Below are 141,273 nucleotides of genomic sequence, written 5' to 3'. Positions count from 1 at the left end.
AACCTTATAAACATGAAGTTAAAAATGCTACCTCTTTTCAAATTATAGAGCAGAAGAATATGAAACTCTAAACTACCAGAGACCATCCGACTGTATGGATGTAGTGAACAGGAGCTCGAGAACTATCCATGTATTGCCCCCGCCCTGGCCCTGAGAGCCTCAGCTGCTGCTGCTGCCGCTGCATTGCAGATCTTTCCAGAAGGCCTGGAGAAGGTGACTGACTGGCCGAGCCAGATGGAATTCTCCAGAGCTATGGCTCTGGCCCTGCAAGGCCCTACCGGCTCCATGCCAACATTTCTGGTTTCTAGGTGTCTCCCTCTAGTCTCCCCTCCTTTGGGTCCAGTTGGTCTTGGATGGAGGAGTAACTAGCCTTCTCTCCCCCAGCTGAAGGCTGCCTGGCTCCTCTTGACATTTACCCAGTGAGTTGTGTCCCTAAGACATGGGAGCCCTATGTGAGTGCTTCCAGCCCTCACGGCAACCCTGTGAGAGAGAGGGTGCTGGTACCCCTTAGACCAAGACCCTGAGGCCCAGAGCCATCTCTTTGTGGCAGCAAGATCTAGCACATAGTAGGGGCTCCCTATGCACCGAGGAACGGCTACATGAATAAGGTGTGTGTGTGTGTGTGTGTGTGTGTGTGTGTGTGTGTGTGTGGGGGGGGAGGGGTTAGGCGGGTGTATATAGTTGGTACAACACTTGCCTAGTTTGTAGGAAACCCCAGTACCACATAAGTGGGCATGGTGGCCCAGGCCTATAATCCTAGCACTTGGAAGGTGAAATGGAGAGGATCAGGAGTTCAGTGTCATCCTCCCCTACTTAGGAGGTTCAAGGTCAGCCTGAGCTACAGGTTCTGTCTCAAAACAAAGTAAACTGGAATGGTAGCTCTTTTGAGATTTACAACATACAACCAAGGCTTTTTTTTTTTTTTCTTTTCTTTTTTTTTTTTTTTTTTTTTTTTTTTTGGTTTTTCAAGACAGGGTTTCTCTGTGTAGTTTTGGTGGCTGTCCTGGATCTCGCTCTGCAGACCAGGCTGGCCTTGAACTCTCAGAGATCCGCCTGCCTCTGCTTCCTGAGTGCTGGGATTAAAGGCCTGTTTCACCACTGCCCAGCTCAGGGCTTTTTCTGTACACCTCTAGTTTCCAGTCATTCCAGAAGCTGAGGCAAAAGGGTCCCATGAGGCCAGGAATTTGAGACCAGTCTGGACAACATAGTGAGCAGTTCACCTCAGCAATAATAACACCAACACATAAATAAATAAACACAGACACACCCAGCACAGTAGCTGAAAGAGTGCATGTGACAGATGGTGCTGTGCTTGGGACCCCATGTTGGTCTGTGATGGCACAGTGGGGTCCCTGTCCTGAGCGTCTCACAGTAATGGAAATTAAACTCAGTCATAGTGTGTGTTCCTATGGAGGGTCTTCAAAGTTCATTGCTGTTGCTGGGTTTAGGGGGTGGGTGTTAGGGAAAGCAACCCACTCCACAGGAAGCAGCAGGGTAGAAAATGGATACTCCCGCAAGACAGGCTGAAATGGTACTGAGCTGCCCAGTGTCTGAAGCTAAGAACTCTTCCCTCCTCTGAGGACTTCTGGGAGGCCTGTGAGCCACAGAGGCTGGATGCTGGGGAGGGTGAAGCTCCAGGTCAGCTTTCATTCTCCAGAGCTGGTTCAGCCCTTGTTGTCCTTCCACTGGATATGAGTCACCGTGGGAGGCATGTGGCCAGCTGTCACCTGGGCCTCGGTGGCTGCTCAGTGGACCTTCCGGAATGGCCTAGAGTGATAGCAAGGCTTCTGATGTGGTAACTCCCACATTCTTATGTCCCTGAGGTGTCCAGTCACCTGCTTGAGATCTCTGGCAGATATTTCTGTTGGTCCGGACTGCCCAGCAGCAGCGTGACTGACGCTCATTAAACCCTGAACGCTCACATGCTTGTGTGAACACACACAACCCTCTTCTTTTTCCATATAACCACACCCCATGCCACAGAAGCAAGTCTGTGGAGTGGAGCTTCTGGATCTTTGCCAGAGATGGGTTTCACAACACTGCCAGGTAAAAAAACAGTCTGGACTCCCTGATGGAGGATCTCCTGGATGAATGTTGATGTGGAGTGTGTCTGTGATGTTCACAACATCTTCCTGCTCCTGCGGAAGCAAGCAGGGGCCCAGTGACCAGGGCTTCATTCAAGTCTGAAGATTTTTCCTGCATTGCAGCAGAGTTCCATAAGGAAGTTTGACATTTTTCTCCCCGTCTTGAAATTCTTTAATTCTAGTCCATGCCTTCATTTACAATGGATATATCTGCCACTCAAAAAGTCACCTTTTCAGCCGGATAGTGGTGGCACACACCTCAATTCCAGCCCTCAGGAGGCAGAGCCAGGTGGATCTCTGAGAGTTCGAGGCCAGCCTGGTCTACAGAGCGAGATCCAGGACAGGCACCAAAACTACACAGAGAAACCCTGTCTTGAAAAACCAAAAAAAAAAAAAGAAAGAAAAGTCACATTTTCAAGGCCAGCTAGATGACTCAACAGGTAAGGGCACAGGCCACTGGCCCAATGACCCTAGTTCAGCTTCTCATATCCCCGTGTGCAAGGAGAGAATTGGTCCCTACAAGTTTTCAGGTGACCTCCTCACTCAAAAACAAGGTAAGCAGGTCTCACCAGGGGTCAGTGGGGGCCCTGGTGGAAAGTGTCCTGAACAGAACAAGTGAGCAAGCCCCACACCCTCACAATCAGCAAGACTGGTTTGGTGAGGTGGGGGAGGGGGCGTCCAGGTGTTGAGGTCAAGAAGAGAAGGGACCAGGGCCTGGAGGGCTGGAGTGAGGGCTTAAGGCACCTAGACAGAGTATGGACGCTGTCACCTACACAGAAGGATGCCATTTCGCTGGGAAGGCCCTGGCTTTTGGACAGCACTGGAATCCAAGCCCAGAAAACATGGAGGCCTGGACTGAGGAGAGTGTAGGTTATGGGACAGGGAGAAAATAGGACATGGAAGCTGCCTGTGTCCTCACCCAGACTCAACAAGACACATCTGCTTGGAATGTCCCCCCACCCCCCAGCTTCAACTGGAAAAGTCATTCTTTTCACATGTCCAACATCACCCCTCAGAAATGGCCCTTGACTAGCACCTCCAGGCATCCCCAGCACCACCCACATGACTGGGTCTCTGGGATGATCACATGTTTGTAACATGGCTTCCGTGTTCCCTTAAGGGTCAAAGGTGACTTCTTGGTTTGCTTTTTTACTGTGGAGAGGAAGTTGTGCTAGGGAAGACTCAGGTTCCTGTACAGACATAAAGAAAGGGAAGCCTGTGCTAATGGAGACCTTAGCTCTCACCTTGGACTAAGGGTAGGGACCCCGCCCCCACGTTCATGTCATTGACTCTGCTTGAAGACTCAGCGGCATTGCCCTGAGGCCAGAGCTCATTCCAGCCCAGACTTCCGGCTACCGCGGTCAGGTAGCTCCTGACAGCAAGGGCGGAGCAGCTGTGTCTTCCCCCAGAAGTCACTCTTCCACTAGAAGCTTCTAGATAGGTGTAGAAATTCCCAAGGAATGAGACCCAAGGGTTTCCAGGCCGGCTCATTCCAGCCCAGCACCTCATGCCTGGGGAGGGCCAGCCAGGAGCAGATGCTAGTAGGAGGGGGGAAGAGAGGCAGCTGTCCCCCCAAGCTGTCCCCCAACTCCCTGGGCCCTTTCAGCCACACCGAGAACTCTAGATCCAGCAGGGCTGAGAAAGAGGTGGGGCTGAGAACTGAAAGCTGGTGGAAATTTCCATGACTGTTCTAACTATGCCTAGCCTTCAGCTGAGGACTAGGTGTCAACAGAGACGCAGGCTAGACAGCCCAGGTCACAAAGGTCAGCCTACCTCAGGTCATTTCATCGTCCTTACCTAGCACCCCACCCTGGAGACGGGGCCAAACCCTCCCTCAGCTGTGCCTTCTTAGGGCTCCTCCACCCAGCTCCACTCTTTCTCAGAGTGTGGTTACAGTGGTGACATGTCCGTTCTGCTCTCCCCCAACCGTGGGAGCCCCCCGACAGTGCAGCCATCCCCACCAAGTTCATCTTGAGCTATGACCTGTGTTTTGTTTTGTTTTATATCACTGCTTGTTACCTAACAGATAAAAATACTCCTGTCTCCCTGGAGTCAGGTCTCAACTTGATGAGGTAATTCTGCACGAGGCTCCTGTGACATCCACACGGCCACTGCTGGCCTTGACTTGATGCTGGGGACTTGCAAAGACTCCTGTAGGTTCTAGCCAGCACCCACAGATTTCCCTAGTGCAAGCCAGCACCGTAGCCCGCAGAAGTCAGACAGGAATGTTTATAGACAGCATTAATCCAGTGTGGCCAGTTCTTCAGGCAGAATGGTGGGTACTGAGCCCTAGATTGGCCTGGGGACTTGGGTGTCCTGGAGCCAGTAGGAGGATCAACTCTTTCTTCTACTCAGCCTGAATGTCACCGTCCTCCACACTTGTACTTTTCCATTTGTCCATCCTGTCCTGGCTGTCACAGGGGGTTCCATGCAGTCCCCCCAGAGTCCCACACACATGACCCCAGGCTGGTTGTTCATTCCTCACCGAAATGGGGTGAAGGTCTGAGGCTGAGAGCTGGTTAGTGCAGACCCTGGCTCAAGAGATGTGCTCCTGTGAGTGGTGGCTGTCACTACTGTCTCCTGCCACCTGCCCACCCACTTGCTGCCCTGAACAGTGTGGGGCCCCCTGCTGATTACAGCAGACGCCAGGCCCTCCTAGGTCCCCAGAGCTGACTGGAGCCAGGCGCACCTCAAGAAAGGGTTAAACATTTCAAGTTACTTTATTTGTCTTGAAGCAGGAGGTGGCTGAGATGTAAGGCGAAAATTCAGGCTAGATTCTGGGTGGAATTTTCCTGAGTTCACAAACAGGACCAGTTAGGGTTGCTAAGGGAGAACTCCATGGAAACAGTCACGTGTGCCTGACATCTGATTAGTCCAGCCTGGTTCAGGGACGGTTACAGAGGCTGCTGGCTCTTTCATTGGCTGTCACTGCTCTCCCCACCAAGAGCTGACCCAAGATTGGTCCAGGGCTGCTGGAAGCTGTGATTCTGAGCCGAAGAAGAAATAGCTATGCTGTCAAAGATATTGCCATAGCAACTGCTTTCCTTTCTGACCCCCTTGGGAGTTGGGAGTTGCCTTCTTTGATGTTGAAGTATTTTTCCTAGCCTGAAGACTCTGACTAGTTTCCACTGGTCTGCCATAACCTCAAAGGCTAACTTTTCCATCTTCCACAGTAGATAAGGAAAGCCTTAGTTTGATTACCTACACACCTCTTGGGAGCTTTGGTATCTTTCTGCCAAAAGAGATAGTCATTCCAAGACTCACATCCTTTTAGGACTGATGGTCTACGTAGACCAAGCTTAAAAACCCAAGTTTGCCAGTTTATAAACTGTAAGGCTTGTTCTTCAGCAAACAGCTTTGGTGTTAAGGCAGAATGGCCCTTGAGGTGGAGGTGGGAGTAACTGACATTTTCAACAAAGTGCAGGGCCCTACGATCTGGGAGCACTTTAGGAGTCTCAGCCACCAAATGCTTCTGGGACAATCAACAGCCTCCTCAGCCAGCTGGGGGCTCATTGTTTTCCTGGGCTAAATGATTCCTCTTTGGATATCTTCGGAAGTCCATTCCAGCTGACATTCCATAGTTCTAACCAAGGCTGGGTGTGGTGGTGGACATCTGTAGTCCTAGATGCAGAGAGCAAGCAGGAGGGTCACAGAGAGTTAGAGGGCACCCTCTTCGGACTCTCAAATAACAGGCCAGGCATGGGGGTGCACACTTTTAACCCTAGCACTCAGAAGGCACAGGCAGGCAGGTTTCTGAGTTTAACAGCAGCCTAGTTTACATAGCACGTTCCAGGACATAGAGAAACCCTGTCTCAAAGAACAAAACAAATCGCATTCAGATCTTCAGTTAGTAGGTTGATTGAACAACTGATTGATTTTTATTGTTTTGGGTTTTTGAAACAGGGTTTCTCTGTGTAGTTGTAGCTGTCCTGGAACTCGCTCTACAGACCAAGGTGGCCTTGAACTCAGAGATTAACCTATTTCTGCTTCCTGATTGCTGGGATTAAGGCATGTACCTCCAGGCCCAGACCCAGCATGACTGCATAGAGAGTTTCAGGCTGGTCAAGGTTACAAAGTAAGACCCTGTCTTAAAACAAAAACAAACAAAAAAAAAACCCAATAAATAAATAAATGCAGTCTGGCGTGGCATCAAGCCTTAGTAGGTATCTTTCTAGGCACCAGTGGAAATTAAAATAAAAAACTTCACAGGTGGGGTCACGGTGGTGAAAACCCTGTTCAGAGCAGGCCTTGGGGTAAGCTCCGCCGTCCAGTCTCACCACTGTGCCTCAAGAAATCGCTGTTCCCCTCTTGGCCTCAGTTCCCCCCTCAATAGAAGAGGTTAACACAGGTCTCCAAGTGGGGTGACGTCAGCATTTACTTCAAACTAGGGCCTTCCCAGAAAAACCAGAGACTCTGTAGGCTGAACCCTCTTATCCTAGTAAGAAACGAGCCCTGAGCCAAGCACCAGCCTAGCCAAGGCCCAGACAAGTGCATTTCAGTTAGTGTGGCCTATACCAGCTTTGATTACAGCTTTTCAAAAGGAAGACTTGGGAAGAGCTGTGGAAACCGGGGCCACAGCCCAGGACCAGCCTGTGGGAACGTGAGCAAAGGAAGCACTCGAAGACTGTCCCTGTTCCAAACAGACTAAGCTCTCTTGCTTGTGTGGAGTCAGAAATTCTGTGTGTGTGTGTGTGTGTGTGTGTGTGTGTGTGTGTGTGTGTGTGTGTGTGTTTTGTAACCCTGACTGATCTGGAACTGATATGTAGACCAGGTTGACCTTGAACTCTCAGAGATCTGCCTGCCTCTGCCTCCCAAGTGCTGGGATTAAAGGCGTGTGCCACTACCCAGCAAGAACCTGGATTCTTAACCTCTGAATCATGTATTCAGCCACAACAACTTATTTTTTTTTTAAGCTGGGGATCGAACCCAGGGCCTTGTGCTTGTTAGGCAAGCGCTCTACCACTGAGCTAAATCCCCAACCCACAACGTATGTTTTTAAAGATTTATTTGTATTATTTTTAGTAGTGTGGTGGTGGTGGTGTATGTGTGTAGGTAGGTGCACATGAATGCCAGTGCCCACAGAGGTCGAACACATTGTTGGATAGCTCTGAAGCCGGAGTTACTGATGCCTGTGAATTGCCTGATGTTGGTGCTGGGAACTGAACTTGAGTCCCCTGCAAGAACAGTACTAGCTCTTAAACACTGAGCCATCTCACCAGTTCCCAACGATATTTTTTTAACATGAATCTTCAAATACATTATTAGTCAAAAGCGCTGATAGCAATGCTGTCTCGTCAGAGTGCGAACAGCACCCACTCAGCTCTCTGACTGACTGATGCCTCTGTCTGGGATCTCGCTGAAGAAGTGGGTTGTCTGATCCTGGAATTTTCCACATTACAGAATATCTTGCTGATACACGCTCCTTCTGTACCTCTTGTAAACAAGTGATTGTAGCAGGAACTTGGATCTTATTCAAGTACCCTTCTTTGAACAGTTAATATCTTAAAGCCAGGCATGGCAGGTCATGCTTGCAGTCCCCGCACTCAGGAGATTGAGGCTGGAGGATCAGGAGTTCAAGGTCATCCTCAGCTACGTAACCAGTTCCAGGTTAGCCTGGGCTATAGAAGACCCTTTCTCAGACACACAAAAACCTCCTTAAAAATAGAAATAATAGACCCAGGCTGGGCATGGAGTGTGAGCCTTTAATCCCAGCACTTGAGAAGCAGATGTGAGTAAATCACAGTGAGTTCCAGGCCAGTCTGGTCTACAGAGTGAGTTCCAGGCCAGCCAAGGCTACCATAATGAGAACTTCTCTCAAAAATAAATAAATAAATACAAATGATGGGGTTTAAATCAGCTATGCTTACTTAGCATAGGTGAAGAGGTGTCCCGCCCTGTAATTGCCAAATCAATAAAGCAGTCACCAGCCCTGTAAACCAAAAGCCAAGACCACACCCTCCTGAGGGCCCCATGCCGTCTTCCTCCAGCTGAGCAGGCACATCCGACAGCAGCTGCGCAGCCCTGAGTCACGCTCTGCACTGACTCATCCCCTGGCTTCCTGCTCCGAGCTGATCTGCTGACGTCAACAAGCTCCAGGCTTCCTTAGGAAAGCCGCTGCAGGGATGGACAGCCATGGCACCCCTATGTGAGACATGCTCCAGGGTTTCTAACTCAAACCTGCCAGAACAAAGCTGCCTCCGTGATACTGGGATGCTTTTTCGTTCAAGATGGGGAGAGTCATACCTCAGGCCTGCTTTCTCTACCTGCCCATGTTTATATGTACCATATGTGTGCAATGCCTGAGAAAGCCAGAAGCAGGTATTTAAAAGTAAGTTCATTAATCTACCCTTTCATCTTATCATATCTATACTGGGTCTCTATGGTTGGTACTAGAATTAAAGGCTGTGTCACCACGCTTGCCTGTGACCTTGACCACACAGAGACTCTGCCTGCCATGTGATCAGATGAAGGGCATGTGCTACCACTGCCAGACTCCTCTTTATGGCTATGTGACCTCACTATGTGACCACTGATCTCCAGGCAACTTTATTTATTTATTTATTTATTTGTTGTTTTTCGAGACAGAGTTTCTCTGTGTAGCTTTGCGCCTTTCCTGGAACTTGCTTTGTAGACCAGGCTGGCCTTGGACTCACAGAGATCTGCCTGCCTCTGCCTCCCAAGTGCTGGGATTTAAGGCGTGCGCCACCGCCGCCGCCACCGCCGCTGCCGCCGCCATCACCACCATCCGGCAAAACTTTATTTATTAACATACAAATAAAATCACACTTCAGCACAATTAAAATATCACCGCACAGGTATCCTTTGGAACTGATGTTATAGATGCTTGTGAACCACCATCTGGTGCTGGGAACAGAACCCAGATCCTCTGCAAGAGCAAGAACTGCTCTTCCCCGCTGAGCATCTCTGCAGCCCTGAATCAGCTCTTTGTGTGGGTCAGATGAACGGGGGCAGAGCTTCATGGAGCATGGCTGCTAACACTAGGGCAGGAGAAGCCGAGGCTGCTGCTTCCCTGGAGCTTAGACTCTCACAGAGGAGCCAAACAGCAGTTGGAAGAGGACTGGGGAGAATAAGGGCGCTTTCCTCCAGGTCTAAGAGCCTGGATTCAATTCCCAGGCCCCACATGGTAGAAAGAGAAAATGGATCCTTCCAAGTTGTCCTAGGACTGACTTGCTCCACACATGTGCCGTAGTCCAGAAGGCCAGATGGAGCAAAGCCTTAAACCTTTCCCAAGGCAACAAGTGACGCCTTGAAGAGGAAGCCAGCTAAAAAGGGTGTGCCCTTCCGCCACTAGGAACCGCACTGCGGAGGAGCAGAGGGGCCTCGAGCGCCCCTATCGGGCAGCCTGGGAAGGGTTCGCAAAGGATCCGGGAGGAGCAGATCATTGGCAGCAAACAGCGAATCCCAAGGAGAGCCCCCTGCTCTGGACAAGAAATATCACGGGACGGGGATGGAGAGATGGCCCAACGGTTGAGAGCACTGGCTGCTCCTCCAGAGGACCCGGGTTCAATTCCCAGCACCCAGCATGCCAGCTCACAGCTACCTATAACTCCAGTTACAGCCTAACTCCCAATTCCAAATTCATCTCCCTCACACAGACTTGCATACAAGCAAAACACCAATACATGTAAAAATAAGTATTTTTTTTAAAGAAAGATATTGAGAGAGAGAGAGAGAGAGAGAGAGAGCAAGAGAGCGAGCTGGACGTGGAGGGAGAGCTGGGAGCCAGCTGGAGGCACTGAGACCCCACTTAAAGCACCACAAGGGTGCAGGACGGGTGCTGTCTGGGAGGCAGAGCAGAGAGGCTCAGCAGTCACACCTAACCTGTAGTTCAGTGGTCATGTGTCCCAGGATAACTACAAATGCAACAAAACACAATTGTAGCTGACAGCCTCATGTCACAGCATCTAAAGGTTGGACACCACTGCCTGAGTTACTCTCAAGCTGAGCCTTGCATCCCATTCCCATGGGAAACCACTCTTCCGCCAACCACTCCTGGCTGCTCTGGGCTTGGAGACACCTCTGGGCATCCGTTTTCCCCAGTGCATGGTCTGGGGACCCCAGGGTCACTCCTTCTAGAGCCCCTTTCTGCACTGAGGTCTCCCCTCCCCAGCCTGGGACTCTGTGCAGCAAAGGCAGAAGGCTGCCTGCTGGTAGAACTAAGAGCCTCCTGCTCCCCCTGCGCTGAGACCCGGAAGACTGGCCCTGTCACCTGCTGGATCTCAACAGGATCCGATCGGGGCTGACAGTCAGGGGAAGCAGTGCTGTGAAGAAGCCTGTGAAGGCTGGACCCGTGTGGCGGTAAGCACTCGGGAGGCAGAGGCAGGTCTCTGTGAGTTCGAGCCCAGTCCGGTCTACAGAGTGAGTTCCAGGCCAGCCAGGGCTACACAGTGATATAAGACTGTCTCAAAAAACAAACAAACAAACAAAAGAATCCTGTGAAGATGACATTCCTGGGGACTCAGGGAAAAGAAGCAGGGTCTCCTTCCCATCCTCATCCATTAATCCTCCATGGCTCAGCTCCTGCTGACTGTGCTCTTCTGCTCCTTCCCTGGGAAAGCCCTCCTCCCCAGGTGAAGTCCACTTCCCCAGGTGACATGCTCCTCCCCAGGTGACATGCTCCATCCTAGGTGACGCCCTCTCCCAGCCTTAGGCCTCCTAATTCTGTCTCCACTGTACCCACTACTTTTTTCCTTGAGCCTCACACTGTCTGCCTCCAGGACGCCTCCACAAGACAACGTACGTCCTGCTCCTTCCATGGCCTTCTGAATAAACTCAGGACTCCCTTGGGCTCCCCAGGCCTCTAAGGATCGGCTGTCCTCTCGGCTCTTCTCTGCTGCCCTAGCCTAGAGCGGCCTGAGAAGGCCTTGACCATGTGACTCTGTCTGTCCTTAAGAAGGATGTCCCAGCACGTCCTTCAAGGTGTGGCGATAAGGGCACCGCCACCCACTCCTCAACCTTAGGGAGATCTGTCTGGCTTGATCTGCTGGAAGATGAGGCTCCTGTGTGAAGGGCCCAGGGTATGTTCAAGTTCACACCACTGCCACCAGCGATGTGGCCAGCCTAGAATTGACCCTTCTCTGACCAGGAACTCCGAGAGCCCAAGATACCAAGAGTAATCAGAAAGGGCAGAAAAGCTTTAGAGATTAAATACGTCTTCACTAAGTGAAATATCACAACCAAAATATGAAAATACAGAACCAGGCTTGGCCGGGCAGTGGTGGCGCAGGCCTTTAATCCCAGCACTCGGGAGGCAGAGGCAGGTGGATCTCTGTGAGTTCAAGGTCTGCTTGGTCTACAGAGTGAGTTCCAGGACAGCCAGGATGACATAGAGAAACCCTGAGTTGGGGGGGGGGGGCAGGAAGATGAGTGTCAATCTCAAGGCTGGCCAAAGGGAGCTCTTTGGGACTTCAGGGAAGATATCTCAACGATTCATTTACCACTGAGGAGTCCGGATCACAACAAGGGGGCTGATGGAATGTTAACAGTCCTATAGATCCAAAAAAGTGACCAAGGTTATGGGTTTGTCAGGGGGTGACAGTAGCTATTTTTGTATGTAACTTAGCTATCTTATTCTAGCACTTAAAAAAAAAAATCTTACTTTTATTTGTGTGTAGGCATTTGTGTCTGTGTGTGGGAGACCAGAAGAGGCTCGTGGATCACCCGTGTCTGGAGTTACATGGCTGTGAGCTTGCTTGACAGGGATGCTGGGAGCTGAACTGTCCTCTTGAAGAGCAGCAAGTTCTCTTGACCGCTGGACCATCCCTCCAGCCCCCAGCAGTTTTTACTACCTCTAAGTGCTTATCTCTCTAGTTCTGTTAACATCAGCATTTCACTGCAGGTACCTTCTGATGTGTGAAGTAATCTTTGACACATCTTTGTCCGTGTAAACATGAAGAGGTTTTTGTTGTTGGTGGTGTGTGTGTGTGTGTGTATATGCTGAGACAGGGTCTCACTATGTAACTCTGGCTGTCCTGGATCTCCCTCTGTAGACCAGGCTGGCCTTGAACTCACAGAGATCCGCCTGCCTCTGCCTCCTGAGTGCTGGGATTGAAGATGTGCATCACCGTGCCCAGCTTTGTTTTGAAACTGGGTCTCATAGTCCAGGATGACCTGGAACTGACTGTTCGCCAGGGATGACCACATATCTGATCTTCAGTCTCATCTTCCTGAGTCCTGGGATGACAGGGCTCCAACACCAAACCTAGCTGAGAGTCGTGTGTTCAGTTTGGAAATTGCATCAGAACACATTTGGATCTCAAGTGCTCAGCTGTCACTGCCAATTAGTTTTGCAGCCTGAGATTGGATGCATGGGCTTCTCAAAAACTCTACCTCTCCAGCCTCCAGGTTCCATACCATGATTTATTATTGTCTTGTTTACTTAGAATTGCCAAAGTAGGAAGCTAGTGTATACCAGTAATCCCTTCACTCTAGGGGGTGAGGCAGGAGGATTGCTTCAAATTCTAAGTGAGCCTAGGCTTATATTGTGAGATAAGACCCAGTGGAGGAAGAAAAATCAAAAGGAGAACTGGACAGTGGTGGTGCATACCTTTGATCACAGCACTTGAGAGGCAGAGACAGGCAGATCTCTGAGTTTGATGCCAGCCTGGACTACAGAGCAAGTTCCAGAACATCCACAGCTACACAAAGAAACCTTGTCTCAAAAAAACCAACAACAACAAAAATAATATCTGAGCCTCCTAAGTGCTGGGATTAAAGTTCATACACATAAATTAGATAAATCTAAAAAGAAATGAAATTCCTCTTTGATCTAGCAGAGCAAACAGGACTTGCTCTATAAAAAATGAATGACCAATGGGACCTGGGAAATGGCTCAGTTATTAAAGTGCTTGCCATGTTAAAAAAAAAAAAAAAAAAAAAAAAACAAAGGCCGGGCGGTGGTGGCGCACTCCTTTAATCCCAGCACTCGGAAGGCAGAGGCAGGCAGATCTTTGTGAGTTTGAGGCCAGCCTGGTCTACAGAGCAAGATCCAGGAAAGCCGCAAAGCTACACAGAGAAACCCTGTCTTGAAAACCAAAACCAAACCAAACCAACAAAAACAAACAAACAACAACCAAAAAAAAAAAAAAAAACCACTTGTTGCTCCTGCAGACAACTTAGATTCAGTTCCCAGCTCCCACATGAGGGCTCACGATCTTCTGTTAACTCCGTTCCCAGGAAATCCGAAGCCCTCTTCTGACCTTTTCAGGCACCAGGCACACACATGATGCACATATTTACATGTAGACAAAACACAAATACACATTAATAATAAAGTCTTTATTAGCTGGTTGGCAACCGTACTGGGTATTTGGGATCCCAGTGTAGCTCAAGCCTTTCTCAGGGTGAAGTTTTAAGCACAAAACCACACTTTGGGTTGACATGCTTCAATTAGCAAGAACAGTTAACCAGAATTGAACTACGGAAGCCAAAAGGCAAGGTTAGCACATTTAGAGACTTTCCCAGAACTATGGCTTTGATGAATTAGGTCTTTGTTTTCATTTTGGCAGGTGATACTGTCTACATTCTGAGTTTTATGGCCTGAATGGTATTCCCGTCATGGCCTCCATTGTGCTAAGGTCTGGGGGCTGTTACAATGTCCACATGAATACTAGGCAAGCATGTACCACTCACACATACAAATGATAAATCTATGTTAGACAAAGAGATAAATAAAAAAATGGTAGTCTCCTTGGATCACCGCCTTCTTCCCTACAGGTGTAAAAAAGCTATGGCTTTATCGAGACCTACCAGTGAGTGGTGTGGAGGACTTGAAGTCAAATTTGGGATTCAACAGAACCAAGAGACTCATGGCTGCTCAGGAGCCCTGCTCTGAGGCTTTTCTTTCAAGAGAGCTCAGGGTTCATAGTGGGGGGGGGTTGGGTTGGGGGGAGTCGAGGAGGGCGGGGGGGGGAGCAGGGAAGCAATGATAAACACAGAGAGAGTAGTCTCATCACTTTCTTCTGATACTCTCAGAGGTAGAAAGTCTCACTACTCAGGGGTAGAAAGTCTCCCAGCTCAAGGGGCATTGACTGGCTGTCCTAGGGAAAGGAAATACTGTTGTATTCCTTAGGCAGGCGGAGGTGCTCCTCCCAGCCCGGTAAACAAAGACCTAAGTGAGCAGAGTTCACACGGCAAGATAATGTAGGGAAGTCTAGACTCTACGCAAGCTACAGTTGTCCTAACACACACTGGAAATGATGTTTATATACACATCATGTGTCTTAGTCAGGGTTTCTGTTGCGGCGACCAAACACCAAGACTAAAAAGCAAGGTGGGGAGAAAAGGGTTTATTAGGCTTACACTTCAACGTTGCTGTTCATCCCTGAAGGAAGTCAGGACAGGAACTCAAACAGGGCAGGTGCCCAGACGCAGGACGCAGAGGCCATGGAAGGGTGGTGCTTACTGGCTTGCTCCCCCTGACTTACTCAACCTGCTTTCTTATAGAACCCAGGACCACCAGCTCAGGGATGGCACTACCCACAATGGGCTGGGCCCTCCCACATTGATCACTAATTGAGAAAATGTCTTACAGCTGGATCTCATGGAAGCATTTCCTCAACTGAGGCTCCTTCCTCTCTGATGACTGTAGCTTGTGTCAAGTTGACACAAAACCAGTCAGTAAATCGTGCATATGTTGAAAACTAGGCCTGTGTGTGTACATACAACAAACTCAAATATATTAACATTTAATATGCACAAAATAAACATATATTTAGTTTCTTTAATAAAATTAATAAAAGGGGTTTTTTTTGTTGTTGTTGTTGTTGTTTTGAGACAGGGTTTCTCTGTGTAGCTTTGCGCCTTTCCTGGGACTCACTTGGTAGCCCAGGCTGGCCTCAAACTCACAGAGTTCCACCTGGCTCTGCCTCCCGAGTGCTGGGATTAAAGGTGTGTGCCACCACCGCCCGGCTGTTTGTTTTGTTTTTGAAGATGGGTTTCTCTTTGTAACAGCTCTGGTTGTCCTGGAACTCACTTTATAGACTAAGCTGACCTCAAACTCAGAGATCCACTTGCCTCTGCCTCCCAAATGCTAGGATTAAAGGCCCTGGACACTGCACCTGCCTTAGGATAATTGTTTTCAATTTGCCTTTTTTTTTTTTTTTTGCCAGAGCCTTCCTGTATATCCCAGCCTAGTTTCAGACTCCTGATCTTCCTGCCTCATCTGACTGCTTTTTTTTTTTTACATAAAAGAAAAGGATCAGAGATCTGTTTTAGTAATGAAACTTACCTTAGATTTTCTTTTTTTTTAATAAATCTTTTTTTTAATTTATTTAACTTTATTTTATGTGCATTGGTATGAAGGTGTCAAATGCCCTGGAACTGGAGTTACAGACAGTTGTGAGCTGCCATATGGGTGCTTGGAATTGAACCTAGGTCCTCTGGAAGAGCAGCCAGTGCTCTTATCCACTGAGCCATCTCTCCAGCCCCAGAAAGTTCTTAAGAAATTTGTTATTTTAAACATGCTTGTATTAAAGGGGCATGGTGGTACCAGCTTATCATCCCAGCTACACAGGAAACTGAGGCAGGAGGATTGCAAATTCAAGATCTGTCTGGACTATGGAGTGTGTTCAAAGTCAGGCAAGCTAGTAGGCCCGTCTCCAGGCAGTAAAAGCTGGCTGGGGAATATAACTCAGTGGTAGAGTACTTGCCTAACATATACAAGGCCTTGGGTTGAATTCCTAGTACAGTAAAATATAAAAGATGAGCACAATAGGCTTGAATTTAAAACTCTGTGACAAGGCCAGGTGTGGTGGCACATGCCTTTTATATCAGCACTCAGGCAGTTCTCAGTGAATTTGAGGCCTGCCTGGTCTGCAAAGCAAGTTCCAGAACAGCCAGGGCTGCTACACGGAGAAATCCTGTCTTGGGAAAAAAAAAAAAAAAAAAACCTCAAAAAACACAAAACAAAAATCAGTTGTGACAACTGATAAATTTTATAAACAATGAAGGGGGGTGGTCATTCAAAGTACAAACATACCTTGCTCAAGCAGCATGTTTTTCCAGGATCTTGCCTTTACCAGCATAGTTCTGGAATGTGCTTTCTGGGGGCAGAAAGAAGCGCTTCCTTTTCTGGAGTTAAGTACAACTATAAATATCTGTGACGAAGCTTGACAGGACTGTGGCTGAGGCGCCCACACCTGCGTCAGGGATTGTCACCAGCTGGGGGTGGCTTCTGAGAGTGATAAAGTGTGTGGGACTCTAAGTCCGGAAGGATGAGTTGCTGGGTAAGTTGGACAGGACATTCCTGGCAGGGGACTCTGCCTGGAAGTAGGGCAGTCATTTCTTTTACTTTTTATTTATTTATTTTATATCATGCCTGTGGGAATTTTGCCTGTATGTATGTATGTATGTATGTATGTGCATCACGTGTGTGCCAGGTGCCTGTGGAGGTCAGGGGATTTAAATCCCCTGGAACTGGAGTTATATATGGTTGTGAGCCATACTGTGGGTGCTGGGAATTGAACTCAGAACCTCTGGAAGAGCAATCAGTGCTCTTAAGCACTGAGCCATTTCTCCAGCCCCTAGGAGAGTTATTTCTGATCGGCAGGATCTTGATCAGGATTAGTTTGGGGGCTCACCCTGTGGAGAGGTGCCCAAAGCTAGAAACCAAGGTCAGCCCCATGGCTGTGCTCTGGCAGCAGAAAAAGTCCAGGCTGTGGACCTTGTGCTCCCTCCGGATGGGGACCAGGAAGCTGCTCTTTGTTACTTGGAGAGGTGTACAGCGACCTGACTAGGTCTTTCCAGAATGCTCGAGCTGGAATCCCACAGGTGCAGGAGGTCAAGGCTGGCACTGTGCCCTTTCTGCCCTGGGGACTCCCACCACTGCTCAGAGTGACACCACCCCAGTGTCTCTCCCTTCTCATTAATTGGCAACTGGATGTCCACAGCCAAGGCATCCTGAGTGCTGCAGGTCCAAGTTGTGATCCTACTGTTCCTTGGGGAGTGCCCCTAAAGAGTCAGTGGGGGCCGGGCAGCGGTAGTGCACGCCTTTAATCCCAGCATTCGGGAGGCAGAGGCAGGTGTATCTCTGTGAGTTCAAGGCCAGCCTGGTCTACAGAGTGAGTTCCAGGACAGGCTCCAAAGCTACACAGAGAAACCCTGTCTGGGGGAAGAAAAAAAAAAAGTCCGTGGGGAGCTGTAGCGTCCACCCGCGCCCTCTGCAGAGCCAAGCTGGTAGCGCTGCTTGCCCAGAGGGAAAGAGGCCAGGGAAGCTGGGCCTGGCTGAAGGTCCTCAAAGAGGAGGGAGGAGCAGGACTGCGATTCCCTTTATGCCCCCTCTTGCTCGAGCCAGGTCTTCTGCTTCTGTTTTTCATTTCCTCTCAAAAGACAGTTAGGGGTACGGCCCTGCCTGAGATTTGGCCAGCATAGTAACACTACTGAGGGGGGGAGCAGTGGGCTGAGCCCGAAGACCTTTATCGTTGGCTCTGTCGCATGTGAAATGTCAGCATTGAGCCGGGCGGTGGTGGCACACGCCTTTAATCCCAGCACTCGGGAGGTAGAGCCAGGCAGATCTCTGTGAGTTCGAGGCCAGCCTGGGCTACCAAGTGAGTTCCAGGAAAGGCGCAAAGCAAAGCTACACAGTGAAACCCTGTCTTGAAAAACCAAAAAAAAAAAAAAAAAAAAAAGAAAGAAATGTCAGCATTGAACAATGTAACACTATGTCACATTGATCATGTGAAACCAGTACCCCAAAAGGACGTGGGCCCAAAGGAGGGTCCTTTCAGCTTTTGAGACAGAACCACTATTGCTGTGACGAAACACCATGAGCAAAAGCAACTTGGGAAGGAACGGGTTAATTTGGCTTACACATCCTGAGTCACAGCCCTTTGAGGAAACCCAAGGAAGGAATTTAAACTGGGTGGGAACCTGGGGCAGGAGCTGATGCAGAAGCCATGGAGGGAGCTGCTTACGGCTTGTTCATCATGGCTTGTTCAGCCTGCTTTCTTTCTTTCTTTTTCTTTTTCTTTTTTTTGGTGTTTCAAGACAGGGTTTCTCTGCGTAGTTTTGCACCTTTCCTGGATCTCACTCTGTAGACCCGGCTGACCTCTAACTCAGAGATCTGCCTGGCTTTGCCTCCCGAGTGCTAGGATTAAAGGCGTGTGCCACTGCTGCCTGGCTCAGCCTGCTTTTTTATTTTTTATTATTATTATTATTATTATTATTATTATTATTTAATCCCCCAACATTTTTTTTTACACTCATGATATTAATTACATTTGTGGTATTCACTGATTACATTCGCCGTATTCATTTAGTAACTTTATTTATGATCTTCATTAATTACATTAATTGTATTGATTTATTAGATTCATGATATTATGTCCTGATACTACTGTCCATTTGTGGGACTTTTCCATCACACAAAACAGAAATTCTGTATTTAGGAACTCATTGCTCTATATTCCTTTCTTCTCCATCTTGAGATAACGTCTAATCTTTCTGTCTCTATGAAGTTATATAGAATATACATTTTATGTAATACAATTCTATAGTACTTGTCCCTTTTTTTAATGTAAAAACATTTTATGTACAGCTGCAGGAGAAATAAGACACAGATAGCTTGAACATAAAAACAGATTATAATTTAAAAGTCCAGGGTTATTTGAAACTGGAAAATATTTTCTCTGAGAAAATAGTGAAAATGATAACATTTCCCAATAAGCCCTTTTAAGCCAAATAATAGCAGAATTATACATATAAATATTGATCAGATTCTGGGATACAGAAGAGACCTATCTTCATCGTTAAGAGAGCTATCTTTTACTTAAGTTGTGTAAGTGAAGGCATCTCAAGGATTCCAAATGCTGTATCGGTCAAGCGCTAACCAGCCTGGAGGGCAAGGCCAGAGTCAAGGACCCAGCAGAACGGTCAGGCCAGGAGACATATAAAGAGTAATGTGACAAGCAAGGAGTCAGAGGACTAGAGAGAAACCAGAGCTAGGACGAGGCCAGGTCCGAAGGTCACTGTGAGCTCAGGGAATTGGTAACCTGCTGGGACTGAGGAGGGAGAGAAGGACTGAGTAGATTTTGGCCTAGTTCAGCTCTAAAGCCAAGGCGAGGGAAGCTATGACCTTGGTTTGTCACTCTGGCCTGGAAGGCTGGAAGTACAAGCCATCACATGGCTCACAGTGGCCTCCTGCTTTTCCCAGGTCCCTTTGTCTCTTGTGTTTGCATGGTGTCTGTCTACCCGCCTCATTCTTCCACTAAGCTCTGTAGACCATTTCTGTAATCTGTCCTGATATTCATTTATTTCTTGAGACAGGGTCTCACTGCATAACTCTGGCTTTCCTGGAACCCTATGTAGAACAGGCTGATCTCTAACTCACAGAGATCCACCTGCTTGTGCTTTGGCACAGTAAGTCTTTTTTTGTTTTGTTTTTTTGAGACAGGGTTTATCTGTGTAGTTTTGGAGCCTGTCCTGAAACTCACTCTGTAGACCAGGCTGGCCTTGAACTCTCAGAGATCCTCCTGGCTCTTCCTCCCTGGGATTAAAGGTGTGCACCACCACCACCTGGCAGCCCAGTGATTCTTTGAGAGACAGTCACCAAGTATCAAGAGTGATATGGCTTGACATTTTCTTCTAGCTCAGCCTGCCACGTGCTAGGTCAGTCATCTGCCACTAAGCCACACCACTGGTACAAACACTGCCTGGAACCGCATCACAAAAATAAGTAACTATCCACAGAGACCGAAGTAGACTTGGGGTCACCAGAGGATGGGGGTTCTAGGACGTGGAACCTGCAACGATTAGAGCCCAGGCCAGGCTCCAGGGGGAAAGGAACAGAGAGGGAGAGCAGGAGTGCCTGGCAGAAAGCCCTGGGCATCTGCCAACACCTTTCAAGTAGGAATTGCTAAATCCCTTGGGGGACAGGGAAGAGGCCTGGAGCCGGAGCAGAAGGAAGCAGGTACCGCGGGGACTCGAACCCCGGCCCAGGAGCATGGGCGTGCCACCACCAGTGCCTTTTGCTTTTTCCTGCTCACATTCTCACAGAGAAAGGTGAAAAGCAAAACCTGAGCGCGGCCGTGAGCCGCGGTCAGGAAAAGAAACACCTGCGGCGGCTCCATGCCCTCCCAGGCTCGCTCCTGCCTGTCCTGACACCCTGCCATCGGCTCGGGGGACTCAAGTCCCCCTGCCTCCCATACGTGTGCCCCACCCTGCATGAGAAGAGAAGGAAATCAGACCTGAGAGGTGAGTCACAGGCCAAAGCCTGTTTGCCCTGAGTCAGCGTGAGGGTGACCAGTTTTGCTTGAGTAGACATCTCCAGAAAGGTTCTACGTCACCCGAGGGCTGCCTCGGGATGCTACTTTCATTTTGTTTTTTCCACAGCTTCCAACCTGATGCCGATAACTCACAATTAAGCAGATCTAAGAACTAAGGGAGCTATCAAGCCCTGGTTTAGTTCAAGTGCAGCGGGTCCTCCAAGTTGGCTGGGTCCCAGCCGCCTAAGTCATGCGGACGGTCCACCTGCCTTCCACTCTCTGAGCTTGTGGTCACCAGCAGGAGTCCTTCCAGGAAGGGCACTGCCACGGTTTGGGAATGAAGTCAGGCCGGAGGCAGTGTCCCCACCAGCCTTCTTGTTGTGACCTCTAGCATGCCATCCAGGTTCCAGTGAGGTGTCACTAAGGTCCCAGAGCCACAAGGTGAACAGAGCACCCCTGTAAATCCTGCAGTCCTCTTCATGTCATTTGGAGAGACTCAGGAACCCATGTCCTCAGCAAGGTCCAGGTGAGAAGCTGAGGGCTGAGCGCTGTAACGGGATCCTCTCAACTCATGCCCAGGTATCTGAGCAGACAGCTCCACTTCATAACTACGCCTACACCACAGCTTCACACGCACACACATGCAGACACACAGTAGGCTCACAAACACACATATTCACACACACACAATAGGTTCACACTCATACACAAACATAAACCACAGGTTCACACTGCACACACATGCAGACACACAGTAGGTTCATACACACACACACAAACCACAGGTTCACAAGCACACACACACATGCAAACACACAATAGGCTCAGATGCACACACAAACATACACTACAGATTCACATGCATACACACACACACACACACACACACACACACACACACACTGAGGTGCATGGAGCACCATGCAGGCCGACCCTTGCAGACCCCACCATCTCCATCCCCTCCCTTCTCCCCAGCCCTCTGGCTGGTACCCCTTTTCTCTCCCAGCCTCCCTTCAGCTCCCCACTTGGCGGAGCAGACGTACTCACTGCAGCAGCAGAAGACACTGGTCATCTAAGTCCCAACCTGACTCATAGAGCTTGGGGCTTACGAGCCCATGGAAATGGGGGAGTCAGAGCACACCCTGTAAGATGAGCAAAGCATTAATTCAACATGGTGGTAACAAGACTCTCAGGTGAGACTGCAGGAACCCCAAGAGTTGATCCATATGGGGACCTGGTTTAAAGGTGAGGGTAAAAATGGCTTCAGGAGCTCCTGCGCTGTCAGCCAACGAGCAGAAGAGAAAGTTTTGAAAAGGATGAACACAAAACAGTTTTCCCGATGGCCCGAGAGAACCATCCAGAAAGCAGAGCAGGAAGGCCTAAGGAACTGCTGTGCCCTCTGGCCAGTGGGGAAGAAAGGCCAGGGCACAATGGGGTCACCACACCATTAGGAGTGATAAATGCTGGCACCTGGTCGTGTGGCTCAGGTGGCGGGGGCGAGGCTGCTCCTGGAACGTGCTCAGTCTAAAGGCACACATCTCAAATAACCACCAACCACACAGGGCAAAGTTCACTGCGGTCACGGCTGTGCGTGTGGGTGTGGGTGTGTAGATGGGGGGCTGTAGCTGATGGGTGGGCACCTCAGCAGCTAATGCAGCACTGATAGAGTGCAGTTCAGACCTTTTATTTCACAGGAATACAACCATGGATTTGTCCCCAGAACTCAGGGAGGGCTTGTCCACTGTGACAAAGAATACCTCTGGCCAGCCATGGAGCATTTATAACCTTTAGTGGCTGGGGATGATGGCATATGTCTGTGCTGCAAGCCCAGCACTTGAAAGGCCAGGGTCTCAAGTTCAAAGCTGGCCTGGGCTACAAAAAAAAAAAAAAAAAAAAAAAAAGGTTCTGAGTTCAATTCCCAGCAACCACATGGTGGCTCACAACTATCCGTAATAAGATCTGTTGTCCCTTCTGGTTTACAGGCATACATGCAGACAGAATACTGTATACATTATAAATAAATAAATCTTTCAAAAAAAAAAAAAACCATAACAAAACAACAAGAAAAATAGGGAGCCAGGTGTAGTGGCCCCCACTTTTGATCCCAGTGCCTGGGAGGCAGAGGGAGGTAGGCAGATCTCTGAGTTCGAGGCCAGTTTTGAGATCCTGTCTCAAAACAAACAAAAACAAAAACAGAAACACTAAACTAAAATAGAAAGGGAGCCACGTGTTCTACAATGCAGAAACTGCATTCCTTCTTCCTCAGGCCTCTACACTTTACATCACACATGGACTTCAGGAACTGAGAAATAAAAACCGCCAAGCACCTGGAAGCTGGAGGGCTAAGTTTAAATCACACAGCAAAATTAAAACCACAAACAGAGCAGAGATAGCAAATCTACTTCTTAATATAGAGGAGAAATCCTTAGGAGCCTGGGGTCCCAGCCACCCTGCCCACCTGTCGTCACCCTCATGGCTGAGGCTGTGGCAGGCACTCCTAAGCCCGAGGAGGCCTCTATTCTCACTCCTGGCTGTCCTACATTCCTTTGTACCTAGAGGGCAACTGTCACCTTTACTCCGTCATTTCACTCCTGGCTTGTGCCATCACCATCTGAGGCCTGGTCCTGTGACAATCAGGGCAGGGTCAGTCACCTTGCTTGTGTCCACAGGTCTGCTCACTGTCTGGAAAGAGGCCTCGCTGAGGAAGGCACCGATGAAATTGGAAGCGTGGCCAACAGGGCACTGTTTTTCTTGGCTGGAAGCCCCAAGCACCTGCTCCCTGGTGGTTTCAAGTGGCCTCCTCAGAGATGCTCCAGCATCAGCAGCTGAGGAAGGGCCTTAGCAAAGGCCAGAGCCAGAGCGAGACTCCACTACTGCCACCTCCCCTTTCTGACGATAGAAGTGTGACATGGATGGGCATCAATAGGTTAAGCGTAGAATACAAAATCCAAGGAGACCAGAAGAGAAGCATCAATGCAACCCCAGTGAACTAACTCTCCGAGTTAGCAGAGGTCTGGGGACAGAGCTGAGCAGCGGCCTTGTGTGGGCAAGGCCTTGGGTTTCATCCCCAGCACCAAAAACAAAACAAAAACCAGACAGAGCTGCTTGCTTCCTCTAAAGCTTCTCGGAAAAAGCCAAACTGGATGTCTTCAAAGTCTATTCAAGAGAAAGAAAAATCAGGAATTAAACCAGGAGAAAGGCCACTCTTAAGGAGGGTGTCAAATTAAATATTTATAAAAAACAAAAGCAAACCGCTACACCAGCATGCATGAAATGGCAATTTTCTTGAAAAAAAAAAAATGTTTTAAAGATGACTTACAATGAGCTAGAAATACTGAATAGTCCAATAACCCTAGGACAATGACTTCCAGAGAGCCTGAGCCTCCCGAGAGGAGCGCCAGTTACCTTGGTGTCACAGGACACCGTATGCTGCGCCTCTGTGGGTGAAGAGAAGGCGGCTGAGTCCCACAGGTGTTATTCCTCCCCTGGCCCCAGCACTGTGCTCCTCAACCGCACACTGTAGGTGCCCCCACTTCATTGTTGAGAAGAGGCCTCCGAGAATTTAAGAAATGTAGACTGGGAGTGGTGATGGAGAAGTAGCTTAGCTGTTAAGAGCATTAACTGCTCAGCCAGAGGACCCAGGTTCAAATCCTAGCGCCCACAGGGCAGCTCACTTCCATTTGTAACTCCAGGCTCATGCCCTCTCTGGCCTCCATGGCCACTGCATGCATGTGGTGCACAGACACACATACAAACACCTACGTACATACATGCATACCAAAAAGTAAATAAATGAAATGTAGATGGGCCAGTGGCACCCTGCAGTCCCAGCTACTTGGAGACTAAAGTAAGAAGATCACTTGAGACCAGTTGGGTAACAGTGAGATTTTTGTCCCTTAGAAACCAAACAAAACTAAAACATCAACAACCTGAGAAACACCTATGGGCTGTGCCAAACCAGACTTCCCGATCGTCTCTAATAACATCCAAAGCCAACCTTCCCTGGCAGTCTCCTCAAGTCCACGTAGCCTTCAATGTCAGCAAATAAAACTCCAGGTTTGGTGGGACACAGTGGCACATACCTTTAGCTCTGGCACTGAGGGAGCAGAGAAGGCCAGCTAGGGCTGACTGGTGGGACCCTGTCTCAAACAAACAAAACCATAGGCCTGGGAATGGCCTAGGTTTAGCAATCATAGATGAGCTATTGTTAATATTAAACGAAACCATTAATGTGATGATGCACAGACTGGCTGGTACACACACCCCACATCCCCATGCAGCTGTGCCTCTAAGGAGACAACCCTGTACTTACAGCCTTATGCCAACTCAACAGCTGCTCAGAAGACAATGCATTTGAAGTATTGGACATTAACTCATCATCTTGTCTACAGGGTCAAGGTGCATGTTTGACTATGAAAAGATGCAAAGCTGCTCTTTTTGGAACATTGGTTAAGCTCAGGAAGCTGCCATTTGCAGAAAGACAGATCCATCCTATAGCTGCAGCGGTCTGGTGTTCCAGCATCTCACAACCACCCCGAGGCACTCTCACCTACCTCCTGGAGTGAGCACAGGGTACCCTGATGATGGTCCAGCTCAGTCTTAAGGGCCCTGCAGGCTACAGAAATCCTCCAGCATTCAAAGGATTAGAATAACACTTTTTCAGGGACCCAGGGTCTCATGTGGAGCCCAGATGATGAGAGAAGGGATGTCTGAAGAGAGAATGGGAGGCATGTAAACAAGCCAAGTCTCCATCAAGGCAGGACTTGATCCTTCTACAACCCAGCAGCTCCTAACAGCATACAATTATCTCGATTTTCCTAATAAAGCTGTTCTTAACTTTCAAAAAATCAAAGTACACGACTGAATAAATAAATCCACCATCATGGTTTTTAGAAATGAAGATTTTTGATCAATCAAGTAAACAAGTGGATGTCTTCCCAGGACCGCCATGCCACATGGCACAGGAGGCTGCAGCTGGTTCACCTTGCGGGGACCCGTCAGTCACACAGGTGCTACCTTTCCTCCGCCTAAGATCTGTGGTCTCTGGGACACGGCAGCATGAACTCTGAGCAAGCCACGTTTTGCTTCCTCTCCAATCCGGTTACTTTTTAATTCTTGCAGCAGCGGAGAGAAAGCCTTAGGTAAGCTCTCACTATGTGAGCGACATTCCTAGCCTCCAGTGACTTGTAGAACATAGATTTGGGCCAGCAATGGGGCTCAGTGGGTAAACACACCTGCTATCAAAACTTGGCCACCTGAGCTTGGTCCCTGGACTCTTGTGGTAGAGGACAAAAACTGGTCCCCACACATCTATACACACAGTACATACATTAATTATGTTAAAAGACACTGTCTGGGGATATGGTCCATTAGCAGAAAGCTTGCCTGGCACACAAGAGGCCTTGGGTTCAGCCAGGTGGTGGTGGCGGCTGTGGCGGTTCACACTTTTAAATGGGTTTAATGCCCAGTAAAACACACGCGAGCGCACACACACACACACACACACCCTTACTTGAAAAACAAAGGCCTAGCACCACAGGCAGGCCTCAAGGCAGACATGCTCCTGGCTGACAGAGCATTGAAGGTGCTTGCCGTGGTCACCTCTGTTGCCTCTTCACATCCACCAGGACGGCCAGCTGGTCAGACAGTAACCAGGGCTCCTGAGAATACGGAGAGCTGGGACCCTTGGACATTAGTAATGGCATGGAAACGGGAACAGCACTGGACACAGTTGGCAGCTCCTCGGAACAATTACGTACCAGCGACTGCATCATCTGGAAGTATGTCCTCCTATGTACACAAACCATGGAAACACTCACCTAAAGACTTGAACACAAATGTTCATAGCACCATTGTTTACAACAGGCAATAAGCAGAAACACTCCAAACCTCCAACGGAATGGATAAACAAAACGTGGTAGGTCAACAGAGTGGAATATTATTCAGCCACAATGAGGAATAAAATTTTATCACGCACATCATCTGCAACACCTTGAAGAACTTATGCCATGTGAGGGGAGGCAGACACGAGGAGATAAATGTTGCATTACGCTTCCATGAGGTACCAAGAACAGGCAGATTCACGGGGTGCGAAGCACAAAGACTATGGAGACCAGAGAGAGGAATGGACAGGCGGCTGTGAGGGCGGAGTCTTCATCCGTGCTAAAATAAAGTCAACAGCTGTGCAAAATCGAATCTACCCAACACAGAACTACCTCACAGCGCCAGATTGAATTATATGAGTTATAACTCAATTTTCAAAAAAATTTGTTTTAAAAGAAAGCTTCACCAGGTGGTAGTGGTGGTACACCACTTTAATCCCAGCACTTGGGAGGCAGAGGCAGGCTGATCTCCGTGAGTTCGAGACCAGCCTGGTCTACAGAGTGAGTTCCTGGACAGCCAGGCTGTTATAGAGAAATCTTATCTCAGAAAAAAAAAAAAGCTTTATAATTTTTTCACTAAAAATAAAAAAGGAATTTTGAAATACATACATAAATATTTAAGCTGTAAAACCCTGTAAGTAAAACAAGCTATTCATCCTGTGGACCAAACAGAACAAGGGCCTCTCAAAGCACCATGAAGTGGGCACTGATATGCAGCTCCCAGGGCCAGTGTGGATCCCACTGGTGAGCTGGGTGGGAGGTAACTGTGATATTCACTGCTTCTTAGTTATTATATATAGTGATTTGAACAAAACAGGAGGAGAAAGATGCATGGAAGATGGCCAGGTCCCATGGCTGACATAACCAAAGACTGGAAAACCCACAAGGACAGGTTTATCCCATGTCAAGAGTGCTGAGCACAGTATGTTACTTCACCAGCCCTAACTCACATCTGAGGTAATGATCATAACCTCACAGATGGAGAAGCTCTGGCCGGAGAGGGTCATGAAGTAACAAAAGAGACAGGCCCAGGGTGAGAGCTGGTGTCCTGACTCAGAATTCCTGTGTTTTTAGCCAATACGCTGTTTGCCTCCCCAGTGGCCCTAGTGATAAAGCCAGTGTCTGCCCTTCCAGGGCGAGTATGTGCGGAACATGTCTTTTCACGTGCTACCATATCAGTCACTTTAACAGAAAACCACACCCAGCCACACACCAAGACATTTTGCTTCAAGAAACAAATTGCATGAATGCACAAAACTTACGTGAGGAGGCCTTGGTTCTACCTTATTAATAATGGCTTTGTCTGCATGAGGTGAACCCAGGTTTACCAAGAGATCTGGGTAGCAATGGGGTGTTGACTGACCTTTGTATTTGTTGAAGCAGGAGTGCTGATAGAGAACTCTGAGGCTCCCGTCCTGTGCCTGCCCATTGGCATCAGGAACCAGGAGCCCTGAACACATGAGGAGTCACCAGCTGCCTGTGAACTGAACAAGCTGTGATAACCACCAGCATCATTTCTGTGTGGCAGGGACAGGATCTGTGAGATGCACACACAAGAAGGTACCGGTATCATGATGTAGAAACAGTCTGAAGTCAAGAAAGGCTCTGGGACAGCCTCAGGAAAGGCAACTCCAGTCAACCAGACCAAAGAAACCCATTATTTAGCTAATAATTCATGGTGCTGAGGAAATCAGCCATCTTGAAACAACCAAATTAGATTCTTACCTGATGTCGTATACCAAAGCAACTTCTGGAAGCTTAAATTAGGGTTGAATGTCAAAATGGATCCAGAAGAAAGTGTGGTGTATACGATATGCTGACAGTAAAGACGGCCAGGCCTGTTTCAAAATTAAAAACTATTGCGTGAGGTCTTCAAAAACAAACTGCCAACCTGAAAAACATGAGCGTCCACAGAACACCGGTTGGCCGAACTCCCACATGCTTCCAGAAATTACAGCTGACACATGAGTCCTGGCTCCATCCACGGCACCAAACCAAGAGCAAACAGAGACTTTGTTCATTCTTAAAACCAGGGAAGAGTAAAATCAAAGATGGAGCTGCCAGACTGGAGCTATTTCCCTGTCATCTGCTGGAAATGGCTGAACCTTATCCACAGGGAACACACACACCTGACAACTGCAGTTCAAGGATTTCCAATGGTTCCTAACTCTGGGCCAGCAATTTCACTCCTGAGAAAGAACTTCTCCCTGCCCTTTCCCAACAGTAAGCCAGAAAACATTCCACGAAGACAGAGAAGCCCCACGTAGATAGGTATTTAGTATTTAGTAATATGAACTTGATGTTCACCAAAACAGCCCGGTCGTTCTGCAGGGTGGGAGTGGGCCGTTCAAATGTGGCTACAGTTCTGTTAGTCCAAGAGGCTGGGGTGCGAGACAAGATGTGGTGAGCTGCACCCCTATTGCACCATGCACCCACAGAATTCTCTGGAAAGCAAGAGGCCACTGTGTCATCAACTCATTTGCAGTTTTAACATCAACAAGTAAGTATCACTTTAGCAAAAACTGGAGGAAACTTGCCGAGATGGGTCAAAACAGCAGGAGAGAGAGAGAGCAAGGCCTCACTCTGGCACACAGTGGACACGCAGTGGGGTCACACACAGCAGAGGGGACAGTGGTCCCTAGAGTGAAGGGAGGGCCCAGCATGGCCTTCTGGAAGGGAAGAGGCTGCCAGGCATAAGCTGGCTCCACTCTCTGGTGCCCAATGCTCTGGGACCCTGAGAGGGCAAGGAAGAGCCAGAGGGAGCTCATGCCTGCTCTCCTGGCACTTGGTGGCCTCAGGGGACAGAGTACCTTAATCTAGAAAGTGGAATGGGTGCATGGAGGACACAGCAGCTCAGATACAAGCAAGACTGAATGCAGCTTTTCACAAGTGCCATGGCCACCTTCCTAGAATAGTTGTTTCTTCGGGTAAGGTTTTCTACGGCCCAGCCGCAGAGGCTGGCCTTAAACACCTAGACCCCTGCTTCCGCTGTCCCAGCGCTGGGGTGACAGATGTGCACTATCATGCCTGGTTTGACTTTTGTTTTCCATCTACTTGAGGTAAGAACCAAATCCGTTATCATTCCAACACACCTGGTGGTAAATCCTGGTGGGAACAAGAGGAACAAGCAGTGGTAGGCACTCACCACCAGCCCCAACAGAACACGCCATGGCTAGTAGGAGACTGAACACTAACCATTGAACAAAACCGAGAGTTCCAGACTCCAGAGTAGGTGTGAAAGCACAGAGCTGCCAGCTGGGAGCCCTCAGCCTCCCTCAGGCCTGGCTCTGACACCCAAACCAGTGTCCCAAGGAATAAAAACTCACTGACCGCTGCTTGTGATGACCTGAAAACCCTGGAAATAGCCTGAAGGCATCAGTAGGAAAAGGGTCAAAATTACTGTGCCTACCCGACAAGATTAAATATTACAGAGCGATGAACATAGTACACGTTACACGATTCCATTTAAAAGCAGTAATATTAGATAAATTCATAAAGGGGAGATGTCTTAGGAATGTAAGCCCTGGCAGCTATCATGAGAGAGGGACATCGAGATGACGTGTTGGGCTTTTTAAGTATTACTTCGAAGTTCATGACTAGTAATTTCTAAAAGCTGCCACAATTGTACTACATAACCCCGTGCATTACAACAGTGCCTTCAGAAACATTGCTCCAGGTTTACCCAAATCTAGAAGAGCTGCTCCTATGGAAGCAGGAGCCGAGAATGAGCCAGTGTGGTGCGGACACCGAGCTCTAGGCTGGGTGTGCCCAGCTGTCTGTCTCAGGACAGACTAACTTCAACAACTATACTTTGGCAAAATCACATTTTTTTGTGTCTTGGACCGTGGAGTCCCTATGGTAACTAAGTCACGGCTATTAAACTTCCACAGATGACAAGAATCTAACATACCAGGTAGTCTCCATGGGTCACTGCGCATGTGTGACAAGAGCTAAGAAAGCAACTGGCAGAAACGTGAAGTTTCAAGATAAAAACGTGACTCTTACACTCAGGTACGCAGGCCTGCTACCATTGGAGGGCAGAACGTGGCAGTCTCTGATGCACAACTGCCGCCCATCCAGACGCTGAGGCAGGGGGTTGCCTGTGAAGATGGCCTCACGGTACAACTGTCAACTCCATAACATGGAGAGGCCTCTTCTGTCAGTGGCAGGACAGCCAGGGTGTATTCACAGGACTCTACTACTAAGCAAAACTGTGTCATCACAAGATGGTGGGCAGGACTATCCTCCCATTATACACAAGAAAATGACGCAGCCTATCTCCCATAAAGACATACGAACTGGAGATCAGCAGGACACAGCGTATGGGTAACAACGGTCACCTCCGGGTTGTGAGAATGCTCAACCTGAGTTCTGCTCGAGTTGCTTCTCTAATGATGCTGTAGAAGAAGCAACCCAGTCATCCTCATGGGGATTCAATGAATTCTGTACATAGCAGGAAAGAGATGAATTCTATCCAATTAAACATTCCAGAAGATTACAGGCAATTTAATTCTTCTACAAAGTTACAGATAACCAAATACATGCTTTGAAAAATTCATTTGGATAAGGCTCTTTTAGGTGTGTCGTTGGCCTGTGAGGGCCCCGGGGTGCATTGTGACAGGCACAGAGGGAGAAAGCGACTTTACCCACTGCCTCGGTTTTCATACTGATAGAAGAGTCAGACACGTTGGCAAATTATTAAAAAATAATGAAGCAAATGAATGAATCATATGATGAGCCAAAGATTAGGATTAGCCTAGTCTGTGCATTCAAGTTTCAGCAAGGGACAGAGGGTACAAGGAGGTCAGCCCCAGTGCCTTCCGACCAGCTTCTAAACAGTGCAAGTTGTTAAGATGGTTGCTTCATTTGTAAAGACAAAAACTAGAGCCTGGAATCCCCAATGCTTCAGACACGATTACAAAAGACTGGTACTGGGAAAGCTGGAGCAATAACTTACCACCGCACCTGCAGCAGAAGGAATTCACCGCATGAGAAGGAAGGCCACCTGTGCCCACAGATCGAGCCCAGGCATACGCAACTGAAGAAAACTGAGAAGCGACTCCAAGTAACTTATCAGTTATGGTCAGACTTCCACGGCTCAAGTCCTTGTACATCACACAGATCTTGGTCTTGATACTTAAGAGGACAATAAGGAGACGAGATGTGACAGAACCAGTCACAGCCGGCCCTCCCAACTACACAGACCCTGCAGGGTCCTCAGGCCAGAGACAAGGATGCGGACAGTGGGGCAAGCAATTAAACTCTCCCAGCCTAGCCAGTCATTACAGAAACGGAGATTAAGACAAAGCACTTGAGATCTGAGGATGTAACTCAGTGGTAAAGAGTACCTGCCCAGGGTTTGTTTGTTTTTTGTTTAAAACAACAATATAGACTTTACAATATTAAATTTGGCAATGATTTCTTAGATATGACACCAAAAGTGCACACAAAGGCAAACACACATTACGAATTTCAAAACTTAAATCTGCGGCTGGGAAGATGGCTGCCTGGGTAGAGGCACTTGCTGCCACGCTTGGCGGACAATTGAGTTCAACCCCTCAGGTCCACAGGGTGGAGGAAAGAATCTACACCCGCAAGTTGTCCTGACTTTTAGGAGTACTGGCACAGGCATGTCTAGATGAGCGGATTCATGCACAAAAACAATACGTGTAACTATTACAAAAAAGGAAAACTCAACAGAACAGGACAGAAGGCTACTTTATGGAATGGGGAAATGCCAGCCAAATCTTGTAAGAGTTAACGTTCAGAATACAGACAATTCCTACAGGTCAACAATGGTAATAAATCCACAACCTTTTAAACATGAAAAGGACTTGAATGGGCATTTTCCAAGAAGTCTACATGATCAATACGTACATGGAATGGAAGACCACAATGAAATGTCACCTAACATCCACCAGGATGCTTGGGCTGTACTCTAAATAACTGAAAATGAGTCTCAGGGAGACGTATCCGTGCACCATCCCCACCACAGTGAAGTCCTAACAGCAATTGGCCCGAGGGTAGGAGCCACACCAGTGTGCTCATCAGCACACCAATACCAAAAAGTACACAAAATATCAATTATCTAGCTTGTATGAAAGCAGAGAAAATCACACACCAAGATGAACTGTAAAGACACTTTGTAAGCAAATCAACCAGTCAGGATAAATACTGGGTTGCAGTGGATAAAGCTGCTGATAGTGCAAGCCTCATGACTTGAGGGTGATCCCTGGGAGGAAGGAGAGAACCAACTCCTGCCGACTGTCTTTTGACTTCCATACACATGCCCCCACACCAAAATAAATGTAAAAAAAGACAAACTCTGTATGAATCTACATACATGTGGAACTTAGAGCACTCATAGAAACATAAAGCAGGAAAGGGCTGGGAAGAGACCTCACGTTTCAGTCGCCGAGTGGGTAGTTTCAGGTTTTGCAAGGTCTAGAGGTCACTTGATCAACTCAATCTGCTTAACAGCACTAAACTGTACACTTAGAAATGGCTAAAGCTTCTTCTGAGTGCATCTTACCACAAAGATGTTAAAGTAGCAACCAGTCAAACAGTACATTGAAAGAGCCTGCTAATGATAACTATGAGAGCAAATGATAAACATACAAAAAGAAGTTGGAATCATAAAACCACCCATGCACACTGGCCAGGCACACCACTGGGTGCATACATACACACCAGCTTCACAGAACTATCCACAGAACAGTAACTCAAAAAAAATCCCTTCTGGACAGCAACTGAGCAACATGAGCCTAAAGTTAAGATTGACGGTCATTTCCTTCTAGAAACTGACTTGGATATCTCAAAGGAACAGCTAAGTATGATAAAGCTTGAGCTACAAGACAAACCATCATTTCCTGCAGGGAAAACAATAGCTCAAGGCAGGTGGGTAAGCCAAGCGCCTGCCGCATGAGCCTGGTGGTTTCATTCCTAAAGCCAACTCTTGAAAGTCATCCTCTGGCCTCCCCACATTCGTCAATATTTAAATGAGATTGTTGAAATCAACAGTCATGGAATAGAGCATTCGGTACCACCAAAAAGATGCTTTGGCCCTCAGACAAGGTTTTCACTATGCATCCTGGAAAATAAGTTGCAGGACAGAACTGGAGCACAGGCCCCTTTCTGTGTACGTGCACATACAGCAGACGCCCAGGGAAAGAAAAACCTGAAACGGATATGCCAATAACACTTGTTAATGGAACATACATGAATTTTTCCCCATTTGATTTTTTGCAGAATTTACAGTAAATCCTCTTCATGCTTGAGAACTCATTAAAAGTACTGAGAGAGGTGTGGGAAGAGTTGAGTGCATCCTGTCCAAGGGCGGGTCCAGGATTCCGCTAGTTCTCTTCTCCTTGACAACCCGTTTGCATCCATCCTTGGAGATGAATATACAGACATCAACCTGTTGGAAGTACCCACATTTCTCTTCACTACCAGCAGTTAAGACATGGCTACCACCCAGGGTTCATGCTTCTGCAGCCCTTGGCAATGCCGACAGGTTGGCCCACATTAGAGGTCCTTTTGGTCTCTTAACATCCTAAGACAAACCAGGTGTCAGAGGTGAAGTGCGCCACCACTGCCAGGCGCACTTCAACTCTGTTTATCTTTTCAAATAAATAAAAAAAACAAAACCACCTTTGCTCTCTGCTCCGTTGCTTTTCATCCACGCAGGACCAGCATCAGCAACACAGCTCAACTGCTGCCTCCGGGGTTCAAAGAATGAGCCTGTACCCGTTGAGGTGATATGGCCATCAATAACTCAGGACCCCAGGGCAGAGACCAGTCCTTGCAGGACATTGTGGCTCACATCTCACCTCCAACACCTGGGAGGCTGAGGGAGGACTGCTGTGAGCCCCATACCAACCTGGGCTGTCTCAAAACAAATAACAAACCCCAGACCAACAGCCCTCGAAATCTGCACACAGGACTGCTCAGCCTCCGGTTTTTAACATGGCTTGGGACAAACTCCTTACCAGTCTGCCACAGAACATAGAAAACCTTTTAATAGTATAAAAACCAAGGGTTCTGGAAAGGGAATGGAGGTGCAGAAACCGGGTAAGAAGCCAGAAAAGGCTAGGGTAGACCAGACTAGAAAAGGCCGGCAGATGGGGCGTGGTGGTGCACACCTCTAATCCCAGCACTTGGGAGGTAGCTGCCAGTGGATCTTTGAGTTCTAGGCCAGTCTAGGCTACCTAGTAAGACCTTGTCTCAGAATACGAAAACTAGTAAAAAAGTGTGGGGAGAGACGCTGCTCACATCTGCAGCACCTACTCTAGGCGTCTCCCAAGTTCAGACACAAAGCTCCTGAGACACCCCCATTCTGGCTTCTCAGTTCAAAGGGAGAGGTCACTGAAGGGCTGGCACAGCAGAGCGCCACCGCCCCCACTGCTCGCGAGGAAGACCACCACTCCTCACCCTACCCCACCCCAGTTCAAGACTCATCCTTCCCAAGACAACAGTTCACCGCAGAGTCACAGGCTGCCCTCAGCTTATAGCTAGCAGGCTCCAGTCCTACAAGGCTGGTAATGTTCTAGTCTAAGCTCAAAATCTGTCTAAGCCGCAACATTTCCCAGTTGTAATGAGACACTAACGCCCAATTATTCATGTACAGGTTGGCTCCCATGACGAATCAGTTACATTCCTACCAGAGACTAAAAATGTGTTCACAGGCATGATACAGTAACTTTAGTCATGTACCAAAAGATAAATGAAGCCCAACTCCTTAGGCAGATGAGAACTACAAGTTCACACCCAATTCTCAAGCCCGTACCAGCTTCCAAAAGAGTGAAGATATAAAAAACTCATACCTTGTTAAGACTCTTTTCCCCAAACAACAAACCATACCGTTTGAAAACAAACCGGGAATGTTCTGGATTACTAAGTTCCAAGTACTTCCTTACCTGGACACTCAACATCATTCTCCCATGTGATTCAGCATCACATCTGCAACCATTACCAGCTGCCCACAGTGAGCAGCCGTCTCTCCCTGCTAGTTGACAGCTGCTTAGACTAGTTAGTTCTACCAGGGTGGAGGTCACCTATTCTAACTGCTTCAGTGACGAAGCTGGGGCAGTGAGTCTGGGCCTGACTGTGGTATGAAGGGACAGGGTCGAGAATGTAACACCATACAACAATTCTGAGGAGTTTCGATCTCAAACCTTTATTTTGCTGTAAAGGAGAAAATGGTTAGAGGATGTGCACACTTCAGTACAAACAAGTGGGGGCTGTGACCCCCTGGTCCAGCTCTCTCCGCAATTCCCCACTCCAACATGACCAACACTCCGCTGTTCCAATGACAGTGACCATTCCCGGTCACACCACCATTTTAAATTAGACCACACACATAAACAACATAAAACAGACAAAATCACCAACCCGGAAGACAAAGTTCCCGAGGTAACAGTACTGGGGACTTGATTTTAAGGGAAAGACAACACAACACGAAGAGCCATTGACTGCAACTTCAGCCCTTCAGACACCCAGGGTTTCCAGAGTTCATTTTTACAGAGCATCATCTTAGTAAGATGTCCCAAGATGTCCCTGGCAGCCCCGTTTGACTTTATTTCCCAAACTCATTTGACAATTACAGCGTCCCCTCTGCTCCGGGATGGTTTGAAAGCACCATTCAAGCTAAAATCACAATGTATTCACAGCAACCTTAGCAAGGGTACATACAAACAAGGATCAAGTTTTCTACCAAACGTCACAGTAATGTCACAGCAAGTGCAAGGCCTTGTCCCCTGTCACAATGACTCATCCGTTAGTCAAGTAAGCACCCCCTGTCGTCTCCTGGTCAATCCCAGAAAGACATTATGTGTTTCATAAGGCATGACTCGCATATTAAATTCCTGTAGGTGTTGTAAGGCATGACTCGCATATTAAATTCCTGTAGGAGTTGTATAAGGCATGACTCGCATACTAAATTCCTGTAGGTGTTATATAAGGCATGACTTGCAAATTCGATTCCTTTAGATGTAAGAGCATTAGCATTCAGCCACACAGTATCTGATAGGGTTTGAACTGTAAACTCAGCGGTCTGTCAACCTCAACTGCGGAGGCCAGTGCTGTAAGAGCCCACATGTAGGCATTTACAAACCCTTCCCCGGCACTCCTCTCCACCCCACCCCCACGGCCTGGCATGTGCTTGGGCATTCTTGATTTGAGTTTGACACCATCTTTCAAGCAACTAAAAGAAAGTTCAGATAAAACTTCAGTATTGCTCATTTAACAGCAAAGCAAAACAATTTTGCTTTTCCCCCAGTCTTAGGATTTTGATATGTTCCAAGCAACTGTTAGGGCACCTCAATTATTCATTCACCCACATGAGGATTTACCATCAACTTTTACATTTTCTTTACGAGGTATTTAGTTCGCAAATTGTTATTCCCATCAATCCACATCCCTTGCCGGCACCCCCAATCCCTCAACCTCTGGCCAAGACCCCAATGCCAAGCTGAGCCCTGCTCTCTCTCTGGCAATCCCACCTCCGGTGCAGAAGTATTCTGAAGCCTGACCCAGCAAAACTCCAGTTAAGCTGGACGGCGAAGTTTTAGATGACACCTGTGATCCCAGCAGGGATGAGAGCAGAGGCCAGCCTGGTACACACACAGCCAGCCCCCAAGTCGGAATCCCTCAGTGGGGTAACACCTGCCTACCACCCAGTACCAAAACCAAAGCCACAGAACAAGATTCCCAGGGACCACCATTCCCTTCTAGGTACCAGATGCTATCCCAATGCCCAAATTAGATATGCCATCTACAAATCCCCAAAAACCTTGCGGCCAGCTTGTTTGTACCCTCCCGTACTTTTAAGAATGCAACACCCCACCCATGCAGCCATTGGCTTCATCTAATACTCTTCCACTTCAGTCATTTAAAATTGAACAGCGTTCCCCAACACCCCAAAGTTTCATCACACTTAGGAATGCCTCTGACCAATGCAGAGGCAGGCAGGCTGCAGAAGCAGGGAAGGTGTCGAGGTCGCGCCAGGCTCCTCTGCAAACACCATCTACAGGGCACCATGCTGTGCTGAGTGTTCTACACCTTACGCAATCTTCTCGAAGCCAAGTTCGTAGCACAGAACTAAAGACTGGAGGGCTTGATTTAGAAGATAGATGCAGCAGCTGAATGCCTCTACCTCCGGGAAGGGGGGTGCTGGCTGGCATTCATGCTTCCGGAGAATGGTGCTCCCAGAACAAGACATTCATCCGGAACATTCACAGCCGACAGCCACTCCGGCAGGAAGCGTCTGCCCGTCCCCACCCCCAGAAGCTGGTCTGAACCACTTAAAACGACGGCTTTCTGAACACAGGGCTTCCTGAGTAAGGCCTGGACACATGGCAGTGCAGAACTTCCTAAGCCTCTGGAATTCACTGGGTAGGCATCAACTTAGGTCGCTGTCTCCTCCAGGGTCTGCCCTCCTGCACTGCTAGGCCTCACTGGCAGGGGGTCCATTTCTCCTGGTGCCATCTGCTTGCCATGATGAACACTACAGTAATAAACCACATCCATGAGGCATTTGGGTGACTGGAGCCATGGCTGTGAGCCCACCCGAGGGTCCACATTCAAGCCCACCCTCTGCAGATCAACACCAACCCTCCCCACCCAGTCAGGGTGTCCTCCACTTTTTACCAGAAATACCAAGACACCGAGTCCAGGACTCCAACACCAACTCTCTACCTTACCCAGGCTTACCAGATGACCCAGAGGCAAGGTTTTAAGTGAACCCATAACCTCAGAGTTAGAGGGAAGAGAGGGGGAAGAGAGATCACAGAAGAAGGAACCACGGAACCTAGGAAAGTCCAGAGGGGGGTACTGCCACCTGAAAAATAAAGCTGTGATCAATGTGGCCCCAAGACGCGCGCCTTCAATCTCGGCGGCCCCCGCCAAACAGACCGGTCAGGTGAAGACAACTCCTTGCCTCTACACTCCTCGGCCACCCCTCACACCCAGGACCGGGTGCCGTCAGGCCAAGCCCAAATTACATACCACCCGGGGCCAGAGGTGTCAGCCCCGTGAAACTCAGTCCTTTCCATAAGACCAGGCCTCATCCCCAGGCGGGTTCACAACCCCTATCTGGAAAAAAAGGGTCTGCTGGTATTGTCAAGTTCAAAGTTGACCCCCACTGCCCACCTAGCCCTGGGCCCTCTGCCTGTCCTTCATGACATCCAGGGCCTCAAGGGCCCGGGTCTACCTGACTCACCACCTGCCCTGCCACTCCAGCTACAACCCTGGGCCCACGAGGGCCCGTGGGACCTGTGCCCTCCTGGAGGTCAAGTGCCCCCACTGCTACAGACCGCAGGGCCAGCCGGCCTTGAAGGCGGCTGCCCCTGTGTGGGCTGCTGAAGGCGCTTTGGAAGCTGCCATCCCCAGGACCACCGTGCCCAGACCTAGTCTCACTTTGGGTTAACCGCCCTTCTGCCTCCCCCATGCCAGCGGCTGCCCCTGCCAGCTCTGCCCCTGCCAGCTCTCAGCTCCGAGCCCTGAACTAGCCACTTCCTCCCCACCACTGAGACCAGAGGGCAGCCCTCCTTGCCACTAACTCCTGCTGGAGGTGGGGAGGGCACAACTTTGGCTTTTATAGCCCTGGGTCGCGTCACCCAGCCATTGCTCAACGGGACGATTCCTCCACGGACACTTCAAAAAAAAAAGTTCCTCCCCGACCTAGCCAAAAGAGCCCACGAGGGGCGTGGACGGCTCCCATCGACGGCCACTCCCTCTGGTTGCCCCGCGGTCCTTTTCTGCCCCTCAGCAGGGCGTCCCGGGATGGAGGGCACCTCTGACGGCTTCCAGAGGGTCGTGGGGGGTGGGGTGGGGGGCCACACCGACTGGCAGGGCGGAAGGAAAAGGGCAGGTCACCTCGGGTCACCACGCCCCGCAGAGGCCCGAAAGAAGGGCCGGCAGACAGAGCGCCTGGAAAATTCCACCGGGTGGCGGAGGGATCTCTGCGGCGGCGCCGGCGGGGGTGGGGCGGGGCGGGCGGGCCGCGCGTGACTCCGCGGGCGGTGCCCCTGCTGGGCGGTGACGTCAGCGCGGGCCCGCAGGGCGGGGGTGGGAAGAGCTGGCCCCGCAGTTAGGGGAGGAGGCTGCGTTTGCATCCGTTCGTGTATGGGGGGCGGCGGAGGGGCTTGCGAGCTGCGGGAAAGCAAGGTTTTTGTACGAAACACACACGGAGTGAGGGTGCGTGTGTAAAAGTGGATGATTGCAGGGCAGTTTGTGCAAATAAGTGATTTTTCCACAGCATCTTCCTTGGGGGTGTGGGAGGGTGAGAAAATGATTTTTTTTTTTTAAAGCTGCGTTTCTCTGCGACAGTTTATGGCCTGTGGTGGGGTCCAGGGAGTGGGTTTGAAGACCTCTGGGGTGCAGGCTGGTTGTCCACTTGGGGTGGGGGGCCCAGCCCAGGTTCAGAAGCCGACCTTTCCCAAAGCCGAGCAAGGAGAGCCGGGGTGGGGTGGGGGGTGGGGGGTGGGTTAGTGAGGTTTTGAAAAGGCCCCGGAGAGCCTGAGACATCTCGGCTCTGGTACCGCCTGCCCCCCCCAAACCCCCCAAAACTGGAAGGACAGTTGAAGGAAACGACTTAGAAAGGCAGCTGGCGGACTAACTGCCGGAAGTCTCCCAGGCTCGCCACCCACACTACAAACAAACCCACCCTGTGACAACAGACTCCCTTGACAACCAGGAGGGGAAAACCAGGGGGGAGGACGTTCTGCTTCTGGCAGATGGAATCTGCAGGCGTGGCCGGGCCCAGACTGCACCCTGTTCCCGGAAAACTGGTGACTCTCATGTGACCAGCAGTACAGAGGGTGATTATGTGGCAAGCGCTGGCCTGTTCACGTGGTGCATGCTTAACCTGGTTCTTATGCCACGTACATTCCTCCCCAGGACTGTCCTATCGGTCTTTTACTGGTTTTGTTTTCCTGTTTTGTGTTTTTTGTTTCTTAATTCCTGACATTGTTGTTCATACTGCCCTGGAAATCACGGCAATCCTCCTGCCTCAACCTTCCCAGTGCTGGGACTACAGGCATTTACCACTCTGTCCGCCTTTGTCCCCTCTGCTTCATCCTGGCAACATTTCCAGGCGTGGGGGTGGGGGTGGTGACCGCCGTAGAGAACAGGGAGTTGCCTGTCAGAATGTTCTAGAAAGCCGGAGAGGCTTCCCTGCGGCTTTGCATGCCCAGGCTGTGGAGTCAGCCCTTCCTTTCCGTTTTTGAGGTGCTTAGGCATTGTTGAACCACCTCCGGAGCCCATGGCGTTCTCTTCTGGTCTCAGAAGGCCCCTCCCACACCATTCCTCGTCCCAGGAACAGCCTTTAAGACTTATTTTTGGAATGACTAGGCTAGGGCTAATATGTACCACACAAATCTAGGGTTATATAAAGCCTGTTGTGGTCACAAATAAATAGGGTGCTTGTGTGCCTCACACCTGCAGCTGCTCAGTGACTGTCCCCAGCCCCCCAGGGCAATATGGCAGGTTCAGAGGTTCCTGATCTTCAAGGACAGTTTTCCTTGAGAAGAGAATGTATTTAAGGGGAGAGGTTTGGGGGCCAGGGCTGTGACCATCCTTTCTTGGTGGACAGACAGCCTGGGTTCTGCTTGCTTCCTCTTCAGAGATGACCTTCACCGTGCTGAAGGACAAGGGCAGGGCAGCAACGCCCAGCCAGTCTCCCCAGATCAAAACAAGCTGTCCTGGAGACTGTTGTAAACAGGGCTTTGGGTGGGGCTGAGTGGTGTCCGCCCTGTTTCTACCTGGAGCCTTGCCATGGGCCTTCCCAGCCAGCTATGGGGTTCTGGGTTAGAGGGGGGGGAGGAAAAAAAGGGTCCTTTTTGTGACATCTGATACCAGGTGGGGCCACTCTCAAGGCCCTTTCTCGAGGACATGGCAGTCCCCATTGACCTCGCCATCTTCTTTGGAAGTCAGCTCAACCCTGTTGATTCCAAACACAGGCACAACTCAGGGAAGGACCTCAGGATTTCCTACAAAAATTCTTGGACTAATGGGAAAGAGGTGATGCTGCTCCAGGCTTGCCCTAAAGGCAAGCCCATGCCAGCATTGCTGTTACCGCTAGAGAATATTCTGGAACTCTAGCTACCCGCCCCCTCCATGGATACAGTTCCTGGTCTGTAGCCTAGTGGGTTCCCTTGGGCTTTTCCTGGTGCCAGAGACCACCTTAGCCTGGGCTCGTTCACACTGAGCCCTGAAACGTGGATCAGGAAACTGCCCAGTCACTGTGTGCTGGCAGGAAGCCTGCCTCTCCCAATCTGCTGGCCTTGCGTCAGCCAGAGCCCTGCCCAAGCCTGCTAGGCGCTTCCTGTATGTGTAGGGGGAGGAATGAGGGGGGCATGGGAGGGGAGGGGCCTGCACCGCCCCACCTTGCTTTCCCAGTCTCTTCCAGAAGCATACTGTTTTTTATGGAAACAGGTCTTACCCGGTGGCTCAGTCACCTTTTCCCTCCACTCCTGTAGGCCAGGGCCACAAAGTCACCACCCTCGGCCCTAGCTACAAATCTGTCCCCGAACTTGATCTGTGGGGAGTGGGGTTTCTGGGCCCACGGGAGCTCTGGCAGGAGGTAGGCCCCCATGTGGGTGACTTCACAGTTTAGGTTTTCTAAAGGTCACTCTGAATCCTGTGAGGCTCTTGGTAAATATTTGTGGACTGACTCACAAGGACCTCAGGTCAGCGCCACCCCATGATGTGGTGGCGGGCCCTGGTCCTGAGCACCCAAGGCTCAAGGACTGGGTTGGCCAGGGAGAAGGCACTCTGAGAACTCAACGTAAGCAGAAGGGACTTGAGGAGAGGTCACTGGAGGTGGAGGGCTTGGGTTCTGTTGTCGGGGTTTGCAAGGCCAAGGAGACCTGCCTGCTTCGCTCCTGTTCTCCTGGCCCTCTCAGGTCTAAAGGCAGGAAGGAGGGAAGGGGTTCTCAGACAGCAGGAGACTGCTCAGGTGTGGCACCCTGCCTTTCTTGGGCATGTGGGGTCTGTGGGCTCCTCATCTCAGAAGCCCTTTGCCAGCCTCCGAGGGTTGGCAGCCCTCGGCTAGGCCTCCTTGCCGTGACTTGCAGAATGTAACCGGATGATGTCAGCCCCAGGCACTCGGAGCTCTTGGGACTGTGTTCCTGGCAGGCCCCACAAACGTTCCCACATTCCGGAGCACTTAGCCTGACCTTGCCCTGGGTTCTTGAGCTCCAGGCCCCCTGGTACGCCCCTTCCTGAACCTTCTCCATGCTCACCTTTCTGTCACCGTGTCCTCCAGATGGAATTGTGGGGCTCAGCCCACAGGCTTTTTACCCTGGGTCCCCAGTAAACCCCCATGACCCCTCTGGTGCTTACCTACTGACAAGCCTGGCTTTCCTAGGTTCCTCAGCTTGTCCTGTGTGCCCTATCCCAGCCTCCTCCCCAGTCCACACACCTGCTAATCCTGACAGCAGGTTCCTCTGGGGCCCTCTGCTGACACCCAGTCATATCTCCCCGCACCCTCCAAAGAGCCCTCCCTCTTCTCCAGGACCAGCTGCGTGCACACAGGGCACCCTTAAACAGACATGTCGTCAGCCCAGGACGTGCTTGCCACTCTAGGGACCACGCACCCTGGCACACTAGACTGTCCTTGAGCCTTCTACAACCCGCTGTGGTCTGAATGCCATCCATGAACAATCAGAGCCAGGGCTTCTGCCAGTGCCCAGCAGGCAGTGAAATCCCCTGCTGACCCCCGACCTATAGGAGGCCTGTCTTCAAGGCTGAGGGTGTCAGTGGCCCGCACTGACACCACCACTCAAATGCCGGTGGCCGGTGGCAGGGGACGGAGAAGTCCTAGAGAGGAAGTGGGACTTGAGTCTATTGTAAATCCTATTTGTGTAAAATAATTTAAATCTGGGATCAAGGGAGTTCCTCAGTAGTGGGTGCCTACCAGGATTCACAAGGCCATAGGTTTGATCCCTGGCGTTATTAGAAATGAAATAGCTGGAGGGTTCAGTAGGTGGGGCGTGGAGAGACCTGACAGCTGGGAAACCGGAAGGTGTGGGGTGGGTGGGCGTGAGACAGCCGCTCCTGTGGGAACCGGGTGGAACACGGGGGTGGGAGTGGGGGGGGGGGGGGGGGTGTTATGCCCACGGTCTGCCCACCTCTGGAGTTCCCCAGACAGTCCTGCTGGCTTTGAATATTTTGACAGAGTTGTTATTTTACAGAAAAACAGGTTCCAAAGCAGAATCCATTTCAAGGTCCTGGATCCTGGGGTTCTTGGATACCTGGGTTCTAGAACCCAGAGGCAGGAGGAAGGTCCTGGCCATCAAGAGTCAGAGAGTGTGCTCCAGTAGGGGTTCTGTACCGGGAGGCACACCTCTGCTTCCTGAGGCTTGGACAGGCCTAGGCCAGAAATGCTGGCTCACGCGGCCTGAGGCCCAGCGGAAAGAAAGGGAGGGCTCGGCTGCCCCCTGCTGGTCACAGCTGAGCCGGCTGCTTCTCTCAGGGCGCAAGAAAGAGGGTTCATCCATCCCTTGGCACTGGACTTGCCGCTGAAAACTGAACCTGTGAGACCCGGCTCAGCCCTGTATCTCAGCTCTGGATGCAGCTGGGTAACCCATCTGTGTTCTCTGAAATGTGGGTTGGGACAGGGTGGAAGTATCAGGGACACGTGGATGGGCAGTGAGAATCTGTCCTGAAATCTACTCTTCTTGGGTCCAGGCTGCTTGTGTCTGCCAGGCTCCAGGTCAAAGCCAGGCCTCCTTTGTGAGCTCTCTGTTCCATTTACCTTGAAGCTGAGCTCGGGGGTGGGGTGGGGAGGGCAGATGTCCTCCCGGAAGTTGCGTTGGTCACCGATCCTTTTCTGGCACCTCTTCCTATGTGTCCCATGTTGGATGCGGCTACCTCGTTTGTCAACAATGTCTTGTGTGTTCCTGGTGATCTGTGCCCCACCTCTACTCACTTCCCCTAAAGTTAACTGATACACACCCCCTCTAGACAACTTGGTTGTAGACTGACTTTTCTTCAAGGCGCTGGGGTCACCTCTGCTCTCCTCTTTCCAGCATTTTATTTATTTATTTATTTTGCTTTTTGAGACAGGCTTTCACTGTGTAGCTCTGGCTGTCCTGGAACTCTGTAGACAAAGCTGGCCTCGAACTCCCAAGTGCTGGGCTTGAAGGCATCTGCCACCAGGCCCAGTGAACTGCACCCTCCTTGAAAAGTATTTAGAAGCCTGAAGTCAGGCATGGTAGCATATGCCTACCATCCCAGGAGGCTAACAGAACCAAGAGTTCAAGGCCAAGCCGAGTGGTGGTACCTTTAATCCCATTAAAAAAAAAAAAAAAAAAAAAAAAAAAAAAGATCAAGGTCAGTCTGGGCAACTTATTGAGACCCTGTCTCAAAAATAAAAAAGGGCTGGGGCTGAAGAGATGGCTTAGCATAAAGAGCACTGGCTGCCCTTGCAGAGGCTTCTGGCTCAGATCTCAGAACCCACATGGACCCTCACAACCATTTGTAACTAGAGTCACAGGGATCCAGTGCCCAATTCTTTTTTTTTATTTTTTTTTTATTTTTATTTTTTTTTTTGGTTTTTCGAGACAGGGTTTCTCTGTGTAGCTTTGCGCCTTTCCTGGAACTCACTTGGTAGACTAGGCTGGCCTCGAACTCACAGAGATCCGCCTGCCTCTGCCTCCTGAGTGCTGGGATTAAAGGCATGCGCCACCACTGCCCGGCTCCAGTGCCCAATTCTTGAGCACTCGGCATGCACTGTAAATACACGCAGGCAGAGCACCTGTACAGGTAAAATAAATCTGAAATAAGGGTGAGTTTCCAGCTCAGTGGTAGGCACTTGCCCAGCTTAGTCACTTCCCCTTCGCTGGGCCACCATGCCTGACAGAGCACCGGAGAGTTTATTCTGGTTGGGTTTGAGGGTGCAGTCCACTGTGGTAAACATGGGGGCAGGAAGGAGACAGTTGGTCATACTTATGTCCAAAGTCATAAATTAGAGATGAACCAGGCTTAGCTTGCTTTCTCTCTCTGTTTTTCGAGACAAGGTTTATTTGTGTAGCCTTGGCTTTCCTGGAACTCATTGTGTAGACCAGGCTGGCCTCGAACTCACAGAGATCCTCTTGCCTCTGCTTCCAGAGTGCTGGGATTAAAGTTGTGCACAGCACCCCCCCCCCCCAGAACTGCTTTCTCTTTCTTATCAGACAATACCTGTTAGGTAGCAGTGTGTGAGGCGGTGGCCAGGGTCTGGAAACTCCTAAGGGAACTGGCCACACTGGAATCATTCCCCATGCAGGGTCCTCCCCAAGTCCTCTTTGGCTATCTCAAGGATGCCTGGAATTGACCTGGGCTCCAGACCCTCAAGTTAAGCCACCTTTAGCATTCAGCCTCTCATTTGTGTTCTATCTCCATTGCTCTGTCAAGGCAGAGCCGGTACAGGACAGGGTGGGGTACAACGCTCTCAACCCCGTCGTCAAGTAGTTGGGCGAAGAGAGCTTCGAGGTCTTGTGTGGTGCCTGTGTGCATGGGAGACATATTTTGCATTTATACCATGCAACAAGAGACCTGGATTAGGTCCTTGGGCAGACACTGAACTGGGCTGGAGTCACGCTCTGCCAAGGTTTTCAGACGACCGTGGACCAGAAACTCCACATGGCCAGATCCCTCTCACCTGGTCACTGGCCCCTTTGCAAGGCAGCCAGTCCAGCCAGCCCAGTGCAGGGAGTGTGACAGAGCCTGGTCAGAGACAGTTAGAGTGAACTGTTACTGGGTATGGTGGCATACACTTCTAACCCCAGCACAGGGAGGTAGATACTGGCTGATCAGAGTTTGAGGGTAGCCTGATCTGCATAGTGATTCCAGGCCAGCCAGGACTACATAGTAAGACCCTGTGTTATGAAATAATCCTTTTGTATACCGTGAAGATGTGTCACTCTGGTTGGTTTAATAAAAAGCTGAATGGCCAATAGCCAGGCAGGATTTTCAGGCACACAGGATGCTGGGAAGAAGGGCGGAGTTGCAAGGAGACATGGAGGAAGCATGACTGGTAGATGAGGTAGCAAGCCACGAGCCAAGTGGCAGCATGTAAATTAATAGAAATGGGTTAAGTTATAAAAGCTACTGAGCTGGGCGAGCTGCGGTGGCGCACGCCTTTAATCCCAGCACTCCAGATGCAGAGGCAGGTGGATCTCCGTGAGTTCGAGGCCAGCCTGGTCTACAAAGGGAGATTCAGGACAGGCACCAAAACTACACAGAGAAACCCTGTCTTGAAAAGCCAAAAACCAAACCAAACCAAACCAAAAACAAACAAACAAACAAAAGACCCAAAAATAAAAAAACAAAAACCCCAGCTAGTAAGCCTGAGCTATGGGTGGAGCTTTCATAATTAATGTGAAGTCTCTGTGTGGTTGTTTGGGAGCTGTCTGTAGGACAGAGACTTGCCGCAATACTGCCTCAAAACAAAGGGAAGGGGACTTTGTAGACTATCCAGGCAGTATAGAGGATGGAAGAGACAGGTGGGCACAGTGATGCCCTCCAAGAAAAGAAGTCTCTGAATCCTGGAGCCTCTAGTTCTTCCAGGTTACCTGGCTCTAGTATTGTCAACCTGACAAACCTCTGAGCATGCTTGTGAACGAGGCAGTTTCTAGATCTGCCTAGGTGAGGTAGGTGGGCAGCATCATCCATACTGGGGTCCCAGAGCGAATAAAAGGAGAAAGCAAGCTGAGCACTAGTGTGCGTCTGCTTCCTGACTGGGTGTGACGGACCACTGCTCCAGCTTCTGCTGCCCAGTTCCCTCCATGACCGGCTGGACCCTGAAACTGTGAGCCGAACAAACCCTTCCTTCCTTAACTGCGTGGTCAGGTATTTGGTCCCAGCAACAAAACAAGTAACCAATCAAATGGCCAAAGGCAACTGAAGCTATCCAGCTGCTGACCACAGGGACAGCGCCCTGTCCCAGCATCATCACAAGGCCCCAAATCACAGAAAGATTGGCAAGTGGAAGGTCAGAGTATGTGAAGTGACGTAAGGACTGTCTGTCAGCACTAAATCTAAGAATGATGGGGCCAAGAGCAAAAGCATGTAGTGTCTCAGACACTGAAGTTAACTAACAGTGTCCTAGAGCCTCAGGAAGACTGTTCCCTGCCCACACCTTCAGTTGCTCATCAAGACTCTGCTTTCCAACCTGCACAATTATGAGGTACTGAAAGGCTGGGCTGAGCCACTGTGGCAATGGTGATGTCACAGTGGCAACAGGAATTTGACGCTGGTGGCAGGGAACTGTTGTGGAATATTAGTTTAAGATGTTACATTCATTATGCTGTGGAACATTTGTTTATGCTGCAAAGATGTGTTGCATCTTTTTTTTTTTGGTTTTTTCAAAACAGGGTTTCTCTGTGTAGCTTTGCGCCTTTCCTGAAACTCGCTTTGGAGACCAGGCTGGCCTCGAACTCACAGAGATCCGCCTGGCTCTGCCTCCCGAGTGCTGGGATTAAAGGCGTGCGCCACCACCGCCCGGCCATGTTGCATCTTTTATGTTGCATTTGTTTAGTTGCATTCTGTGAAGCTGTGTTACTTTGCCTGCCTAAAACACCTGATGGTCCAATAAAGAGCTGATTAGCCAATAGTGTGGCAGGAAAAAGGATAGGCAGGGCTGCCAGGCAGAGTATAAGTAGTAGTAGGAATCTAGAGAAGAGGGAGGAATGAGAAGAGGAGAGGAGGACACCAGGGGTCAGCCACCCAGCCACCCAGCCAGCCTTGGAGTAAAGGAAAAAAAGGCTAGGCGGTGGTGGCGCACGCCTTTAATCCCAGCACTCAGGAGGCAGAGCCAGGCAGATCTCTGTGAGTTCAAGGCCAGCCTGGGCTACCACGTGAGTTCCAGAAAAGCACAAAGCTACACAGAGAAACCCTGTCTCAAAAAAACAAACAAACAAACAAACAAAAAAAAAAAAAAAAAAAAAAAAAGGAAGAAAGATATAGAAAACATAAAGGTAAAAAGCCCAGAGGCAAAATGTAGTTAAAGAGAAACAGGATAATTTAAGTTAGAAAAGCTGACTAGAAACAAGCCAAGCTAAGGCCAGGCATTCATAAGTAAGAATAAGTCTCCATGTATTTATTTGGGAGCTGGGTGGTGGGCCCCCAAAGAGTGAAAATAAAAAATGAACCCAGGAAATAGTGTATCTGGGTAGGAGGAAGAGGTACTAGGCACCCTGCCATGCTGGTCCAAGTCACTAGTGTGGCCCTGCCCCTCCTCCCCCCTAGGTCCCCAGATGCAGAGGTCTAAGGTGCTAAGAAAGTATTGCTAATAGCTCCCCACACATGGAGCAGATACTGAAGCACCCAGAATCTTTGAGGTCATTGTTGTCAATCAATCTGCCCGAAAGACCAAGAAACAGAGCTCTAAGTGTGTGTCATGGTAGCACTGTTAGTCACAGCAGCCTGGCAGAGGGCCACACAGAGGACAGGGCATATCTCTAGCTATTAGGCATGACAATCGACATGCCCCAGTGGTAAGATCACGGTGCCTCAGGGACACATGGCTAAGCTGAACCCAGTTTCTGGTGTTTGTCCCACAGGGCCAAGGCTCACATCCTGCTGCCTCGCAGCCTGCTGTGGGACACAGCCTGGTAACCAGAAGGACCTTGGAGGCCACGGAAGGGCAGAGGATCCGCAGAGCTCCTCCTGGCCCCACCTGAGCCCAGGTCTCCCCAATCCACCTCTTCCCAGACCGAGAAGGGTGTCCAGGATCCACCAGATGAGACTTTCCTGGGGTGAAGTCCTGAGACTATATTCTAGGCACACAGGCCACGTGCCGTTAGGACACCCTGGCTATCCCATGTTACAAACCACGCCAAAGCATGGTAGGCACTGATTTTATTAATAAGTCAAATGACAGGAAAGACGGAGGACACTCGAGACATTTAGTCACAGTGTTCTGTCCCGGAGGGTTAAGGCACAAGTGATGCTTAATGGAAATACATAGTTCGTGTATACACACACACACACACACACACACACACACACACACACACATACACACACATCCTGGCCCCTCACATAACACACCTGGAGCCATCAACAGCAGTCAGGAAGACCAAGGCTGTCGCCAAGAGAGTAGGCCGGCAGCTCTTCAAAGGTTTATGACTCCAAGAGACTGACCACAAGTGCAGGTGACATCACCCTTCAGACAGACATTCCAAAAGTGAAGTCGGCCTTTTCCTTCTCTCTGCTGCCAAGACCTCTGGAGCCCACTGGGCAGGTAAGCTGCTCTCACTCAGAGAAATGTAAGGGTTTGCACTTCTGTGGTTTTCCACCGAGAAGACAGCTGAGCTCTGTGTCTCTGGGACCCTGTGGGAATTCCCAGGAAGTACTGAGAGCTGCACACTCACCACAGTGGGGCCCAAGGGCCTGGAGAGCATCCCTCCCTGGACCAGCTCCTCTCTAGAGCAGTCGCTGCTTCCGGGGACCAGAGCCAGGTCCCCCTTCCAACATCCTTAGGAGAGAAGGCTTGAGTTAGTGGGGCTGGCCTCAGGGAAGCCCACAGAGCAGACTGAGGCTAGCAGGGGATCACTTGAGTTACCAGGTCATCTCATCAAAGCAGATGAGACAAGACGAAATCTAACACCCCGAGACCCAGATGACAGGAAAAGAACGGGCCTGGCAGGTGTGGCAGATCCAGTCAAGCTCAGGGCAGTGGAAGGGCTTGCCAGGGCTTTCCTATGCGGAGTGTGGAACCAGTCCCTAGGACAGAGACCAGACACACAGGCCTCCACCTGCAGAGCGGACTCCAGTCCCACACACCCCAGGAGAGAAGGCAGAGCCTGTCCTGGTGGTGTGGGTGGAATGTCAGAAGAAGGAATACAAGGTAAGGTCACTGCGGTCCCGGAGAGAAAGGGCAAACACTGAACTTGCAGGCCCTGAGCTCTGAGCAGCAGTCACCTGCCATCGGAACTGCCAGCAGTCCCTTCAGAGAGAAGACACAGTCCACCTGGGGATGAGCAGGAGGGGCAGCGGCTGGGCCTGGAGAACAGGAAGAGGCAGGCTGTAGAGAGGGCTGCAGGCCAGCTCCTCCCAGTCAGGTTCAGGGCAGGCTCGGACATCACTTTTCCAAAGCAGACCCTGCACAGCATGGCCCAGGCCCACAGCCTCTGGGACTGAGGTGGCTTGGCCCGGCCTAGGGCAGTGCCTGTTCAGGTCTGGGGCGTCCAGATGTCAGGCTCGGCTTCCCTCAGCTCTGCTCCAGGCTGTCATCAGTGGGCTGCACCACGGTGTAGCTGCCCTGGCTGGTGGAGAGCTGCCGGCTGAAGAAGGATGTGGTGCGCTTTGGTTTCACCCGCTTGATCCCCCTGCCTGTGAGGGTGAGAGACAGGCTGGGAAGAGGGGCTGGGAGGAGGCTGGGCTCTGTTTCCACTGGGGCAGCTTCTTCTGGAGTCTGAACTGTGCTTTCCCTCAGAGGTGTCGTCATCCTGAGCCCATCTCCACCCCAGAGTCTCCACCCCGAACTCCATCATCAGTGGTTGATGGAACCACGGTCACCCTCGCCAATCCCAGACAGGGAGGACTCAGGACTGGCTCCCGAGTGACTCTCACTAAGTACAGGGGGAAGCCAAACAGGTGACAGAGGGCAGTGGCTGTGGTCAGGGCACAATGACAGTGACTCCTTGGTCTGCCTGCTCACATCCCTAACCCCATCAACGTGTGAGGGAAACATCCAACAACAGGCCTTTTACTAAATGCTCAGCTGGAACCCCTCAAACATTCAGGCCAGACAAAGGTGTGACAAGTACACATGATGCAGGCCAGGGCGTCTGAGGACCATTTCAAGCTCCAGGCCAGCGCAGGCCACAGTGAAGGCAGGTGCGTAATGCACAAAAATTAAAAGAAGTAAGTGTGGGACTGGGGAGATGGTGCAGCTGCTAAGCGCTCTGGCTGCTCTTCCAGAGGACCTGAGTTCAGTTCCCAGGACTGACATGGCAGCTGACAACCGTCTGTAACTCCAGTTCCAGGGGTCTGACGTCCTCCTCTGGGCACCAGACACCCAAGTAGTACACAAACACACATGCAGACAAACACCTATAGACGTAAAATCATTAAAAATTAAACTAAGCTGGGCGGTGGCAGTTAACACCTTTACTTCCAGCATTCAGGAGGCAGAGGCAGGCAGATCTCTACAAGTTCTAGGCCAGCCTGGTCTACAGATTAAGTTCCAGGACAGCCAAGGCTACATAGAGAAATCCTGTCTCAAAATACAAACAAACAAATTTAACTAGGGGCTGGAGAGATGGCTCAGAGGTTAAGAGCGGTCCTGAGTTCAATTCCCAGCACCCATGTGGTGGCTCACAACCATCTGTAATGAGATCTGGCGCCCTCTTCTGTGTACATAATAGATAAATAAATCTTTAAAAAAGAAGAAAAAATTTAACTAAAAAAATTAAAAACCTAAGAATCAGTTTTACTTTGAAGGCAGAAGTTCAGTTTAAAGTAATCTGAGTAGGGCATGGTGGTACACAACTTTAATCTCAGAGATGCAGAGGCAAGCACTTCTCTATGAGTTCAAGGCCAGCCTGGTCTACATAGCAAGTTCCAGGGCAGCTCTGTCTCAAAAACATAAGTAAAAGTCATCTTTGGTTATATATGGAGTTTGAGGCCAGCCTGGGATTCATGAGACCCTGTTTCAAAAGGACAAAACACAATGTGGTATCCTGCCTCAGATGCTGAAATAGGACAAATGTATACACTCAGAGAACCAGAAGAAAGTGTGTGTGTGTGTGTGAGAGTGAGAGAGAGAGAGAGAGAGACAGAGAGAAAACAAACAAACAAAAACCCCAAACAAAACCAAAAACAGGGTCTCACCGTGTAGTTCTTTGATGGACTAGACTCTGATTATACAGACCAGCCTGCCTTTAAACTCCCAAGTGCTGAGATCAAAGGTGTGTGTCACCACACCTGGCTAATTTATTTTTTTCTTTTTCCTTTTTGGTTTGTCAAGACAGGGTTTCTCTGTACAACCCTGGCTGTCCTGGAACTCACTCTGTAGCCCAGGCTGGCCTCAAACTCACAGATCTGCCTGCCTCTGCCTCCCAAGTGCTGGGATTAAAGGTGTGCACGCACCACCATACCTGGCTAATTTCTTTTTAATTACATGGTTTTTCTTTGTGTGTGTCTGGCTATAGGGTGTGCCTGACATGACACGCATGTGGAGGTCAGGGTCCGTTCTGTTTCCCACCCTGTGGGTCCAAGGGATTGGACCGGACTGTCAGGTCATGGCAGACACCTTTACCCACTGAGCCATCCCACACTGGCTCTAGTACTGCACTAAAAAATAAAAAAAAGACATGAACAAGGGGCTGGGGCGATGGCTCAGAGGTTAGGAGCACTGGCTGCTCTTCCAGAGGTCCTGAGTTCAATTCCCAACAACCACATGGTGGCTCACAACCACCTGTAATGTAGATCTGATGCCCTCTTCTGGCCTGCAGGGACACATGCAGGAAGAATACTGTGTACATAATAAATAAATTTTTTTTTAATTATTAAAAAAAAAAAAAGAAAAAGCATGAAGAATTTCCTGTTTTCCATGTTCTAGAAGCTGCTACAATGGACATGTCTGTCAGTGCAGCCGTAAGATGGGACAGACAGGGAATGTCCCTGAGGGCTGAGGCCCCAGCTCTTCCTTCTCCCACCCTCTGGAGTCCCCGTGGCACGTGTGCATGTGTGTGCTGTGCTCACACTGTGTGTGGGACAGACACCACGCACACACCAGAGGCTTACCGTCTTCCACATAGTCAATGGTGGAGAGATGCTGAATCCGGCTACACACCACGCTACCCTGTCTCCGCAGCTTGGGGCGCTGAATGGGAGGTGGAGAGGGGCTGGGAGCTTCCTGGGGACCAGATGCACTCTCCTGGGGCAGAGTAGGCTCAGCGGCCTGGCTCAGCTCAATGCAATACTCAATGAGGCCACTCATCAGCTCAGCCTGGGGAGGGGAGAGGGGCTGGTGTGAGGCCACAGAGCAGCAACTGCTGAGGGACATCATGCAGACACAACAGCCCTAAAGCCTTTGCTTCCTGGTGGGGGCAGGCGGTGGGCGGGGCGGGGGGGGGGGGGAATAGGTCGGCTTTCTAGGGACTAGAGGGCAGGGAAGATGTCTCTGATGTGACTTCAGAGGTAAGGTCTAGAAAGGAGGGACATGCTAGTCAGAAGGCACAGCCCAGGAGGCTGTGAGGATGTGCTAGTCAGAAGGCATGCAGACTGGGAGGTGAGAAACCAGCTACACAGAAAACCCTCAAGAGCTGGCAGGAAGCTACCAGAACTGCAGGCTGTGGGGTGTATGAGTAACAAATCCATTGCATTTCTCTCCTTCCTTCCTTTGGAGGTAGGAATTGCTAGGGAGCCCATACTGGCCTTGACCTCATCAGCTTCATGCCTCAGCTTCCAGTGCTGGACACGGACAGGCATGTGCCGCCTGGCTTCAAATGGCCTGTTAAGTATTTCAGAATTCCAACTAAGGAGTGCTCAACTGATCCAGCATATGTAAACACTGAAAAGACCAAGAAACTCTGAAATCGGTCACATTCTTCTCTATTTAAAAAGGTTTATTTCTACTTCATGAGTGTTTTGCCTGTAGCATGTGTGTGCCTGGTAAACAAGGAGGTCAGAAGCATTTTGGGTCCCCTGGAACTGGAGTTAACAGCAGCTATGAGGCACCATATGGGTGGGTGCAAATAGACCCCAGTCCTCTCTAAGTCTTAACCCTGAGCTGATTCTCCAGCCACTGTCTCATTCTTTGTTTCGTTTTTAAAAAAGCAAAGTTGTGTGTGTGTGTGTGTGTGTGTGTGTGTGTGTGTGTGTGTGTGTACACAATGTTTGGGAGTTACTGCTTCTCTTCCACCTCACTTGAGGAAGAACCTCCCATTTCTTTAGCTTTGCTAAGTAAGTACCCCATGCTAGCTGGCCCATGGTTCTAGGAGATTCTCCTGTCTCTATGTCCCATCTCACCACAGGAGTGGTGGATTACAGATGCATGTTACATTTGGCCTTTTATGGAGGATCTGGGGTTGTAGACTCAGGTCAGTCTTGTGCCTCCTGCCTGGGTCCATAGTGCATACCACTGTGCCTGGTACCAAGCATTTCAGTTAAGGGATTGTCAACCTCAATGGAGCTTTGGTACCCAATCTACTGTGATCATTAGTGAATGATACACACCAACCAATGGCTTAGACCAGTGAATCCAGAAAATAAAACAAACAACAACAACAACAACAAACCACACATAGGGGCTAGGGAGATGGCTCAGTGGTTAAGAGCCTTCGCAGCTTTTCCAGAAGCCAAGCTCAGTTCCCAGTACCTGTGTTAGGTGAGCCACAACTATCTGTAACTCTAGCTAACCTCCAAGGGCCCCTGCATACATATGACATAGACATACATCTTAGCAAAAGAATGAAAAACACAAACAAAACCTCACATATGCACAGCCAGTTGACTTTGCAAGAGCAACCCCACTGAGGAAGGAGAGTTTCCAATAGCAGACAGCAGACAACTGGCTATCCATAAGTATAAAACAGATCCTGACCTATCCAGCAAACCAACAAACGGACTTGGGCCATGGTGCACACACCAGCAATCCTAGCATTTGGGAGCTCGACTTTGAGGCCAACCTGGCCTATATACTAAGTTCAGGGTTACAGAGTGAGAACTTGCCTTAAAAAAACAAAAACCAGGCCTGGAGATGAGGCTCAACTCATAGAGTGCTTTCCCACCATGCAAGAAGCCCAGACTCCTTCCTCAGCACCACAGAAACGGGTCACGTCTGCAATCCTAGCACTCACAAGGCACAGGCAGGAGGATCAGAAGTTCAAGGTCGTGCTCACCTACATAGCAAGTCTGAGGTTAGCTTGGGTTATAGGAGACTACCTACGAACGTGAATGAGTGAGTGAGTGAGTGAGAGTGAGTGTGTGTGTGTGTGTGTATGAGAGAAATTTCATTAGAATTAAAATATCTCACTGGGTGGTGGTGGCAGCACTCAGGAGCCAGAGGCAGGAGGATCTCTGCAAGTTCGAGGCCAGCCAGGGCTACAGGGAGAAACCCTGTTTCAAAACAAAACAACAACAAAAAGAAGAAGAAGAAAAGAAAGAAAATGAAAAGCCAGCCAGGCTTAATGCCACACGCCTTTAATCTAGCACTTGGAGGCAGAGGCAGACCCATTTCTTGAGGTTGAGGCCAGCCTGGTCTACAGAGCAAGTTCCAGGACAGCCAGGGCTATATAGAGCAACCTTGTCTCAATTAAAAAAGAACCCAAAGTGGGGTGCGGGGGTGGGGGTGGCTGAAGAGACGGCTCAGCAGTTAAGAGCACTGGCCGCTCTTCCAAAGGACCCTAGTTCAATTCCCAGCAACCACGTGGCAGTTCACAACTGTAACTCCAGTTCCAGGGCATCTGACACCCTCAAACAGACATACAAGCAGGCAAACCCCTAATGGACGCTAAACAAACAAACAAATCTCTTAACAAGAAAGGGAAAATGAAAGGTGAGGTATGTGCTGAAAGGAGACATCTGCTAACATCTGGCAAGGGAGCCAATGTGGGAAGGCAGAGTGAACCTCACCATCTGTGATGAAGGCGACCGGACAACAAAAGAGGACAAAGCTGGGCACGAGGACTCTTGCGTTAGTCCCAGTACGGCCAGGAGAGGCCGGGACCTCTGGAGTGCGAGGCCACAGGGCCTGTATCAGTTCCAGGCTAGCCAGAGCTACAGTGAGCTCTGTCTCAAAGCAAAACACCCCCCCCCACACACACACACCACAAATGATCTGAGCTGACCTGACACTGCCCAGGTCTGTGGGCAGCAATTAACCAGTAGGAAAAGACCACATCATTAGTCACTACCTGGGAAAGTACAAATTAACCTGCAGTGCCCCATCCCACTACTGAGCTATTACTGCAGCAAACAAAAACTGACGATACCCAGTGCTTGCCACGGCGGGAGCCACCGTAGAAACATGAGCGTGAAGCAGTACCACGCTCTGGAAAGCAGGCTGGCTGTTTAAAAAAAGAGGGTTGGGGGCTGGAGACATGGCTCAGCAGTTGGTAGCACTGGCTGCTCTTCCAGAGGACCTGGGTTTAATTCCCAGCACCCACATGGCAGCTCACAGCTGCCTGTAACTCCAGTTCCAGGGGACCGCCACCGCCACACAGACATACACACAGGCAAAACACCAATGAACATAAAAATTTAAAGAGGATCTGTATCCCCAAAAAACGCTAGGCACAAATGTTCAGTGCTGCTTACTGGGAAGAGTCACGTGGGAACAACTTAGATGTTCTTCAGTGGGTAAGTGAGCTGTGTACCTGTGCAGCCGACCACTGAGCAATAAGAAGGGATGAACGGGACCCGGGGGTGGGGGTCACTCAGTGACAGAGGACTTGCCTAATGTGTATGGCCTTGGGTTTGATCCCCAGCAGCAGAAAGCAAGAGAGGAATAAGAAAGAAAAGAGAATGAACAGACACACCACACAACATGGATGAATCTAAAAGCATGTTGTTTAGTGAAAGGCAGCTACCCTCAGCGGCTGCCACACTGCACAGTGAAGGGCTGAACACAACTTGGGCTTCTATTCGCTGCTCAGAAGGTATCTGGGCATTCAAGTGTTTGGAAGACTGGAGAGAGAGGACATGTGTTTTTAATGACAGGAGTCCTGGAATTTGTCTATGTGCTAAAAGAAGAAAGAGGGGGCAAGAACAGTCCCCAGGAGCTGGAGAGATGGCTCAGAGGTTAAGAGCACTGCCTGCTCTTCCAGAGGTCCTGAGTTCAATTCCCAGCAACCACATGGTGGCTCACAACCATCTGTAATGAGATCTAGTGCCCTCTGCTGGCCTTCAGGCATACGTGTGGGTAGAACACTACATGCATAATAAATAAATAAATCTTAAAAACAAAACAAAACAAAAAAACAAAACCAGTCCCCAGCAGGGCTCCCAGCAGGGACAGCTCTGACATGGCTGAGTAGGAAGAATGGGTGGCGGGCGGAGAGAATGGATGTCCTTAACGCAGGCCCTCAGGCCTCTGCACCTCCTGCTCCTGAGCTGACCTCCTAGGCTTCTGCAACAGGGATGGCACAGCTGTGCAGACAGCGTGGGCTGGCCCTCGAGGGACAGCCTGCAGCTGCCACCCCCTGGTACGTGATTCCAGAGCAGGTGCAGAGCTCACCAGGGCTGCTCAGGGCAACTGAAGCCAGACACTCTTCCCAGGCCCTGGGCAGCGCTCACTCCAACCTCTTCCCCGGGCACCTGGGAGCTCCAGGGTTTGGGATTCACTGGAGACCTGGTCCCAGCCTCTCTGTCCAAGTGTGTGACCATGTCATACCTGCTTGGAGTAGATCCTCAGGAGCTTGTTGACAGGCGTGCCCTCACTGTCACCATCGAACTCCAGCCACAGGACAGGCTCCTCCTCGGGGGATGTGTGGTCCCACGACAGCTCCTGAAAGCGCAGACCCAGCAGCACATGCTGGGCAGCGGGAAACAAAGGGCAGGTTAACCTTCTACTCCCCATCGGTCCCCATCAGCCTCCTGAAGGGGACCCTTCCCCAGTGCGCTTGCCTCTCCGTACTGATTTATTTTCCTGAGAGAGGGTCTCACTATGTAGCCCAGGCTAGCCTCAGGCTCACGGGGATCTGCCTGCCCCTGCCTCTTCCTCCGTCTGCTGGGATTAAGGGATATTTATCGTGCCTGTTTGTGACACTGAGCACTAAACTCAGAGCCGTATGTATCCAAGGCAAGAATCCTACCACTGATTAGAGCCCCAAACCTCCACGCTACGTCTGCAGCCCTTCCTGTACGAGGCCAGGAATGCACACTCTTCAGTGCGTCCCTCCAGCAGGTCAGGCCCCGCAGTCCGGGAATAGCCGGCTCTGCCCTGAGAACAGAGGCTAGGGTGGGCATGCCAGGGACAGGTGCAGGCATCTGCTGTACAAGGAGGGCCGAGACACCGCTGTTTACACGGTGAGCCGGAGGTAAGGCAGCTACCAAATCAGGGAGCTCTTTCTTGGCCAGCCCAGGGAGCTCCCAGCAGGAGTCTGTGGAAAATGACCAGCCAGTCTCCACCACTGGCCAGGAGCAGCAGCAAGGTGCTGCCAGATACTACCCACTCAGAGTCAGAATCCCAGTTGCCACCCCTCTGCATGGCTCAGAACAGACTCCAAGAAGGTCCCAGAATGCATGAGCATGACTCCAGGGACATCAGAGGGAGGCAGAGTCCCCTACACAGCCTACTCAATACTGTTCCTAGGATGCCTGCAGTCAAGAAGACACGGACAAGACCCCACTCCCTTCTGGCCCACCAAGGACAATTCGGTCCCACCCCGAGGAGGTAGACGGAGGTGGTACCTTCTCCTTGCTGTCGATGACATGCACACCCTCCAGACTGATGGCCACGGTAACTGGTTTGCGCCCGCCCCGATGCAAAAAGCCCTGGGCCGGCTTGTCGATCTCACCATGGAAGAAGGCACACCTGGAGAGGGCACCAGAGTCAGCTGCCCCTCCAGCACCCAGCACACCCGGGAGGACTACGCTGGGACCCAGACGCTTAAGCTGTGTGGGTGACCGAAGGGTAAACAGAAGTCTGTCCTGGTGGTGGGGGACAGAAACAGGAAGGAACAGGGAGGTATCGGAGGTGCTAACACCTGACTGGCTAGGTAGGACTGGACTGAGCAGGAAGGAGGACCTGGGTAACATGGCACTGGGTGGGCGCTGTGGGCGGAAGGAAGCACACACCCAGGAAAGCGCACAGCCAGCTGCATCAGGGACCCCTCGGAGCCTGGGAGCCTCAGGTGGGGTAAGGTTGAGCCTGCTGCACTGACCACGGCAAAAGTCCTTCAGCAGCAGGGACCTGCTGGGGCATTCAGGAGGGAGGGCTGCCTAGGACAGTGGCGTCTGGACCTAACGCTGAAGGGAAAAGTGAGGTGGTTTCAGGGTGGCAAGACACCCAGCTGCAGTCTCCTCTCCAGCAGGCCGTGATTTCACCCATTCTGAGGCTCACCCTTGCCTCTTGCACTCGCCTAAGCTACAGCCCAAACCAAAGCAGGAAGGGATGAAAGGTGAGTGCACGCCCCTCTTCTGGAGAATTCTACACCCCACGTCAGCTTAGGCTCAGCTGAGGAGGAAACCAAAGCTGTCATAGACCCCCACTCCCATGAACTTTTCACACTCCTGGATCGCCCAGTAGTGGGTATATGTGTGCGCATGTACACACACACACACACACACACACACACACACACACACACACACACAGTCACCTCATCCATTATAAAAACCAGTAAATCCTTTGTCCTTGCCATGCCCACATCTCCTGCTCCACTGTCCAGTAAAACGCCATAAAAGCTAGGCACACTCGCTGCTTGTTTGTTTTCTTTTCAGTTTTTTCGAAACAGGATTTCTCTGTGTAGCTTTGGTGCCTGTCCTGGATCTCGCTCTATAAACCAGGCTGGCCTCGAACTCACAGAGATCAGCCTGCCTCTGCCTCCCGAGTGCTGGGATTAAAGGTGTGCGCCACCACCAACTGGGTCCCTGGCCATCTCAGGGCTCCAGATTTGAAACAATTCACCAATCTTTTTTAGCTCTAGACCAGGAATCCAAATGCCTGTATGGAATCACCACACAGGCATCTAATCGGCTTCTTTCAGCCGGCACACCCAAAACCAAGTTCCCACCTTAAGGAACCTGCTCCACTCAAGCCGACATCCCAGGAAATGACAACTGGTCAACGCAACAGGCTGGTGTGGAAAACCATGTGTCTAGATTACCGTTCCCACCACCTCGGCTCTCCTGGCTGCTATTCACAGTGGTTCCCTTCCTCTGTTGTCCCACAGAGCAGCTTCTGCTGTGTGGAGCACGCCCAGCAAGAGAGAACGATTTGTTACACACCGTGTGTGAACAAGGGCACTAGTTGCAAGGCCATCAGCCAGGCCAGAGGGGCTGTGGCGGGTAGGGAGGACCGAGGAAGGAGGGCTGGGGATGGGAAGAAGAGCAGATAGTCCACTTGCGATCAGTGTCCAGCCAGCTCTTCCAGAGCAGGATGGTGTCAGTGGAGCTCAGGGGAGGTCTCTCCTGCCTCACCATCCAGCCTCGGGCAGTCTGCAGGGTACTGAAAGAGGGAGCAGGAGCTCCCGAGATGCACCACTTACCCGTAGAAGGGCAGCTCGTGGCACTTGAGGAGGTAGGCGCGATAGTGGGAGCCCAGGTGGTCTCAGGCTCACTGTCACTGCCGGCTGCTTCCTTCACCTGGCGGTAGGCATTCAGCAGGCCTTGCTCGCCTGGCCCAGTCTTGGCCCCGCGGCCCCGGAAGGCAGCAAAGAGGCCATGGCCTCGTTTGCAGAGGTGGGCAGGAAGGAAGGAGTCCAACTTCTCCCTGCAGGGGAAGGAAAATGGGGAAGAAGTGGTCCTTCCAGGGGTGTGAGTACCATGCTCACAGGGTGGGCAAGGCTTGGCAGGTGGCAGGGCTATGAACCTTTAAGGCACGACTACACCAAGACCCTCTGCTGTGCAGAAGCGTAGCCGAGTCTTTCTCTACCACCACCTCCCAAATAACAACAGAGACTTCTTTGTTGGTTTGTTTTTCTCGAGACAGGGTTTCTCTGTGTAGCTTTGGAGCTTGTCCTGGATCTCACTCTGTAGACCAGGCTGGCCTCGAACTCATGGAGATCTGCCTGGCTCTGCCTCCCAAGTCCTCCTAAGGGATTAAAGGCGTGCGCCACCACTGCCTGGACAGAGACTTCTTATAAATTATGAAAGCTCGGCCTTAGCTTAGGCTTGTCCCGCTAGCTCTTATAACTTAAATTAACCTGCTCCTCCTAATCTGTTTTACCATGTGGCTTTCTACCTTTCTTTCTTTCACTTTGTATGTCCGACTCCCTCTATGTCTCCTTGGCGTCTGACTCACGCCTAGATTCACTTCCTCTCTCTGCCCAGAAGTCCCGCCTGCATCTCCTGCCTAGCTATTGGCCGTTCAAATCTTTATTAAACCAATCACAGTAATATTATCTTCACACAGTGTACACGTGTCCCACAACACATTAGGGGTGATAGGGGTCCTGAACTGCACAGAGAGTCCCCACTGTCCCCACCCAGCAGTGGCCTGCTCAGCCTGGCTCCAGGCCAACCCTGCCTGATATGCAAGGTCCACTGTTGAGTCAGGTGGGGGTGGGATGGATGCTCTTCCTCTCTGAGAGCAATGGGGTTCCCAGAAGAAGGGAACTCATAACAACTTCCAAGCCATGGAGGGGATAAGAGACCCAGAGTATGCATGGGGGAGCCCAGAGCAGCAGGCACAGGTGTGGGTCGGGCTCTGAAGCACCGTGAGACCAGCAGGGGGACCTGCCTATCTGCGGGGTGGGGACAGCGCTGCCACCCTATTCCTAGGACAGCTGCCACTACACTAAAACACGAAAGTTCTGCAAGCCTAGGCCCAGGACTTGGGAGGGGGTCCCCCAAGGACAGACTGGGGTTACCCCCTGCGGCCACGCTCTGATCCTGCTCTCTCCTGCTGCACCAGGCAAAACCTCCCTCCCTGTCAGCCAGCACCACCTGTTTACCAGGACGCTCAAGAGAACACCCTAGGCTGGCAGAGACAGGATGTCACCAGACCAGTCTTCACCCGAGAGGGAAGGGGACAAACATTCTAGCACCCACTGCATGCTGGGCACTGTGGAGAACCCCTTTCCCATCGAACAAGGTTTGGTGACACTAGGGCCAGGGGCGAGCAGGAAGGCTTGGGAGGTGCTCAGGTCGGGATGGGAAGCCGGAAAAGGGCAGAGGAGCCGTCTGGCTGGAGCAGGTATCTGAGCAACGTCTGTGTTCTGAAGCTAGACAGCTGGGTTTTCTGAGCGAATGGGACTTTTTCCGCCCCCAAATGACACAGACGCTGTGATACTCTGTGCTGGCTAGTTCTATGTCCACTTGACACAGTCACCTAGAATCACCTGAGAGGAGGGAGCCTGAGTGAGAAAAAGCCTCTCTCTGTAAGATCCAGCTGTGGGCCAGCCTGCAGGGCATTTTCTTGTAGGGCATCGACAGCCAGGGAGAGCCATGCCCCTGTGCTGGCAGTCCTGGGTTCTATAAGAAAGCAGACTGAAGCCAGGTGTGGCGCACACCTTTAATCCCAGCACTCAGGAGGCAGAGGCAGGCGGATCTCTGTGAGCTTGAGACCAACCTGGTGTACAGAATTCCATTCCAGGACAGCCAGGACTGTTACAGAGAGAGACCCTGCCTTGAAAAACCAAGAGAAAGCAGACTGAGCAAGCCATGAGGAAGAAGCCAGTGAGCAGCAGCCCTCCATGGCCTCCGCACATGCTACTACCTTCAAGTTCCCACCTGGTCTGAGCTCCCGCCTTGGCTTTCCCCGGTGGGCAGTGATTCAGGATGTGAAAGCCAAGCAGACCCTTTCCTCCCTGGCTGCTTTTGGTCATGATGTTTTATCATAGCAGTAGGAACCCCAACCAAGACAGCCTCTCGGTGTCCTGTTCAGCAAGAGAAGAAGGGCTGAATACCAACCAGAGCATCATAGATTCATGGAAAATAGAGCATCCTCTTTACACAGCTAAAGCCCAGGCTTAGCTGTGTGGCCCACGGCTTGGCCTGGGTCCACTCTACAGGCTTGCCTACAGCCGGACCTGGAGGCATTTTCTCTCCTGAGGTTCTCTCCTCGCAGATGATTATAGCTTGTGTCAAGTTGACATAAAACTAGCCAGCACTGAGGACCACACCATCCATGTCATTTTTTGGTGGAAAAAGTCCCACTGACCCAGAAAACAGGAACACAGGCAGGGAGGCTCTCTACCATTTTTCACCTCAGGCCACCTGGGCTCCTGCTGGCAGAGAACTGACATTCTAGCCACATTCAGAGTTCTGGGTCTGGGGCCTCAAAGTCAGTATCTGCATACAGGCCTGTCTACAACAGAACCATAAATCCTACAGGCACAGAGAGCCCAACGTGGACCCCAGCTTCAAGTTAACTTGGTAAACCTCCATGGTATCACCTTTTCCAGAGGGCAGTCCTGCTGGGGCTTTTGGAATCGAAATGCCCAGGCCATGGGGAGGAACAGCTGCTCCAAGGGAAGCGAAGGGAAAGGTCAGGAGGGAACTTGTCCCTGGGTGCATGAGGGGACTCCAGCTGTGCCCATCACCATCTGTGTCCCACCCCTACCCAAGTCATTTTTTTAACGACAGCTCCCACATGTCACGGAAAAGCCTATTCTCAGCTCTCAGGTGTGTGCAGGCTCACAGTGGGGTCCATGGAGGACACAGCTGCAGCCCGTCAGGGGTCTAACCACTGTACTTCCTTCCTCTGGGTAGGCCTAGCATAAGCTATGTGCCATGAGAGTGAGCCTGGGGGCTCTAGCTGTGTAAGGAAAGCGGCACCTCTCCTCTGCAACAGACAGTTGCTGCAGCCACCAGGTCACAAGGGAATAACATGTCTGAGCCCAGACAAGAGCTGAATGGCAGAGAGCAGAGGATTTGGGACACAGCTGAGCCCAGCCCAGGACACCCTGACTATCCAGACTTGCATGAGTGAACAAAGGAACTGTGCAATGCGTTGTTGAGCTGGGCTTCTTTATCTATTTATGAGGGGCTTTTTTTGGTATAAATGCTCTGCATGTTTGCCTGCATGCCAGAAGAGAGCATCAGATCCCATTATAAATGGTTGTGAGCCACCATGTGGTTGCTAGGAATTGAACTCAGGACCTCTGAAAGAGCAGTCAATGCTCTTAACTGACTGGGGCATCTTTCTAGCCCCAGAGCCAGGCTTCTTGTCAGGCACAAGAAAAACAGACTTGTCCATCTTGAGGTTCAGGATGCATGGCCACCAACTTAGACAGCTCAGCTGTAAGCCTTCAGAGGACTTTGAACCCAGGTTAGTCCTGCCAGGCTCCAAGTAGTCATCAGCACAGGGTCCCTCTTTACTGACTTATCCACTCATTGCAGGATTGGGGAAACAAGGAACCCTGATTAGAAATAGGTTGGACAGCCGGGCGGTGGTGGCGCACGCCTTTAATCCCAGCACTCGGAGGCAGAGCCAGGCGGATCTCTGTGAGTTCGAGGCAGCCTGGCTACAAGTGAGTCCAGAAAGGCGCAAAGTTACACAGAGAAACCCTGTCTCGAAAAAAAAAAAAAAAAAAAAAAAAAAAAAAGAAAAAAAGAAATAGGTTGGAATGCAAGTATACTAGTCACCAGAATTTATCGTATTCTTTGTTTGCAACAGGGTTTCATGTAACCCAGGCTGGCCTCAAACATACTATGTAGTTAAGAATGACCTTGAACTCCTGATCTCTCTGCTTCTACTCCCTGAATGTTTATGGTAATTAGGAGCATGAGGCATCATGCCTGGCTCACAGCTCTTTAGTTCAGGCTAGCTTAGAGCCCATGGTAATCCATTCTCAGCCTTCCAAATGCTAGGATTACAGGTATGGACCAGACCTTGTCCCTGGAACTATTTCTAAACCTCTATGGAGGCAGAGGCCAACATGCTCTGCTATTATGGCAGACTCAGCTTCCATCCTTCTAGACAGGAACCAGAAGCAGGCAGCGGCCTGGTGAGTGTCTGGGAACAGGATTCTATTCTTGGGGGTTGGAGTTTACGCTGAACTGTTAGTGGTTACTGGGTGTGTGTGTGTGTGTGTGTGTGTGTGTGTGTGTGTGTGTCATATAGTCACTTCCTGACTGTGACTCTGAAGAATAAAAGCACAATTCCTGGGCTGGAGAGATGGCTCAGAGGTTAAAAGCACTGGTTGCTCTTCCAGAGGACCTGGGTTCAATTCTCAGCACCCACATGGCAGCTCACAACTGTCTATATAACTCCAGTTCCAGGGGATCTAGAACCCTCACACAGACATACATGTAGGCAAAACACCAAGGAACATAAAATAAAAATAAACCGTTTAAAAAACAAAAGTACAACTCCCTCCAGACTTCAGCTAGAGGTAGGGCTCCATCTACACGTGCACATCCCTTGTGCTGAGGATGCCCCTTAGAAGTCACTTCATGTGTGTATCCACTGCCCAGAGATTGAGGAAAAGGGAGCTCAGAAAAGTGGAGAACTCACCAAGGCCACCCAGTGGGCCTGTGTGCATCCGAGGCCTGACTTCAGGACTGCCCCACCTTGCAGGACCTAGAACCACTTGTAAGTAGAACCTTGCACAGCAACTTTCCCACGGCGTGCCTATCTCAAGTCTCACGGTCCTTACCTCAGAGTGCAGGCAGCAGCCTGGCCAGGCTGGTAGGGCCCGAGCTGCACACGGCATATGAGGGCACCCAGCACCTCACAGTCCTCCAGGTCGCAAGGGTACCGAGCAGTCAGCACGTTGCCCTTGGCTTCCTCATAGAACAGCCGCAAGATCTCCTCGTCACGGATCTGCAGGCCAGGGTGGCATGAAGACAACAGCACAGAGGAACTGGGCAAGGCATGACGGTCTAGGCATCCAGGGGCTGGGGGGACCGGGCACTGGCGCACGCCTTACCTGGAGCTCTCGGCGCTTTGGGAAGAACACATTCCTTCGGAACTGAAGGGAAGGCTCATCTGGAGAGAGCGGCTAGAGTCAGTGCCTGGTCCCCCTGCATTACACAGCCCTGCCCTACCCTAAGTGGCCCGCCCCAGCTCCAACCTCAGTCTTCTCCCTGGAGAGCCCTCCTGAGTGTGTGTGTGGGGGGGTGCCGACCAGACCATGAGCACACAGTGCATCTCTGTTCACAGCCTCTCCCGGCCTAGCCGCCCCAAGGCTCCCTTCAGATGCCCTCTCAGTTCTTCTGTCAGGTGGCTGACAAACTGCTGAGCGGACAGAGCCCCTGCCCCAGCAGCGACACTGACCCATGGCCACGTCTTCATCCGAGGCATCGGTGAATCGCAGCAGCAGCTCTGGCCACTGGCGGCCCAGCTTGTAGGGCTGATGCTTGGGTTTCAACTGCACCTCTGCAGGGGAAAAGAGGAGACGGCCATGCAGGTGCCCGCTGACCAGGCCAGTGGCGCCTCATCACCGTCATACTGCCCACCGACAATGAGGATAGTCACAATCAACAGCAACCGAGCAGGCCCAGAGCCACGGCCAGTGATTTAAGTGTATTCGCCCTGAACAACCCTGACCTCCATTCTAACTTGGGGAGTACCAGGTTCAGAGGGGTGAGTCACCTGCCTCGAGCCACAGCAAGTGACAGATTCAGCTTGTACACTAGGGCCCTGTGAGCTAGGTGACAGTGGTCCCGAGACGTGGCTTGAGAGGTGAGGTGCTGTTGGGCTCACCCAGGGATGTGCTGAGATACACGGTGAGGATGCCAGCACGTCCTTGCCAGACACGAATCACGTTCTCCCTCTGGCTGCCCCTCCCCACTAATGGCTGAGCTCTGTGTCCTGCCAGCCAGATGCCAATGGTTCTGTGGACCACTCGGACCTTCCTTTGGACCCTGACCTTGACCAGATAGCAGCCCCAGCCTCCAAGTGGCCTTCTAGCCTCCTCCATCCAACCTCTGTATCCAGCTCCAGACCTTTTTGTCATGTTTCTGACCCCATTTTCCCACAGCCTTCATTTCTTCCACCTCCCCGTCCCCCCACTATCCACAGGCTCACAAGATGGGGCTACAGGACGCCAAGACCACTCACTCACCTGAAGCCCACAAGGGATGGCCACTTCCCAGGGCTACACACAGTTAACGGCCACACAGGACCAGAGCTTAACGTCCCAAGCCTCCCTTCGGTACACATCTGACTCAGGGGCAACGCTCTGTGAGTTCTCCCATGGAGGATGCCATGCGTCAGATTCCCTGTCTGTTCAGCACTGAGGAAATCCAGAGTGGGACGGAAGACCTGGGCACAGGGTGTTCCTCCTGCCTTCACTTCCAAGTCCCAGAGCCCCCGCCATCAGAACAGGGCTATCCCAACACCACAGCCTCAGACTTCGGGGTGGGACCTTCCTCCCTGGCGGCCATCATCCAAGTAAGACTACAGTTCCTGGAGCTAGTTCCACGCAGGCAATAATGAGGAGCATGACAGGCTCCGCCTCACAGGTCGTGCCCTGCTTAGCGCGCGCGCGCGCGTGTGTGTGTGTGTGTGTGTGTGTGTGTGTGTGTGTGTGTGTGTGTGTGTGTGTGGGTGGGGGGGGTGGGGTGTGTGTGTGTGTGTGTGTGTGTGTAGGGGTCTGAAGGAACCTTTCAGCCTCCCACCCCAGCCTGGGAAGAACGTGGGTGTTGAGTGTGCTGCGGCCTCAGGCACTCTCATCCTGGACAGGCAAAGCATTCAGTTCTTGCCACCGGCAGGCTAGGGAATGTGAGGGAGCGGGCATGAATAACGTGGAGGAGGAGCAGGCTGCCCAGCAGCAGCACTGGGAGCCTCTTGTGACTGATGAGGGGCCACCCACTAGGACCTGCTATCCCCAGCTTTCCACATAGCCAAGGGGCCCCAGCAAAGGAGGGGCTGGGACAGCGGAAGAGGTGGGTGTGAGCCTGGGAACAGCAACTGCAGGAAGCCAGGGGGCAGGGAGGAGGGGGGGCTGGAGCTCCTCCCACAGGCTAGGGGCAGAAACCTAGGGGCCTCGGGAGAGGGAGGTACCAGTTCTGATCCCTAGGGCCTGACCCAGCTGTCCTGCTCAAATTCTTGAGACCAAGTGGCCCTTCCTTCACAACAAGGGCACTGTCACTCTCTGGTTTTGTCAACACTAGGGACTGATGCAGGGCTGTGCACAGGCTACACAAGCACTCTGCTACTGAGCTGTGTTCCTAACCCGCAAAGGATTTTAAAAAAAACACACTTTGGGCTGGCAGTGGTGCTGCACAGGAAGGCGGATCTCTGTGAGTTCGAGGCCAGCCTGGGCTACAGAGCAAGATCCAGGACAGGCGCCAAAACTACACAGAGAAACCCTGTCTCGAAAAAACAACAAAACCACCCCCCCATACTTTGGTATATGCTCAACTTAAAAATTATTATTATTATTATTATTATTATTATTATTATTATTATTCATTTATTGCGTGTGCACATGTGGTCATGAATGGGAAGTCAGAGGAGGACTTGCAGGAACTTGTTCTCTCCTTCCACTACACAGGTTCCAAGGATCACCCTAGGGTGACAGGCTTAGCGGCAAGCGCCGTCACCCCGAGCCACCTTGCCAGCCCTCAAAGGAAAATCTAAGCTCAGAGAACACACTGGCGCCAGCCCTGATTTATTTCCCAAAATGATGACAATGACCCTCCTTTAGTCTCTTTCCTCCCCTGTCAACAGGCTCAGGGACCATAATGAGGGACTTTATTCACTGGCCTGAGTCTATAAAACCCTGTCTTCCATTCCCATCCCACTTTGGGGCCCCAGCCTACAAGGGCAGGAAGTGTGTGGTCACAGGGCCAGACACCAGGTAGGGCAGAGGCGCCATGCAGAAAGCCATGCTCCTCTTCTCCCTGCAGCCCCACCCCTAAGCAATCGTGTCCCTGTACCGCAGCAGCGTTTCCCTAGCCACGTCTACACCCCTCCCTACAGCCAGCACGCAGAGCTGGCCGCTGGGGTCTCTGGTCCCGACACCACTAACCCACTGCTCCAGATCTCAGGACTTCACGCTGCAGGGCAGACCTGAGCCCTCCTTCACACACAGGAGAAACACTGAAGTTAACCTCGCAGGGTGTGGCTCAGATGGCACCCTCTGTATGCAGGGGGCTTTCTGCTCCTCTGGAGGTCAGGGATCCAGCAGTACTGCATCAGCACAAGAAAAAGGCAGCGACAAGGGATCCGGAGACCTCCTGGGGCTCCGGGACACACCAGGTCCCATCTCTCCGACTGGTAGTGGCCACAGGTTCTCATAGCTAAGTCCTCTCTCTGCCCCAGCTAGTGTCCTTCTCATCCTCCCCTCTCATTGCCAGACCTTACCCAGAAGAGGGGAGACAAGCCAGAGTGCAAAGGCCTCCAGGGCCACGTCTGGGAGCTGCAGGACTTCCTGGACTGCACGGTGCAGCTCATGGGCACTGATGGAGGGCAGGTTCTCCACAGCCAGGGGCACTACTGTATCATCAGCCAGGTACACCAGCACATCTGCTGCTGGAAGATAAGTTGGACTTGTCATCCGAGGCCCACCACCAGGCCAATAAGGCCAAGGGGGCTTCTCCACCACCCTTTGCTCCATATATGACCAGGCTACACTGACATACCCCCTCGAGACCCCGTTAACAGTGATGCTTATGGCCAGGTATGGTGGCACACACCTGTGGTCCCAGGACTCAGGAGGCTAAAGGTGGAGGATTTCAAGTTTTAGGCCAGCCTGGGCTCCATAGCAAGACCAGTATTTTAAAAATAAATAAATAAAAGTGCTGCCTTTCTGAGACCTCAAATTACCCAGAAACCATGGCCCAGGTACCAGGCCCCTTTCACCCGCTAGGTACATGAAACCACCTCCCTCTTCCTCTGCAGTATCAAACACTGCTGAATTTCCAATTCTATTTCTCAGGTGGGGAAGTAGGACAGGGGTCACTTATCCTGAGGTCACACTTCCGTATCAGGCTGGGAGCAAGGCCAACTAGTGACCTTCTGACTGTCTGGGTCAGACTAAGAGGGCAATGATGTTTTCTAAGGCCACTCCAGATTACAGCAGGCTCCAACTCTCAGCTTCATTGGGACTCTTCAAAACTCTAAGGATCAGTATTGTGGCTTTTGCGAATAGCTTTAAGTAGACTGGGGAAAAACAAACAATTCATATAGCCAAGCGTTCCCTTGAAACAAGCTGGACTCCCATTTGGAATCCACAGCCAGCGGCAGATGCTTGGCAGGGTGGCCAGGTTCAAATCCCCATCCCTGAACCACAGGCCCAGTAAAGGAACACTGAGTTTGGGGGCTTAAATCCTCAACTTGCGATCCTTGCCGCTCTCTGCTTACTTGGCTGACTCCAGCGGGACTCCGAGTCAGCTGTAAATCTGTAAAAACAGTTAATAACCACTCCTCAAAGGGTCGCCACCTACCCTACAAAGCCTGTAAATGTGCTGGGCATGGCATACAGCTAACACGCTGAAGAGACTTTTTGGATTCTGGTCTCTTCCGCTCCCACAGCTACTTTGAGAGATCAAACAGTCTCCCCCAGGAGACTGGGGTTCAGATCCATTTTATAGGCAGGAAAACAGGGCCCTGAAGGCTCAAGTTTATGATCACGTTGGCCTGCTCCGGTAGTTTGGGACCTAACAACCTCTCTGGGGCCGAATTGCCTTCCAATAAAACGAAGAAGAGAATCCCTGCTTTCAAAAGGCTGTTTGTAAGAAAGAAATGGAACCAAAGAAGTGGTGTCACTTTCCATTTACGTGTCCTCACGTGAAGACATGAAGAGTCAAGAAGTGCGTGGCTTGGTCACTACGACTGACACAGCCCAGCTCGGTCCTCTGATTTCTATGGGTTTGCCACACCTTAGCACATCTTACTTCTTATAACATTAACTTACTGAAAACGAAGGCAAACCGGAGCCACGTCCCCAGGGTCGGACCAAAAAGGGTACAGAAGAGATGAAAAAAAAAGCGTAGAGACCTACCTCGGGCTCCCACGGAGGAAACGCTGCTTCGGTGGGACCGCTCCGCAGGGCCGGGCTGCCCCGTGTTACCTTCTGCGCCATCCATCTGCAACAGGAACGACAGAGAGCATTTAATGGGGATCCTGGGCTGACGGTCTCCACAAACTTTCAGCCAAGAAGCCAAGGGGTCCCGGGCTCGGTCTACAAGTCTTAATCTATGTACAGGGATCAACTGTGCAGGCGGAAAGAGGGGAGTGACGCTCTGCCGAGTGCAGGCAGGGGTGGTGCTGGCTCAGGGCGGTGACCGTCAGGTGCATGGGGTCGCAGGTCGCCCAGGCAAGTCAAGGCGCGCCCCCGTCCAGGGCGGGGACCCGGGCAGGGCGTGGCCGCGCTCTCACCTCGCAGGGTCGCAGAGCTCGGTGCCTCACGCCAGAATGCCACCCGATTCAGGCCTCCAGCTCTGGACCCACCGCCACGGCCGCCAGCGGGGTCTCAGACCCCAGCGGAGGGTGGGTACGCAGGCTAGGCGCAGCCGAAGCTACCGTGGGAGGAAGTTCGGATCCCAGGCCTCGCCTCTTCGACCGTGGGAGCCAATCGGAGTCCGGAGCCTCGGCGCACGCGCGCTCACTCGTTCCGTCCTTCGGCCCCGCCCGCCCGCCCCCTAGCTCGGTGGGTCGCGCGCATCCGAAAGCCCCTGGCGCGAGCCCGGCTTAGCCACGCCCCTTGTTGTGTCTGTCACCGCCGCCTACTTGAATGGCCGGTGTTCCTCCGTGCTCGAGACCCTTGATCTGTATGTAATAGGATGTGGCCAAGATCCATGAAAACCAAGCATGAGCGCGCGAGCTGTGCCGCTCCCTCTCCTTGCGACTTGACTGGACCCCTCTCTGAAACGGAGATGCTTCCTTGGGGCCAACGCTGGGCTGGGCAGTAGTGGAAGCTCCTGGCTGGTCTTCAGTGTTGTTTTTGTTTTGTTGATCTTTTTTTTTTTTTTTTTTTTTTTTTTTTTTTTTTTTTTTTTTTGGTTTTTCGAGACAGGGTTTCTCTGCGTAGCTTTGCGCCTTTCCTGGAGCTCACTTGGTAGCCCAGGCTGGCCTGGAACTCACAGAGATCCGCCTGGCTCTGCCTCCCGAGTGCGGATTAAAAGCGTGCGCCACCACCGCCGGGCGATCTTTTCTTTTCGTTTTGTTTTGTTTTTTGAGACAGGGTTTCTCTGTGTAGCCCTGGCTGTCCTGGAGCTCACAGAGATCTGCCTGCCTCTGCCTCCAGAGTGCTGGGACTAAAGGCGTGTGCCACCATGCCTTGCTACGTTTTTTCAGTTTAATTCATTTCGGTCCAAACTGGATGGCACACAAGCCTTTAATTCCAGCAGAGGGAGACAGAGGAAGGCAGATCTTGGGTTTCCAGGATAGAGCTATACAGTGAAAAACCAACCAACCAAAACCACAGGAGGTGGGCCAACCATGGGCAAACGCTGTAACCTCAGCATTTGATGGAGTCAGGAGGATCAGCAGGAGTTGAGGCCATACTTGGCCACACAGGACAGAGTCAGCCTGGGCCATATGAGACTGTCTCGAAAAAACAAAACAAAGTCACAACAATAAATATTACAGAAGGCCACCGTACTGCCATAGGAGATACCAAACTCTACAGGCAGAGAGGGAAGCTCGTCAGTTCCTGCTCACCTGCTATGTGCTGGACACAGGCCAAGCCCTCTCCCGTGGGTCTCATGAACAGGTCTTATGGGCTCTGTGAATGGAACCTAGAGGATTAGTAGCCACCATGTATGTGCTGGATACTTTAAAAAGGTGTGTGTGTGTGTGTGTGTGTGTGTGTGTGTGTGTGTTGATGTGGGTTTAACCCAGTGTGTGTGTGTGTGTGTGTGTGTGTGTGTGTGTGTTGATGTGGGTTTAACCCAGTGTGTGTGTGTGTGTGTGTGTGTGTGTGTGTGTGTGTTGATGTGGGTTTAACCAGTGTGTGTGTGTGTGTGTGTGAGTGTGTGTGTGTGTGTGTGTGTGTGTGTGTGATGTGTTGATGTGTGTGTGTGTGTGTGTGTGTGTGTGTGTGTGTTGATGTGTGTGTGTGTGTGTGTGTGTGTGTGTGTGTGTGTTGATGTGGGTTTAACCCAGTGTGTGTGTGTGTGTGTGTGTGTGTGTGTGTGTGTTGATGTGGGTTTAACCCAGTGTGTGTGAGTGTGTGTGTTGATGTGTGTGTGTGAGTGAGTGAGTGTGTGTGCTGATGTGGGTTTGACCCAGGGCCTCCTGTGCATGAATGAAACAAGCACTCCAATCCTGAGCTACCCCTGAGAGAAAATGTGGGACCCTTCCCCTTTCTCCCCTGCTCCATCACTGCCTCTTGTTCCCCCACGTTTTGGACTTTCCCTTCCCCACATAGTGTCCCTTCTTTCTATGTTTATGTCCTCTGTGTGTGCGTATGTGCATGTGTGGTGTGTGTGCATGTGTGCACATGTGTGAAGTGTGTACACATTCTTTCTAGACTCTGGAGCTGGGGAGATGGGAGGGTGAGTGAAAGTGCTCACTGCACTCCAGACGACCCAAGTTGACCGGATGTCGGGCATCTAGTCAAATCACTTCTACGGCCAGATGGACAGCGGAGACGAGAGACTCACCTGGAAGCAGGCAGACCATGCTGTGCAGCATCAGAAACCAGAGAGACACTGCTTTAACAAAGTGGAAGGTGGGAACTACTCCCCAAAGTTGTCCTTTGGTTTCTATATGAGTGCTGTGGTACAGGTGTGCACACTCTTGCTCACTATTTGTCTCTGAAACACACAATGAATTAATTCTTTTTTTTTTTTTTGTTTTGTTTTTTTGAGACAGGGTTTCTCCTTGTAGTTTTTGGTGCCTGTCCTAGATCTCGCTCTGTAGACCAGGCTGGCAGTTAATTCGTCTTTTTAAAAATGGGCCTGGAGGGCTGACACTGGTTAATAGCACTGAGGGACCTGGGTTCTGTTCCCAGCACAGGTATGGTAGCTTACAACCTCCTGTAACTGCATTTCTAAAAGATCTGACACCCTCTTCTGACCTCTGAGAGCTCATGCACACTGATAGGACACATACATACATTCAGGAACACAGACATACACACATAAAAATAAATAAATGAATATTGGGGCTGGAGAAATGGAACAATTAAAAGCATTTACTGTTTTTTTTTTGTTTTGTTTTTGTTTTTCCCCTTGAGACAGGGTTTCTCTGTGTAGCCCTGGCTGTCCTGGAACTCACTCTGTAGCCCAGGGCTGGCTCCAAACTCAGAGATCTGCCTGCCTCCCAGTGCTGGGATTTAAGGCATTCACCACCATCACCATCCAGTTTGCCTGGTTTATTTTTAATTTTAGATTCTACACATGAAAGAAAATGTGATAATGGTCTTTCTGATGTCAGCTTATTTTGTTTAGCATGATGATGATGTCACTTTGTTGTTCTTTACACCTTAAAACTCCATTGTGTGCAGGTACCACAGTCTTTGTCCACCTCTCTGTTGATGGACTTTCTCATTCTCTGGCCACCATTCATCCATTCATCATTCATCGGCACTCATTGTGTTTGCCCTGTGCAAACAGTCTCTAATCCCTTGAGCATGTAAGTGGATAAAGCAGCCACAGGTCCCAGACTGCAGACAACCCGTCAGTGACAAGATGAGAAGGAGAGGAAGACCTGGGAGGGAGGGGTGCAAACTTGGGGGGGATTTCGGTTGTCCATGAGATGACTGGGGGGTGGCCCTCACGGAGAAGGTGATGTTTCAGCCCCAGCTTGAAGGAGTTCACAGAGAGTGTGTTCAGGAAGGGGAAGCCAAGCCGGCTTTAGGGCCTCGAGGCTGAGAGCCTGTTTCCAGCGGAGCAGGAAGCAGGACATGAGGTCAGAGAAGGGCGGAACTGTGAGGGCTCAGAAGGCATAGAGGAAATTTAGCCTTTCTTTTTAATTTTTAGAGAAAGGAAATTCGTTTGTTGCCGTTTAGAGACGAGGAAGTAAAAAAATCTAGGCTCTGGCATCTGGTGAGGGCCTCCGTGCCCAGTCCTCTGGAGGCAGAGGCAGAGGCCCGAGAGCAGAATTTTGGTTTTGATGCAGTGTAGCCCGGGTCTTCGTGCAGTCAACAGCCCATTGTTCCTTCCCCTGGGGAAGAGGAGGCTGCGGTTCTGACTGTAAACAACTCTGGAGAAAGCGGACAAACAGGCTTCAGGGCCTGGTGAGTCACTTCTGGGGGCAGGGGCCTCACTTTCGGGTTGTTCCACCCTGCCCTAGGCTCTGGTGGCTGCTGCAGGGCACTGTAGCCTGGGCCTGCCACCTGGTGGCCACATTCTGACTTCACCTAGCCTCACAGTTGTCAGGGGAAGGGAGGCTTGAGCGCCTTGTGAATGAATGGGAATTTGCTCTGGACTGGCTGGCCAGGTGGGATCTCGCTTCTTGCTCAATAAGGCAGCCTTGGAGAGGCTCACCAAGCTAGCACTCAGTTGTCATCCTCTGTCACACAGATGGTTGTCACTGTCCAGGGACAGGACTCAGGCTAGCTGGTTCTGTCAACCTGCCCCTAGAGATTCCATACTTCACAGGCCTCTCGCAGACTCAGGGTCACTGAAGTTGGCTCCCTCTTGCTAATGGTTGCCTGAGGTCTGGGCACTGGGCCACTTCTCAGCCTCCAGCCAGGGTTAAACATTAGTGGGAGGTTATCGGGTTTGGAAAGGGGGTGGGGATTTCACTGGCAACAGTCTTCTCTGCGGTCCTGCCTGGAGCACCAGTTCCCACCGGAGCCCATACGATGCCTGTGGAGGAGTTTGTGGCTGGCTGGATCTCTGGTGAGACATTTTTCTTCTTTCTGTCTATCACCCCAAAGCGTGGATTGCTTCCCGGGGAGGCTGGGTTGTCAAGAGGAGTGGTTCCCTCTGGAGCACCCAGCAGCTAGCTGTTCCCAGAGCCTTCTGGGAATGGCCAAGGAGGCAGAGGGGAAAGAAGGCAAGGAGAGAAAGACTACCTCTGCATCCCGAGGCCTTGCTGCCAGAGAACACTAAGGGCCTGTCAAGGGACCTCACCCAAGCCCCTTCTCCAGAGCAGAGTGAGTGCCCCGACCACATTCACCTTTGATCTCACCCGCTGTCCTGACTTCACCTTTGGAAACCTGCCTTACATGGCAATGGGTGGCACTCCTGGGCCTTGAGAAAGGACACCACGAGCGTAGCCCTGGTGATGCACCCTGCCCCCAGGCTCCAGAAGCAGCATTTTCTGTGGAGAATAAGACTAGATCGTGGGTGGCTCTCTCCCCTGGGGCCCGGCGCGACTTTAAGAAGGGCTCCCAGCTCCGCACTGATAATTGTGACAGGCAGAAGGCAGGAAGAGGGGCCAGCAGGGCCTGTTCTCATTCAAGGCCGCAGCACTCTCAAGGGAAGGCAGAAGTGCGCTTGATACGATAGATAGGGTCTATCGTGGCCACTCACTCCTAGACCTCCCCAGCGCTTTCAACCCTTTAACACAGTCCTCCTCGTGCTGTGGTGACCCCCCCAACCTTAAAATTACTTTCGTTACTACTTCATAACAGTAATTGTGTTACTGTTATGAATTGTAATGTAAATATCTGATATGCTACCCCAAAGGGGTCGCGACCCAGAGGTTGAGAACCCTGTTTTAGAGCCTCCTCTCCCATAGTCAGGGTTGGGGACGGAATTATACCACAGGTGGCTCTTCCCTGTTGTGTGAGTGTGTCCTCAGGTGAGGCCATGCATCTGTCTCCTTTTTCCTAGCACCTTTGTGGCCCAGTACCAGGTGTGGTGGGGCAGGGCAGCTGGAATCCCTGTGGAGCCCCAAGAATGCGGGTTGTGGGTGTCTGAGTATACCCAGCCTTCCCGCTCCTACCTGAATCCCCCTGTCCTCTACCAGAGACGTGCTTTTAGATTTGGCACAGTCCTTACTCCTAGCACCTTCTTGTCACCACAGGAGCCGTGGGTTTGGTCCTGGGGCACCCGTTTGACACTATAAAGGTGAGTGGAGCCGAGCTACGAGAAAAGCAGATGGTCTGGCTGGAACCTGGGTATGAGACCAGCTAATTGGGCTGGCTCACTCATGTGCCTGCCAGCGTCTGCTGCGTGGGTGGCCGGCTGCCATTGTGGGAGCAGCCCTGGCTTGCTCATTTGCCTTACATGCCCAGTGCTTTCCATCCAGGTGCGGTTACAGACCCAGAACACGTACCAGGGCATTGTGGACTGCATACGTAAGACTTACCGCCATGAGTCGGTAGGTAGCCCACTTCTTTGGGGGTAGGAGTCATCTGGAGTATGTGGTGCCTGTTTCCTGTCTGGCAGTCACTTGGCACCCCAAAAGTGGAATGAGGTCCTCATAGCTTCCTCCACCTGCTTTGTCTGCCTGGGACAGGGCTTGGGCAGAAGCCTGGCCAGAGCTGGAAGCGGGATGGGGAGGCCCCCCATGCCTCTCACGGTCCCACCACGTTGTTCTGCAGGTCCTGGGCTTCTTCAAGGGAATGAGCTTCCCCATCGCCAGTGTGGCCCTGGTCAACTCCGTCCTGTTTGGCGTGTACAGCAACACCCTGCTGGCACTCACAGCCACCTCCCACCAGGAGCGACGGGCCCAGCCACCCAGCTACACAAACATCTTCATAGCAGGTTGTACTGGGGGCCTCCTGCAGGTGAGAGGGTCATGTGTGAACACATGTTCAGGTGTCACAGTGATGGATCTGGACCTTACACACACACACACACACACACACACACACACACACCTGGGACTCCCAGTGGTACATGAAAAGGCCTTCCTAAGGGGGACTCGTAACCATTGCTCTAATTGACCTAGCCATGTTGCGTCTTGTCAGGCTGCAGGTCTGGAGGTGGAAGGCCATGGACACAAAAAGCAGAGAGTTGGGGGGCAGTATGAAGAAGATGCTAGGTAGAAGCAGCCACTGCCTCTTCAGAAGGGTCTATAGTCCCAGAGCTGTGGGAAGACTATGCAGCATGATGACCTTTGACCCTGAGGAACTGTCATCCCCAGCAGAGCTGGATTTTACCCTGAAGTAATCCTGAGGTGGTCCTAGTCCATTCTGCCTGCTCAGCCAGGCCTTTGCCTGCAGTACATGGGTAACCAGAGTGTCTGAACCTTGCCTGAGGTGACAGGTCACAGGCCTCAGGGTCAGCCGGTCACTGAGTCACTCCATCATTTGTTCTGGTCTTTGTTCTTAGCACTGTAATGGCCAGGCTCCGTGGGTGTGGTGACTAGAAGAGCTTCCAGGCCTAGGGAGTGTCTGAGCAGAAAGGACAAAGGGACAGGTGCCAGTTCAACCCTACACTCCAGATGGGCTCCCAGGTGACCCTCTAATGGGTACCTGCCCTGATGCCACTGATACTTCATGGGGCAGAGAGCAAGATCAGAGGACAGAGTCAGGGTGTACACTCCAGTGGTTAATGATTAAAGAGACCCCAGAGTCCTGGCTTTCTTCTCTTCTCTTCTTCTCCCCATCCCCCCCCCCCCGTCCCCCCTTTTACTTATTTATTAGTTGATTTGTGGGTTTGTTTGAGACAAGGTCTCACTGTGTAGTCCTGGCTGTCCTGGAACTCACTTTGTAGACCAGGCTGGTCTCAAATTCAGAGATCCACCTGCCTCTGCCTCCTAAGTGCTGGGACTAAAGGTGTGCACCACTGCCCCCTAGCTTCATCCTTTTATTTTTAAATGATTTCTATTTTATTTTATTTTATGTGTATGAGTGCTTTGCCTACATGTACGCATGAGCACCATGTGTATGCAGTGCCTGCAGAGGCCTGAAGAAGGGCTGGATCTCCTGGAACAAAAGTTACTACAGATGGTTTTGAACTACCGTGTGGGTGCTGGGAACGGAACGCCAGTCCTTTGCAAGAGCAGTGAGTTTTCTTAACCACTGAGCCATCTCTCCAGCTCCCCTTCCATTAGTGTGTTTGAAACAGGGTCTTGCTACGTGGGCCTGCAATCACCATTTAGATCAGGCTAACCTTGTTTATCTCAGTCCTCTTGACCTTTCCCCAAATTCTGAAATTATAGTCATATGCCGCCAAACCAAGCTTTATGTTCCTTATTATGTAGATATATGCCCACATATTCCTTAAACTTGGAGGCCTGTACCCCTCAAAAATAGTAAGAGACCTAAGGCCCTTGGTAAGGTGGTCTGACTTTGGCCCTGCCAGGCTCCATTTCTGAATTACTTTCTCCTCGTCTCTGAAAGCAGAACCAGGTCTGTTAGGATCACAAGTGGTGACTTGGCCCAGGAACCTGCTAGAAGCCAGGGTCTCCTGGGACATCGTCAACAGGGTTTTGAAGTCACTTATGCAGCAGTGAGGAAGTGGAAGAGGCAGGAGCTTCTGATGGTACAAACATTGCTTGTGGCCTGGCTGAAGTGCCCTGGTTAGTAACCCTTTAGGTTCCTGGTTCCCATCCCACAAGATCCCCTGCTTCCGCTCTGGAGCTCCAGGTCAAGAGCCCACCCCCTGAGAGTCTCAGCCCAGCCCTGTTGGCAGGCGCTGGGAGGAGCACCAGCCCCCCCCCCCTTACAAAGGGGCTCCGCCTTTCACCAAGGCAGAAGCATGCAGTGTGGCCTGTGCCTGCTAAAGCCAACCACCAGCCCCTCCACTACCAACCAGGTCTAGAGCCGAACATCAGAGCTCATATGCTTCTAGCCAGACACAGCAGTGACAAGTCATCTTCAGCCAGGACCCTCCACCTCCTATGTACTCAGATGACAGTATGTGACACTGGGAACAGTTCTCTTTGATTTTTACAAAAAGATTTTAATTCTAAAATTATATTTAAATTCTCCCATGGAAGCTAGAAGAAGGTATATGATCCCCTGGAGCTGGATTACAGGCAGCTGTGAGCTGCCATAGGGGTGCTGGGGTCCAGACTCAGGTCCTTTGGGCAAGCAGGATTCATTCACTCTTACACTCTAAGTCACCTCTCCAGCCCTGGTCATTTGTTTTTTTAATAATTTTTTTTTTTTTTTTTTTTGAGCTGAGGATCGAACCCAGGGCCTTGCGCTTGCTAGGAAAGCACTCTACCACTGAGCTAAATCCCCAACCCCTTAATAAATGTTTTTAAATGTATTTATTTATTATGTTCTGTGTATGGGTATTTTGCCTGCATGCATGTCTGTGCACCATGTGCATGCCTGGCGCCACACAGAGCCACCATGTGGGTGCTGGGGATTGAATCCAGGTCCTCTGGAGGAGCAGTTAGTGCTTTTAACTACTGAGCCATCTTTCCAGCCCCATGACTGGTTTATTGAGACAGAGTTTCACTCTGCTGTAGCCCCCACTGGCCTGGAACTCACTATGTAGCTCTGGCTAGCCTTGAACTCTTTGTAGTCCTCTCATTGAAGTCTCTGGGGTCACAGGCATGAGCCCAGCACACCCAGCTAGAACCTCACCTTAGCTTCAGTAGCTTTTCTCAATTTTTCTGAAGACAGAGTCTTACTATGTAGCTCTGGCTGGCCTGGAACTCACTCTGTAGACCAGGCTGGCCTTGAACTCACAGAGATCTGCCTGCCTCCTGAGTGCCTCCTGAGATTAAAGGTGTGTGTCACCCTGGCCAGCTAGCTGCTTGACATAGCTACATCCCTGACACCTCACCAGTGCGGTGACCTCCTCCTCTCCACATCCTCCCGGTCCTGTCCAATCCACCCTAGATCTGCGTCCGGCTGTCTCAGGGCTCTGGGGCCTACCAAATCCCACTTTACTGACCACCTCACCCTTAATAGCTTTTTTGGTCAGAGGCAGGGAGGGCTGCCCTGGGGCCTCAGAAGGATATGATGGGGAAGGGAGGGAGGGAGACCCTACGATGTTGGGTCTGTTTTGGAACAATGCCAACGTGGTGACCTTCACCTGCAGCACCAGCTCCTTACTGTTTCTTCTTACAGACTGGACCCGTATTGAGCCCAGCCACTGCACACACGTCCTGCTCCCTGGAATCAGGAAGCCCAAGAGCCCACTCCCACTTGTCCTTGAGAGCCCAGGCCTGCTATCTCAGGAGGAGGGGCCAGCGCTGAGCCTATCAGGCCTGATAATAAGGGAGGCGGTTGTTCTCAACTGCACCCAGAGCCTTGGCCAAACCAGCCCTGTATGTGGGAGGCTAGGAGCTGGCAGCAGGAGCCTCTCTGCCCTATTGTGATTATAAGCAGATTTTCCCAAGCCTAAACTCCATCCAGTCCCCTGCATGTCTTTCTCCACAGGCCTACTGCCTGGCTCCTTTTGACCTCATCAAAGTCCGTCTACAAAACCAGACAGAGCCAAGGATGCAGATAGGGGGCTCTGAACCCCGGTACCGGGGCCCTGTGCACTGTGCTGTCTCCATCTTGAGAGAAGAAGGACCCCAGGGACTCTTCAGAGGATCGTGGGCCCTGGTGCTGAGGGACACCCCTACACTGGGAATGTACTTTGTCACCTATGAAGGGCTGTGTCGCCAGTACACACCAGAAGGCCAGAATCCCAGTAAGTGGGGTGGGGTGGGGTGGGGGTACAGCAGAGGCTGGGGAGATGCTCTGGTCTAGTCTGACTGCACCCTGGCTTCCTCTGCCCCAGGCTCAGCCACAGTGCTGGTGGCCGGGGGCTTTGCAGGCATAGCCTCCTGGATCACAGCCACGCCTTTTGATGTGATCAAGTCCCGGATGCAGATGGACGGGCTGAAAGGGAGAAAGTACCGGGGGATGCTGGACTGTATGGCAAGCAGCTTCCGGCAGGAGGGAATAGGGGTCTTTTTCAAGGGCATGACCCTCAATAGTGCCCGTGCGTTTCCTGTCAATGCTGCCACCTTCCTTAGCTATGAGTACCTGCTGCGCTTGTGGAGATGAGTCTGACCCGGCCACGCCAGCAACTCCACAACAGGATCATGGCTGACAGCCGCTTGGGAAACCAAGCCAGAGAATCCAGCTTGCAGGAACAAAAGCAAGAGGTGCCATGCATCACCCAGAGAGTTAAGGAGCCAACTCGAAAGAAACCAATGAACGAGGCCCTGTACAGACGCCAAGACCCACCACCTCCAGTCCACCTCTTTCCAGGAAGCAGGGGCACAAGACATATGAATCAGCCAGGCCACCATGTCACAGCTGCCCCTCTGAAGGAGCTCTCAGGGACCAGTCACTGCCCTGGTACCACCCAGCCATGGGGTTCAACTCATTGCCCTGGACAGGAGAGTGACTTTTGTCCAGAATCCCCCAGGGGTTTCCAGTGCCTTCAGGGACACCCAGGTCCCTAGCTCCCGCTGTCCCGCCTCACTAAGTGCTCCCCTCTCTTGGTCACTTCCTGCTTTGGTCCCTCAAGCCCAAAAGTGCCCAGTGGGGTATAGTTATTGTCCCTCCAGTGGCCTACTCTCCTCCAAGACCCAGGCAGAGCTGTCTCTAGGGTCCCCAAGAACCCCAGCCCTCCTGCCTACCTCAGCCATAGCCCTTGTATACAGTGCTTTGTGGTCGGCTGTTCCGCTCCTCTGAGTCTTTAATCTGAGAGTCTTGTGGTAAGGCTGTACTTCTGTCCCTGGAACAGATAGATACATGCAATAAAGTTTCATTTGATGAAGGACTGATGATCCCCTCCTGTCTCTGCTCATGCCACACACACACACACACACACACACACACACACACACACACACGTCTGCTGAACCTGCCAACCCCATGTCCATGCACTGGCTTCTCTCTAGGTTCTCTCTGCCTTGCCCACATCCTTCCTTATATTTGTCTTATTATCCATCTCAATTGCTAAATTAGATTTTAAAACTGCCTGAGGGGCTGGAGAGATGGCTCAGTGATTAAGATCACTGGCTGCTCTTCGAGAGGACCCAGGTTCAAATCCCGGTACCCACAGGGCAGCTCACAACACCAGGTATGCAGGATCTGGTGCCCTCTTCTGGTTTCTGTGGGCACTGCATGTACATGGTACATACCCATATTTGGGAGCAAAACACCCATACACATAAAGTAATAATGAAAATATTAAAAAAAACAAAACAAAACTGGATGAGAGCTGGGCAGTGGTGGCGCACGCCTTTAATCCTCAGCCCTCAGGAGGCAGAGACAGGCAGATCTCTGTGAGTTCAAGGTCAGCCTGGTCTACAAAATGAGTTACAGAACAGCCAGGGCTACAGAGTAATCCTGTCTCAAAAACCATAAACAAATAAATAAAATAGTCACTTTACTACTATTTCATGACTTCTCATTCCTCAGAGTTCCTTCCCCGGCAGGGAAGGCCCTTAGACATTGCTCTTGATGAGTGTGGTACCTACTTTTGTAAACATACCTGGCTCTCTCCCACCACAAGACATTTGCATGTGCTCTTCTCAGCTCTAGGCCCTTTGAGACATCTTTCAGTTTCCTTGGGCTGTGCCCATGGTTCAGAAGCGCCTGGAGGGTTTGCTCCAGTACAGCTTGCCGGGTCCAACTTCAGTATCTGAAGGTAGTAGGTGGAGGCAAGAAGATCAGAAGTTCAAGGTTGTCCTTGGCTAGATAAGGCTACACCTTGAGTTCTCAGGTCATGGGGAAGTTTCGTTGAAGACTCAGAAACTGAGCCAAGATCCTCAAGGGGCTCCACCAGTAAAAGGGCCAACTGGAAAAGCAGCCAGCAAAAGGAAAAGAAAATTGCTGTCTCCCACAGACAGTTAGGTCTGGCTCCCTAGGAGAACTGGGAACCATACTCCTGTTCCCTGGAGCCTGCTTCTCAGAAGCTTACATTGCGTCCCCTTGGTGCCCCCTTGTGTCCAAAAGAAGCAATTACACATTTTTCTAGAGGTAAGCTGCCACACATGATAGATACAGTGTTCCACAGGTTTAATCAGAAAGGTGATTTCCTCAATACAAACATAATAAACATGATGAAAATATGCAGAGTACCTAAATATATAACTGTCTCTCTCCTTTCTCCCTTTGATACAGAGTGTCACACCCACCTCTGAGTAGACATTTTTCCCAAAAAAGACAGCCAGCAAGAGCTGGACAAGGAGCTGGGGGGCCAGGTGTTGCACGCCTTTAACCCCAGCACTCTGGAGGCAGAGGCAGGTGGATCTGTGTGAGTTTGAGGCCAGCCTGGTCTACAGCGTGAGTCCCAGGCCAACCAGGGTTACATGGTGAGACCCTGTCTCAAACAACAACAGGAACTAAAAGGGGACAACCAACCAACCAAAGAGCTGGGCGGAGTGGGACACACCTGCAAGCCACCAATCTGGACAGAGCAGGACTGAAAGCTCGAGGCTCTCCCGGTTCAAACACAAGGATGCAGGGATCTTAGAGGTCTTCAATAGTATTAATTAGAAGAGAAACAAAATGAACACTATGAGATGTAGTGGGAATCCAGTAGTCATTGGATCCAGGGTAAACATTAGAATGTAATAGTTGTTTCTCGCTGTATCTAGGGGGAACAGTAGAATGTATTAGTGTTTGTTGACCATACCTAGACCTTGAAGAAATCATAAGTATAGGACAGTGTTTGTTTTTTATGATTTAGAGTTATTTTTCTGAGGAAGTTTTCCACCCATTACATGACTATCCAGGCACACTTGGAGGTCTTGAATTATGGGTACTGTTTGCAGTACCCAATGTAAAAATAAATAAATCTAAAAATTTAACAAAACCTCCAAATTTTTTTGTTTTTGTTTCTTTTTTTAAAGATTTACTTATTTATTTACTATGTATACAATATTCTGCTTGCAGTCCAGAAGAGGGCACCAGATCTCATTACAGATGGCTGTGAGCCACCATGTGGTTGCTGGGAATTGAACTCAGGACCTCTGGAAGAGCAGTCAGTGCTCTTAACCTCTGAGCCATCCCTCCAGCCCTGTTGTTGTTTTTCAGGGCAGGGTTTCTTTGTGTAACAGTTCTGGCTGTCCTGAGTGTCCAAAGTGAGTTCACTTTGTAGACCAGGCTGGCTCACAAAAATCCACCTGCCTCTGCCTCCTGAGTGCTGGGACTCAGTGCCCTGTGTCAGGCAACCTCCCAAATGTTAAAAACACAAAAGCAAAAGGACTCAGTGAATGAATCCTAATACTGAATGAATGAATGAACTGATCTACACTGTTCTCTTACATGTCCCGCTAGTGTATTGTCCTTCCCAGGCTGCCCTCTCTACTCACAGGGGGAACACGGTCCAGCTCCTAGTGCCGTAGTGACTGATAAGCTAGATAAGAGCCACAGGGTGTCTGCCAATACAAACAAGTTCCCAGTGTAAAGAATGACCTGGTCAGAGTGCTAGACCTCAAATGGCCCTCAGTAAGTGACCCGTGAGAGGGGCCACTGTAAACACCCGCAGCCGGCCACTGTTAAGACGGGGCCACTGGCTGCTCAGTTTGCTGGGGCTCTCAGAACATCTCACCTCCATACATTCCATACTCAGGGGTCCCCCCTCAGCCCCAGTCAGCCGATACTCGTCCTTCCGGCCTGCCATCCTTCCCACTTCTCTCTGTCCAGCGGTGTACATATCAAAAATCACCGCTGGTGGGCGAGAGGACGCAGTAGGTGAAAGCACTGGCCACAAAAGCGCGAGTCTCACTGCCAGACCCACAGAAGGTGAGAAAACCAGCTCCACAAAGTTGTCCTCTGGCCTCCATACACGTGTGGCAGCGTGTGTGTGTGTGTGTGTGTGTGTGTGTGTGTGTGTGTGTGCGTGTATGTGTGTGTGCGTGTGTGTATGTGTGTGCGCGTGTGTGTGCACACCCCCATACATAATAAATAAAATCTTTTTTTTTTTGGTTTTTCGAGAGAGGGTTTCTCTGTGTAGCTTTGCGCCTTTCCTGGAACTCACTTGGTAGCCCAGGCTGGCCTCGAACTCACAGAGATCCACCTGGCTCTGCCTCCCGAGTGCTGGGATTAAAGGCGTGCGCCACCAACGCCCGGCTAATAAATAAAATCTTAAAACAAGGTTGGGCATGGTGGTACATGTCTTTCGTCCTAACACTCCAAAGGCAGAGGCAGGTAGATCTCTGGGATTTTAAGGCCAGCCTGGTCAACAGAGTGAGATCCTGTCTCAAAAACAGAAACAACACCCCCACACAGATAAAAACAGCTCACCTCTACTGGGTTTCACTCAGCTTTGGGGCCAAAGTACAAATCTGCACAAATCTGTCATTGCCTCTCTGGTCCTGCTCGGCAAAGATGTCACCTTTGCGATCCTGTCACATAGGAGGCCTTGATGAAAGGAACTGTGGTGAGATGAGGAAATGGATGAAAAATTGTAATGAGTGAAGGAATGACTATTCCAGACCTTACTTCCCTGGCCTGCCTATGGCACTGAGCGATAAGAGCTGACAAATGTCTGGGTCAACTTTCCTTCTCGTAAGCGTGGCCCACAAGGAAGGTCCATGCGTGAGGGACTCCTCCTGATAGTAAGACTTCATGCTTTCCTCACGTAAACCATGAGAAACTGGGGTGACTCAGTTGGTACAGTACTGGCTCAGTACGCACAGAGCCCCGGGTTGGACTCAGTCCCCAGTCCATCACATCAGTCAGGCTGTGGTGGCTAATCCCTATCAGCCTGGCCCCTGGGAGTTCTAGGCAAGCAGATCAGGACATTCAAAATCACCTTCATTACACAGCAAGTTCAAGGCCAGCCCAGACTACAGGAGACCCCATTTCAAAAAGAAAGAAAAAAGAAAACCCACACCCTGACCTTCTTTTTGGTTAAAATTTTATTTCCAGAAGCAGATTTGGTTTTGACACAAAATTTAAGGGATGGAGCTACCTGTCAGAAGTCCACTTTTCTAGGTTCCAGCCTCTCTAGACTAACTCCCCCCAGAGTGCTCCGAGAAGCTCCACAGCCCAGATTCCCCTCGAGAGGCCCCATCTGGAGACTCCAGGGTCTGGGCTTGAACAACTGTTACCCTGACTTTAGACCTCGAGTCCCAACTCCCTTCCCTCTACACCCTCCACCCGGTATTTCCACAGGAAAGAGCCAGTCTGCCTCTGGAGAGGCGTTTCCATGGGAAACAGGAGAGGGCGATCCTGCAGGCTGCCATGCTTCCTCACAGACCACAGAGCGCTCCACCTCCACCTCACAATCGTAGAATTTTTCAAAGAGCTCTGGAGAGGCGCCGTTACATTCAAGCCACCTCCTCAAGGTGCACAGTGCCCTCAGGGCATCAGCTTTGGTGGGCAGGGGCTCCAAGCCGTCCTCTTTCCTCCCATTATCTTCAGTGCCAGCTTCCTCTTTGCATACTCTAGGCCCCGGGTCCTCATCCTCCAGGTCCACAAAGCGGGAAAACTCCTCCTGAGCCAGCCCACTGGGGACTGGAGACGTCTCTGTGTCTCCAGACGTCTCTGTGTCCAGAGACGGCGGTGTCTCGCCTGGAGCGAGCCCTTCCTGAACGAAGCTGCTCCAGATGAGCTGAGGAGGCACCTTGGCCCAAGCTGCTGCCACCATATGCAGGGCATCTAACACCGTGATGCTGGCCCTGGCTTCAGCCACTGCGGCGCCCTCTCCCCCACTCTGCATGGCCGCCAGTTTGCTCAGCAGACGGTGACGGTAATGGGCCTTAAAGGCCCAAACCACAGAGCCAGGCAGGGAAGGTGTGGTGCTGGAGGCCGAGAGAGGCAGGAGTCGCACGTGGTGGAGTCCAGGAAGGCTGGCCCATTCCTCCGCCACCCCAGCAGCCAGAAGCAAGGCTACCTGTCGGCCCTGCTGTCCCATGTCCTGGTCAAACTGTGCCAACCACTCTGACCAGGGGATGGCTAGATCAGGGTGATAAGAGGCAGGTAGTGCCTCACTGTTGACCCCAAAGAAGCATCTCGGGGCAGCCTCGAGCCCACCCACAAATACCCTTCGCTTTTCTGTGCCCCTGCTGTTGGCACACAGCAGTACCTGCAACCGATCGCACGCAAACACTCTGCCGGGCACTGCCCGATACAACAAGGGCACTTCGGCACAGCCAAAAACGTCTTCTGGTGAGAAGTCTTTGAGGGAAAGAGGTGGCTGGGCCTGGGATGGAAGCCCAGGGGGAGGTGGTTCGGGAGGGAACAGAGGGACAAGGACCTGGCGAGCGCCAAAGCCCACATTGTTTCGGCGTTTCCAGCGGACCAGCCAGCCAATGCTGGGCACGAAATCCTGGCCCATAATATCGGCCAGCTCCTTGGCCTTGTGGAGCAGCATGGGTCCTGTTACATCCCAGGCCTTGGCTCGGGCAATGTGGTACCAGCAGAGTAGAGCCTCGTCGATCCCACTGTATTTGGACTCGCGCTTCCGCTTGCGCTCGTGGTTGGCTGTACCGCTACACCAGTCTGCCAGCAGCTTCTCCTTATTCTTGCAGATCCGTGAGATCTGGGGCTGCGAGACCTGGAAGCGCCGGGCCACCTCTGACTGGGACATTTTGGACTCATCCAGGAGTTCCAGCACCTGGATTTTCTCAGCCAGGGACAGGGCGTGAAGCTTCTTTTTTGTGCTCAGCTCCATGACTCTGCCAGGGCACCTGCTGAGGAAGAAAAGGTGGAGAGGGTGCCGCAGGCTGAGGGTAGGCGGGATGGCAGAAGAGAACAGGGTAATCTGCGGAATGCAGAAGGCTAGGGGAGACCAGACCAGCTGGATGAGAAAGGAGATGATGGTCAGGCTGAGGGAGAAGGCTAGGCCCCATCCTAAAGACTGCCAGAGCAGAGCTGGAAGGGTGTCTCTGGTCAGAGGCAGAGGGAATTCTGGGCTAGGGTTTGGCATTGATGGGGCAGAAGGCTGACTGGAAGTCGGGGGACAGCTGTAGAGGCAACAAAGGAGCCATGATAGAGAGGTCTGGGGCTAAGGCTGCGTGAGGCAGGACATTCAGGGTGGCCAGGGAGGAAACCCCTGAGAGCAGACGGGGAGGAGGGCCTGGGTTGAATTTCGATGGGGATGTTGAATGGAGGCGGGTGGTTGACTGAATGGACAGAGTTGAGGTGAACAGGTGAGGTGGTACAGACGACAAGGCCGGAGGGATGGGGTCTGAAGGCGCTAGTCTAATTTGGTGCTGGCGAGGTAAGGCTAGTCAATAGTCCAGCCTGAAGGGAAGTGGAGGGCAGGGTCGCGATGAAGGGGCCAAGGCGACAAAGGGCGACAGGGTGAGGAGGCTACAGGCAGCAAAAGGGAGGAGTGTCCCCCGCCGGATGGTAGGTAGTCTGCAGGGATCTCAGAGAGCAGGGAGCAGCGGTGGGGAGCAGACAGCCCCAGAGCTGGCCTCTGCGCCCGGGCTCGCCCCGCCTTGACCCCGGGTCAGTCGGCTAGACCGACCCAGCCCGCCCGCCCGCCAGCCCGGCCTCCCGCTCCGCACCCACCTCCAGGCGCTGTCCCTCGGCTCCCGTCCCTGCCCCAACCCGGCTCCCGGGCCCCGGTGTGCTAGGCTACAGCAGAAGCAGAGAGGTACGGGCGCCGCGACCCCCAGGCAGAGCGCTCGGAGGAGCTGCACGGGCGGCGGGCGCGCGCACAACAGGGACCTGCGCCCGGCTCTCTCCAGGCTGGGAAAACCGCGGCCCGGCCCCTCAGCAGCCCCGCCTTGGCAACCTTGATTGGCTACCAGCTTCACTTATCCCGCCCCCGGCTGCATTTCATTGGACGCCGAGGAAGTGGCGGTTCGCCGGCCTTCTCGGGGAGGAGCTTCCCGCGTCGAGGGGCGGGAGCCTGAGCAAGGGTCTGGCTGGAGGACTCGGCCTTAGTGCCTCATTATCTGTCGGCGACCGGCGTCCCGAGGCCCAGGTGGCTTCGACCCCATCCCCACGGGGTACCAAGCAGGGATACCGGCCCTCCCGGAGTCGTTTTGGAAACAAGATGAAATGAGAAAACAAACTGATGTAAGCTTTAAGCCACAAAAACTAGTTACCATGGACAGCGCTGGCCTTCGGTCTCACCAACCGGCTACAAAACACAGGCCGCCAGGCCTGAGGGAGCGAGAAAGGACGCATTTTTACCAGTTTTGGTGCCTTATGGCAAGATCGAAGTTCCTATGCTAGTCATTTCCCTCCTTCGTAACATTTGGTCTTGAATTAGGTGTAGAAGATATCTTAGCCTCCCTGCCCCTTAAACAGCCGGGACCCCACTTTTCTGTATTTTCAATCTCTCCAAGTGTCTCTTGTGAAGCCAACGTTTCCTCTTAAGTCTACTTCAGTGGTCTCATTTGCACATTTCTTTTTTGGCCCTCAAGACTACTCAGTTGCCAAGGATAGCTGCCTGACTCCCCTACTCCTGTCCTACTTAGCAGGACAGGCAGTGAGTGCCACAGCACCCTGCCCATTTGCTGAATGCAGTAGCAGTCCAGGGCTCAGCTTTTCAATAGGCAACAATGACCTCAGGATGTATCAGAAATATCTGAGGACATTTCTGGTGACACATAAGTATTTAATGAATCTTAAAAAAAAAGTCGGGCATGAGGTTCATGCTTGTAATCCCAGCACTCAAGGAAGGTGAGGCAGGACCACACGTTTGAGGACATCCTAGGCTACACTGCAAAAATCCAAAACCACAAAACAGTATCAAATATGTGTGTGTGTGGAAATAAGGGGACAACTTTTGGGAGAGGTTTCTTCCTTGTTGAGGCAGGGTTTTGCAGTGTGGCATACTCCAACCCAGTTGGATGTTAAGCTTCCAGCAGATTCTGTCTCTACCTCCCATGCCCCTCTGGGAGTAGTGGACTACTCACAACACAGCATCCAGCTTCTTATCCGGGATGCCAGGACAGAATTCGGGTTGTCAGGATCATATAGCAAGTGTTTTTACTGGCTGAGCTATCTCCCAGTTATGTAGGCTCTCAAAACCTGGCTGGTGACATACCTCAGCAGTTTAAGAGTGTGTACTGCTCTTATAGGAGACCTGAATTCAGGAGCTAAAGGGCTGGCTCTTCTCAATGACTTGGATTTGATTCTGAGCACCCATATGGTGGCTCAAAACCATATTTAAGTCCAGTTCCAGGCTATCTTGTGTACTTGGTACATAGACATACATGTAGGCATAACAAAAAACCCACAGAGGCCAGAGTTCAGGTTCCAGCACCCACTTCAGTGGCTCAAAACTGCTTTAATTCCAGCTCCAGGGGATCTGATACTCTCAACAGAGTCACCCTATGTAGCCTGGCTGTCCTAAACTCTCTCCGTAGCCCAGTGTGGCCTTGAGCTCAGCGATCCACCTGCCTCTGCCTCTGGAGTGCTGAGACTAAAAGCCTGGGCCACCACTGCCAGCTCACATATAATTTCTAAAAAGTCAATGTATACTCATGAGCTATATGAGATCCATCATGTATTATCAAACTACCAGTTTGGAGAAACTTGACAAGTGGCTGCCCTCATCATCTGTCTAAAAGCTTTCCTTCTCTCATGATGACATCACTGGTTTGTACATGGAGCTGGGTGGGTGGGCATTATGCACACTGAATGCAGGCGACCAACCCAGCCGGAGGAATCAGATCCCCCTGGAACTGGAGTTATGGGTGGTTGTAAGCCATTTGATTTGAGTGCTGGGAAATGAACTTGGTCCTCTGCAAAAGCAGTAAGCATTCCTCTTCCCTGCTGAGCTACCTCTCCAGGCCCTGCTTTAATTCCTTTGAACTGATACCACAAACAAGCTTCTGGCCCATTTTAAACACATGACATAACAATACCACACCACCATCTACATATCTGTCTTCCCAACCAAAGCATTTAAATAAATGGGTGCTAAACTTGACTTTTTTTTTTTTTTTCCAGAGCTGAGGACTGAACCCAGGGCCTTGTGCTTGCTAGGCAAGCGCTCTACCACTGAGCTAAATCCCCAACCCCTAAACTTGATTTTAATTCAGTTTTGTATTAATCAAAACAGCTTCATTTTTCTTTATAATTGTTATAAACATAATTGTTATAAACATAATTGTTATAAACTTGAATTTATTCCAAAACTAACAAAAAATTTATATGGTGGAGCTCAGCAAGAATTTTGATTTTGTTTCAATTTTTCAAAAAACCCACTGCCCCAAGAAAGTAAGTTTAAAATGAAATGGCCTTTCAACAAGCAGTCAGGAGACAAACCATCCATCCGAGGGCGCTGTGTAAAAATGTTTATTTTTTCTAATGTTTTGAATACAGGAACTAAGATGGGAGGAGGGGCCTCAACTTTGCATAAACAATAGTTAGGGCCTGCCCACAGCCAAGGAAGGCCATTCCAGAGTGTCCTGGCATGGACTGTCCCTCCTACTTAATGTCAGTGCCACTAAGCAGGAAACAGAAAAATCAGGGTGTGAAGACCTTACCAGCTGCTAGCTAGCGTGCAAGGAAAGGGGACCTCCCTGTGCCCGAGAGCCAGGATACACAGGCAGGAGACAGAGGCTCCTGACTCAGTTAAGGGCAGGTGGCTGACTGCCCAGGTCCAGGAAGAACGAAAAGGGGATTTTGGAGGTAGGCTTTATCGAGTTAAAAAACAGGCACATTATCCAACTTCTCCTTGTGGCCCCCAAGCTGCTGGCAGAGCCCCCTGACATCGTCCTTCTCCCCACAAAACCAAAAGGAATAAGGAAAGAGGCAGAAGACGGGAGTTCTGAGGATAGGAAATGCCTGGATTGCCAGAGACCACCTGTGAGTGAGCCAGCCAAGCACAGAAGGACAGGGGAAGCTGCTTGTCTCTGTGGGACTGGGCAGGACAGGACACGGCCAGGAGGTGCCTGAGACCATCCCAGTTCAAGCACAGGACCCTTGTAGCATGACAGAGGACACAGGACTGCTTTGGCAGAGGCAAAGTGAAGCAGAACAAGGGGTATGAAAAGGTCCTAGTAAGTGCCATCTCAGCCTGATCACTCCAGCTGCTCCCAGCAAAGGCTGGGCCTGGCTTACCCCTGGGGCTTTTGGAAACCGGAAGGGGGACTAGGCCAGCTTGAAATAAGTGAGCTGCCCTCATATTCCTTCTCAGAGGACCCCATTTGAACCCTGTGATTACCAGGGACTTGGGCCCAAGGCAAGCAGAGTGAATGCACTTGTTGGAGAGCAGAGAAGTTGGGCCCACGGGTCAGCCCTGGGGCAGCTTGCTGCTCCTTACTCCCTGAGGGCTCAGGGCCAGAGGCAGCCAGAGGTGCCACCTCCCTGTGCTGTTGCCAAAGGCAGGTTGGCAGGACTACCAGAGTGAAGGAAGAAGAGGGGTATGAAAACCAAGGTAGAGGAGAGCAACAGCCTTAGATGTGTGGGGAGCTGGGCGGCACATCAGGAGTTGTTCTGGTTCTGGTAGATGGATGCTTTCTCCTTCAGCAGATCCAGACACAGGTGGCAGCTCCAACTTCCTACAGAGAAGTAGAGTGGTCAGGGTGGATCCCACAAGATCCCCATCTGCTGTCTCCCCACTCTCCCCATCTCTCCCCAGGCAGGACAGGGCAAGTTCTGTAGCAGCAGCTTCACGGTTATCCTGAGCTGAAGGAACTGCTTAGTCTTCAAAGCTATGAAAGCTGGAACTGGAGAGATGGCTCAACAGTTAAGAGGATCTGGGTTCAGTTCCTGGCGCGCGCGCGCACTGCGCGCGCGTGCGCGCGCACACACACACACACACACACACACACACACACACACACGCACACACACACACGCACACGCACACGCACACACACACACGCACACACACACACACACACAGGCTCACAACCATCCCTACCTCCAGTTATCAGGGACCCCCAAGGGCACCCATCACTCGTGTAGTGCAGTGACACACATGCAGACAAAACACCCACACACACTAACAATAAACACATCTAAACAAAAATCATTCTCAGCCCGGTGGTGGTGGTGCACGCCGTTAACCCAGCACTTGGGAGGCAGAGGCAGGCGAATCTCAGTGAGTTCCAGGACAGCCAGGGCTGTTACACAGAGAAACCCTGTCTCAAAAAAATCAAAAATACAAAAACAAATAAAAAATCATTCTCCATGGAGATAAAGGCAACTGTGAGGGGACAGTGCCCAAATAGATGTTCAGACTATTTGTCACATCAATGGCCCTGGGACTCACGGACAGTCTGGGCAGACACAAGTGTTTTGTTTTTTGTAACTCATTAAGTTTATTTATTTATGGGGAGGGCATGTGCCATACATAGTATGCATTGTGAAAGTCAGTTCTGTCCTTCTTCCAAAAGTTTTGGGTTGAACTTAAGATTGTCCAGGCTTGGTTGCAAGTGCCTTTACCTGCTGAGCCATCTTGCCAGCCTAGACACAAGTTTTGTTTTGTTTTTTCGAGACAGGGTTTCTCTGTGTAGTTTTGGTGCCTGTCCTGGATCTTGCTCTGTAGACCAGGCTGGCCTCGAACTCACTGACATCCGCCTGGCTGTGCCTCCCAAGTGCTGGGATTAAAGGTGTGCACCACCACCGCCCGGCTACAGACCTGACTTCTAAATGTTGTCCTCTGACCTCTACACAAGTGCTGTGGCTCAACTGCAACAGCACTCTTAATAATTTTCTTTTTCTTTTTTTTTGGTTTTCGAGACAGGGTTTCTCTGTGTAGATTTGTGCCTTTCCTGGAACTCACTCTGTAGCCCAGACTGGCCTCGAACTCACAGAAATCCACCTGCCTCTGCCTCCCGAGTGCTGGGATTAAAGGCGTGCGCCACCACCACCCGGCATAATTTTCTTTTTAAGAGTTGGAGATAGAAGGATATAGCTCAGTGGGAGGGGATTTGGCCAGCATGTACAAGCCCTGGGTTCTATCTCTACTACTACTATTAAAAAAAAAAAAAAAAAAAGCCGGGCGGTGGTGGCGCACGCCTTTAGTCCCAGCACTGGGAGGCAGAGCCAGGCCGATCTCTGTGAGTTTGAGGCCAGCCTGGGCTACCAAGTGAGTTCCAGGAAAGGCGCAAAGCTACGCAGAGAAACCCTGTCTCGAAAAAAACAAACAAGAAAGGCAAATGAAAGAAAACAAGCAAAACAAAACAATAACCCAAAAGTGTAAGAGAGCCTTTCTAACCCTAAGGCCAATATGCTAGGATTGGTAAGGGTTCCAACAAAGAGCCAAATGGAATGTTCTATATTTAAGCTTTATGAGCCACATAGTCTTCTTCTATCTTCATGTTCCTTTAAAAACTCTCTTTAAAATGTAAAAAAGTCACTGTTGGCTTACAAGCTATGTGAACTGACACAGCTAGATGTGGCCCATAATGCACATCCTGCCGACCATGACCCACAGCAGGCCACCTGGTGCTCCAGTGAGAAGTGCTTGGCCTGCAGCTCTCCACTCCCCCAGCGTCTCACAGAATGTCAACGGGAAAGCCCTTGCGCCGTCAGTGCAAGTTTTGTCTATAAGGTGTGTTTGACGGTCAGATAAAAGGTAAGGCACTACTTCTTTCAGAGCTGGTTTGGAAATGTGGCCATCAGCAGCACTGGGCACCTGCAGCTGTTAAAGTTCTCACCCGCTTTGCTAGTGGCCCCGTTCTCTGCAGCCTGACCTACATTACCAGTCAGCTTCTGCAAACAGTAAACTACTTCTCCCACTTGAAGGCTGGCTCTTACTGTGCACGGCAGAGCTACTGGGTACTTGGGCCCTCCTAGACAAGCTGAGCTCCCTTGCAGTGGTTCACAACCTTCCTAGTGTTGAGAGCCTTTAATACAGTTCCTCATGTTGTACTGACCCCCACAACCATAACATTATTCCATTGCTACTTTATAACTGTAATTTTGCTACTGTTATGAGTTGTAACATAAATATCTGACACTCAGGATATCCAATATGCGACAAATGTGGGGTTGAGACCCACAGGTTGAGAACCACTGCCTTAGAGGCAGGAGCTAGGCAAAGCAACACAGTTTGAGGACTTGTGGAAAGAACCACTCCTTGATGCCACCACTGGTGTTGGTGTAGCGCTTCTATGCTGTGGAACAAACTTTGTACACTGTAAATATGTACTGCTCTTGTTGTTAATAAAAAGCTGATTGGTCAATAGCTGGGCAGGAGAAGAGATTAGCTGAGACAGAGAGAATGCTGGAAGAAGGGCGGAATCTGGAGTCTCAACAGACTCAGGAAGCAGGAGATGAACATGTCATGATAATAAAGGTACCGTCATGTGGCAGAGTGAAAATAGGGAATATGGGTTAATTTAAAATGTGGAAATTACCTAGTAATAAGCCTGAACTATTGGCCGAACATTTATAAGTAGTCATAAGTCTTTGTGTTGGTTATTTGGGAGCAGGTGGTTGGGACAGAGAAACTCCACTTACACTTCCATGAACTTGGAGCATTACTAAAGTAAACCACTAACGATGAGAAAGATAACCCAGGCTCCAGGGTCAACTCCCTTCCAAATGAGGAAGAGAGGAAAGCAACACTCCATCAGAGTGGGAGAAAACAACAGAAGTGTCATGCCAGATGAGCTGTCAACTGCACTCTGGACAGCTTCTCCTGGTGACTGTTCTCTGTGCAGCTTAGTTCATGTTGGTAATTTTCTGTATCTTTAAGTATCACTAATGACAAAGTGCAAACATTAAGTTCTTTAAACTAAAATGCTAGGCCGGGCAGTGGTGATTACACCTTTAATTCCAGCACTTGGGAGGTGGAGGAACGCATATCTCTGTGAGTTCAAGACCAGCCTGGACTATAGAACAAGTTCCAGAACAGCAAGGGCTACACAGAGAAACCCTGTCTCAAAAAACAAAAAACAAACACAAAATAAAAACAACAACAAACAAATAAAATAAAACACTAGGGAAGTGTACTGAACAGAGCCAAAGCAAAGACCTTGCTTTCAGTGTTGTCAGAGACCCTCAGTATTTACAGTTCAGGAGATTGTCTGAGTTACTAATTTTTTTTTATAAGTCCACAACGCATCACTTTATCATGAAATCTATGCTGTTGGGTATAAGAATGCTGAAACGCACACAATTACAGATCTATAACAAGTCATAAATTTCATTGTCAATGTTTTATGTGGGTGTTATGGATCCTTCTGAGATAAAATATTTTTAAGTAGATCTGGGCCACTTACCTTCAGGAGGCTCAGACATGGATGGGGTGAGACAGTACATGTGGTAGCCACGGTCACAGTCATCACAGAAAAGCAGCTGGTCCTGCAGAAGGCGAGGAGAAAGAACAGGCTTATGTACCTAAGTTATGATACTGCTGCTACTTCCAAGAGGGACTGGTAGCTACTAAGAACAGATGTAGGATCTGTCCATCTCAACCTATCCGGATTCTAACTGATTACAAAGGCTACTATTTCCCTACAATCTCTTCTCTACAAAGCTGCTTGAAAATATAAGACAGAACATATCAACCCCCTAATAAAGGTGTGATAACATCCCCAAGGTCTAAGCACAGGGGTGGAACTCAGCAGCAAGCTCATGCTTATTGTGCACCAGGTCCTCGGGTCAATCTCCAGGATTCCTCACTGCCCACAAAAGGACTCAAGACCCCACAGATCAAACGATGCCCACCTCTCTGATCCACCTCCCCCAGACAGGAAGGATCTAGTGGGTAGCAATGGCCTCGTTACAGACAACTTTCCTACCTTAAGGTCTCTGCACTGGCTATACCTTCTTGGAAATACACTCACTCCATACCTTCTTGGACTGGCTCTTTGTATTATCAAAACTCCAACACCAACTCATTTTCTCCAAAAGCAAAACTAACTAGAAACCTCTCTCAGTCTCCAGTTAACTTTTGGCTCATCACTAGTTTCATATTCTTCAAGACATATCATACAAAACTCTGCTCCCAAGTACACAGTTCTATGACAGCATGGTCCTCTGTCTTATTTAGTGACTTGAGAGCCAAAGACACTGACTGCTGGTGCTCAAGAAACAGATTTTTCTAAACAAGTGTAAAGTTCCCAGGGAGACGTCAGGGAGGCCTATGTGGGGGCCCTCGCTTGCTCTGAGAGAAAGCTTGCTTTGGAGGGAGCTGAGAGGGCGTGGCACGCACGTCATTCTCCGAGGTGCCGCAGAGGTTGCAGCACTTGCACTCGATGCACTGCCAGCGGTAGGTCTTCACAGCCGCCATCATCACAGGGGTGAACTGCAGGCAGGACGGATGCCCTGTGGAGGAGGGGAGTCACACAGGTGGCTGGACGCCAGGGTGGGGAATGGCTAAGGGAGGCTGCCTGCCTGACAGCACTGAAGTAAGCAGGCCAAGAGCTTCCTGGGCACTGAACTCAGCCCGCTCGGAGACTGGAGGTACCTGAGCGGCCACAGTCAGAACAGGACACTAGCTCCTCAGGCTGCCCTGTCTTCTTGTTGATTTTTGAGTCCCCCAGGCAGAAGTCACAGTAGTTGTTGGGCAGGGCTAATCCATCAGGTCCTTTCTTGGCTACGGGGGAAAAAGAAAGGAATGTGATGATGCTCAAGGGAACTCTAGATTACCCACATTCCCTACAAGGACGGTTTTTATAACCAAGTTGGCTCCTCTCCTGTTCGCCCACCCTGACACTCCAGCTTACATTTCTGTTCCTCAGACCTCTGGGAAACAGGAGTGGGTGGTTGAGAGTCTTCTTTGTCCTCTCCTTCCTCCTCAGCCAGGTGGGAATGGGCATAGTGGTAACTGAGGCCAGGTCGGTTCTTGTAGCGTTTTCCACAAACTAAGTGGAAAAAGATTGCAGAGAAATGTTAGGACATGAAGGTGCTACTTCCCCGACTCTGACAAGCCACAAAGCACGATCTGAGGCCCATGGAAAACATCTCTGTCCCTAATATCTCTAATCTGGGACAAGCCTTAGTGATGGCCCCTTCCCCTTAGCCAAGAGCATCAGGCCCTAGACTTTTCCAGTTTCTAGGATTCTCCTCCCTCCCTAAAACACAACCTCACGGCTACTAATATTTTTCTACATTGGCTTTTGGAAGGACTCAGCTCATGCTGTAACAACTTGCCCTGGGAATAGCAACTGTCTGGGAGCTCCAGGTCAGGAAAGTTCTATGGTCTTGCCTTATGGCAAAAGGGGGAAAGGTAACAAGGAGACTCTTTTTTTATGTAAATGTGGCACACTCATGCCACCCCATGTATACCACGTAGCCAATCCCAAATGAACAGACAAAGGGCTGAGGGTGGGTCTCTTGGGGAACACCTACCAGCCAGGATTAACTGTCCCCCAAAAATATGAAATACATTCCCACACCAGTGTCCTGCCCAGCCCCCGCCAGGCAGCAAGGAAAGACTCATGGCATCTTATCTTGAATGGTGACACCAAGAGGGCAAGGGGGCCAGCAGGAAGGAGTGAGGAGGAGGGAGGAGGGGGTGGTGTGATGGTGGCAACATTAGCTGACCACCCGGTGTCTGTTCTGGGGAGCATCGGATGGATCTACTCATAATGGGTTCTGTTAAGACTCTGGAGCTACCCCCCACACTAGGCCAAGTGGCTATAGGAGTAAGTCTATGGGGGACAAGCAATGGTCAAGACAGCTGCTAGGACTCTGAGAGTGGAGTGCAGTCGGGGTTCCACAGCACCACCGTCATACCGTTGCAGAGATTCCAAAGCTAGCATCACAGGAGTGAGAAAGGCAGGAGGAACAAGGGGACAGGGAAAGGGACAGGAAAACCACAAGTCTGAAAAGTTGAGAGAGCTACCTCTCTGGGGCGCTTTCGAGGTATGCTTTTGTTTGAAACTATCTGAAAGACAGAAAGAAAAGTCGTGAGAAGAAGGCCTTGGTACAATTCAGACAGGGCGGCAGCAGCAGGAAAGCAGAGCAAGTGAGAGAGAACCCCAGCAGCGGCGCTGCAGGCTGCAGGCACGGAAGCTGGGTGAGCCAAAGCAAAGGGAAAGAGGACAGACACTGACCCTCAGGGCTGGCCCCCTGTGCCCTGCCTTGATGGGTCAGCAGATCTGGATGCTGCCCACTGTGAGGCCAACCCTGCCTGCTGTTGAGCTCCCTCAGCCTCCCACCCCAGGAGCCACAGAAATCTCTCCCATAGCATGCAGGTCCCACCCACTGTGAAGCAAAAGCCAGGGCTTCTCATGGCAGGCAGGACGAGAACCCAGGCTTATTTTTACGGTTTAGTGCAAGAACATGACCCCCTTACTCTCACATCCAGAGCAGTAGCTGGGTCCAAGGCAAGAACTACCCACCCCTCAGGAGGCACTCACTGTCACAGGCATAGGGCTTATCCCGGTCCTCCAGGATGGAAGCATCCAGTTTCTTCCGGGCACTGCTCACACCCTTACTCTGCCAAGAACAGCAAAAAGATGACGCCATTACTAAGGTGTCTACGCCAGAAGAAAAAGGCAACCACAAGAAATAAAGCCTGACCTCCCTGGAGCAGCCTGCCACATCCTTCAGGCACCACAGTATCTCCTCACCTTGGATTTCCCCTTTCCCCGACGCTTTGGAGTATCTTCTTCATAGTCCTCATCATCAAGGTCATCTAGGAAGTCATCAGGTTCAAGGATCCGCTGAGTGGACCAGAAGATAGGAATGAGCAGAAGTCAAGTGCACCCAAAAGCTCCCTCATGATGTAGAATTAGCCAGCTGGAATTACCCAGAAGCTTCTCCAGGGCTCATCCCCACCCATGATCACTCTTCACCCTACAATCCCACTCCTGATCCTGCAGTGCCTTCTTTCCTGAGCCTCTTCAAGTCGCTTTCCCCACCTCTGTCTCCATAAAGCTCCCCTAGTACCCCAGGCAGCCATGCTCTGTCTTGCCTGCTTTGCTTCCAATACTCATGTCCTAGTTTAGGTGAGTTTTGCTGCTTACTTGTGTGACCTTGAGGGAAGTTTTAACTGCTTAGCTTCTGCCTCCCTGTCCGTGAAATGGGAACCACAGGACCTACCTCATAAGGCTGTACAGGAGGAAGCATATGGAAAAACTTAGCACAGTACCTGCCTTATCTGTAGCTCTTCTCATCTTTAAACTTAGATTAACCTTCCAGTTGACAGATGTGAACCAGGTGTGCTTCCCCTATGTAACACCAGGCACTACACTCTCTAACAAAACCCTCGTTTGGAAGAGAATGAGTGAGTGAGCCTGTCCTGAGAAGAGGGAAGGAGTGTGAAAGACCAGACAGCAGCAGGGCCAGTGGCTGGGAGAGCACAGGACGCGGGGCAGGCAGTCCCAGCCTCCAGTTCAGCTGTTTGTATTTTCTGTGCTGGTGCTTACACACCAACAAGTGTTCTACCATGGATCTTTGTCAGTTCTGCTAACTGGGTGACCCTCTCACCCATAAAGAAGAGGCTGGTCCTTATCAAAATCCCCTGGCCATTGGGATAATATACCTTCCGTGCTCGACTGTTGGTAACAGGAAACTCGCCCAGGCTGTCATCATCAACACGGGGATCTGGAGCACCTCGTTTCTCCAGAGGGTCAGTACGCAACAGAGCCTCTAAACTGCTACCATCCTGAGAGATGAGCCCCTCTTTCTTCAGGGTCTGGTCTGTGTCTGCAACAAACCAGGATGAAGCAAACTCAGAAGGGCTGAAGCTGAGCCTACACCTTGTGGGGCCAAGTCTAAGTCAGTCACTAACTTCTGTCCTACAGGACCCAAGGGGTCTTGGCTCAGCCAGCACTGGAATTCAGCTATGTACCTCGTTCCCTAACACAGTGAGTTCTTTGAAGGATGAAATCATACCTCATTTACATTAGGATGTGCAAGAGCTGACACAGCCTAGGAATAGCAGGTGATCAGCAAGCCTCTTGTGAAACAGACCATGGCCCTGCTTAGGAAGTGGGCCCCTTAATTGGTTTATTTATTTACTCTTGTTTATTTTCTTTGGTTTTGTGCATATGTGTGTGGTATATGTCTATATGGTGTATGAACATGTATGGGTACACATTTGAGGTTACTGGGTGTCCTGCTCTATCACACTCTGCCTTATTCTCTTGGAGTTTCTCATTGAACCTTGAATTAGGCTGGCAGCTAGCTAGCCCCAGCTCTGTATTCTATAGTTTTGAGATTACAGGAATTTGTTGGCCACACCAGCTTTTTATATAAATGTTAGATTAGAATTTAGGGTCTTGTATTCACACAGGAAGCACTGGGACATCTCTATTAAGCCTCTATTATTTGAGATAATTTCATGTTTGTTTTTTGTTTTGTTTTTTCGAGACAGGGTTTCTCTGTTGTAGCCCTGGTTGTCCTGAACTCTCTGTGGAACAGGCTGGCCTTGAACTTACAGAGATCTGACTGCCTCTTTCTCCCAAGTATTAATTTCATGTTTCTTATTTTGAGGCTGTCATGTAGCCCAGGCTGCCTCAAACTCCATATGTGGCAGAGAACGACTTTGAATTTCTGATCCTCCTGCCTCAACCTCTTCAATGCTGTGACTATGTAGGGATACATAACCATGTTCAGTTTATGCAAAGCTGGAGATCAAACCCAGGGGCCTGTGCATGGTGAGTGAGCACTCTAGCAACCGAGCTACAACATCTTCAGCCCCTACCTGGTTTAATAGATGGAAAGGAAAGTCTAGGATCCTCAGGTGGGTGGGCTCGACGCTTTTTCCGCCAACGCCGGGCAGGGTAGGAGTACAACTGTCCAGAGGCCAATCCTGTGGAAGGTAAAAAAAAAAAAAGCAATCAAACCCTAATCCAGCCCTAGAAAATGACAGCTAATATTTTGTGGATGAGAACTCTGTTGAGCTCTAGAGCAAGGGAATGATACAGTGCAGAGCCTGGGTTGGGAGTGATACTCCATGGAAAAGAAAGACAGATGTGAACTTCAGTGTATAGCTAATACTTAGTTTTCTGGAAGACACACCTGCTTCAGTGCTGTGGAATATTCCTTTACACTGTGTGAAGATGTGTCACTGTGACTGGTTTCATAAAGAGCTAAACAGCCAATAGGGAGGAGGTATAAGCAGGACTTATGGACAGAGAGAGGATTCTGAGAAGAAGAAAGCAGTCCCCAGCCAGATGGACAGGAAGCAGGGTAAGCAGTACAGAGTAAAGGTAATCAAGCCACGTAAAAGAACGTAGATAAAAGATGGGGTTAAGCCGGGCGGTGGTGGCGCATGCCTTTAATCCCAGCACTCAGGAGGCAGAGCCAGGTGGATCTCTGTGAGTTCTACAGAGCAAGATCCAGGACAGGCTCCAAAGCTACACAGAGAACCCCTGTCTCAAAAAACCAAAAAGAAAAAAAAAAAAAAAAAAGATGGGGTTAATTTAAGTTATAAGAACTAGTTAGGAACAAGCCTAAGCTAAGATCAAGCTTTCATAATTGTCTGTGTTGTTTTTGAAAAATTCACCTACATATGGCCCCTAACGTCTGGCCACGTATATTCACTCAAGGCCTAAAAAAACTTAAATTTAAAAAAAAAGCTTAAAACACAGAAATCAAATGCAGCTTCCTGGCAAGGCTTCATGGTGACCAAGGTCTCTTGGGTAGGCTTGGTGTACACAGACTGCCTGAGCAGCCAGTGCCATGAGCCAGCTCCATGCACTAAGCTGAGCTATGCCAATGGCTGACATAGCAGTTTAAGATTCGTCTCAGGCAACCGGAGAATGCTGCAGATGCTTGTGTTTAAAAAATGTGCGCAGGCTTAAAAAAGAAAATGGGTGTAGACAGACAGAAAAAAATAGCTATAAATAAGATAAAGTCTTTAAAGAGAGAATAAAATAATATAAAAAAGATAATCCATGTAAAGATAGAAAATACACAGAGTCTAAATCCTATTAGATGCTTGGTTGACTTTAAATTTTTTGATTGCTGGTGAGTGAACAACAGCTGCTGAGAGACATTAGATTATGGAAACTGCTAAATTAAACCAACCTATATATTTTAAAAATGTTTTAACTGGCCAGGCAGTGATGGCACACACCTTTAATCCCAGCACTCAGGAGGCAGAGGCAGGCGGATCTCTGTGAGTTCAAGGCCAGCTGGGTCTACAGAGTGAGTTCCAGGAAAGGCACCAAAACTACACAGAGAAACCCTGTCTCAAAAAAACAAAACAAACAAAAAAGTTTTAACTTCAAAATGGAAGTAAAAAAATACGTTTGGTTGAGGATGAGGTTATGCTTTTGTTTCCACAGAAAATGTAAGGGTATGGATTCATTAAAGGTTAAAGAGGATCAGGTTTGATCAGAGGAGAACACCCCAGTCCCACCTCCGGCTATAGACATAAAGAAATAAACCTAGAAAAATTATAGGTGACGTATATTTACCTGCTCAAACATAAAACAAAAAAATCATCTCTAGCTGGCTTGTGTATAACACACAGTCCATACTTGTATTAATAGAGATATGAAAACGGTGGCCCAGGTGACCCAGCCTCTCAGATGCCTCTGTTGCAGTTTCCTCAGAGTTCTGTATCCAGAACAGCTTCAAGGTTGCTGGCTGAGATGGTCCAGCTTCACAGACTACTCCAGCCAGACATCAGATAGGCTCTTAATTTTCCCATCACACCGAGACTAGACAACAGCTAGCTCTCCCAGGACTTAACCATTATCTCAATTTTCTCAGGTTCCCTAAACATGTCATCACCCCCAAACAACAGGAAGCAGTCTAGAAAACATGACATCCACATTCCCAAGAGGTGGGGTGCGTGGCTTTTGGTCATTCAGTGGGTTAGGGATGTTTGTCATCATTTGGGGGGTCAGTTACAAGTTGTTACTGGTCATGGTCAAGGAGAAAGCTAAATAAAGGAGATTAGATTCAAGGATCTCTCTCTCTTTTTTTTTTTGATTTTTCGAGACAGGGTTTCTCTGTGTAGCTTTGCACCTTTCCTGGAACTCACTCTGTAGTCCAGGCTGGCCTCGAACTCACAGAGATCCGCCTGCCTCTGCCTCCCAAGTGCTGGGATTAAAGGTGTGTGCCACCATCGCCCGGCTTCTTCTTTTTTTAAAAGATTTATTATGTATACAGTGTTTTGTCTCCATGTATGCCTGCAGGCCAGAAGAGGGCACCAGATCTTATTACAGATGGTTGTGAGCCACCATGTGGTTGCTGGGAATTAAACTCAGACCTCTGGAAGAGCAGCCAGTGAGTGCCCTTAACCTCTGAGCCATCTCTCCAGCCCCCTCAAGGATCTTTTTCTAAAAGAAAAAAGGGGAGATATAGTACAGAAATGATGGGATAAAAGGGTGGATTGTTGAGTCTACTTTAAAAAAACCACTAGTCAAATATTTTACATTGGTATGGATTTTTGTATATTGATCCAAATTTAAGGTTATTTTTGTTATACTGTATATATGTTTCTACTCTTGTTTAAGGTATTTTACCTATGCAGCTCATTTTAAAAGATTATGCAAAGTTTTAGCCTTTGAAAGCTATTTAGGATATTAAAGAAATACAGGTTAGTAGTTAGTCATCTATAACAGTCAATTATAGTTATGACAAATATAGTCATGTTAGGTATATTTTCAAGGTCAAACAAATATATTTTAGATAGGTGATCTTTAAACATTTCAAAGACCTACAGAATATGGCAATTAAACTGTTTTTTACAACATAAGGCTTTTCATGAAGTGAGACACATATTGGCAGTAATTTACTTCAATAAAGGATGATGGGCATCGAAGAACCTCCACATGGAGTTTGCTTTCTTTGTGGCAAAAGCTAGGCATTTTGGCAAGAAACTGCCCTTGCCTCAAACTGCTGAAAGAATGTTGTCCAAACTGGACAAGCAGGACATAAAGAAGCCAACTAACAAACTTTGCCAAGACAAGGTATGACAGTCCTTCAATATTCCTGCTTCACAAAAAAAAGTCTGTCAGACATTCTAGTCCCACAGGCCAAAGATGGATGCCCTAATGTTAGAGAGGAACATTGGAGAGACTGTCCAGGCAGCCAGATGTCTCTGTCACATCTTAGTTCTGGAAGTTGCTTGCTCTGTACTTCCCCTGTTTACTCAAGTAATATTTTATCCTTCTTGGGTCTCTGATGACTAGATAAAGTTTTACAGTTTTCCTTGTTACCAAATTCAGAAAAGAAACATAAAAGATGTAAAATTTTTAAGGTTGAAAAACATGAAACCTTAAGTTTTTTTTTTTTAATCTAAAAAGATGTTCTAAGGTCTAAAAGGATATTGTTAGGATGGTAATACAAGTTATGACAAAAAAACGGTTTAGGTATAAAACTCTGGACTAAGACAGGATAGATAATGGAGTATTTTCTCTAAATTTGCCAAATGTAAATGGACTGGACATTGTAAATGTAATTCTTACCTGATAATTGTTCTTATTGCATATAGTTTTACATGGTTAGAGTTAAAATTTTCCTTTTTATTTAGACAAAAAAGGGGAAATGTGGAATATTCCTTTACACTGTGTGAAGAAGTGTCACTGTGATTGGCTCAATAGAATGCTAAACAGCCAATAGCTAGGCATGATGTATAGGTGGGACTTCTGAACAGAGACAAGACTCAGAGAAGAAAGCAGAGGCAGCAGCCAGATGGAGAGGAGGCAGGATGGGCAGTACAAAGCAAAGTAACCAAGTCACGTAAAAGAATGTAGATTAAACCTGGTGCTGGTGGTGGTGGTGGTGGTGGTGGTGGTGGTGGTGGTAGTGGTGGTAGTAGTAGTAGTAGTAGTAGTAGTAGTAGTAGTAGTAGTAGTGGCGCACGCCTTTAATCCCAGCACTTGGGAGGCAGAGCCAAGTGGATCTCTGTGAGTTCCAGGACAGCCAGGGCTGTTACACAGAGAAACCCTGTCTTGTAAGTAAACAAACACACACTAGTTAGGAACAAGCCTAAGCTAAGGTGGAGTTTTCATAATTAATAAGTCTCTGTGTTGTTTTTTGCGAGATGGTGGCCCTACACCTGAGAGGCCTGAAGACGAAGGTGCTGCTGCTTCGCCCTCCCCACTTCTCACGAGACCACATTCCTCTCCCAGAGTGAGCAGCAGAGCACCTCACACTCCCCCATCTCCTAAGTGAAAAGAAGACTTCCTCCTCATGCTCCTGCGCCACTTTCCTGAAGCTGCCACCTTACCTGGTCCCCGGTGTCGCTTCTCCATCCAGATATAACAATTGCTCTGGGCTACTCCAGTCTGTGAGTCCAAGAAAGGCAGGCGCACACTGCGCTCAGCACAGAGGCGGGCGTTGTAATTGTGGCACTGTTCCATGGCATCTTTGTAGTACTGCTCTCCAAGGCTGCAGGAAGACAAGACATACAAGTGTGGGGTGTCAAGTCATCTCTCTTTCCTGTCAACTGCTTCTCTAGAAGGCTCAGGAGTCTGGGAGACTCTCTCTTCCATTATTCATCTCCTTAGGGGCATAAAGAACCTTCACTACCGCCATTACATAGGAAAGACAAGTTACCATGAGCTGGGCCACAGCCTCTGCATAATAAATAATAAACAATCACTGCAACACATGATTTTATGATGTATATAATCAGACATAAGCCTTTTTAAATATGTTTGTTCTGTTTTGAGACAAGGTTTCTCATTCTGCAGCCCGGGTACTAAACTCATGGAAATCCCTCTACCTCAGCCTCCCAAGTCAAACTTAAATTTTAATCCACACAGAATGGAAAAGGATCAAGGAAATAGCTCTGTGGTAAAGTGCTTGCTCGCCCACATAACGCTCTGGATTCAATCCCCAGTATCAGGGGAGGGAGGAGTAGGGAAGAAATGAATTGTTCTTTCTGTGGTTTCCATGTGTCCAACTCATGCTAGTTAATGTGTTGCTTCTCTTAACCTCAGTATCCTGAGCTGCAGACATTACTGTAGATATTAACCACCTCTAACAAATATGGAAAACAAGATCTAGAAGACTCACAAGACTTTTAGCAAACTAGATCCATCCCACAAAATGCTATTCAGTTCTAAAAAATGAAGCTTTTACTAGATATGGTGGTACATACCTCTAATAGAAAGAATATGCAAACATATTACCCTGACTACAAGGCCAGTTGAGCTGATTAGTGAAACTCTGCCTTAAAACTCAAACTAGCCACCTATGGTGGCACACACCTGTAATTCCAGCATATGGGAGGTATAAGCAAAAGTCATCCTCAGCTAGATAGCAGCAAGTTCAAGGACAGCCTGAACTAAAACTAAAAAAAAAAAAAGAAAAAGAAAAAGAAAGAAACAAAAATACAAAAAAACTATTATTGAGCTGGGCTTAGTAGTACACACCTTAAATCCCAGTGCTCAGTAGGTAGAGGCAGGAGGATCTCTGTGAATTTGAGGCCAGCCTGGTCTACAGAGCAAAAAGTTCTAGGCCAGCAAGAGTTGTTACATGGTGCAACAATTTTTATTTAAAAAAAGATGGCTCAGCAGTTAAAAACACTATTCTTATAGAGGGTCTGGGTTTGGTTCCCAACATCCATATAGTGGTTCACAACCATCCATTAACTCCAGTCACAGAGAATCTAATTTCATCTTCTGATCCCTGAGGTACCAGGCACACATGCAATACACATGCATAAAGGCTAAACACTCACACAAATAGAATAAATTTAAAAAATTAAATGTTCTTCATGTACAAACAATCCAAAGGTAACTAGGGGTAAAAGAAGAGCACTGTGCTGAAAGATGTCAAGGATATGATCATCATGTATCCACAGGTGAGCAAGGATTTGCAGTGTTCCAGGGAGAGAAATTCTCCAAGTCCCTCAAAACTTCTACAAAGCACCAGTACTAACAGAAAGAAAGCCTGTTTATACTAAAAGGCCCATCTCAGGCCCTTCCTAACTGCCACACAGCTGACACCCCAAATCTTCTGGCCCTGGAAGATCCAATCTGAAATCTGAAGGGGGTTCCCTAAGCACTTTAAGAAAATAGGAAACTGCAAGCATGTCCAATGACCCAACACTATTTTGGTAAAGGAGAGTAAATTAACAGTAAGGACTTGTATTTATAATCAATCAATCAATCAATCAATCAACCTTTTTGTTGTTATTCTGGGGCTCAAACTCAGGACCTCCCAAATGCTAGGTGTATTCTACCACTGAGTTATACCCCAGCCAAATATTCAATTTTCTTTTAAAAGCAAAGGCTTGTGTAGCTCATACTGGACTCAAACCCAGTATGCAGTCAATGATGACCTTGTATTTCTGATCTTCCTGCCTCTATCTGCCCAGTGCTGAGGTTACAGGAATGCACCATTGCATCTGGTTTTATGTGGTGCTACAAAATCAAACCAGGATCACTTGTATGTTAAGCAAGTACTCTACCAATTGAGTTATATCCCCAGCCTTCAATCAACCTTAAAAACGGACATACTGAGGGCAGAGGAGACTTCTTTCCCACAGCATTCCCATTACCCATGAAGACTAGAAGTCTACATCACATCAGGATGGATTTGAGAATAAAAAGACTGGCGTAGCCAGTTACCACATAGACATGCAATTAACCTATGTGGACCTTCACTCCTCTCCTACAGATTGGGGCAGTTAGACTAGATGAGCTCTGATCTACCAGGATTCTGATGGAGATAGTAAGGGTAAGGAGACATGAAAAGCAGGAGGGAGTAAGTCTCTGTGGCTAATACCTACAACCAAAGCTATGTCAACAAGCCCTGATGTAGCATCTGCTGGGGACTCTCACTGAGCAGTCACAATAGACCACTGCACAGCTTAGCTTGTTCCCAGCAAACGAAAAGGACACACGCCACACACAGCAACACTGCAAGTACAGCCTGACTGATTCAATGAGCCGTAATGACTGTAATTAAAGCACGAGTGCTGGAGAGCACAGCGCACAGAGCAGGCTCACATTTGCTCGCCTTTAGGAGGCAGCCACGTCCCGACCACACAGGAAAAGTGGATAAACAAGGCTGGGTGCAGCAGCTCCTTTGTTTCTGCTGATGGGAATTGATCCTGACACTGGAAGTCAAACAGAAGGAAGGACCAGCCCAGTGGGGCTAAGGCTGTAAAGCCAGAGCAAGGAGGCTGGAGCAGGCTTGGAAGAGCGACTGAGATGTCCAGTCAGGGCTCTTGCTGGTTAGGTGCGACTCTAGAAGGTGGAACAAGTGGTCTAGCAGGTAAGATGCCAGAAATGAAACGAGAGAGTGTGTGCGTGTTAAGAAAGCAAAAGAGGAGTGTACACTTATACATTCAAGGTTCCTGTGGCAAAAATTTTCAAGCTTCTGGTATTCTATGGATCTAAGGACTTAATTTATTTACCTGACTCATAAAGTTTTAAAAGTAGTTAGCAGCCATGGTTATTTGAGACTAGTATTTATCCTAATAAGACCACTATAAAGACTATTTCAAACATGACATCATATTTGAGAAAAATAGATCATTAAAATGGAAAAGTCTTCTCACAGGACAAAACAAAAGAAAAGATGAGCTAGTGGTCTTGTCCTCAATGTGTGATGTCAGCTGCCAGAAGACTTAAGCACACTATTAAAAAAAAAAAAAAAAAAAAAAAAAAAAAAGCACCAGAAAAACATCTTTCCTGGCCCATCTGTAAAGGGAAAGTTCTGAGAAGGCATGTGATAGTAGTGGTCCACAGTCTTCTGCATTTAACTGGGGAGAAGCAAGCTAGTACCTCAGTGACACTCAGGAACCAGCGGCTGGTTAAAGAGGAATGGGCAGCCAGCACTTAAAATACTACACCAATGGGCTGGCAACTCCATTTTCTGGAAGACCAACTTTCAACATGAAGAGCTCCAGTAACATGTAATTCTGAAAACCTAGGCAAGCACATTCCGCTAGAACAGTAAGATTTCCAGGGTAAAAGCTGTGATTCCTTTTTCACAGGAAACTTGTGTAACCCCCCCTCACACCTCCCACTGGAGTGGGGAAGTCAACAAAGAATAAAGCAGGGTAACAAAGAACTAACAGATATCTGAGTCCAGAAGGAGAACTATAAAAATGTTAAATCAACAGCTTCATTTCTAAATTGAGGGAAATGTCAGCCTGAAGAGAGCTGGGGAAACTGGAGTGGGCAGATCAGAAAGAAAGATAATAGTGTTGGGAGGAGGGGTGGTGGAAAGAGGCAGCAGGATAAAGCCAAAAGCAAGTTAAAAAAAAAAAAAAAAAAAAGCCACAAGAGAAGGCACTTAGCTTAATGGAAGTGGGAAAGCATTTTCGAAGAAAAGAGCTCCACGCAGCGGGGGAGAAGCAACTTAACCTTAAAGGGGGGGAGGGCTCTTGGGATGCCTGGGACTCAGCCCACGACAAAGACAGAAAGAAGCTATCCAAGTCCCCCAGAATAGTTCCCAAACCTTCACTTCGTCGTCCAGAATCCAAAAGCTTTGACTGGACAGCTCAACACTTCAATTTTTCTACCCTTATATCACGCCCAACATGGCCATTAAAGGAAGAGAAGGTCATTCTTAAGTCTCACGGGCATCAACCATCCCATTCCAAAACTCGCCGGAATTCTTCTTCAAGGGAGGAGGAGGATGAGCCGCATCATCACCCCAAACACCTCTAACTCACGGGAAGCGACTAACAGGCCAGTCCCCATCCCCAGCGTTTCCCAACAACCGTTAACTTGGGCTCTGCTCGAAATCTACCCGCACAATGGCATCTAGGGTCCAGAGAACGCCCACCTAGGGGCTCCTGCGGACTAGGAGGCCATCGGGTTCCGGTCCAGTCCCCCTCTCCCCGAAGTTCCTTCCTTCTGTGTCTACTCTTGGACCAATTCTTTCCAAGAACACTTTCAGTCTCCCGGAGCCCGGATTTCCCGGTTAATGTCACCGGACTGCTTGAGTCTTAGGATCCCAGCGGGAACCGCGGAGCCGGTGGCCCCGGGGAGGGCGGAGGCGGGGAAGGGACCGCGACCTCCAGGGGCCGCCCGGCCTCCGCTGGCTCCGCGAAACTGACGCGTCTTCGGGCCGGGAACCGTGAGCCTCTCGCTCGCAGCCCGCAGCTCCGCTCGGGGCTCGGTCCGCGAGGAGGACGCCCGTCGGGGGCTCCCGTGTGCCCCCCTCCCGGCCTCCACAAGTTTCCAAAAGAAGCCCAGCGTCTTCTCCGGAGTCTTCTGTTGCCCTCCCTACCAGGAGTCGGTACAGCAAGGACTCCCCGGGCATTTCCTCCTCTCTGTCTTGTCTCTCCCCGCACCTCCCTCTCTACTCTTAGGCCCCTTTACAAGACCTCTGGTCCAGGAGAGAGAGGGGAAAAAAAAAAAAAAAGACCACTCACAGCTTCACTACATTCTCCACCACAGCCGCCATCTTCCCTGCTCCTCTCCCTCAGGCTGGGAGGCCCGAAGCCCGCAACGCGCAGGCGCCAAGCCTACTCAGGGCACTCGGTCCTCAACACTCTGCGCAGGCGCAACCCAAGGATATGCGCGCGCGCGCGCGCGCGCACGCACGGGCCCGCGAGAGCGAGGGCCGGGGAACGAGCCCGAAGGAGCCCAGTGCGCAGGCGCGACTGGGGAGGCGCGCTCCCTCGGCTTCTCGGTCTAGAGGACCCGCCTCCTACGGTTAGCGGAGCCTGGGAAAGGAGGTCTGGCGTGGCTGGGAAGTGAGGACGGTAGGTGAAAAGGCTACGGAGACGGGCTGGAAGGAGACCAGCGTCCTGCCTCCCTGTTAGCCACGTGGTTGACTCACAGGGAGGGACAGTTGGGTAGCGACCCGGTCCACCCGGTGCCTGTGTTCCCGGCCCGTTTTAAAAGTGAACGCCCAGGGTAAGGATGTTCTTTGGCCCGACTCTCGCGTGCTGACAGTTACCATACCTTCCTGTCGGTAAACCTAGTCCTTGAACTTCACTGGTACCTGCCTCTTCTCTCTTGCGAGCTACTCTTCAATTTTTTTTTTTTTTTTTTTTTAATGCTTTCCTTTGGTGTGTATGCCTCTCTGTGTGTGCGTGCATGTGCCGTGGCACATGTGTGGGAGCCAGAGAGCACTTTGCAGAAGTCGGTTCTTTCCTTGCACTTTGTGGGTTTGGGGGATGGTCGTCAGGTTGTCAGGCTTGGCGGCAAGTGCCCTTAGCCGCTGCTCACCGGTCCTTTGCTGGTTATTCCTAAACACATTCACCACATTGAAAATTTCCGTTGGTGTGACTGCCCTCTCGGTTCTATACCGTTTATTTCTCCTTCAGTATCGAGTTACCTAAATCCATAAACGAGCATGTTCCCGCCCCCCCCAGACTTCCTTAAGCCCATCTGCATTCCATTGTCACCCCATTTCTTTTCACTCTTTCTTTTTTTTTTCTAGATTTATTTATTTCTTATGTATACAATATTCTGCCTGTATGTATGTCTGCAGGCCAGAAGAGGGCACCAGATTTCATTACAGATGTTTTTTTTGAGCCACCATGGAATTGAACTCAGGACCTTTGGAAGAGCAAGCAGTGCTCTTAACCTCTGAGCCATCTCTCCAGCCCTTTTTTTTGGTTTTTCGAGACAGGGTTTCTCTGTGTAGCTTTGTGCCTGTCCTGGAACTCACTTGGTAGCCCAGGCTGGCCTCGAACTCGCAGAGATCCGCTTGCTCTGCCTCTCGTCTTTTTCACTCGTTCAAAGCAGATGTTTCATTCATATTATGTACTGTCTTGTTTCTAAGGCTCTCTTCTTACTGAGTGTTTTTGTTCCTACCAGACCTTTTGAAACAGTGCCTACCAAAGTCACTGTGACGTTTGTTTCGATAGTTTAGAGATCTACTCTCTGTCCACAGCGGGCCTGCCAACCCATATGGACCACTGACTGTCGCCTCCCTGCCCTCCTGCACCTGCAATTCTTTCTTCCATTGTCTTAGTCGGGGTTTCTATTGCTGTGACAAAGCACCATGACCAAAAAGCAAGGTGGGGAGAAAGGTTTTTTTTTTTTAATTTGGCTTACACTTCAGCATTGCTGTTCATTATCAAAGGAAGTCAGGACAGGAACTCATACAGGGCAGGATCCTGGAGGCAGGAGCTGAGGCAGAAGCCATAGAGGGATGCTGCTTATTGCACTCTTATAGAACCCAGGACTACCAGCCCAGAGATGGTACCACCGCACTATGGGCTGGTCCCTCCCCCATTGATCACCAATTGAGAAAATGCCTTACAGCTGGATTTTTTTTTTTGTTTTTTTTTTTTTTTTTTTTTTTTTTTTAAGGCCAAGTGCTGTTTATTGAAGGAGGGAGGAGGTCTTAAATACAGACTTACAGCACAATGGGAGAATCCCGGAGGGCAGAAGTTCACTATCGATGTTTCACACAGCTGGATCTTATAGAGGCATTTCCTCAACTGAGACTCCTTCCTCTCTGACGACTCTAGCTTGTGTCAAGTTGACACATAAAACCAGCCAGTACATTCCCCTTCCATTCAACCTCTGCCCCAGTTCTCAGAGCTTTGTCCTTGTCAGTTTCTGTGGTGATATATTGTGTACCTTAATAAAATTTGCCTGAAGATCAGAGAACAGAACAAGCTGCTAGATTAAACATAGATGCCCGGCAGTGGTGGCACACACCTTTAATCCGTCTGGATCTCTGTGAGTTCAAAGCCACCATGGACTACATGAGATCAAGTCAGTCCAGGAGAGAAACAGAGCCAGGCAGTGGTGGCACACACCTTTAATCCCAGCATGTGGGAAGTCACACGCCTTCAATCTCAGCACTAGGAAGTAAGTAATATGGTGGGTGGAGAAAGGTGTATAAAGCGTGAGGAGACAAGAATGAAAGCTTTTTAGGCTGAGGAAGCCCTTTCGACAGGAGCCCTTCCAGGCTGAGGAGTTGGTGAGGTGAGAGGTGGTGGCTGGGGCTTGCTCTGCTTCTTTGATCTTTCAGCTTTTATCCCAGCTCCGGGTTTTTTACTAAAAGACATTTAGAATTTCATGCTACAGGTTTCTCTGCCTGTTCACTGTTTCTCCAATTCCAGGCTCAGTTATTTTGATACTTTAGAATCAGTACATGTTTTGTCATCACTGTGCTCACCTTAAAATTGTCTTGGTCAGGTGAGAGTCATGAGGCGGTTCCTATCGTTTATCCTGCACCAGCATCAAACTTCCAGGTTAGGTGCCAGCAGCCTGGAAGGAAAACTCAGGAAATACCACACACACATACACACACACACACACACACACACACACACACACACACACACACACACAAAGATGGAGAGTAATAGAGAAAGACCTCTGTAATAGTGTTGACCTCTGGCTTGCACATGCACACCACACACACATACAAACACTCAAAAGCAGCTGGGCGGTGGTGGTGCACACCTTTAATCCCAGCACTTGGGAGGCAGAGGCAGGTGGATTTCTGTAAGTTCAAAACCAGCCTAGTCTATAGAGCAAGTTCCAGGGCAGCCAGGGCTACCCAGAGAAACCCTGTCTTGAAAAACAAAACAACAACAACAAAAATACTCAAAAGCTGGGCATAGCAGCACATAACTATAATCCCAGGATTTAGGAGGCAGGAGGATGCCACAAGCTCAAGACCTACCTAGTCTACATAAGTTCCAGGCCACCAGGGCTACACAGAAAACCTAAAAGACAATAGCAACAACAAAAGTCTACAGAGCCTACATAAAGGCTCAGAACTGTCTGTAACTCCAGCTCTAGGATCCCATGCTCTCTTTTGACCTACCATGGGCACCCTGGCTCAATGGGACCCCAAGGCTTCCATCTGGCTACTAGCTCCATAGAATGTCAGCTGCAGGCACTGGCAGAGCCTGTGAAGGTGCAGAGTGCAGGAAGCTAAGAGCTGTTACACTTTCTCACCTGCAGCCTCAGTGCTGAGGTAGTCTCTCTTTTGTTTGGGGGTGGGGCAGGGTGAGGGGAGCAAGAAAGCACCTTCCTTACATCCTTACTCATCCAGCCTCACTCTAGACCTAAGCTGAGTCTAGAGGAGCCCCTGGAAGAGGACATTCTTATCTTGGGCTCCCAGAACCCTGTGTCATACACCAGCCACACGTGGGGCTGCCATGTCAGAGCGGTGACCGAGCCTTTAGACTCATCGGGCTAAGGCACCTCCTTCCACTGAGGTAGCAGGGGTAGAAGTAAGGACCTTACCTCTTTAGCTTGTCTAGGTACTATGCCCCTCAAATACCATAATCAAAAGGAAGTCCCCAAGTACAGAGAGGCATTATTGTACAGCCAACAATGTCAAGTGTCCTTATGGGACACTGTCTTTTTAAATTTTTCTTTATATTTTGTTTTGGTTTTGGTTTTTGAGACAGAGTCTCAAGTCGGGCGGTGGTGGCCCATGCCTTTAATCCCAGCACTCAGGTGGCAGAAACATCCAGATCTCTGTGAGTTCGAGGCCAGCCTGGTCTACAGAACAAATTCCAAAGACAGGCTCCAAAACTATACAGAGAAACCCTGTCTTGAAAAAAACAAACAAAAGTGTGTGTGTGTGTGTGTGTGTGTGTGTGTGTAAAAATGCATTCCATATGTGTCCTCTGGAAGAGCAGCAAATACTCTTAACCACTGAGATCTCTCCAGCCCTCAGGTGCAATTTTTTTTTAAATTTTTAAACTTTTTATGTTTTGTTTGCAGGCGTGTCTGTGCACCACATGTGTGCGGCGCGTGTAGAAGAGGGCATCAGATCTCTGAGAACTGAAGATGTAAATGATTGTGAGCTGCCCTGGGGGTTCTGGGAATTGAACCCTGGCCCTATAGAAGAGCAGCCAGTTCTCTTAGCCATTTTTCTAGTCCCCTGCAATTTTTTGAAAGTATATTATATCCATGGTTGGCTGAACTCATGAATGTGGAACCCATGGGTACACAGGGCCAATTGTATATTGCATCTTTCTTTTTGTTAGAAAATGCAAAGTCGTATTTTCACATCCACTCCATTTCACATCCATTTTTATGTCCATTATCTTACTAGTTCATCTCAATCTTTTGCAGTGTAAAAACTGTTATAGCATTAATTGAAGGACAAATATGTAGCTCAATTGGTAGAGCACCAACCTAGCATACAAGAAGTCCTGGGTTCGATGCACCGCACATGAACTGAACCCAGGTTCTGTGTAAGAACAGCCAACATTCTTATCTACTGAGCCATCTCTTCAGCCCCTTCCAGCCCCTTCCAGCCAAACATCTAAATCTATGTCCACTATCCACCATTGATACTTGGTTTGTGTGGTAGTTAATCTTGGTGGCCAACTTAATAAGATCAGAATCATCATGGAAATACTCTGGAGTTGTCTGTGAGGGAGTTTTTAGATCTAGTTAATGGCAGTGAAAAACCCACCCCAAGTGTTGGTGGCACCATCCAATGGGCTGGGGGTCTGGATTGAATAAAAGAGAAAGTGAGTACATACATTCATTGCTTTTTGCTTCTTGACTGTGGACACAAGGTGAGCAGCTGCCTCAAGCTCCTGCTCTCATGATTTCCTCTCCATGATGGACTGGACTGTACCTGGGAACTGAGAACCGAGATAAACCTTCTGAAGCTGTTTGTATCAGGTATTTTGTCAAAAGTAACCACTGAGATTATTCTTGTTTCAGTTCCACTGTGGGTGCAAACTTAAGCACAGCCTCCCAAAGGAAAGGCCCAGCCTCTATGGGATGGACCTTCTAGGGTTGGGCTTTTCTCATGTGAACCCACTGTTCATAGAGACTGGCCCACCTTTGGAAGGAAACCTGGGACCAAGGGTACAGGATGCTCAGCCACCAGCAGCAGCATGTTTTATTGCAACCAGAATCCCCCGGTCATGTGAAGAAGGGATGGGACAGGACACAAGGCATAACATGTCTGGTCATGGATGACATGCTCCCAGACCAGGACACAAAGACAGATGGGAAGGGTATCCAATGATGCTGAGGTGGAGGGTAGTTGGAAAGGGGATGGAGTCCATTTCAGCAGAATTTTCCCTGGAAGGAACCTGAAGGAGAGGGGACAATTGGAAGTGAGGGTCCAGACGACCTAAGAGGCTCAGGAGTGTCTGGGGCAACTTTTGCATGGGTCCCTGTGGATGTTGTGAGAGGACAGCAAAGATGCACTCTGTCCATTGGGAGGAGGGAAGGAAAGAAAGGTTCAAAGTGACAGTCACAGGCCAGCACCCATAGGTGGGACCTGGCATCCTGACTCCTAGATCAGGGCTATGTCCACAGATGTCTCCAGGCATCACCACAGCCTGGGTGACCTGTCTGGTCAGCCAAGGGTCCTATGTGGGGATCTGCACACGGCCCAGGTCCTGATCCATGATCTGGAGGACATCATCCAGGATAGAAGGCCCCAGGTCCACGTGCAGAGACAGCAGGGAGCTGGCATGGGACAGGAAAGGCTCCTCAGCCTCTGGCTCTGGGCTCATCCCATTGTGGGGCGAGCCAGCCTCTGGAATCCTCCAGATGTCCACATTTCCTGCTTCCTGTGGGGAGGACTTTGGAGAAGGCTGTGGTGACTCCAGGTGCAAACGAGGGGGCTTAGGTGGAGCCTGGGCTGTGGGCAGGGTGAGGGCCTGGGGACCACCAATGACAGGAAGGGAGATGGCGTTTTTGAGCAGAGGTGACAGCCCCTCGGGGAGCTCTCGCCCACACATTGTGGCAGTACGAGTGAACTGGAAGGGAAGGTCGAAGCTGCCAGCCTCCTCAGCCTCCTCCACTCCTGTTCCTGGAAGGAGGTGGAACTTGCCCTGCAGGAAGGAGATGTCCCCAAACATGTCGTCACCACCACCGCTGCCAATGTGAATAGTGTGACGGAAGTCCCCAAGTGGTGGGCTAATCATGTCTGAGGACAGCAGGTCCCGAAGTTTCTCTTTCTTGCCTTTGCGGCTGCCACGTTTCAGATAAATGGGGACCTTGGTGGACATGGTGACTTTAGCACACAGCCCCGGCTGCTCAGTCCTCAGTACCCTCCCAACACCCTCAGCCCAAAAACTGGCTCCAGAGGGCGCTGTTCAGATGTCCACACTTGCCAAAAACTAAAGATTAGAGCGTAGATGTGATCAGAGTTGACAATGAAGACAGGATGTGTGAATACACTCCACTTTCTTCTCAAATGGATGAAAGTCCTTTTGGGAAACTGCAGGCAGAAAGGTGAGATCTCAGCAGTGATGGGTTTTGTTCTTGTTCCAAGATTCTTTCCTTAATCTGAGGTTGAGAAGCTGAAATGAAAGAACACATAAATAAGGGGCAGGAAGACAAGAGACAAAGCAACTGTGCTGTGGGATGTTCTGTATGTCCTGTGGGAGCCCTTCTTGGGTTCTTTGTGGCGTTACCCAGCAGGTCCGCATAGAGGATGATTAGGACCATGGGCCTGAGTGCAGGTGTCTGAGATGGTCTGCACTTGGCTGTGCTGTAGGGGGCTCTTAATCTCAGGGTTGTGGGTTCGAGCCCCACGTTGGGCGCCAGATGTAGATGTAACCAATCGTCTTATTAAAATAAGAAACACAGAGCCAATGTAAAAGAAAAAGCCGAGAGGTCAGAGCTCAGAGATAAAATCTTACCTCCTGCAGTGCTCCTAACTTCCCCGAGAGAGAGCTACTTCCTGTTTGTCTGTGTTTAAATAGTCTTTCTGTTCTGCCTTCTCATTGGTTCTAAACCCAACCACATGACTGCCTCGTCACTGCCTATAAGTACCGCCCTCCAGGTCTTAAAGGCATATGTCTCCAATACTGGCTGTATCCCTGAACACACAGAAATCTACCTAGCTCTTCTAACCATCACGCTCTTGCTATGGCTCTAATAGCTCTGAACCCAGGGCAACTTTATTAACATAAAATTAAAATCACATTTCAGTACAAATAAAATATCACCATAGTGCTGGGGGATGGTCTGTATGTCAAGTTGCTCTGATTGGTCAATAAATAAAACCTGATTGGTCGTGGCTAGGCAGGATGTATAGGCGGGACTAACAGAGAGGAGATATAAAAGAACAGGAAGGCAAGAGACACGGCAGCCGCCGCCATGACCAGCAGCATGTGAAGATGCCGGTAAGCCACCAGCCACGTGGCAAGGTATAGATTTCTAGAAATGGGTTACTTTAAGATATAAGAACAGTTAGCAAGAAGCCTGCCACGGCCATATAGTTTGTATGCAATATAAGTCTCTGTGTTTACTTGGTTGGGTCTGAGCGGCTGTGGGACTGGCGGGTGACAAAGATTTGTCCTGACTCTGGGCAAGGCGGAAAACTCTAGCTATACAACTGTTGAGGTGAGGTGCATGCCAATAATTCCCACATTCAGGAGGCACAGACAGGATCAGGAATTCAAGGCCAGCCTAGGCTACATGAGGCCCTGTCTCAAAACAATACACAACAGAGAGTTGAGGGTCAGCTCAGTTACAGTGATTGCCTAGCATGCAGGAATCCCTAGTTCAGTTCCAGCCCTCCCTAAGCGCATGCATGGTGGTGCAGCCAGTATCCTCAGCACTTGAAAGGTAGAGAGAGACAAGAAGATCAGGAGTACAAGGTTAGCCTTGGCTACCTACCAATTTCTGACTGTCAAGTCAGCCTCAGATACATAAGGCCCTGCCTCAAAAAAATGGAGAAAAACAGCCTGGTGGGGAGTGGCACCCACTTTTAATCCCAGCACTCAGGAGGCAGAGGCAGGTGGATCTCTGAGGTTGAAGCCAGCCTGAGCTACAGAGTGAGTTCCAGGACAGCAAGGGCTATACAAAGAAACGCTGTCTTGAAACACACACACACACACACACACACACACACACACACACACACACACACACACACACTGGAGAAGAATAACTAACAGGGAAGGGGCAGGGGAGATGATGGCTCCATGGGTAAAGGCACTTGCTGACAAGCCTGTAGCCCTGAATTTGATCTGCAGAACCACAGGAGGAGAAAACTGAGTCCTGAAAGCTGTCCTCTGATCTCATGCAGGCTGTGGCATGTGCCCACAATCATAAACACACAAAAATAATAAAAATAACTAAAAAGTCAACTCATATGGGGCTTGGGGAATCACAACTTTAATCTTAGCACAAGGAAGGCAGAGGCAAGTAGATCTCTCTGATTTTGAGGCCAGCCTGGTCTATATGGGGGCGGGAATCTGGGTTGTTGTTTGTTCTGTTTTATTTTGTTTTGTTCTTCAAGACAGGGTCCCCTGTGTAGACCTGACTATCCTGGAAGCCTCTCTGTAGACCAGACTGGCCTCCAATTCAGAAATCCAACTGTTTCTGCCTCCTGAGAGCTGAGATTAAAGACTTGGGACACCACTACCCCCTCGTTTTTGTTTTTTCTTTTCAAACAGTTTCACTATGTAGCCTTGATTGACCTAGAGCTTACCGTGTAGACTAGGCTGATCTGGAACTCAGAGATCCACCTACCTTTGCCTTCCAAGTACTGGGATTAAAAGTATAAACTATAACACCTCTCCCTGCGCCTCTTGAGGGGGAACAGAGGTCCAGAATTTTTTTTTTTCTTGAGACAGGGTTTCTCTGTGTAGCTTTGTGCCTTTCCTGGAACTCACTCTGTAGCCCAGGCTGGCCTCGAACTCACAGAGATCCGCCTGGCTCTGCCTCCCGAGTGCTGGGATTAAAGGTGTGCGCCACCAGTGCCCGGCAAGGTCCAGAATCTTAATGTTAGGTCCTGAGACACCTACAAACTCCAGCCCCTGACCCCTGGCTCTGCTTCCTGCTCTGCCTGGGTATTCACTCTCATCCCTGACCTCCATCAACTATGTTCTGCCACAAAGGAAGTGTCCCATTGTATGTGAGTCTCACCATTGGTCTCAACTCCTACTCAACTGAGGCCTGGTACAGTGCGGGAAACGCAGGTGTCCAGCCAACAGTGCTGAATGGCCAGCGCCTCACATAGGACCTATCACTTCCCATTGGAGGTTTCCCTTTCCTCCTCCCTCAGGTCAGGAGCAGAGGCTGAGTCTGACCTTCCTCCCAGGCCTTCCTCCCTGCCCCCTGCCCCTCCTCCCTGCCCCCTGCCCCTCCTCCCAGCCCCCTGCCCCTCCTCCCAGCTCCAGCACTGAGAGAGATGGAGCAGGGAGGGCATACAATACATTTTTGGGGTCAACATTCTTCTGAGAGCTTTGCAAACATGTTATCACAGCCCTCCTATGATTCCCCTTGGGACATTAAAACTCTCGGGGCTGCCATATAGCTTCGGGCAGAGTACATGCCTAGCAGGAGAAACAAAGTGAAACAAACGGGAAATATCAGTTTGGATCTCCAGAAGACATTACAGAGAGAGGCAAGCAAAATGTGGAAGCATGGTCAAGGGGATGCCATTTTTCTTTTAGAGTTATGTATATGAGTGTTTTGACTACAAGTATGTAAGTGCACCGTGTGCATGGCTGGTGTCTACGGAGGTCAGAAGAGAAAGAACATCAACTGCCCTGGAGCTGGAGTTATGTTTGGTTGTGAGCCACCATGTGGGTGCTGAGAACCCAACCTCTGCAAAAGTGACAAGCATTTTAATCACTGGGTCATCTGTCCAGCCCTGAGAGAGTGCCATTTATTAAAAGCACTGCCTACCAATGCTCCTGCCATCCACTCTCCATATATGACAGCTTGCATAGGATCCTATCTTTTTTTTTTGGTTTTTCGAGACAGGGTTTCTCTGTGTAGCTTTGCGCCTTTCCTGGAGCTCGCTTGGTAGCCCAGGCTGGCCTCGAACTCACAGAGATCCACCTGGCTCTGCCGAGTGCTGGGATTAAAGGCGTGCGCCACCAACGCCCGGCCAAAAATTTTCTTTTGTATATATTTTTTGTTTGTTTGTTTTTAATTATGTATACAGCATATATGACAGCAGGCCAGAAGAGGGCACCAGATCTCATTACAGATGGTTGTGAACCACCATGTGGTTGCTGGGAATTGAACTCAGGACCTCTGGAAGAGCAGTCAGTGCTCTTACCCTCTGAGCCATCTCTCCAGCCCAGGATCCTATCTTAACATGAGAAATGAGAAAGAATCAGGAAGGTTGTCATAACGGCCGAAAGAAAGGTGGTGTGTGGTCACTGCTTTGGAAGGAAAGATGTCCCCAGCAGGTGATCTCTAACACTTTGCCCGTTGGTACACATGTATAATATACATGTGTGTGAAGGGGTATTGGCCTAAATGCTGGTGATGGTATAATTTCAGGCTGACTTTTCCTCTCCTATTTAGACCTTTTCTAGGGGGACTGAGTCTCACTTTGACTGGATTGGAACTCAGAGATTTGTCTGTATCTGTCTTCTGTGTGTTGGAACTAAAAAAAAAAAAAAAAAAACAGGATATGGGGGGAAGGCACTGAAGAGATGGCTTAGTGGTGAAGAGCATTCACTGTTCTCCCAGGGAACTTGAGTTCAGTTCCCAGCATTCACATGGAAGCTCATAACCATATGTAACTCCAGTTCCATGGGGTCTGATACTCTCTCCTGGCTTCCACAGGTATCATGCATAAAGGAACACACAAACATATATAGGCAATGCACTTATACATATAAAATAAGAAATCTTTAAAAAAAAAAAAGAACAGGGCAGTAGTGCCGCATGACTTTAATCCCAGCACTTGGGAGGCAGAGGCTGGTGGATCTCTTTTGAGTTCAAGGCCAACCTGGTCTACAGAGAGAATTTCAGGACAGTCAGGGCTACACAGAGAAACCCTGTCTCAAAGAACAAGGAAAAAAAAAATATATATATATATATATATATATATATATATAATCCTAATTGGTCTTTTTTTTTTTCTAATTGGTCTTAATAAAAACCCAGAGCCAGATATCAGGGTAAATGTTTAAAGATCAGAGAAGCAGAGCAGCCAGCCACTATAGTTCTTACCTCTGCCAAATCCTCAGCCTGAAAGAGCTCTGAGCTCCTGTTTCCTCCCTCCTTATATTCCTCTCTCTGCCCAGCCATATCACTTCCTGTCTCCACCTCCCTAGTGCTGGAATCAAAGGTGTGTGCCACTACTGCCTGGCTTTGTTTCTCCTTTAGACTGGATCAATCTTGTGTAGTCCAGGGTGACTTTGAACTCAGATCCGCCTGCCTCTGCCTGCTAAGTGCTGGGATTAAAGGCGTGTGCCACCAACTCCCCGGCCTCTATGGCTAACTAGTGGCTGGCTTTGCCCTCTTCAGGCAAGCTTTATTTGTTAAATCATACACAAAATATCACCATATATATGTGGGGTGCTCCACAAATTTGAGTGTCATCCTTGTACAGGGGCCACACTAACCATCTCTGTATTGTTCTGATTTAGTATGTGTGCTGTTACAGTGAGCACTTATTCAGTTTTATATAAATGCAGTTTTCTTTTTTGAGGCACTGTCTAAAAACACAAAACAAATAAAAATCTAAACAACTGAGTTACACTCCAGCCATCAATTTCTTAATAAGCATGTGGTGTTTATGTAGTCAGGAAAAAAAATTGTTTAAGGTGAAAAAAAAAATGCACTGTGAACAGGTGTCATGCTGGTTTAACAAAAAAGGACGCAGAATCGGAGCAGGTGTACCCTCCAGTCCCTTGGTGGAGGTTAGTCCCCTGCAAGCTCCTTTGACTCCACATGCAGAATCCAGTACAAATGGCAGAGAAGCAGTCCATGCTCACATCGCAGCCTGGGGCAGGGCCAGGATTGAAGCTGCAGGAGCCCATCTTCCTCCCCTAAGCCTCCTCTAGGCCAGCCCACACCTGAGCAAAAGAGGCATCCACCATTTCCTCTGCCTCAGTCTCTATCCTGGGTAGGCAAAGGGTGATCAGGAAGGGCAGGAAGGAGGCAGCAGGATGCAGGCAGGGCAGAGTCCTGACTGCCCCCATCCCAGCACAGTCCCTTGCTCAGGAAACCCCACCCCAAGGCCGGACACCCTAGGCCAGTCATGCTGAACCATGGAGACTGACATCTCTAGTCTCCAGAGCACCTGCAGCCAACAGGAAACAGGAATGACTCTTGTGGCAGATTCCAGCTAATTCTAGAGCTGTCAGAAGACACACTCTAAAGTCTTAGAGTCCCGTCACTGATTTATCCTGTGACCACCACCTCTAACACAAGGTCTGCTGACAACATCTGATCTGTCCAGTTTGCTGCTGTGAAGCACTGGAGTAACTCTTGCTTCCTTTCCACGGAGGGAGAGTTGGGCTGATTGGTGAGATCTGCCTAGAGCCTGGGCCAGGTCCTTCCCCCACCCTCACTCCATCACACTAGAGCTCCAAGACAGCTTGGGTGTTTCCACAGCAAATTGGGCGTCCCTGACAGCTGTCTCACTCTGAGCCAGATGTACCCACCCAAATCCAGATGTGAGGGGAACAGAGGCTAAAGGGAAGGGTGGGGCCAGCATCAACCACCCAAGAGAAAGCTGGGAATAACAACCAGAAATCCTAAATCTAGCAACCACAGGACCGGAGGCTCCAGCCTGCCATGGGGTTCCTTACACACTAACTCTTTAAGCCACGTTGTGGTGGGTGCCATCACTGTCCTTGATAGAGTGGAACCTCAGAGATATTAAGGAACTTTATCAAGGTCATCCAGCTAGCAAGGACAGGACCTAGTACCAAGGCTGGCCATGTGGTTTCAAGGCAGTGGACCACACCGGTGGTGATATGGATGGGGAGCAGGAGCGAAGTTAGCAAGTCTCCAGGCTTCCTTTGTGTAGTCATATTCCCTTGGCTGCCACTTCCCCAACTTGGAAGTGTTCAGAGCTATAAGGAGCTCCGATTAGAGGAAGGCTGCCAGGAGCTTCCTCCAACAATGGGAGGAGCAGATGGGAGCCATCCCAGCTCTGTGGGTTGCCCTGGACAGCAACCCTGGGCCTCCCTCAGAGAAAATGACTTCCTGGAGGCAGATCCCTTCTGCTCATGGAGAATATTTAGCCCTGCTCACTCTGGATGTTCATGGACCTTCCCCTCCCTCCATACACACTTCAAAACTAATGTTTTCTTCTTCCTCTTCTTCCCTCCTCCTCCTCCTTCTTCTTTTTGGTCACAGGGTCTCACTATGTAGACCAGGCTGGCTTCAAACTCAGAGATCTGCCTGCTTCCACCTCCCAAGTGTTTGGATTAAAAGTGTGCCACCTGGCTGGGCATGATGATGAATGTCTTTAATCCTAGCACTTGGGAGGCAGAGGCAGAGGCCAGCTTGGTTTGCATAGTGAGTTCTAGGACAGCCAGGGCTACACAGTAAGACCCTGTCAAACATTCAGTCTCAAAAAACCAACAGGGGAAAAAATTGTGCTACCTTGCCCAGCTCTGGGTGTGATTTTTGCCCATCTCTTAAATGCTTACTAAAAAGGTTTTTTTGTTTGTTTGTTTGTTTTCTGTTTCCTGGTTTTTTGGACAGAATTTCTCCATGTAACTGGTTGTCCTGACTGTCCTGGTACTCACTCTGTAGACCAGGCCAGTCGAACTTAGAAATCTTCCTGCCTCTAAGAACTAAAAAACTGCCTCTAAAAACCAAACAAACAAAAAATTTAAAGTTTTCTTTATTGTTATTGTGTGAGTATATGCATGACTTGTGTGTCAGCACATGTACATGCAAGCTCGCACACAAGCTCGTATGTACTATGGCATGTGTGTGGAGGTCAGAGGACAGCTTTATGGAGTCGGTTCTTTCCTTCCATCTTTACATGTTTGGGGATGGAACTCATCTCCAAGCTTGCTCAGCAAGCGACTTCTGCTGAGACATCTTGGCAACCCAAAAGGAATAGTTTGAAATCAGTTCCACTGGGACTCTGTGACCTTGGGCAATGCATCTTTCCTCTCTGAGACTGGACTCACCTTCCCCATCTTTAAAGTGGGCTGACCCATTGCTATACCGGAAACTAGAGGCTCTGCATTAATAGATGAGTCCACAGTCACTATCAAAGGATATTCAGCAAATATCTGCAGGGCCTTTCTCAAACCCTTCTGCTCTCCCTGGTTGCAACAAGAACAAAAAACCGAACCCTGCTCAGCCCCCAGGCGTGGGTCTCATCTGGATCTCCTGCAGCGGTCTCCCTGGGTCCCAGTGCAGAGAAGCGCGAAGACCCGTGGTCGCTAGGTGGCGCGCGTGCCCCCCGCTATCTCCCAGCGTTCTAGGGTCCCACCAAGCACACCGGCTATAGGCTGACGCCCACCGAGGAGCTGCGCGCTCCAGTACCCGGGGTGTATCACTCATAGGGTCCTTTTCTCTGGGTCGCACAATCAGACCACGGTGAGGGTAGAATTACGACGATTAGGGACCCTGTCCCGGTCCCTGAGCTCTGGGAGGGGCCTTGCCTGAGCTTCCCCGTCTGGGCGAGGTCCCAGTGTCTGCTTGGCACACCGCCAGGTTTCGGACGTGCAGGCCCCCGCCTTCCCGCGAGTCCCGCTGCTCAGCCCGGTTATCGTTCCCGCGCCGACCCCTCCAGTTCCCCAGCCAAGCGCTGCCCAGCGCGGCCCAGATCCGTTTCAGTAACATTGCAGCTAAAGATAGGAGGACACCTCACCATCCGCTAAAAATACGGCCTCCATCCCAGGCGGGGACACGGGCCGAGGAGAGGATGCTCCCTGGTCGGGGACTCCAGCATTGAACACTGCCTACAGCCAGGAGCTGCGAGACTGACAGCGCAGAGCCCTGGGAGCTGTGAGAGGTCATGGGTAGAGGGGCGGGGACCCAGGCGCCTGGTAAGGAGCCTGATCTGGGCCAGAACCGAGCACCACCCTGGATGGGACTCTCCAAGGAGCCACCAGAGGCCTGAAAAACCCCAGCCCAAACTCACCTTGAAGAGCGCGGGCAAAGCCGCAGAGCTGCGCGCTGGGATAGAGCACCAGGGAGGGCCTGGGAACTTACAGTGCGGACCTCAGGCCCTAAGCCCCGCCCCCGGCGCGCGGAGCCAATCCCGGGCCGCTCCTTTCCAGCCCCTCCCACACATCCCCGCCCACCGCGGCGCCGCCCAGGTTCTCCCTTCTGCAGAGACTCCGCTGCGAGATTCCAGAGCCTCAGCCTCCAGCAGCTCTGTAGCAGTGGTGGATTCGAGGACGCCAGCTGTGCATGTTGGAGTCAAAACGTTAGGCTTGAAGCACTGGGCCAGCAAAGACCGGAAGAGCGAATTCTTGAGAAATCTCTGAGCGTCCTTGGATGCGTTTCCTTGCCAGAAGGACTGGGACCTGGGAGGCGTCCGCACTAGTGTATTCTGTGACTGTACCGGAAAGAATTAGGTTTTGAAGAATTTGACCTAAACTAGGAGAGAGAGTGACGGAAAGGGGGAGAGAGAAAGATTCGTGGGGGGTGGGGTGGGGGCGGCGCAGAGAAAAACAGAAACACAGAGACAAACCGAGAAGGACAGAGACTGGGCATACCTGTGTGCTGTCCTGCTAGGTGGTTTCCGAGGTGGGTTTGGACTCCTACAGAGATTCGTTCATTCATACAATCACACAGTATCAGAAACAATTATTGAAGGGCAGGTCCTCAGGTTGCTGAGATAGACCGAGGGAAACCTGTCATCGCTCCGATTTGTAAGTGGAGAAACTTCGTTGAGTGTCTGCTTGTGGTTAGCGAAGCTGAGGGATTGAAATTCAAGAAATTCAAGGTCCCAGGCACAGGATGATACCCTTCCAGGTGGATAAGAGCTAAGAGGAGTGAGGCAAAAGAGGTGGACAATTCTGGGAGGAGAGGAGCCAGAATGCTTGGCTTCCAGGTAGCACATGTAGAAAGGGTGTGTGTGTATAGGAGGGAAGGATGCTGGGGTGAGGGTATGTGTCAGCCAAGTCCCGGAGGGAGGGGAGAATGGGAAGAACTATGAGTCATGTGTCGCTACAGATGTGCATGTTCTGGGCAAGGAAGTACAGCTCTGAGGAGCTCAGCGAGTTTCCCTGTATGTTAGTCCTTTTGTTTAATATCCAGTCTCTCTCTCTCTCTCTCTCTCTCTCTCTCTCTCTCTCTCTCTCTCTCTCACACACACACACACACACACACACACGCGCGCGCGCAGAGCACATTCTTTATTTCTTTAAAAAAAAACACATTGGCAGGGAGGTGGTGGCACACACCTTTAATCTGGCACTCGGGAGGCAGAGGCAGGTGGATCTCTGTGAGTTCGAGGCCAACCTGGGCTACAGAGTGAGTTCCAGGTCAGCCAAAACTATACAAAGAAACCCTGCCTCAAAAAAAAAAAAAAAATTACATTGAAGGCAGAGGTAGGTCAATTTCTGTGAGTTCAAGGCCAACCTGGGCTACATAGTGAGTTCCAGGTCAGCCAAGGCTATGTAGACAGACCCTGTCTCAAAACAAATGAACAAAAAAGTTGAAACAAAACAAACAGAAATCCAACAACAACAATAAAATTACATTGAGCCAGGTATGGTGGCATTTTAACCTCTGGAACCTATGACTGCTTGTTCTGTGGGAAGGGAGGATCTCAGTTACCCAGGGAATTATGATAAGCAGAACTCCTGGGCTCAAGCAGTCCTCCTTCCTCAACTTCCCAAAGAGCTGGGACTATAAATGTAAACCACCATGCCCTGCTCAGTTGACTTTAAAACAGAGATTTTTTTTGTTTGTTTGTTCGTTTGTTTTTCGAGACAAGGTTTCTCTGTGTCACTTTGTGCCTTTCCTGGATTTTGCTGTATAGACCAGGCTGGCCTCGAACTCACAGAGACCTGCCTGTCTCTGCCTCCCAAGTGCTGGGATTAAAGGTGTTGCACCACCACCGCCCGGCTTAAACCAGAGATTATCCTGGGCTAGGCATATACTTCAGTTCACAGAGTGCTTAAATAGCATGTGTGAGGCCCTGGGTTCTGTCTTCAGCACTGCATAAACAGGGTATGATGGTGTAAGCCTGTAACCCCAGCACTCAGGAAGTGGAGGCAGGAGGACTTCAAGGTTATTCTCCTCCAACAAATAGTTAATTCAAGTCCAAAATAAAAAAGGTCATTATGAGTGAGGATCTAGTAGCTCAGGGTGCTTGTCATGCCTCACAACCTGAGTTTGATTCTGGGGCTTTCATGGTGGAAAAAGGAGAGAACTAACTTTTAAATGTTATTCTCTGACCTCCACGTACAACCATGGCACACATGCATGCCCCCTACCTCCATAAAAATCAGTGTAATTTATTTTGTAAGACAGAATGTCCTCAATCACCTGAATGGGCCAAGTTTGATTACAGGAGTCCTTAAAACAGAAAAGACAAAACAATGAAAGAAGCCGGCAAGCTAGCCTGGCAGCACATGCCTGTCATCCCCGTGCTAGAGAGCTGGGAAAGCAGAGGCAGAGGAATTGCTGCAAGTCTGAGGCCAGCCTGGTCTACAGTGAATTACAGGCCAGCCTGGGCTACATAGTGAGACCCTGTGTCAAAAACAACAAAAAGGGGTGGGGTAATAATGAAATGGTCCAGCTTCTGATCCTCCTGCCTCCACCTTCTGAGTGCTGGGATCACAGCCTTGCACCATCCACCCTGTTTATTCAGCGCTGAGGACAGAACCCAGGGTGTCACACTTGCAATCTGTGAACTAAAGTACATTGTCCCCAAGCCTGATGACCGAGGTGTGAGCTCCAGAACTCTTGTGGTAGAAGGAGAGAACCCATTCCCACAGGTTTTCTTCTGACCTCTACACACATAAATAAATATTTTTTTAAATGAAGGGAAGGAAAGGGCAAGCCAGAAAGATCCTATGGGGTTATTCTTAGAGGTGAAAGAAGAGCCCACAAGCCAAGGAACTCTGAATGCTCCGATAGCTGGAGAAGATAAGGCCGAGCAGACTCTGCCCTGGAGCTGCCGGGACATCTGTGCTAACTAACACCTTGACTGTAACTTCATGAGACTTCTAACCTATACAGCATGGTGATGAATTGTGTGGTGTCATCGTTTTCGATTGTGTGTATGTGTCTGCCTCTCTGTGGGGATGTGTGCAGATGGCCTTCCAGGCACCCGGAAGGCCTTGTTACAGGTGCTCATGACCTGCTTGACATGGACTCCGGGAACCATGCCCGGATGACACCAGCAGTGTGCACTTAACCACGGAGCTGTCCCTCCAGCCCAGTTCGTATCCCTCTAAGCCACCAAGCTGGTGCTAATTTGTTTCAGTTGTCATTCGGAAATGAATGAAAAGGAAGTTTTAGATTTTTATTTTTCTGGTTTTTTGTTTTGTTTTGTTTTGTTTTTATTTTTTGAGACAGTGTCTTACTATGTAGCCCTGACTGGCTTGGAATGCTCTACATAGACCAGGCTGGTCTCAAACTCACAGAGATCCACCTGCCTCTGCCTCTCTAGTGCCGGCATTGAAGGTGTGCGCCATCGTACTTGGCAGGATTTAATCTTCAGGTGACTGTACTCCTTGCTTAATGACCCAAGACAGGTCAGGGTTGGCCTGGATGGCTTAGAGGAAAACTGAGGACAGTCCTGGAAAGGAACCTGGACCCACTGTCCTATGGTGGAAGGCTATACTTTGAATATGTCCCCTGAAGGGCATGTGTTGGGAATGTACTTCCCACAGCAACAGTGCTGGGAGGTGGGGCCTGCTGGGGTCTGTTCAGGTCAGTGGGCTCTAAGCCCACTAAAGGTTTAGTGCCGACTGTGGAAGGTTGGAGGATGCAAGCCCACTTTCTTTCTCCCCACCCACCCACCCACCCACCCACTCTCTCTTCTGCCTCCTGCCAGGGTGTGAAACAGTATGAGGATCCTCACCAGATGCCAGCTGGCATCCAGATGTTCTCAGATGTTCCAGCCTCCAGGACCAGAGCTGGCAACAAAGCAGAAAGCAACAGAGGGTTGGGGGAATCATAAGCTCTCCTCCACGGGCCGCACTGGCCGCAGCTCAGCACGGCCCACGGCGCGGCACAGCCAGCAAGCAGCCCCGGGCTCTTTGGTGCAGTCTCGGGGGTAGATGGTGGGGGCGGGGCTGGAGGGGGTATGTAGATTACAGCAAAGCAGACTGAAGCTGCCTCCTGTGCTCTGGGAATGGTTTTCAGCAACCCTGGATGGGAAAATCGTTCAGTGCAGACTGTCCATGCTGCTGGGATGGCTCCTTGGCTCTTGCTGTTATCTTGAGCGAGACAATGACCTGGTCTGCACCCAGGATGTCCTGGCCCTGGGTTCTGCCTGTGCAAGGGCTTGAGCAGGACAGCTTAGCTGTTTCTGCATTTATTTTTTAATCCATTGCCAAGATATTACTAGCTAAGACCATGAGTTTCTAATTTTTTTTTTTTTTTTTTTCGAGACAGGGTTTCTCTGTGTAAATTTTATGAACAGACTAGATACACAGGGTCCCTGAGGAGACTCCCAGTGGGTGAGATTGTGCGTACATACCTGGCGTTGCCATTTGGAGTCTCACAGTTAACCATTTATAGAATGGAATTTCTAGTTGGGCATTGTGGTATGTGCCTGTAGTTCCAGCACTCAAAAGGTTGAGACAGGAGGATTGCCCTAATTTCTAGACTAACCTGGGCCACATATTGAGTTCCAGACCAACCAGGTCTACATAGTGATAACTTGTCTCAAAACAAAAGAAAAGTAAATAATAAATTTTTTTTTTTTTTTTTTTTTTTTTTTTTTTTTTTTTTTTGGTTTTTCGAGACAGGGTTTCTCTGTGTAGCTTTGCGCCTTTCCTGGAGCTCGATTGGTAGCCCAGGCTGGCCTCGAACTCACAGAGATCCGCCTGGCTCTGCCTCCCGAGTGCTGGGATTAAAGGCGTGCGCCACCAATGCCCGGCAACTAAACTAGCTTTTTAAACAACTCCTTAGGCTGCATGTAAAGACCTAGGTGTGTGTATCGGTGGGGGCTGGAGTCGCCTAAATCTTTGGGGACAGCCTGGGTGACTTGCACTTCTGTCAGAGACACTCAGGTAAGTGTCTACAGCTCCCACTCCGGACCCTGTGTTCATGCTGGACACACCAATTGGATATAATGTGTCCTTGGACAGGCTTCACGGGCAAGCTCCGGACACCTTTCGCTGTTCACATTCGCTGGACACGACAGCCCAAGTTTGGAGATGACATAGAGACCAATGCTTCGTCCTGCCATTTTGGAAATTGTCATCTTGGGCACTGTGGTGGCTGAGTATGGCAGCTGACCCAAGGAAGAGACAAATGGAGTCCTCTCTCTCACTGGCTGCGCCAGCTCGCACTTGGGTACAGCTAGAGTAGGTATAGGGAGATGACAGGGATGATCATCTTGGGGGCATCGAGAGAAGGCACTGGAAGGGGTGATGGAGGTCTCACGAGGTATGTGAGGTCCTTCCTGGGTCACAGGGCATCTGGGAGTGGCGAAGGAGTTCTGTTCAGCCTGGGAAGCCTTGAGTCCCAGCTCAGCACGGTCTGCAGTTCCTGTGACTGAGCCACCCAGGCCTTGGCTGGATTCTTTTCCTTGATTGTTTTGTGTTTCTTTCCAGGACTCTTCTGACCTAGGATGGGCCCGCTAGGTCCAGCCCTACAGCTTCCTCCCCCACGGAGATGACCACATAGAGACCGACTCAATCCTTCCTTCCCTCCCTGCCACTTCTTCCTGGAAATTGCCCTCATCTTGGGCCCTGACCTGATGGGCCCTGGAGAATACTGCCGGAAGTCTCCCATCCCCCAAGGCTGGCCAGAAGGAAGAGACCAACATGGAGTCCCTCTCCTCTCCACTGGGCTGCAGCCAGCTCTGCACCCCTTGGGAATACAGGGCCCTGAGAGGTAGGTGGGATGACGGGAGATGACAGGGATGATCATCTTGGGGGCATCGAGAGAAGGCACTGGGAAGGGGTGATGGAGGTCTCACGAGGTATGTGAGGTCCCTTCCTGGGTCACAGGGCATCTGGGAGTGGCGAAGGAGTTCTGTTCAGCCCTGGGAAGCCTTGAGTCCCAGCTCAGCACGGTCTGCAGTTCCTGTGACCTGAGCCCACCCCAGGCCTTGGCTGGATTCTTTTCCTTGATTGTTTTGTGTTTCCTTCCTCCCCAGGACTCTTGCCAAGCCCTGCCCTCCCCTCCTCCCTTTTCACCCCCTTTTGGAGAACTTGACCATCCAAGGCTGGGGTTCCAGATGAGCAGTCATCCACGGAGTCACCCCCAGATGGTGGCCTCTACTCTGGAGGCCCCTTGGGAACTGGGTGGTAGGGGGACTTTCCTTTAGGTCTGAGTTCTGGCCTCTAGCCCAGTGCCATGGGGTTTTCCAGAGTGGTGACAGTCCTGTCCTAGTAGGAACAAGCCCAGGCACTTCCTCCCAGAAGCCTTTGGGAGTATCCTGGCCCCAAATTACAGGATGAGCAGAGCCTGCCTTCAGGACTTCCTGTGCCTAGGACTTCCTAGGTCCCTTGTTATTATCATGAAAAGCCTTCTCCATCTCAGGCTGCTCTCAAACTCTGAAACCTCCCTCCTGTCTCTGAGTGGTGGTATTGCAGGTGTGTGCCAACATACCATCCTAAAGAGACTGTTTGTTTGTTTGTTCGTATTTGAGACAGGGTCTCTCTACATAGCCCTGGCTGTCCTGCAACTCTATGTAGACCAGGCTCTGGTCTCAAACTCACAGAGATTTGCTTGCCTCTGCGTTCAGATGGCTGATAAAGGTATGAGCCACCATGCCTGGCCCAAATAGCTATTTTTTCATGTGATCTTTACCTGGGGACCTACTGGACTAGGGAAGACACAGTGGACAAGCCGGGCGGACCTCTGCAACAAATAACCCAAGGTGAAAGAACAGCATGGATGTGATGTCCCAAAGTCCTCAAGACATCATCAAGCTCCTGAAGAAAAACAGATATGGATTGGGTAGAGACACAAAGAGGGTTAGCAAGGCTTTAAGGGAAGGGGGACATGTGAGCAGACATTAATGGGTGAGTTGGAGTTTGCTAGGCAGAGAAAAGGAGGACCAGGAGGAAGTATGGACCGTGAGATGAGGTACACAACAGAGCGAGGCACAGGAGGGACAGGAAGAGGGTGCACTGGCTACTTTATTTATTTATTTATTTATTTATTTATTTATTTATTTATTTGTCAACTTGATGCAACCTAGAATTCCTGTAAGAGGGAATATCAACTCAGGAATTGCTCGGCTCAGACCGGCTGTAACCACGTCTGCCAGAGACCGCTGTGACTATTGGTTGGGTGGCCCTGTCCCTCAGCGGGGGGACCGGGCTGTATGGAAAAGCTAGCTGGTTGGATTCCTCTGTGGCTCCTTGAGTCCTTCCCTGACTTCCCTCAGCGACAGACGGTGACCTGGAAGTGTCAGCGGAAACAAAGCCGTTCCTCCCTAAGTGTTTTAGCACAGCCACAGAGAGCGAAGTCGGGTAAGCGAAGTCGGGTAAGCGATGGGCTCTTTTCTGCGCACAGGACCTGCCGCTTGTCCTGGAGGCCGCTTCCCAACTTTGCAGCCTCCAGTGCGATTGACCCCACACCTCAAACTCTCAAAGTGGGCTTGAGGCTTGGACTTGGTCAGTCTGAGCCCCAGCAATGGTCCAGGGGAGGATGGAAAAGGTGCTAACAGTAAACACGAGCTTGGGAACTTCCTGGGCCTGTGAGGGCAGAGTAGAGATGCTGGTGGCCAGCTCTGCTACCCTAAGAGACGAGCCCGAGAGTAAGAGCAACATGGGGAGAGCAGGGGCACTTCCTGGGTTGGGTACACTTATAATTCCAATACTCAGGAAGTGGAAGCAGGAGGGTCTGGAGTTCAAGATCAGCCTGGACTACTTAGAACCTGTCCCACCCTCCCCTTGAGCCAAGAAAATGAATCTATGACATTGCATGTGCTCCTGGTCCCAGCCATACCTAAAGCATTTCCCATTACATTAGCTAACAAATTCCAGTTTTTGCTTGGGGTTTTGGTATGATTTCTGTCACTTGCCACTGAGAAGGAAAGGCTCATTGCTGAGTAACTGAAGGCCAGAGATAGTCATAACAGTCGTCGAGTGAATTGTGGACAAGGGACTTACAGAGGTATGCCACTGTGGTCGTCTGAATAAAAATGGTCCCCATAGGCCCATAGGGAGTGGCCCTATGAGGTGGTGTGGCTTTGTTGGAGTGGGTGTGACCTTGTTGGAGGAAGTGTGTCTCAGTCTCTTCCTGTTGCCTGCAGATCCAGATGTAGAACTCTCAGCTCCTTCTCCAGCCCCATGTCTGCCTGCATGCTGATATACTTTTCCACCATGATGATAATGGACTAAACCTCTAAAACTGTAGGCCAGCCCCAATTAAATATTTTCCTTTGTAAGAGTTACTGTGGAGCCGGGCGGTGGTGGCGCACGGCTTTAATCCCAGCACTCAGGAGGCAGAGGCAGACGGATCTCTGAACTACACAGAGAAACCCTGTCTCAAAAAACAAAACAACAACAAAAAAGAGTTGCTGTGGCCATGGTGTTTCTTTCCAGCAATAAAATCCTAACTAAGACAGACACAATCAGAATAATCATCTTGTTTTTTAGAGACAGGATCTTACTATGTAGTTCGGGCTAGTTTCAAACTCACTGTGCTGGCTAGTTTTATATCAACTTGGCACATGCTAGCATTATCTAAAAGGAGGGACCTCAACTGGAAAAATGCCTCCTCCATAAGATACAGCTGTAGTGCATTTTCTTAATTAGTGATTGATGGGGGAGGGCCCAGCCCACTGTAAGTGGAACTGGGCTGGGTTGGTGGTCCTAGGTTCTATAAGAAAGTAGGCTAGCCAGGCAGTGGTGGTGCACATCTTTAATCCCAGCATTCTAGAGGCAGAGACAGGCTGATCTCTGTGAGTTTGAGGCCACCCTGATCTACAGAGTGAGTTCCAGGACAGCCAGGGCTGTTACACAAAAAAACTGTTTCAAAAAGCCAACAACAAAACAACAACAAAAAGAGAGAAAGAAAAGAAGAGAAAAGAAAGGAAGGCAGAAAGAAAGGAAGATAGGAAGAAAGGAAGATGGAAGAAAGGCTGAGCAAGCCAGTAAGCAGCACCCCTCCATGGCCTCTCCATCAGCTCCTGCCTCCAGGTTCCTGCCTGTCTGAGTTCCTGTCCTGGCTTCCTTCAGTGATGAACAGTGATGTGTAACTGTGATCCACATAAACCCCTTCCTCCCCCGCTTGCGTTTTCTTCAACATGTTTCATTGCCAGTGCATTAGAAACTCAGTATGTAGACTGGCTTTGAACTTGTATTCATTCTCCTGCCTCTGCCTCCCAAATTCTGGGATTACAGGTTGCATTCCCATGCCCAATCCAGACTCACACTTCTTTTTTTAATTGAAATTACTTTTCCAACAAGGTATCTTTTCATGTGGTTCAAAACTCAACAGTTTCAAGAGTCAGTTTCTCCATACCCTGACCTCCAGGCAGAGATGATGGCATTATCCGCTTCACGCACACTCCCAGAGCTGTTGAGCAAGCGAGGCCCTCCCATCCGTTTTACACAAACGCTAAATATTTAGACAAGCTGAGCCCCCAGATCCTGCAGGCCCTGATGGGAGTCACGGGGAGGGCAGGACCGACTGCTGAGGGCAATGGGGAAAGCCATCTTCTGTGGGGACTCTGTGGCTTTCTGTTGGCATTATATTTTGCAGACTGCTTGCTGTGGTTTGGATATGCACTGACCCCTGAGTACACCCACGATGAAGTTTAATTCCAGCCAAGCTTGGTGGTGCAAGTCTGTGATCCCAGCACTGAAGAGGTGGTATATGCCATGCACTCCAGCAGAACTGAGACAATTGTGAACAAGACCCTCCTAGTCCTTGGGGATCAAGAGTGAATAGCATAAGTGACAGGCTATGGAGCACTTCAGGAATTAGGTGGCAGGAAAGTTGTGATTATTTTTGTTGTTAAAGGCAGGGATGGGGCTGGAGAGATGGCGCAGTGGCTGAGAGGATCTGTTGTCTTTCAGAGTACAATTCCCAGCATCCACATTCAGATGGCTCATAACTGCCTGTAACTCTAGCCCCAGGGCAATCTGACACCTCTGGCCTTCTAAGGTACCTGCATTCACATGCATGTAGCCCACATACATAAATCAAAAATAATTTTTTTGTGTGTGTTTTTGAGATAGGGTTTCTGGGTAATCACCCTAGCTGTCCTGGAATTCGCTTTGTAGAGCAAGCTAGCCTTAAACTACAAAGATCCGCCTGTCACTGCCTCCCAAGTACAGAGATTAAAGGCATATGCCACCATGCTCTGCCTAAGATAAATCTTTTATTTTTATAACTTCCTTTTTTTTTTATTTATTCTTTGGGTCTTTCACATCATGCATCTCAATCCCATTCATTTCCTCATCCCTTCATATCTGCCCTCTGCCCTTGCAATCCCCTCCCCATCATAAACCTTAAAAAAGAAGCAGCCGGGTGGTGGTAGCACAGGCTTCTAATTCCAGCACTCGGGAGGCAGTCAGGCGGATCTCTATGAGTTCAAGGCCAGCCTGGTCTACAGAGTGAGATCCAGGACAGTCAAGGCTACACAGAGAAATCCTGTCTCAAAAAAACAAAAACAAACAAAAAAATTAAGGCTGGTGATGTAGCTCATTTGGCAGTGTTTGCCTAGCATGAGCAAGGCTCTGGGTTCGATCCCCAGCACTGAATAAACACCCATGTAATCCCAGCACTCAGGAGGTAGGAGGACCAGGAGTTAAGGCCAGCTTCAGCTATATATTGAGTTTGAACAGGATATGGGAGTGACCCAAGCCCCAAGCCCTGTGACCCATATCCCTAGAGGCAACTTCTGTTACCAGAAATGGTCTAGGGGCCTCAGGCACTCATGGGAACAGCAGGCTTCGGGAGAAACCTGCCGGGAGTCAGGCGTGAACTTGCTCTCCATCTCTGCTTGTTCTACGAGAGGTCACCTCTGGCCCCTAAGTGAGCTGTGAGAACAGGCTCAGTGCAAGAAGTGGGCCAGAGGGGAGCCCTCCCTCCCGATACTGTTCCTGCTGGGTGGAAAAGCCTCCTCTGAACAGCACCAGGGCTGGGCACCGCTCTTGCCGTCATGTCTGTGCTCCTGTTGTGTGCTGGGACACGCCCTGGAGCCCTGGGCATAATCAGGAGAGTGGAGCGGGCAGTGGAGACAGGGAAGAGTGTCCAGGAACCAGGGTTAGTGGGGTCATGAGCAGCAGCTGTTCTTGAGACCTTTGATCCAGGGCAGCTGCAGGACCTCAGCTGTCAGGCAGGCTCTGGGCTGAGAGGAGCCTGGGGCTGGAGGAGGGTGGGGATGAGAATGTCGAGCTGGCTTTGGCCCAGCCTGGTCTGAAGGCAGCCTACTCTAGGGCCCCCGGCATTTCCAGCGCATTCCCACATCGAGCAGAACAACTGAGAGGATGTGAGAGGTGGCCAGTGGCCTGAACACAGTGGACTGAGCCCACCTTGGGTGTCTGTCTGTTCTCTTGGACATCTTTGGAGGTTTCCCAGTCAGAACCTTGTATCTGCCCATCCCCGCCATGCGCAGCTAACACTGACCTTTGCCCTGTGACTTTTAGGTTCAAACATTGCCCACAGCTTCCAGCTGGATCTATAGCATGACCCCCTGGCCTGCCAGGCTCCCAGGGCTGAATTTAGAATAGTGATCATTATGTCACCCTTTCCAGGCCCAGGTCCCACCAGATCAGCTCCTGGTATACCAATGTTCCTCTCCTCTCCTCTCCTCCCAGGCACAGGGCTGGGCTGGTTCCCAGGACTCTTAAGCCACCCTACTAGGGTGGCTAAGTGCATCAGTGTATGACACAGACATGAGACAGTCCAGGACTCAGACTCCAGCCCCCTGGAGCCTTATACATGAAGCAGAACTCATGGGTCCTTAGAAGGTCCTCTCTGCTCTGAGCAGTCGAGGCTGGTCCAGACTCTCGATCCTTCTTCCACCAGCTAGGATGATTACGGCTATATGCCATCCTGTCACCATGCTTGGCCAGTCCAGCGGTTTAGTTGTAAAACTAAAAAAAAAAGTTATCTAATTGGGATATATAACAAACTTCAATTTTTTTTAAGAATATTTATTTTATGTGTATGTGCTCGTATATATGGGTATCATGTGCAGTCCCAGCTTGAGATACAAAGCAAGACTTTGTCTTAAGAAAATCCAAAACCAATCAACCAAAAAAAGAAATAAAAAGCCAGGGGCTGGAGGGATGGCTCAGGTTTTTGTTTTTGTTTTTTCCCCCTCGAGACAGGGTTTCCCTGTGTAACAGCCTTGGCTGTCCTGGAGCTCGCTCTGTTGACCAGGCTGGCCTCGAACTCACAAAGATCCGCCTGCCTCTGCCTCCCGAGTGCTGGGATTAAAGGTGTGCGCCACCACCCGGCTTGGCTCAGGGTTAAGAACACTGCTGCTGTTGGATCCCAGCACCCACATGGCGGCCATCTCTAACTCCAGATCTGTTCCTCCTTCTGACTTCCTCGGTTCCTCATGCCTGCACATTCACACACATACTTGGGTACATACACATAAAATAAATGTTCTTTAAAAACTCCGTGGGGCTGGAGAGATGGCTTAGTGTTTAAGAGTACTGATTGCTCTTCCAGAGGACCTGGGTTCAATTCCCAGCACCTCACATGGCAGCTCATGGCATGTCTGCTACTCCTGTTCCAGGGGATCTGATGCCCTCACACAGACATATATGCAAGCACATAAAATAAAAATAAACCATTAAAAAATAGATGAAAGTTAAAAACTCCAAAAGTTGAAGTTTATTACATATCCTATAAAACAGTTTTTCAAAGTGTTAAAACACCATTCTTTGCCTGGTAGAATGTTCTAGGCTGGAGGGAGGAGCTGTGTAAGTGCCGGGTCATCACATGGTTCTGCCAGGCCCAGGGCCAAAGTGAGGAGTTCGCTCAGGGAAGTGGCAGGGCCTACGACCCTGAGGTCAAGGGGCGGAAACCTACACTCTCGTGACTCCAGAAAGCAGGATGGAATGGAAGGACCTGAGGGCCAGCGTCCTGGCGTCGGCCCAGCCCTCCCGCTCCTGGTACTCAGCTGAGTTCCCACGAATGGGAGCTATGAGGGGCTTTTGTTCCCCTCAGCAACTCTGTCCTACCCTCCCAGCCAAGGGGCTTGACTCTTAGAGGGCAGCCACGCTGAAAGGAGAGGGTGGCAGTCTCCCTCGGGGAGCGAAGCAAATGCTCTGGGGAGGAGGAGGAGGCAGAACGGTTTCTTCAGAGCCATCTCTGCCCCCCGCCCCAGCTCTTGTGCCAAGGGTCCACTGGAGACCAGACCTGGGGGAGCTGCCACCAAAAGAAGCTGGAAGGCAGACGGGGCCCTGCCTGACTGTACCCTCCATCACCGGTACTTCAGTTCCGAGATCACGTGCAGGCGCACAGGCGAGCTCTATGGGCGACAGATGCTGGAGACTGGCACTGCAGTTGAAGCCGAGGACCAGGAAAATGAGTTGGCAGTCACTTGGCACCAACTTCCTGACAAGAGTAAAAAGGAACCTTCTGGTGGCAGAGACACGTCTGCCAGACCTGTCTGCTCTCTGAGTTCATAACCTCCTTGTCGTTTGGGTCTTAAATGTCCTCCCCATCATCTCCAGCCCCATCTGACTGGTACCCAGGCAACAGCCCTAGGCTTCCATTCACGCCTATGACAGGGAGCCCTGGATTTCTCTTCCCATTGCCTTTGGGCCTCTCTGCTTGAACTCACGGTCTCCCATTGCCAAGTCTCCACCTCTACCTAAGGCTCCAAATCTCCCTCAGTCTGGAAAGACAGGGGCTCTGTCTGTTGTGGGGCAGGGGCAGGGCACTACTGTTCCCCACAAGCCACCAGAAGCAAATGACATTTGCTAAGTGCTACAGCTCCCCAGAGGAGTCTCAGACCCCCATGACGAGGGCTAAGGGCGGGCGGGCAGCAGGATGTAGCTAGAGCTTGTTTATCGTGGCCTGGTGGTTTAATCTTCCCAGGCCCATTCTAAGGCAAGGGTGGGCTGGGTTGAGAGCTGATGTTTGGCTTGGTTAAAACACAAAAGCTCTTGTGCCATGCATGCCACTTCCGAGGCTGACAAACCACATCAGCTATATGGACTATTAAATGTTTCCTGTGGTCAGGTGTGGTGGTGCACATCTTTAATCTCAGCACTGGGAGGCAAAGGCAGCTGGATCTCTGAGTTTGAAGCCAGCCTGGTCTACAGAGTGAGTTCCAGGACAGCCAGGGCTACACAGAGAAACTCTGTCTCAAAAAAACAAAAAACAAACACAAAAAAGTCTCCTGCCAGAGGACAAGGGTCATCGGCTCCCCAAGTTGGGGACTGTTTCTAAATCTTTCCTCACAGGCACTTTTTTTGGAACTTACTATGTAG

General features: G+C 50.1%; 5 protein-coding genes and 2 non-coding genes across 8 annotated transcripts; 1 reads left to right on the top strand and 6 right to left on the bottom strand.

Annotated features, from left to right (window-relative positions):
- Positions 1 to 6,989: 6,989 nt before the first annotated feature.
- On the bottom strand, positions 6,990 to 7,056 carry Trnav-aac. The gene has a single exon. It is a non-coding gene; the product is annotated as a tRNA-Val (tRNA).
- A 41,956-nt stretch (positions 7,057 to 49,012) lies between these two features.
- Positions 49,013 to 71,255, bottom strand: Frmd8 (FERM domain containing 8). The gene is given in 12 exon segments (XM_028855914.2): positions 49,013 to 50,505; positions 52,924 to 53,128; positions 57,515 to 57,655; positions 58,534 to 58,657; positions 60,333 to 60,390; positions 60,393 to 60,556; positions 65,388 to 65,554; positions 65,661 to 65,719; positions 66,008 to 66,109; positions 69,044 to 69,211; positions 70,683 to 70,767; positions 71,060 to 71,255. Coding segments are annotated over 11 exon segments (1,395 nt in total). The 5' UTR covers positions 71,060 to 71,255; the 3' UTR covers positions 49,013 to 50,383.
- A 3,270-nt stretch (positions 71,256 to 74,525) lies between these two features.
- Slc25a45 (solute carrier family 25 member 45) lies at positions 74,526 to 82,209 on the top strand. Its single transcript, XM_028855946.2, has 6 exons — positions 74,526 to 75,471; positions 76,604 to 76,647; positions 76,829 to 76,900; positions 77,124 to 77,309; positions 80,868 to 81,126; positions 81,217 to 82,209. Exons 1-6 carry the CDS (start codon positions 75,435 to 75,437, stop codon positions 81,483 to 81,485), a joined length of 867 nt encoding a protein of 288 aa, XP_028711779.1. The 5' UTR covers positions 74,526 to 75,434; the 3' UTR covers positions 81,486 to 82,209.
- Positions 82,210 to 86,284: 4,075 nt separating this feature from the next.
- On the bottom strand, positions 86,285 to 88,831 carry Tigd3 (tigger transposable element derived 3). The gene has a single exon (XM_028855923.2). It carries the CDS (start codon positions 88,312 to 88,314, stop codon positions 86,491 to 86,493), a length of 1,824 nt encoding a protein of 607 aa, XP_028711756.2. The 5' UTR covers positions 88,315 to 88,831; the 3' UTR covers positions 86,285 to 86,490.
- A 2,794-nt stretch (positions 88,832 to 91,625) lies between these two features.
- On the bottom strand, positions 91,626 to 111,616 carry Dpf2 (double PHD fingers 2). 2 transcript variants are annotated; one of them, XM_028855890.2, is made up of 12 exons: positions 111,508 to 111,616; positions 106,396 to 106,556; positions 101,911 to 102,018; positions 100,747 to 100,910; positions 99,833 to 99,925; positions 99,620 to 99,698; positions 99,103 to 99,144; positions 97,982 to 98,119; positions 97,723 to 97,851; positions 97,468 to 97,580; positions 96,533 to 96,614; positions 91,626 to 92,857 (listed from the first exon to the last, which is right to left on the bottom strand). In XM_028855890.2, exons 1-12 carry the CDS (start codon positions 111,537 to 111,539, stop codon positions 92,781 to 92,783), a joined length of 1,218 nt encoding a protein of 405 aa, XP_028711723.1. In that variant the 5' UTR covers positions 111,540 to 111,616; the 3' UTR covers positions 91,626 to 92,780. The 2 variants fall into 2 exon arrangements, with proteins under 2 accessions (XP_028711723.1, XP_028711724.1); XM_028855891.2 differs by lacking the exon at positions 99,103 to 99,144.
- A 5,275-nt stretch (positions 111,617 to 116,891) lies between these two features.
- Cdc42ep2 (CDC42 effector protein 2) lies at positions 116,892 to 126,962 on the bottom strand. Its single transcript, XM_028855928.2, has 2 exons — positions 126,858 to 126,962; positions 116,892 to 118,341 (listed from the first exon to the last, which is right to left on the bottom strand). Exon 2 carries the CDS (start codon positions 118,045 to 118,047, stop codon positions 117,403 to 117,405), a length of 645 nt encoding a protein of 214 aa, XP_028711761.1. The 5' UTR covers positions 118,048 to 118,341; positions 126,858 to 126,962; the 3' UTR covers positions 116,892 to 117,402.
- LOC114682139 lies at positions 123,306 to 123,411 on the bottom strand. The gene has a single exon (XR_003732992.1). It is a non-coding gene; the product is annotated as a U6 spliceosomal RNA (small nuclear RNA).
- Positions 126,963 to 141,273: the final 14,311 nt, after the last annotated feature.

Source organism: Peromyscus leucopus, chromosome 1, assembly GCF_004664715.2.
Source record: "Peromyscus leucopus breed LL Stock chromosome 1, UCI_PerLeu_2.1, whole genome shotgun sequence".
Lineage (NCBI taxonomy): Eukaryota > Metazoa > Chordata > Mammalia > Rodentia > Cricetidae > Peromyscus > Peromyscus leucopus.
The sequence above is the reverse complement of the archived record's forward strand: the minus strand, read 5'-3'. Positions and strand labels throughout refer to the sequence as shown.

What these genes read in the sequence shown, in the direction of transcription:
- Tigd3 (XM_028855923.2), bottom strand. Translation starts at nt 88,314, where the DNA reads ATGCCAAACCCTAGCCCAGAATTCCCTCTGCCTCTGACCAGAGACACC.
- Dpf2 (XM_028855890.2), bottom strand. Translation starts at nt 111,539, where the DNA reads ATGGCGGCTGTGGTGGAGAATGTAGTGAAGCT. An exon ending in CTTTCCATCTATTAAACCAG is followed by an intron (nt 100,911 to 101,910) that starts GTAGGGGCTGAA and finishes GGTTTGTTGCAG; the next exon opens with ACACAGACCAGACCCTGAAG. An exon ending in CCAACAGTCGAGCACGGAAG is followed by an intron (nt 99,926 to 100,746) that starts GTATATTATCCC and finishes TGGTCCACTCAG; the next exon opens with CGGATCCTTGAACCTGATGA.
- Cdc42ep2 (XM_028855928.2), bottom strand. Translation starts at nt 118,047, where the DNA reads ATGTCCACCAAGGTCCCCATTTATCTGAAACGTGGCAGCCGCAAAGGC.
- Slc25a45 (XM_028855946.2), top strand. Translation starts at nt 75,435, where the DNA reads ATGCCTGTGGAGGAGTTTGTGGCTGGCTGGATCTCTG. An exon ending in AGACTTACCGCCATGAGTCG is followed by an intron (nt 76,901 to 77,123) that starts GTAGGTAGCCCA and finishes GTTGTTCTGCAG; the next exon opens with GTCCTGGGCTTCTTCAAGGG. An exon ending in ACCAGAAGGCCAGAATCCCA is followed by an intron (nt 81,127 to 81,216) that starts GTAAGTGGGGTG and finishes CCTCTGCCCCAG; the next exon opens with GCTCAGCCACAGTGCTGGTG.